This window comes from Struthio camelus, chromosome 27 (genome assembly GCF_040807025.1).
Source record: "Struthio camelus isolate bStrCam1 chromosome 27, bStrCam1.hap1, whole genome shotgun sequence".
NCBI lineage: Eukaryota > Metazoa > Chordata > Aves > Struthioniformes > Struthionidae > Struthio > Struthio camelus.
This window is the reverse complement of record NC_090968.1, coordinates 111,584-249,050: the sequence shown is the minus strand read 5'-3', so window position 1 is coordinate 249,050 and position 137,467 is coordinate 111,584. Positions and strand designations below refer to the sequence as shown.

The 137,467-nt window shown below is 57.7% G+C and overlaps 6 protein-coding genes across 6 annotated transcripts; all 6 read right to left on the bottom strand.

The window, feature by feature from the left end:
* Window positions 1-30,768: 30,768 nt before the first annotated feature.
* LOC138062414 (E3 ubiquitin-protein ligase Topors-like) lies at window positions 30,769-38,540 on the bottom strand (the record flags this gene model as incomplete). The annotated part of the gene is made up of 2 exons (XM_068920495.1): window positions 30,769-30,800; window positions 37,586-38,540. Coding segments are annotated over 2 exons (987 nt in total), but the record flags the coding sequence as incomplete, so codon positions are not given.
* Window positions 38,541-55,501: 16,961 nt separating this feature from the next.
* LOC138062413 (E3 ubiquitin-protein ligase Topors-like) lies at window positions 55,502-57,995 on the bottom strand (the record flags this gene model as incomplete). Its single annotated transcript, XM_068920494.1, has 2 exons — window positions 55,502-55,601; window positions 56,971-57,995. Coding segments are annotated over 2 exons (1,125 nt in total), but the record flags the coding sequence as incomplete, so codon positions are not given.
* A 16,962-nt stretch (window positions 57,996-74,957) lies between these two features.
* LOC138062412 (E3 ubiquitin-protein ligase Topors-like) lies at window positions 74,958-77,451 on the bottom strand (the record flags this gene model as incomplete). Its single annotated transcript, XM_068920493.1, has 2 exons — window positions 74,958-75,057; window positions 76,427-77,451. Coding segments are annotated over 2 exons (1,125 nt in total), but the record flags the coding sequence as incomplete, so codon positions are not given.
* Window positions 77,452-94,412: 16,961 nt separating this feature from the next.
* On the bottom strand, window positions 94,413-96,906 carry LOC138062411 (E3 ubiquitin-protein ligase Topors-like; the record flags this gene model as incomplete). Its single annotated transcript, XM_068920492.1, has 2 exons — window positions 94,413-94,512; window positions 95,882-96,906. Coding segments are annotated over 2 exons (1,125 nt in total), but the record flags the coding sequence as incomplete, so codon positions are not given.
* A 3,395-nt stretch (window positions 96,907-100,301) lies between these two features.
* Window positions 100,302-116,364, bottom strand: LOC138062410 (E3 ubiquitin-protein ligase Topors-like; the record flags this gene model as incomplete). The annotated part of the gene is made up of 2 exons (XM_068920491.1): window positions 100,302-100,320; window positions 115,340-116,364. Coding segments are annotated over 2 exons (1,044 nt in total), but the record flags the coding sequence as incomplete, so codon positions are not given.
* Window positions 116,365-120,664: 4,300 nt separating this feature from the next.
* On the bottom strand, window positions 120,665-136,734 carry LOC138062409 (E3 ubiquitin-protein ligase Topors-like; the record flags this gene model as incomplete). The annotated part of the gene is made up of 2 exons (XM_068920490.1): window positions 120,665-120,683; window positions 135,710-136,734. Coding segments are annotated over 2 exons (1,044 nt in total), but the record flags the coding sequence as incomplete, so codon positions are not given.
* Window positions 136,735-137,467: the final 733 nt, after the last annotated feature.

Genomic DNA, 137,467 nt, shown 5'->3' with positions numbered 1-137,467 from the left:
CTCTGCCGCGGCTGAGTGCTCTGAGTCTGAGGAGAGCACAATGCATTCAGGGCTTCCCTCTGCCCAGGGCTTCCAGGACCCTACAAGGACACAACTGTCTGACGAGGAGTCACTGTCCTGGGGGTCGGCAGGAGCCAGCAACTCTCTCCAGGCTTCTCCTCCTGCTCGAGCTGCCCCATCATCAGAGCTTCGCCGCGGCTGCTGGGCAGACTGTGTGGCTGCGGCAAGCTCGTGGTGATGACATGCTCCTGGTAGTCATCTTCTGCCACCACTGTGTGCAGAATTGATCGGAAAGCCTGCTTGCACAGCGGGCATTCGGCCTTTGTTTTCGACCACCGGAACACACAACTAAAGCAAAACTTATGGAAGCAAGGTTTTATGTAGGCCACGTTGTCCAAGGTGTCCAGGCAGATGGGACACGTAGCGTCTGGAGCTGCAGGTCTTGGTGTTGTCTGCTGCAGAGGGCTGGGGGGAGCTGAGGGTAAGGAGCTGCCATCCGTTGCAGGTGCCTCAGCTGCTGATGCTGCACTCCGCTGCAGAAAGAGAGGCCGAGATCATTGCCCTTCCTGGGAAGACTGCGGAGGGCAGTGTGGAGGGCGGACTATGGTGCAGGCAGCGGTGCAGAAGAGCCATTGGCACAGAAACCCACACGAGGCTTCTTTCAGGATGAGAAGAAAGAACACAGGCACTGGTGCCTATCACCCAGGAAGGCCTCGGTGCCCTCCCATGACAGGGAGGTGTCATGGGTCAGTCTCCTCCTAACTCAGCAAGAGAGGAAGGAAAGACATTGAAAAATGTCCCGGCTCAGGAACTGCCTAGGAATTGCCGACATCTGCCTCCCTCCTTCCTCCGGAAAGGAAGAGGTCCCTCTTTGCACCAGTACCAGCCGCATCAGCAGAGCACAGGAGGCTGGGGGAGCATGCATTCAGACAGTTCTCAGAGCAACTCTTCCTTTACGAACTGGGAGCTGCCAGAAAGCTCAGGAACCAACATGCTGCCCCCGGGGAACGTGGGCATCCTTGCCATTCTTGGGCACCCTGCCCTTTCTCCTTGCCCTCTTCAAAAGCATGCCCTTGCTGCTTGGGACTCAGCACTTCCCAAAACCCCACTGACCACCTCTGCTTCCTTGCACAGCCCAGCCTGCAGCATAGTTCCAAGTGCAGCTCACCACAGCTGCAAGTGCACTCCGAGGAAGAGGCAACGAGGTCTCTCAGCACTCCTGGAGACCCCTGCAGCCTCTTGCTACACACACGGCACTGGCCACAGATGCACAGCATGCCTGTCAGCCAAGTGAGCCCAGCAGGAGTATGTGCCCTGCCGCCCAGCCAAATTGCAGCAGAAGTCCACAAGCCCTGCCCTGCCCCTGGCAGCTCTGACCCTCACCCTTTTCAAAGGATTGGTGGAGAGGTGACGAACCTTTTGGCGTTGGCGGCAGTGCGATGGCCCCTCTCAGCGCAAGAAGAGCAAGCCCCTTCCCTCTGCCTGTGTTGCCGCTCGTGGGGTGAGGGGCGAGGGTGGGTGGCACCTACCTCCATGGGCTCCTCTGCTGGGGGCCGTGCGGGTGGGGGAGCCAAACGTGCCTCACCTCCTCCAAGGGTTCAGGTGCACTCTCTCTGGCGCGCTGTCAGCTTGAGGGCCTGTAGAGCACACGACTGTATGTGGCTGTAAAGGGAACAGGCTGCAGTTAGGGGAAAATCCTGCACGTGGCTTGGTAACTGCGGCTGTATAAAGGCGGCCCCAGAACTTCAGAGAAGTCATCGTAGGTACCATAAAGGGAGGCAGAAGCAAGGCATGAATCTGTGGAATTAGCCAGCACTTAGGAAGAAGGAGGAGAAGCCTGGAGGAGAGGGCTCCTGGGGAGTGGGGGGAGGTAATGCCTAGCTGAGGCATGAATAGCTGAGGTGGGATATCCAGGACGGCCGAGAACTGTCTAAGGGCAGCCAGATGTGTTTCCTGCAGACCAGAGGGAGGTGGCAAGGACCTCCCCTTGAGCTCAGTGAATTCTGAGTGGTTCTGCTTTTTAAAGGAAGATCTACCTGCTTGCTCACTCTGAATACACTGTCTGTGCACCTCCCAAGACCAGGAAGCTTTTGAGCTTGCAGTGCGGCGTCACCTCCGTCCGGTAGAACTCAGGCTTGTTCTGAGAGTTGAATATCAACAACTGCAGGGTCACGGAACCACGGAATGGCGGAGGGTGGAAGGGACCTCTGGAGATGGTCAGGGTCAGCTAGAGCAGGTTGCTCAGGGCCGGGCCCTGTTGGGTTTTGAATACCTCCAGTGAGGGAGACTCCACAGCCTCTCTAGCATTTCTTTCTGCCACCACAGCATGGCAGCACCTCATGCCGGCTCAAGCCAAAGATCCTAGAGGCATAACTGAGTTCAGTCGGTCCAGAGAGTTGCCTCCCAGCAGTAGAGACAGAGAAACAATAGCAGTTGAGAAAAATGACTGACCCAACTGGGACAACCTAAGCTCACTTTTCAGCTGTGGCTGTAAATGCCTTCCCCTCGGGAATAGCAAAAGAGTAACATAATCTTTGTGGCCTATAGGTAACAAAATCAGAAATTGTTTCAGGTTTTCTCTTAAGCCGTTTCAACAAACCCTTTCTCAATTTTGTTCCCACCACAAAATTCACTGCTGTTTTAACAGTCCTGGAAGCTAGAAGGGCAAAGATGGCGACACAAACCAACGTCGTTTTTTCACCTAGAAGAACGGACAGCACATTTCTTTTGCCTTCGGTCCCATAAGGAGTACTGTGGATTAAACGCACGTGCCCTAATAGTCTGTGGATCATTTTGGTGGAGGAAAAGGGGGCTGCGTCCTTCAATTTGATCAGTAGCGCACTGCCCCGGTCTGGGCCAGGCCCCGGCAAGGTCTCCGCCTCCAGCCATTCCCCTGCAAAGGGAGCAAACCCCAACGGTCCCTCCATGGAGCTGACATCAAAGCAGCAGCTGGAGCCCAGCTGGCCGCATGGCCTCATCCCTCCTGGCCCAGCCGTGGGGCCCTGAGGGAGGCTGCTCGCCCTGCCCCACTGCCCCCCCGCACTGCCTGTCCACCCGGGCCCTATGCCAGCCCTGGTGCTGGCCAGTTGCCCGGGACCAGGGCAGCTCCAGCTCCCTGCCAGGGGGTGGGAGTGCGGGAGGAGCCAGGCCAGGAGCTGGGGGGAGAGGCCGGACCTGCTGCCTGGCTGGGGCTGGAGCCCTGGTGTGGAGGGAGGCGGGGAGGGCCGGGGACCAGGCAGCAGCTGCGGGGCTGTGCCTGCGCCTGCTGCACTGCCGGGCCCTGCGGTGTGGGGAGAGGAGTCAGGAGGCAGGGCAGCGTGGGGAGGACGGCAGGGCGGCAGGGCAGGGGCAGGAGGGCAGTGGGGGCTGCAGCGAGGGGTCGAGGCCCGTGTTTCTGCGGCACAGTAGCACTCACACCACAGCCCAAGCCCCCTTGAAAGCACAGCAGCACGGGGGAAGGGGTGGGTAGGGGCAGGGTGTCAGCTGCCTCATCAGCTTCCAAACTGTCCCTGGCCCCAGTGGCACAAGGAAGCAGAGGACAGTGACACTCTGTGCCCCTTGTTCTTGTGTCAAGGAGATTCCCTGCCCCCAGACGGCCTGCAGCTCCCTCGTGCCAGCGCCTCCCTCCAGGACAGCACCAGAGTCCCTGCCCTGCGGCTCCTCAGGCAGCTCCTGCTGCCCCCAGGACACACCAGCCTGCCCTTAGCTGACACACAGAGAAACAGACTTCTCGCTCGCTTATTCCTCCTTGCAAGCACACGGTTGTTGCTTTGCTGCTCTCACCCTTACAGCCGGAAATGTCCCGCTAGAAGGCCCTATTCCCATCTCATGAGAAGACAGGACTCCTAGACAGGGCCAAGAAGGGAGTTACTTTCCTCATGCTTCAGGGACTGATTTAGAGGAGGTAAACAATACATTGAGAAGGCCCTGGCATGAAGCGGGATTCCGTTCCATCCCGTGCACTCCACACACTCTCAGGAGGGGGGATTCCCCTGTCCCCAGTTTTGGTGAGCACAAAATGGCTGTCTGCATGCCAGCTCCTTGTCTAAGCTCCCACTGTAATCAGTGGAGGTGGAGGGAGGGAGGGAGGGAGGAGGGGAATCCGCCCTGCACACACCAACACCTTTGAACTTCTGAAGGGACAGCGGTGGGCCAAGACGCGTGCAAGCGCCTGCTTGCTCTGATAGAGCAACTATGAGACCCAAACCCTGCCAGAGCATCAGCTGGCCGTGTGATAATCAGTGTCAGCCTTGCCTGCAGTGGCTGTCAGGTTCACAGAATCACACAGAAGCACGCAATGGCCAAGCCTGGAAGGGACCTCTGGAGATCATCTAGTCCAACCCCCCTGCTCAAGCCGGGTCCTCTAGAGCATGTTGCCCAGGACCGCGTCCAGGCCGGTTTTGAAAATCTCCAGCGAAGGAGACTCCACAAGCTCTCCGGGCAACCTCTGCCAGTGCTCCGTCACCCTCACAGGCCTCAAAAGTTTCTTTTGAGGGAATCTGATGTTACAGGGGGTGTTGATTTAGCACAATGATTCAGCAATGCCCTGAGAGCACAATTCAAGTGTATCACAGTACAAGTGTGAACAACATCTAGCTAGACAGTTCAAGCACAATACCAATCACAATACCAATGTGGTTGCCATTTCCAGTCTCAGACACGCTCAGCGTCACAACGCTGGTCAGGTCTGTGTGCAACAGCTGCGGTTAGTGAGCTGCATCCTACACTGTCCTTGAGATTCATGGGGCACCTTGCCCTCTGAGCCTTCTCCCATTGTAGGCGTTGTTGGTCAGTCACAGTAGGCTCTCGCAGGAATGACCGCTTACTGCAAAAAAATACCTGTCACCTGAGCCTGTGCTGTGGACAAACTGGTGTCCAGGCTGGCTTCAATAAGCTTACGGCTAGGAGGAAGGAGAGCTCGGGCGTTAAGCATGAAAACTAAGGGTGGCTGCCAAACAGCACAGGCACAGCTTGTCTCCCTGAGGCTTAGTGATCTGTCCCCCGCAGATTCCCAGGCCCAAAGCGCAGCGGATCAGCAAGGCTGGACTGATCGCTCCAGGACAACACTGCGAAAAGGGTGATTATAGCGCGTGAGGGGTCTGCCCGCTGGAGCACAGCCCCTGAGCTTCCCGCGAGACAATAGCTGTGGGTAGCTGGCATCAGCGGGAAGCTCCTCTCTCTCAGCTAGCTGATAGGGGGAGTGGGTGTTGGCGTGCTCTTTCTCGGTATGCTGTTGGTTGGGGAGCACGTCCGAGAACTGAACCTGCAGTGTCTCTGATCTGCATGCAAGATGTGAGAGATAGGCAGCATACCCGCCATGCGATGCATCAGCTATGGCCCACTCCAAGCTATCTCCCTGGGAAGCACACAGTGCAGGGGCCCCTATGGGATCTCCTTGTATTTGAGATGGCCTTGTTAGCAATTCTGCTAGTAGATCTGCGCTTCTGTTAGTGTTCATCATTCTGCCGGTAGATCTGATACCCGCCCATTAGTGAAGAGCCATGACATGAGTCTAAGCATGCCCCTACCGGGCTGTGCTCTGGGCAACGTGTGGGCTCCAGGTGCGACGCCTGTCCCTGCTGCCCTGCTGGCTCCTGCCGGCGCCCTGTGCCACTGACCGCTAGACCCCAACAAGGCAGGCCGGCTCAGAGGACACAGGGAGTGACTGGCCACAACTGTTGCACAGAAAGCTGGCTTGCTCTCCGTGCAAAGGGGACTGGAGGCTGGCCTCTGTTTCAGAGGAACGGCTTGGGAGCTGTGGGCCAAGCAAGGCCACCATCCCCATGGCGGGAAATGAGTCTGCCATGCATTGGGAAAGGCGTCTGCCTGTCTGCCCCTGCTGCCACAGGGTCCCCAGTGGTTGGGCTCTAGCGCAGAGCCCTTTTGGGCCAGGCCAGCTGGCATCTTGCAGCAGAGGCTGTGGGGATGAAGGGCTTCCCCAGGGCTTTCTCCTCCCATCTCCAGCCCTGGGCTTTAGGCCTCCATGCCCGGGGAGGAGGCTGGGGGAGCACAAGAGGCGGGTGCCTGCCGGGGGGCACTGGCCACCCCTGGCCAGCGCTCTCGGGGGCCCTTTGTGACGGCCCTTTGTGACGGCCCCAACCTCTTGTGACAGCGCAGCGCTGCTGCATTGCCTCGGGCGGCTGCAGAGTCTCGCCCAGCTGCCTGGTGGTCAGACTCGTGCCAAGCTCGGGTGTGAGGCGCGGGGGGTCGAGCAAGGCTTTTGGGGCTGGTGCTGGGCTCGTGCTCTGGGGCTGGCAGCAGACCTTGGTACCGCTCGCCAGAGGCACCACTGCCTGTGCCTCCTCGTGCCCTGCCTGGCAGAGGCGGCTGGGCTCCCACGGGGCGTGCTTGCAGAGTGGAGGTGAGCTGCGTGGGGGACGTCCAGCACGGGCTGGACCGGGTCGGGCCGGGCGGTGGGGGCGGTGGGACTCGGGGAACTGCCAGCGCCACAGCCCGAGTGTGCCTGCCCGTGGGCCAGGGCTGTACATGTGTGCCTGGCACACGTGGACTGTGGGGGAGCAGGGTGGCTGCTTCCAGCTGTGCACGAGGACATCGTTTGGAGCACACGCAATATGGGTCTGTAAGTGTGCACGAGTGTTTATGTGTGTCTATGCCGGGAAGGGTAGTGACCACGTGAGCGTCCCTGTGTGCCCGAGCACACGGGCTGTAGCCCCCTCACACCGTGCTGCCTCCCAGCGCACAGCCCAAGCCATGGAGGTGGCGGATGTGAAGCTGGCCCTGCAGCGGGTACAGGCGCAGAAGCAGGAGCTGCTGAATCTCCTGGAGGCGCTGGAGAAGGACTATGAGGCGCTGCAGGGCACAAACGCCCGCCTGACCAAGCAGGTGGCCAGGTGGGGTGATCGCGACGTGGCTGGGCGCGGGAATGCAGGAGGCTGGGGAGGTGTGCGGAGGTTGGCGGAGGAAGGGCAGGCAGGTGGGAGGGCCTGTGCCGGTGCGTGTGGTGTGATGGCACCCCGTTGCTGCAGGCAGCAGAGGCGCAGGAGAGGGGCGGAGGAGCTGGAAGGGCTGCTGGCCGAGCACAGCAGGCTGCTGGAGCAGCTGAATGAAAGCAAGGAGGAGAGGGGCCATTGCAAGGAGCTGCTGCGGTGCCTGGTAGGCGTGGAGTGGCCTTGGTGCGCGGGGCTGGTGGTGCCCCCGCTGAAGGCCTGCTCTGTGCCCCCTCTGCTTGGCTCTGAAGCCCTGCTCTGCCCCCTTCCCCATGCAGCAGGAGGAGAAGCAGGAGCTGCAGGCTGCTGCCCAGGAGCTGGCGCGGGAGAACTGTGCCCTCAGGCAGCGGTGCTGCAGCAGCCAGCAGGAGCTGCAGGTGATGGAGGAGCTGCTGCCCCAGCTGGAGGTGAGCGGAGCCAGGAGCCTCTGGCTGCCCACTGGTGCCTGCAGAGCTGGGTACAGAGGGGAGGCGCGTGCGAGGGACAGTGGCAGAGTGGGAGCTGGGGGCCGAGGGCAGCCGGGAGGGCGGAGGGCCTGGGACCCGCTGCCAGGAGCAGATCTCACAGGAGAGAGCCCGTGCCCTGCTGAGTGCTCCTCTTCCTCTCCTCTGCCGCAGGAGCGCTTGCAGGCAGCCAAGGAGGAGAGGCGCATGAGGCTGCAGGAGCTCGACGAGGTACAGGGGAGAGGGAGAGCTGCGCTGGCAGCAGTGGGGTGCCAGTGCTGGTGGGGTGCCAGTGCTGGCATCGGTGCACCCCTCAGCCTTGGCCAGCAGTGGGCCTGGGGAGGGCACTAGCCCCAGGGGCCGTGACTCCCCTTTGGCTGGCCTTGTCTGTGGCCAGCCCTCCCGGGGCCCTGGGGCGGGGCAGTTGCGAGGGGGCCGAGCCCTGGGGCTGGAGGCGGAGGGGGCTGCCCAGCTGCCAGCTCCACTGGTGGCATTGCATTGTGTGCCCTGTGAGTTGCAGGAGCAGCAGCGCTCGGCCCAGCTGAAGCAGCAGCTGCGTGAGCAGGAGAAGCGGGCAAAGGTAGTGCCAAAGGGGCGAGGGCAGAGGGTGGTGGGCGCCCACTGGCCGGGGGCTTTGGAGGAGGCTGCAGCAGGCACGTGGACTGGGCCCCTTCTGTCTGCCAGGTGCTGCGGGCTGAACTGAGGCCACTTCGAGAGGAAGTGGAGGAGCTGGAGCTGGAAAATGCCTAGTGAGTGGGCACCGGGGACACCTCTCCCCACAGGCGCATGCAGCAGCTCTGTGCTGCAGCTGGAGGGCCAGAGGACGCCAGTGCCGGCCTCGGGGAGGGGATGCAGGGGCTCTGTGCAGCATGTGGCGGGACAGGAGACCCCGATGGCTGCTGTGGGGCAGCAGTATGTTGCGACGGGCAGCCCCAGCGGCCATGGAGGTCAGCGCTCGCCCAAGCAAGCTCTGTTGCCTGCAGCAAGCAGCAGATGGAGCAGGAGCCCGAGGTGGAGGGGTCTGTGCTGCCGGAGCTGCTGGAAGCAAAGCTGGTAAGGGGGAGAGGCAGCGCCAAAGCCTGCAGGAGCTGGCAGGGTCTTGCTGGGGAGAGGGGTGCCATGCAGCCCCGTGTGGGTCCCACAAGTGTCCCCGCTCTGTGTTGGCCTGCAGGAGAGGCAGGAGCTGGCAAAGAGATGCGGCATGGCTACGTGGCTGCAGTGAGTTGCCCCTGGGGTCCCTGATGCCCTGCGGCTCACGTGTGGGCTGCTGTGCAGCGAGCGGGCTGCGGCCTGGCGGGTCCTGCTCACTGGCTGTGGGCTTTGCAGCTGGGAATCACGCCCCGGCAGCGCATTCCTTGCGCCAAGCTTTCTTCTTTCTGGGCTCCTGGCGGCTCTTCTGCAACCCTCCACCAGGGAGCGACGAGCAGTGCGTGTTGGGGGGTGGGGGCGCAGACGGTGGGGCTGGCTGAAGGGGCCCGCGTGGCCCAGCGGTGGGTGCAGGGCAGGAGAGGGTTGGGATGCACCTGCCCTGCGCCCTCTCCCATGCCTGCGCTGTGCCCCAGGAGACTCTGCACGCTCTTCATCTGCCTGGAGCTGGTCGTCGGCTTCGTGCTGGGCGCCGTGGTGCTCTACGCTTCCCAGTATGACCAGAAGTTCCTCTACCGGCTGCTGCTGTGGCTGCTACCCGAGCAGAGCTATGCTCACCTGGTGTACGTGCTGGGAGAGACCCTGAGCCTGTGGAGTGAGGGGCTGCTGCCTTCCTGACAGCCGTCGCCCAGCCCCGCGTCTCCGTAGGTCTCGGCCTCGTGGAGCCTGCTGGGTGCCCGCTGAATAAGACGTCCTCGGAGACCACTTTGGTGTGGTCGAGTGTGCTTTGTGCGCACGCAGAGAGAGGCCCTTGGAGCCCCAGAGTCTTTTCACATGGTGGCCTTTGTGGGCAGGGGGTGATTTGAGGTGGTTGTTGGGGGGGGGGGGGTTCAGAGTTTCCTTCCTTTGGTGTACTCGGTGTACTTTCCAAGGCCCGGGGTTGTCTTGTCCCAGGGTGTTGAGCAGGCAAAGGCGTCCGAGCCTGGAGACGGCGTGTGAATCGAGCAGACGTTGTGGACTCGTGAGGGCCACCGTGCCCCGCCATGGTCTTTGCACTTGGCAGTGTCCCTGAAAGCGGAGCCCAGGTCCTTGCCCTTCAGCTCATGCACTACTTTGGCCAGCACCAGCATGCTCTTGCTGACCATCTCCAGACAGGGGATGTCCTCCAGGCCCCTCATCAGCACCACCACAATCACCCCCTTTTACTTCCTCAGCCGCAAGGCCGAAGACACACAGGAGCTTCTCATTACCTGGGCCTCCCCTTCCTTCTCTTCAGCAGCCCAGGCCCGGGGCCCTGCAGCGCCAGGTGCCACTGCCCTCCCCACCGCCGCCCGAGGCCGGTCCCCCGCAGACCCGCACGTCACAGCTCCGAGCTCTCTGCTCTCTCCACACGCGGCCTCGCGGGCGGCTCCGGCTCCTGCCCTCGCCCCAGCAGCGTGAGGCCGGCCCCGGGGCAGTGGGAGTTGTCCTCCAGCGGAGCCTCCGCCAGGAAAGGCTGCTGCCGCTGGGCCCCGCTCTGCTGGGCTCCCCTGTGGGAGTCGCTGGAAGGGAACTGGCCCCCGAAACCTGAGCTGGGCGCGGGAGCTGTTTGCCACCCTCCGGGGGAAACGGAGTGGTGCTTTCAGCCAGTGTTGTAGCGTGACAGGGGCAGAAAGGCCTGGAGCTGTGAGAGCTCCCATCCCCATAACAGTTTCCTTTCGAGGTATTTGATGCTACATGGGATGTCTGATTTAGCAGAGCGATACAGCAACAGTCTGAAACCACAATGCAAGTGTACACTTCACAAACTCTAGCAGTTGCATTATACAGTTCCATCACAACACCAATGTGATCCCCTTTACCCATTACTATCATGGGCTCACTGTCACAACGCTGGGCCTCCCCAGTCGCCAGGAAGGAATACGTGGGTTGAAGCCAGCTCAAGCCCGTTGCTCTCCTTTGCATCAAGAACTTTTTCAAACCCTTTACAGGTTAGGGCCCGTTTTCTTTCCTTTGTTTCCAATGTTCCTCGACACAAATGTCCTTAATTCCTTTCGCCCAGGCCTTGCTTAAACCCAAATGGTAAAGACAGAGCAAAACCCTCTGCTCGAGGTGTGCATTGCTGCTGGAGACGGAGCTAGCTAAGCAGGGGTTCACGTTTCCTTGCTTCTGCCTTCTGTGCATCAGTGTTTCCTGGCTATGGCTGCTTTAGGAAAGCCAAGACTCCCCTGTTCCCTTCTGAATCACGAGGAGAAAATGGGTCTTGCCCTGTGTGATCAAACAGCTTCTAACGCACCAAGTGTTTGGTAAAGAAGGACAGAACAACAGTCTCTCTGGTCAAGAGTGGGTATTGTTACTTAACCCTCTTCTCCTCGGGCTGACCTTTGTAGTGTCTCTGGCTGTTTGCAGTAATGGTGAGTGACAAATTCTGTGTGCACCTTTGGGTGCCCTGGTCTTACATTAATGCAGACTTTAGGCAAGACTCTTAAATAATCCCTTTGTAACTGTTTGGGGGGGGTGTGTATGGTATTTTGTTTGTTTGTTTATGATGGCAGAGTTTCCAAAGCAAGTAAGCAAATTGCACCTTTTCGGGACAAGCCAAGTTCCCTTGTTTAGATCAGGTTCGTGTCTTCTCTGGAGCTTCTCTAGAAAGCTGAAGGCATGGAACTGTTGCAGGTGTCCTGAATTGTCCCCTGCAGGGAGGTCAGGTGTAATTGGATTGCTGGCAAACAATTTTCTTCTCTAGCCAGCAGTTTGTCAGAATGTCATGTGCACACATTTGCTATTGTCCCCATGAGCTGGGTTTTTTTCCTCTTTTCACTGTTTGTTATTTACGTGGTAGTTGACAAGTACTTTTTTCACATGTCTGTGCCATTGTTATGCAAAGCTATGAGTTTTGTAATTATTTTGGGGTAGATCCTGGAATCTGAGGAAAGGCTGTTGGGTGGTACAAAATGACAAGCTCTGCTTGTGAGGCAGGAGCAGCATCCCTTCTTGCAAAATGACTAACTTGGTCCAGTGTGGAGTCTTGCAGTTAAAGCCCCAGCAGATGCCGTGCTCCAGTCCTCGTCAACTTTCACATGATAGTCAGAAGGCCTCTTTGTCCGAGTTGACGCTTCCTACTCAGCCAGTGCGTATGAGGAATCTGTCTGCGTTGTCCCTCATAACCTGAGAGCCCCATACATCTAATGGTGCTTGAAAGCTGACTCGTGGTTTTTCTCCGAACACTTTCCCATCTGTCAGTGCAGACATCAATGTGGTGATGCTTGGGGCCCACTGCGAAATGATCTGGTCAGGTACAGAGTCTCTTATCACCATACTGGCTTGGGTGCCTTTAAAGCACAATGAGCATGGGCTACCCTGAGTGTTGGTTGTAGGTCTCTCCCAGGAAAAGGCGGATCTGTGTGTCACGTTGTGATCTCTCAAATTTACAGGACAGCGTACTTTGTGAAACCAACTTTAGTCTTATGAGCTTATTAGGTAAAAAAGAAAAAAAACCCCAAAAGCAAAGAAAGAGTGAATCCTTTCTGTGCAGACTAGCCTAAGTCATTAATTCTGTAGTTACTTAATTAGCTAGTTCACTGATTTGTTAACTCGATGATTCATTAATTCACATGCTTATGAGCAAGGCAGTTACCTAACCGACAGTGAGAGTGCTCATCCTTCCTCCGTCACGATGCGGGCATGCCCTGAATTGCACCGGGATGCACAAGAGCCTCAGCAGTGCGGCTGCTGCTGCATCCGCTTCCAAGGCTGCTTGAGTGAGCCGATGTATTTGGACCTTCCGGCTTGGCAGTTCAATCCCTGCCATGCCTATTGGTTGTTTTGGTTCCTGAGCAAGGATTTACTTAATTCCAAAGCACTTGGGTCTTATGTGGTGTTAACAAGCAGTTCCTTAAAAACCTGCAAGGATAGCAGACCTCATCCTTTTTGTCCTTGAGGATGGGGCGTATGGGTTGCTCTCCCTTTAGCCTCATGGTGCTGCTCCCAGCCTATGTCAGGCCGTAGCATGAGCCCTCCTTGCAGGGTCTTGGATGCCTGGGTTGTGCCAACTCCCCAGTATATTCAGAGCCAAAGCTTTGCTGTGAAGTACGTGGTGGCCCCTGGCACAAAGGAACTGCCTTTAGAGAGCAATCAGTAAAGCTAGGCTTTTGACCTGAGGGCAGACTGTCGGGGAGGGGCTTCCTAGTAGCAGCCTGACAGCTGAAGCGGAAGCGTGCTGTCCACGGAGGGCATTGCGTTCTTCCAAGAGCTTTGTAACTCTCCTCCTGGCACCTCCCACTGTTAGAGCTTCCAAATTATTGCAGCTCTGCAGCGTTAGCAAGCATTTCTGCATGTGTTAGCTGGCGTAACACAAATCTCTAGCTAACCTGGCTTCCTTAGATGTCTTTGCCATTGATGCCGAGGTGGGGAAGACGATTACACCAACAGCTTTCCAGAGCAGGAGCAGCGGGGTCCACTGGGTCAAACGAGCTGTTGGTTCACACTGGCACTCTCTTGGGCAGTGTTGAACAGCAGCTGTCTAGGAAGGAGGATCAGAAGAGGGCACTATATACTGATGTTTTCTTTTTTTTTCCTCCGAGCATTCTTCCAGCAGGCTGTGGCCTGGGAGCTTCCCCTGCCAGAGGCAGTAGCCCAAGGGCCTTTCCTGTATTTGTGCTTGCAGAGGGGCACCCACTCAGGCACACCGTGAATCTGTGGAAGGGCCTAATGCGGTTCCTTGCCTGATTCTCTGTCCCTTTTCTTCTTGCATTTGCTTTCCTCCTTTTGACCTCGGCAAAGCAAGGAGCACGTGCTTTCATGGAGCGCTCTGCTTGACTGGCTGGGTCTCCCTGGCCAATAACCACTAGGTCACAGCCTGTCATTTGTGCATGTAAAGTTAAGGTTTGGGTGTTTTGGCCCCCTAGATGCTTTACTTCCCCTGCAGTGAATATCCTCTGATGCTTTATTGCGCAGCCATTCGGTGTCCTTTGATCCTTCTGCAGCTCTTTTGGCCCAAAACAGGGAGATGAATGAGTGGGGTGCTTTTTTGCTTTGGTTTTGTTTTAAGCAGCCACTCTCTGCCGGAAGAAGGGAAGGCGCAAAGACATCAGAAGGCGGCGCTACAAAGGAGGCGTTACAAAGACATCTCTGTTCCGGAGTGGGTTGTTCCGCCCGGAAAAGGGAACTGGACCTCCTCCTCATGAGGCCTTAATCTGTACTACTGAGCCTAAGCTCTTAGAGAAAGCCCACAGGCATCTCGTCCTGTTCTTGATGTACCAGCTGAGAGGGCAAGTGGGCTGGGAAACCGAGAGAGAGGAAAGTTCTCCCTCTGTTTTGCATTCATTTGGAAATTCCACAGTGACTGAATGGAAGCGGCTGTGGGGTTTTTCTGGGCAAGTAGGCAGATTGTGTCTCCAGAGACAAACCCGTGTCATTTCACACGGGTGAGAGGAACTCCTGAACAGTAACAGATGCCTTGCTGAAATGAGAGAAGTGGGGCAGTTCTGTAGCTGTGAAGTGTCCGGGGCAGGGCCCAGGGGGGTTTGTAGCTCCCCCATGTTTGGTGGGTGGGATCAGGGCTGGAAGCTCACAGGGCAGAGCTGTGTTGTCTGCCTGGATTTCTGATACCTGCTTGCCAGCAGAAGCTGTGCAGTTCCTCTTGGGCAAGGGACGGCAGCCAATGGCTTTGTAATGTCTTTAGGGGAGGAAGGTGTTTAACCCTGTGACCTGTTAAAACAGGAGTTGTTTTGAGGGGCAGCTTTTCCTCAGGGGCTTGCAAGCTGTTGTTAGTGAAGGCGATGTGGTTTTGCTGGGTTGTCCTGTCTTGCCCCCATTCAGGAGGGGGGTGGGCAAAACCATGCTGCCCCCAAAGTGGCAGGTATGGGGTGTTCCTCAGATGAACTTTGTCACCTGAAAGACTTGGCAGCTGGGATGCTTAAGCGTATTTCTGCTGCTTTCTCCTAGGATTCCTTTTCAGTGGCATGTTTTTCGGGTGCGAGTCAAGGGTCTTCCTTCTGCAGGAAGATGGTGTGGGAAACAACGCCGCAGCAGCTGTGGGGAGACATGCCCTGTGAGGGTAACACTGTGATCACCTCCTGCTGAGGAACTCTCGTGTTAATTATGTTTCTGACGCCTTCTTCCAAAAAGCAGCCAGCACTCCGATTTTCCTCTATCGGCTGCAACGTAGGGATTAAGCTTTTTGCTTCTTGTCCTGCCTGTGCAGACAGTTCCTCTCTTAGGAGTTAGCTACTGCACCTAAAGTGCAAGCCCATGAGCTTGCTGTGCCCCAGCTGGTGGGGAGTGGGGGAGCTAGCCTCCTGCCAGGCTAGCTATCTGAAACCATCCTAATACTCTCCTCTAACATTAACTACCCTCCAGCAAGAATTACTATGGCCTAAGGATAACTACGAACAGTAACTCTAACTAACTCTAACTATAAGTAATAATGCTAATGGTAACTATATGATAACTATAATAACTGCCCTAAGTATAGCCAGGCAGACTAGCTGTCTCCTACCCTTAGAGAAATTACAATGACCTAAGGATACTCCAACTGCTCTAAGAATACTGTAAGTAACTACACGCTAAGACTATGATAACCAACTCTACGCTAGCTATCCTAACAGCATCCTATCACTGTAACTACCCTACATTCTCAAAAGAGCCTTGGCAGGAGCGGTGGGATCCGTTTGCAGGCTGTGTTCTCCATCGTGCCGTGGAGGTGGAGGGGAGCCCTGGGAGGGAGGTGCCCCTGCGGCCAGCCGTGTCTCTGGGAAGGACCATTTGGCCAGGTTGCGAGGGGGGCTGCCCTTGCCTCTGTTGAGCAGAGGAACTCGGATGCTTTCCCGATTCAGTGCCAAGAGTGGGGAAGGGGGGAGGTGTAGAGCTGTTGCTGTGGATGCGCCGCCTCTGCTGTTCTAGTGAGTCCCTTGTTGCCGGCAAGAGTGCTGAAAAGTCTGTGAGAGATGGGCGAGCATTTACGAGACACCACACAGCCCCTGAGCTGAGCTTCCCTGGTGAAGAGAAGGGCTGAGGAGCCCCGTGGCAGGGAGAGGGAGAGCCACTGGAGAGCACTCTGCAAACATGGAACTTATTCTCCAGCTCCTTATTCTCCTGCTTCAGCATCCCTCTGCTGCCTATAAGGCACTGGGAGAAACACGGGTGAGGTGCTTGTGCTGCAGCTTTGCCTAAGAAAGAATAACCTGCCGCTGCAGTTAGTTCTTTTGGTTCAAGCAAAAGAAAGGAAGCTCAGTGGGGCTAATGTGCTGATGTGTCCTGAGGGCTCCAGAGCTTTGTGTGGTTGTTTCCAGAAGGAATTTTGGCACTTCAAAATAAAGTTTCTTGAATTAGGCGTGATCTCAAGATTGCAAAGGCAAGTCCTCAGCAGTGAGAAATGGTAGAGACTGGAAGTCTCTCCTGCTCTGGCGAGGTGCTCTGGGACTCGGAACGTGTGGGAAGCGGAAGGGCAGGGGTCATTGGCGTAGAGCAGGGGAAGGGCTGACTGGGAGTCCAAACTCCTGGGTTCTCTCCCAGCTCCAGCGCACTGCAGGCAGGCAAGTGTGGGGACGGTCATTTCTCCCCTCTGGGCCTCAGCCAGTCCCTGGGTGTTCACTGTCGGCCCAGCGCAGTTCTGCTGCTCCGTGTCTGCTTACCGATGTGCCCGTGGACACTGCGTACCCAGCTGCTCAGCTGGGAGAGGTAAGGGAGCCTCTGCAGGACGCCACTGGTAAGGAGTCAGACTTTTTTTGCTGGCAAGGACAAGCTTTGTCTCTTTTTAAGCGTTTCTTTTCCCCCTCTGTAATCCCGATGCTGGCTCAAAAGACGTATGTCATGGTATAGAAGGGAAGCAAATCTCCTCTCTGATTGCAGGTGTGCCTGTAGGTGAAGCTTCCCCAGCATCTCAGCTGGACGAGGTTTTGGCGCCTCTGCGGAATCCTGCGGGTGAGTAGGCAATACTTTTTTCCTGGAAGAACAAGCTTGTGTTATTATTTAATTTCTCACTGCACTCCTGTTATCACTCTCGTGACTCCAGAGAAATATATCTCGATAGACAAGTGAGGGAAATCTCATCTCGGCATGGTGTTGCCTGGTGCTGGCTAAGGGAAAAGCCTGAGGACGGGAGTTTGCCCCAAATCCTCTCTGACTCACGCTGACAGGGAGCCATAGGACATCAGAGACCAGTCCTGAAAGCTAGTTGTGCACAAGTGTTCTCTGGAAGAGCTGCGAGAGGAGGAAGGGGAGATGCCGCCTGTGTTTTAGGGAAGCCGGAGCACACAGTGGCTGCTGGGTTGGCGAGTCTAACCGGCACCACTTCAGCTGGAGCTGTGCCTTTGTGCAGCCAAGGACCCCAGAGTCCCTGGCTCAGAAAGCAGGAGCACAAGAGAGCCTGCCTCCGTCAGCCTGGGCTTAGGGTGCTGCGCTGGGAGTGCCTCCCTTTGTATCGAGCTGGGAGTTCCCGTTGTTCCTACCAAAACCTAGCCAAGGTTGCAGTCCCAGGGTTTGCTTTCAGGCAGAGATGTTAACTCCTAAGTTAACATGTGGGAAAGCTGAAGGCCTCTGTGAGCTGGGAATAACATGCCCCCTGAGGCACAAGCATGGAGATGGGCTCACCTCAGTGAGCAGTTCCTCACCTCATTGCAGGGGGCCTGGGGAGAGAGGCCAGAGGCTGCATTGCTCAGCCCTGCCAACCCCCACAGCCACAGCTACGCTCACCACTGCTGCAGCCCGGTCCTCAGCAGCCATCGGACATGCGGAATGTGACACACCTCCCAGAAATGATTTTGCTCCTGCTTCAAAGAAGCTTCAAAGCAGGGTTGTCAGCCTGGAAGCCATGTCCTGGCAGGGCTAGCTCTGCCTCCAAGCTGAGGAGAGCTAGACAATTCAAGCCAGTCTTCTTGCATCCTGAGCTCTGGCAGCTCTCCAGCAGCTCACATCCCAGGTGCCTTAAGTGCGTTCAGGTGACGAGCTCCTTAGCCAGCAGCAGCACTGGTGAAAAACCCCAGGGCCAGCTTCTTACCTGGAAGGTGGCACCCGCTCCAACACCGTGGTTAGCACTGCACGCCAACAACGCAAAGGGGAAGAAGTAAGGCACGCAAGGAGATTAAAAGCCCCTAGAGCAGGTGGGGTGAGAGCGAAAGGAGCAGAAACACGGAGGCAAGCCATTTTTCCAGCAGAGGGGAAGCTGAGAGGGTTCCTCCCCAGAAGTGTATGCTGGGGAGTTTTATGCCTCCCCGTTCTCCAGCCCAGACAGGGCCATTTGGGGAACAGCTGCAGGGGAGCTCAGGCATTTTGGTGGGAGGCCCACACACACACAAGGAGAGGGGCTCGGTGCACCTCAGGTCTGTGCGGAAAACCCACCACTTCCTTGCCTGCCAAGGGAGAGCAGAGGGTGACAGAAGGCAAGTGAGTCACGAGGGACCCCTTCACTCTCCTCAGCATTTGTCACGGCAACCAGCTGGATTGCACTGGTCTTTATACAAACCTGGCCCCGCAGTGTCCTGCCAAAGGTGCTTTCAGACAGCCATCTCCTAGAATAACTGCTGGGGGGACTGACAGACTTCCTCATCCGTGTGGGCCCTGCATCTGCCAGCGTCTAGTCCAACTCCTACTCCAAGCTTGCCCCGAGAGCCCTCCATCGCCTCATTAAGAACACCTGAACCAGTCTTTGCCCTAGCATTGCTACCTTCTCCCAAGGAGGCCACTACTCACAGTCAGCTGACTGCCAGACCTTGTACCGCTGAAGACAACCCTTGGAGGGCAGCAGTCCAGCCCGTTTTCCACTTCTTTCGGTCTTCTTACCTAGCCGCCATTGCCACAGGCTTCTCTGGCTGCTCTCGTCTCTGCTCCCTGGCCATCTTCCTCTCTCCTTCCTAACGCTGAGGCCATGCCTGCCTCTTGCTGGGCTGGGTACAGGCCTCGGGGCTGCCTGCCCTCCTCTTTCTGGGCAGCCGGGGACTCCCGGGTGAGCATTGCCTGCCGCTGCCAGGAGCAAAGGGGATCTGGCTGCAGCCCTGCACAGAGCAACCAGCCACATCCTCCACCTGCCCCTGCCGGGGCTCTGTCTCCTCCCTGGGGGCAGTGGGGCAGCAGCTGCGGCAGCTCCAGCCAGTTTCCTTCGGCATGGCGGAGCTGGGCAAGCAGCTCCCGCTGGCTTTGCTGCAGCTCCGGCTGGACCCATGGAGCGGCTGCTCATTCTGCCCAGCTTCCTTTTCCTCTGCCGCGGCTGAGTGCTCTGAGTCTGAGGAGAGCACAATGCATTCAGGGCTTCCCTCTGCCCAGGGCTTCCAGGACCCTACAAGGACACAACTGTCTGACGAGGAGTCACTGTCCTGGGGGTCGGCAGGAGCCAGCAACTCTCTCCAGGCTTCTCCTCCTGCTCGAGCTGCCCCATCATCAGAGCTTCGCCGCGGCTGCTGGGCAGACTGTGTGGCTGCGGCAAGCTCGTGGTGATGACATGCTCCTGGTAGTCATCTTCTGCCACCACTGTGTGCAGAATTGATCGGAAAGCCTGCTTGCACAGCGGGCATTCGGCCTTTGTTTTCGACCACCGGAACACACAACTAAAGCAAAACTTATGGAAGCAAGGTTTTATGTAGGCCACGTTGTCCAAGGTGTCCAGGCAGATGGGACACGTAGCGTCTGGAGCTGCAGGTCTTGGTGTTGTCTGCTGCAGAGGGCTGGGGGGAGCTGAGGGTAAGGAGCTGCCATCCGTTGCAGGTGCCTCAGCTGCTGATGCTGCACTCCGCTGCAGAAAGAGAGGCCGAGATCATTGCCCTTCCTGGGAAGACTGCGGAGGGCAGTGTGGAGGGCGGACTATGGTGCAGGCAGCGGTGCAGAAGAGCCATTGGCACAGAAACCCACACGAGGCTGCTTTCAGGATGAGAAGAAAGAACACAGGCACTGGTGCCTATCACCCAGGAAGGCCTCGGTGCCCTCCCATGACAGGGAGGTGTCATGGGTCAGTCTCCTCCTAACTCAGCAAGAGAGGAAGGAAAGACATTGAAAAATGTCCCGGCTCAGGAACTGCCTAGGAATTGCCGACATCTGCCTCCCTCCTTCCTCCGGAAAGGAAGAGGTCCCTCTTTGCACCAGTACCAGCCGCATCAGCAGAGCACAGGAGGCTGGGGGAGCATGCATTCAGACAGTTCTCAGAGCAACTCTTCCTTTACGAACTGGGAGCTGCCAGAAAGCTCAGGAACCAACATGCTGCCCCCGGGGAACGTGGGCATCCTTGCCATTCTTGGGCACCCTGCCCTTTCTCCTTGCCCTCTTCAAAAGCATGCCCTTGCTGCTTGGGACTCAGCACTTCCCAAAACCCCACTGACCACCTCTGCTTCCTTGCACAGCCCAGCCTGCAGCATAGTTCCAAGTGCAGCTCACCACAGCTGCAAGTGCACTCCGAGGAAGAGGCAACGAGGTCTCTCAGCACTCCTGGAGACCCCTGCAGCCTCTTGCTACACACACGGCACTGGCCACAGATGCACAGCATGCCTGTCAGCCAAGTGAGCCCAGCAGGAGTATGTGCCCTGCCGCCCAGCCAAATTGCAGCAGAAGTCCACAAGCCCTGCCCTGCCCCTGGCAGCTCTGACCCTCACCCTTTTCAAAGGATTGGTGGAGAGGTGACGAACCTTTTGGCGTTGGCGGCAGTGCGATGGCCCCTCTCAGCGCAAGAAGAGCAAGCCCCTTCCCTCTGCCTGTGTTGCCGCTCGTGGGGTGAGGGGCGAGGGTGGGTGGCACCTACCTCCATGGGCTCCTCTGCTGGGGGCTGTGCGGGTGGGGGAGCCAAACGTGCCTCACCTCCTCCAAGGGTTCAGGTGCACTCTCTCTGGCGCGCTGTCAGCTTGAGGGCCTGTAGAGCACACGACTGTATGTGGCTGTAAAGGGAACAGGCTGCAGTTAGGGGAAAATCCTGCACGTGGCTTGGTAACTGCGGCTGTATAAAGGCGGCCCCAGAACTTCAGAGAAGTCATCGTAGGTACCATAAAGGGAGGCAGAAGCAAGGCATGAATCTGTGGAATTAGCCAGCACTTAGGAAGAAGGAGGAGAAGCCTGGAGGAGAGGGCTCCTGGGGAGTGGGGGGAGGTAATGCCTAGCTGAGGCATGAATAGCTGAGGTGGGATATCCAGGACGGCCGAGAACTGTCTAAGGGCAGCCAGATGTGTTTCCTGCAGACCAGAGGGAGGTGGCAAGGACCTCCCCTTGAGCTCAGTGAATTCTGAGTGGTTCTGCTTTTTAAAGGAAGATCTACCTGCTTGCTCACTCTGAATACACTGTCTGTGCACCTCCCAAGACCAGGAAGCTTTTGAGCTTGCAGTGCGGCGTCACCTCCGTCCGGTAGAACTCAGGCTTGTTCTGAGAGTTGAATATCAACAACTGCAGGGTCACGGAACCACGGAATGGCGGAGGGTGGAAGGGACCTCTGGAGATGGTCAGGGTCAGCTAGAGCAGGTTGCTCAGGGCCGGGCCCTGTTGGGTTTTGAATACCTCCAGTGAGGGAGACTCCACAGCCTCTCTAGCATTTCTTTCTGCCACCACAGCATGGCAGCACCTCATGCCGGCTCAAGCCAAAGATCCTAGAGGCATAACTGAGTTCAGTCGGTCCAGAGAGTTGCCTCCCAGCAGTAGAGACAGAGAAACAATAGCAGTTGAGAAAAATGACTGACCCAACTGGGACAACCTAAGCTCACTTTTCAGCTGTGGCTGTAAATGCCTTCCCCTCGGGAATAGCAAAAGAGTAACATAATCTTTGTGGCCTATAGGTAACAAAATCAGAAATTGTTTCAGGTTTTCTCTTAAGCCGTTTCAACAAACCCTTTCTCAATTTTGTTCCCACCACAAAATTCACTGCTGTTTTAACAGTCCTGGAAGCTAGAAGGGCAAAGATGGCGACACAAACCAACGTCGTTTTTTCACCTAGAAGAACGGACAGCACATTTCTTTTGCCTTCGGTCCCATAAGGAGTACTGTGGATTAAACGCATGTGCCCTAATAGTCTGTGGATCATTTTGGTGGAGGAAAAGGGGGCTGCGTCCTTCAATTTGATCAGTAGCGCACTGCCCCGGTCTGGGCCAGGCCCCGGCAAGGTCTCCGCCTCCAGCCATTCCCCTGCAAAGGGAGCAAACCCCAACGGTCCCTCCATGGAGCTGACATCAAAGCAGCAGCTGGAGCCCAGCTGGCCGCATGGCCTCATCCCTCCTGGCCCAGCCGTGGGGCCCTGAGGGAGGCTGCTCGCCCTGCCCCACTGCCCCCCCGCACTGCCTGTCCACCCGGGCCCTATGCCAGCCCTGGTGCTGGCCAGTTGCCCGGGACCAGGGCAGCTCCAGCTCCCTGCCAGGGGGTGGGAGTGCGGGAGGAGCCAGGCCAGGAGCTGGGGGGAGAGGCCGGACCTGCTGCCTGGCTGGGGCTGGAGCCCTGGTGTGGAGGGAGGCGGGGAGGGCCGGGGACCAGGCAGCAGCTGCGGGGCTGTGCCTGCGCCTGCTGCACTGCCGGGCCCTGCGGTGTGGGGAGAGGAGTCAGGAGGCAGGGCAGCGTGGGGAGGACGGCAGGGCGGCAGGGCAGGGGCAGGAGGGCAGTGGGGGCTGCAGCGAGGGGTCGAGGCCCGTGTTTCTGCGGCACAGTAGCACTCACACCACAGCCCAAGCCCCCTTGAAAGCACAGCAGCACGGGGGAAGGGGTGGGTAGGGGCAGGGTGTCAGCTGCCTCATCAGCTTCCAAACTGTCCCTGGCCCCAGTGGCACAAGGAAGCAGAGGACAGTGACACTCTGTGCCCCTTGTTCTTGTGTCAAGGAGATTCCCTGCCCCCAGACGGCCTGCAGCTCCCTCGTGCCAGCGCCTCCCTCCAGGACAGCACCAGAGTCCCTGCCCTGCGGCTCCTCAGGCAGCTCCTGCTGCCCCCAGGACACACCAGCCTGCCCTTAGCTGACACACAGAGAAACAGACTTCTCGCTCGCTTATTCCTCCTTGCAAGCACACGGTTGTTGCTTTGCTGCTCTCACCCTTACAGCCGGAAATGTCCCGCTAGAAGGCCCTATTCCCATCTCATGAGAAGACAGGACTCCTAGACAGGGCCAAGAAGGGAGTTACTTTCCTCATGCTTCAGGGACTGATTTAGAGGAGGTAAACAATACATTGAGAAGGCCCTGGCATGAAGCGGGATTCCGTTCCATCCCGTGCACTCCACACACTCTCAGGAGGGGGGATTCCCCTGTCCCCAGTTTTGGTGAGCACAAAATGGCTGTCTGCATGCCAGCTCCTTGTCTAAGCTCCCACTGTAATCAGTGGAGGTGGAGGGAGGGAGGGAGGGAGGAGGGGAATCCGCCCTGCACACACCAACACCTTTGAACTTCTGAAGGGACAGCGGTGGGCCAAGACGCGTGCAAGCGCCTGCTTGCTCTGATAGAGCAACTATGAGACCCAAACCCTGCCAGAGCATCAGCTGGCCGTGTGATAATCAGTGTCAGCCTTGCCTGCAGTGGCTGTCAGGTTCACAGAATCACACAGAAGCACGCAATGGCCAAGCCTGGAAGGGACCTCTGGAGATCATCTAGTCCAACCCCCCTGCTCAAGCCGGGTCCTCTAGAGCATGTTGCCCAGGACCGCGTCCAGGCCGGTTTTGAAAATCTCCAGCGAAGGAGACTCCACAAGCTCTCCGGGCAACCTCTGCCAGTGCTCCGTCACCCTCACAGGCCTCAAAAGTTTCTTTTGAGGGAATCTGATGTTACAGGGGGTGTTGATTTAGCACAATGATTCAGCAATGCCCTGAGAGCACAATTCAAGTGTATCACAGTACAAGTGTATACACTGAACAACATCTAGCTAGACAGTTCAAGCACAATACCAATCACAATACCAATGTGGTTGCCATTTCCAGTCTCAGACACGCTCAGCGTCACAACGCTGGTCAGGTCTGTGTGCAACAGCTGCGGTTAGTGAGCTGCATCCTACACTGTCCTTGAGATTCATGGGGCACCTTGCCCTCTGAGCCTTCTCCCATTGTAGGCGTTGTTGGTCAGTCACAGTAGGCTCTCGCAGGAATGACCGCTTACTGCAAAAAAATACCTGTCACCTGAGCCTGTGCTGTGGACAAACTGGTGTCCAGGCTGGCTTCAATAAGCTTACGGCTAGGAGGAAGGAGAGCTCGGGCGTTAAGCATGAAAACTAAGGGTGGCTGCCAAACAGCACAGGCACAGCTTGTCTCCCTGAGGCTTAGTGATCTGTCCCCCGCAGATTCCCAGGCCCAAAGCGCAGCGGATCAGCAAGGCTGGACTGATCGCTCCAGGACAACACTGCGAAAAGGGTGATTATAGCGCGTGAGGGGTCTGCCCGCTGGAGCACAGCCCCTGAGCTTCCCGCGAGACAATAGCTGTGGGTAGCTGGCATCAGCGGGAAGCTCCTCTCTCTCAGCTAGCTGATAGGGGGAGTGGGTGTTGGCGTGCTCTTTCTCGGTATGCTGTTGGTTGGGGAGCACGTCCGAGAACTGAACCTGCAGTGTCTCTGATCTGCATGCAAGATGTGAGAGAGAGGCAGCATACCCGCCATGCGATGCATCAGCTATGGCCCACTCCAAGCTATCTCCCTGGGAAGCACACAGTGCAGGGGCCCCTATGGGATCTCCTTGTATTTGAGATGGCCTTGTTAGCAATTCTGCTAGTAGATCTGCGCTTCTGTTAGTGTTCATCATTCTGCCGGTAGATCTGATACCCGCCCATTAGTGAAGAGCCATGACATGAGTCTAAGCATGCCCCTACCGGGCTGTGCTCTGGGCAACGTGTGGGCTCCAGGTGCGACGCCTGTCCCTGCTGCCCTGCTGGCTCCTGCCGGCGCCCTGTGCCACTGACCGCTAGACCCCAACAAGGCAGGCCGGCTCAGAGGACACAGGGAGTGACTGGCCACAACTGTTGCACAGAAAGCTGGCTTGCTCTCCGTGCAAAGGGGACTGGAGGCTGGCCTCTGTTTCAGAGGAACGGCTTGGGAGCTGTGGGCCAAGCAAGGCCACCATCCCCATGGCGGGAAATGAGTCTGCCATGCATTGGGAAAGGCGTCTGCCTGTCTGCCCCTGCTGCCACAGGGTCCCCAGTGGTTGGGCTCTAGCGCAGAGCCCTTTTGGGCCAGGCCAGCTGGCATCTTGCAGCAGAGGCTGTGGGGATGAAGGGCTTCCCCAGGGCTTTCTCCTCCCATCTCCAGCCCTGGGCTTTAGGCCTCCATGCCCGGGGAGGAGGCTGGGGGAGCACAAGAGGCGGGTGCCTGCCGGGGGGCACTGGCCACCCCTGGCCAGCGCTCTCGGGGGCCCTTTGTGACGGCCCTTTGTGACGGCCCCAACCTCTTGTGACAGCGCAGCGCTGCTGCATTGCCTCGGGCGGCTGCAGAGTCTCGCCCAGCTGCCTGGTGGTCAGACTCGTGCCAAGCTCGGGTGTGAGGCGCGGGGGGTCGAGCAAGGCTTTTGGGGCTGGTGCTGGGCTCGTGCTCTGGGGCTGGCAGCAGACCTTGGTACCGCTCGCCAGAGGCACCACTGCCTGTGCCTCCTCGTGCCCTGCCTGGCAGAGGCGGCTGGGCTCCCACGGGGCGTGCTTGCAGAGTGGAGGTGAGCTGCGTGGGGGACGTCCAGCACGGGCTGGACCGGGTCGGGCCGGGCGGTGGGGGCGGTGGGACTCGGGGAACTGCCAGCGCCACAGCCCGAGTGTGCCTGCCCGTGGGCCAGGGCTGTACATGTGTGCCTGGCACACGTGGACTGTGGGGGAGCAGGGTGGCTGCTTCCAGCTGTGCACGAGGACATCGTTTGGAGCACACGCAATATGGGTCTGTAAGTGTGCACGAGTGTTTATGTGTGTCTATGCCGGGAAGGGTAGTGACCACGTGAGCGTCCCTGTGTGCCCGAGCACACGGGCTGTAGCCCCCTCACACCGTGCTGCCTCCCAGCGCACAGCCCAAGCCATGGAGGTGGCGGATGTGAAGCTGGCCCTGCAGCGGGTACAGGCGCAGAAGCAGGAGCTGCTGAATCTCCTGGAGGCGCTGGAGAAGGACTATGAGGCGCTGCAGGGCACAAACGCCCGCCTGACCAAGCAGGTGGCCAGGTGGGGTGATCGCGACGTGGCTGGGCGCGGGAATGCAGGAGGCTGGGGAGGTGTGCGGAGGTTGGCGGAGGAAGGGCAGGCAGGTGGGAGGGCCTGTGCCGGTGCGTGTGGTGTGATGGCACCCCGTTGCTGCAGGCAGCAGAGGCGCAGGAGAGGGGCGGAGGAGCTGGAAGGGCTGCTGGCCGAGCACAGCAGGCTGCTGGAGCAGCTGAATGAAAGCAAGGAGGAGAGGGGCCATTGCAAGGAGCTGCTGCGGTGCCTGGTAGGCGTGGAGTGGCCTTGGTGCGCGGGGCTGGTGGTGCCCCCGCTGAAGGCCTGCTCTGTGCCCCCTCTGCTTGGCTCTGAAGCCCTGCTCTGCCCCCTTCCCCATGCAGCAGGAGGAGAAGCAGGAGCTGCAGGCTGCTGCCCAGGAGCTGGCGCGGGAGAACTGTGCCCTCAGGCAGCGGTGCTGCAGCAGCCAGCAGGAGCTGCAGGTGATGGAGGAGCTGCTGCCCCAGCTGGAGGTGAGCGGAGCCAGGAGCCTCTGGCTGCCCACTGGTGCCTGCAGAGCTGGGTACAGAGGGGAGGCGCGTGCGAGGGACAGTGGCAGAGTGGGAGCTGGGGGCCGAGGGCAGCCGGGAGGGCGGAGGGCCTGGGACCCGCTGCCAGGAGCAGATCTCACAGGAGAGAGCCCGTGCCCTGCTGAGTGCTCCTCTTCCTCTCCTCTGCCGCAGGAGCGCTTGCAGGCAGCCAAGGAGGAGAGGCGCATGAGGCTGCAGGAGCTCGACGAGGTACAGGGGAGAGGGAGAGCTGCGCTGGCAGCAGTGGGGTGCCAGTGCTGGTGGGGTGCCAGTGCTGGCATCGGTGCACCCCTCAGCCTTGGCCAGCAGTGGGCCTGGGGAGGGCACTAGCCCCAGGGGCCGTGACTCCCCTTTGGCTGGCCTTGTCTGTGGCCAGCCCTCCCGGGGCCCTGGGGCGGGGCAGTTGCGAGGGGGCCGAGCCCTGGGGCTGGAGGCGGAGGGGGCTGCCCAGCTGCCAGCTCCACTGGTGGCATTGCATTGTGTGCCCTGTGAGTTGCAGGAGCAGCAGCGCTCGGCCCAGCTGAAGCAGCAGCTGCGTGAGCAGGAGAAGCGGGCAAAGGTAGTGCCAAAGGGGCGAGGGCAGAGGGTGGTGGGCGCCCACTGGCCGGGGGCTTTGGAGGAGGCTGCAGCAGGCACGTGGACCGGGCCCCTTCTGTCTGCCAGGTGCTGCGGGCTGAACTGAGGCCACTTCGAGAGGAAGTGGAGGAGCTGGAGCTGGAAAATGCCTAGTGAGTGGGCACCGGGGACACCTCTCCCCACAGGCGCATGCAGCAGCTCTGTGCTGCAGCTGGAGGGCCAGAGGACGCCAGTGCCGGCCTCGGGGAGGGGATGCAGGGGCTCTGTGCAGCATGTGGCGGGACAGGAGACCCCGATGGCTGCTGTGGGGCAGCAGTATGTTGCGACGGGCAGCCCCAGCGGCCATGGAGGTCAGCGCTCGCCCAAGCAAGCTCTGTTGCCTGCAGCAAGCAGCAGATGGAGCAGGAGCCCGAGGTGGAGGGGTCTGTGCTGCCGGAGCTGCTGGAAGCAAAGCTGGTAAGGGGGAGAGGCAGCGCCAAAGCCTGCAGGAGCTGGCAGGGTCTTGCTGGGGAGAGGGGTGCCATGCAGCCCCGTGTGGGTCCCACAAGTGTCCCCGCTCTGTGTTGGCCTGCAGGAGAGGCAGGAGCTGGCAAAGAGATGCGGCATGGCTACGTGGCTGCAGTGAGTTGCCCCTGGGGTCCCTGATGCCCTGCGGCTCACGTGTGGGCTGCTGTGCAGCGAGCGGGCTGCGGCCTGGCGGGTCCTGCTCACTGGCTGTGGGCTTTGCAGCTGGGAATCACGCCCCGGCAGCGCATTCCTTGCGCCAAGCTTTCTTCTTTCTGGGCTCCTGGCGGCTCTTCTGCAACCCTCCACCAGGGAGCGACGAGCAGTGCGTGTTGGGGGGTGGGGGCGCAGACGGTGGGGCTGGCTGAAGGGGCCCGCGTGGCCCAGCGGTGGGTGCAGGGCAGGAGAGGGTTGGGATGCACCTGCCCTGCGCCCTCTCCCATGCCTGCGCTGTGCCCCAGGAGACTCTGCACGCTCTTCATCTGCCTGGAGCTGGTCGTCGGCTTCGTGCTGGGTGCCGTGGTGCTCTACGCTTCCCAGTATGACCAGAAGTTCCTCTACCGGCTGCTGCTGTGGCTGCTACCCGAGCAGAGCTATGCTCACCTGGTGTACGTGCTGGGAGAGACCCTGAGCCTGTGGAGTGAGGGGCTGCTGCCTTCCTGACAGCCGTCGCCCAGCCCCGCGTCTCCGTAGGTCTCGGCCTCGTGGAGCCTGCTGGGTGCCCGCTGAATAAGACGTCCTCGGAGACCACTTTGGTGTGGTCGAGTGTGCTTTGTGCGCACGCAGAGAGAGGCCCTTGGAGCCCCAGAGTCTTTTCACATGGTGGCCTTTGTGGGCAGGGGGTGATTTGAGGTGGTTGTTGGGGGGGGGGGGGTTCAGGGTTTCCTTCCTTTGGTGTACTCGGTGTACTTTCCAAGGCCCGGGGTTGTCTTGTCCCAGGGTGTTGAGCAGGCAAAGGCGTCCGAGCCTGGAGACGGCGTGTGAATCGAGCAGACGTTGTGGACTCGTGAGGGCCACCGTGCCCCGCCATGGTCTTTGCACTTGGCAGTGTCCCTGAAAGCGGAGCCCAGGTCCTTGCCCTTCAGCTCATGCACTACTTTGGCCAGCACCAGCATGCTCTTGCTGACCATCTCCAGACAGGGGATGTCCTCCAGGCCCCTCATCAGCACCACCACAATCACCCCCTTTTACTTCCTCAGCCGCAAGGCCGAAGACACACAGGAGCTTCTCATTACCTGGGCCTCCCCTTCCTTCTCTTCAGCAGCCCAGGCCCGGGGCCCTGCAGCGCCAGGTGCCACTGCCCTCCCCACCGCCGCCCGAGGCCGGTCCCCCGCAGACCCGCACGTCACAGCTCCGAGCTCTCTGCTCTCTCCACACGCGGCCTCGCGGGCGGCTCCGGCTCCTGCCCTCGCCCCAGCAGCGTGAGGCCGGCCCCGGGGCAGTGGGAGTTGTCCTCCAGCGGAGCCTCCGCCAGGAAAGGCTGCTGCCGCTGGGCCCCGCTCTGCTGGGCTCCCCTGTGGGAGTCGCTGGAAGGGAACTGGCCCCCGAAACCTGAGCTGGGCGCGGGAGCTGTTTGCCACCCTCCGGGGGAAACGGAGTGGTGCTTTCAGCCAGTGTTGTAGCGTGACAGGGGCAGAAAGGCCTGGAGCTGTGAGAGCTCCCATCCCCATAACAGTTTCCTTTCGAGGTATTTGATGCTACATGGGATGTCTGATTTAGCAGAGCGATACAGCAACAGTCTGAAACCACAATGCAAGTGTACACTTCACAAACTCTAGCAGTTGCATTATACAGTTCCATCACAACACCAATGTGATCCCCTTTACCCATTACTATCATGGGCTCACTGTCACAACGCTGGGCCTCCCCAGTCGCCAGGAAGGAATACGTGGGTTGAAGCCAGCTCAAGCCCGTTGCTCTCCTTTGCATCAAGAACTTTTTCAAACCCTTTACAGGTTAGGGCCCGTTTTCTTCCCTTTGTTTCCAATGTTCCTCGACACAAATGTCCTTAATTCCTTTCGCCCAGGCCTTGCTTAAACCCAAATGGTAAAGACAGAGCAAAACCCTCTGCTCGAGGTGTGCATTGCTGCTGGAGACGGAGCTAGCTAAGCAGGGGTTCACGTTTCCTTGCTTCTGCCTTCTGTGCATCAGTGTTTCCTGGCTATGGCTGCTTTAGGAAAGCCAAGACTCCCCTGTTCCCTTCTGAATCACGAGGAGAAAATGGGTCTTGCCCTGTGTGATCAAACAGCTTCTAACGCACCAAGTGTTTGGTAAAGAAGGACAGAACAACAGTCTCTCTGGTCAAGAGTGGGTATTGTTACTTAACCCTCTTCTCCTCGGGCTGACCTTTGTAGTGTCTCTGGCTGTTTGCAGTAATGGTGAGTGACAAATTCTGTGTGCACCTTTGGGTGCCCTGGTCTTACATTAATGCAGACTTTAGGCAAGACTCTTAAATAATCCCTTTGTAACTGTTTGGGGGGGGTGTGTATGGTATTTTGTTTGTTTGTTTATGATGGCAGAGTTTCCAAAGCAAGTAAGCAAATTGCACCTTTTTGGGACAAGCCAAGTTCCCTTGTTTAGATCAGGTTCGTGTCTTCTCTGGAGCTTCTCTAGAAAGCTGAAGGCATGGAACTGTTGCAGGTGTCCTGAATCGTCCCCTGCAGGGAGGTCAGGTGTAATTGGATTGCTGGCAAACAATTTTCTTCTCTAGCCAGCAGTTTGTCAGAATGTCATGTGCACACATTTGCTATTGTCCCCATGAGCTGGGTTTTTTTCCTCTTTTCACTGTTTGTTATTTACGTGGTAGTTGACAAGTACTTTTTTCACATGTCTGTGCCATTGTTATGCAAAGCTATGAGTTTTGTAATTATTTTGGGGTAGATCCTGGAATCTGAGGAAAGGCTGTTGGGTGGTACAAAATGACAAGCTCTGCTTGTGAGGCAGGAGCAGCATCCCTTCTTGCAAAATGACTAACTTGGTCCAGTGTGGAGTCTTGCAGTTAAAGCCCCAGCAGATGCCGTGCTCCAGTCCTCGTCAACTTTCACATGATAGTCAGAAGGCCTCTTTGTCCGAGTTGACGCTTCCTACTCAGCCAGTGCGTATGAGGAATCTGTCTGCGTTGTCCCTCATAACCTGAGAGCCCCATACATCTAATGGTGCTTGAAAGCTGACTCGTGGTTTTTCTCCGAACACTTTCCCATCTGTCAGTGCAGACATCAATGTGGTGATGCTTGGGGCCCACTGCGAAATGATCTGGTCAGGTACAGAGTCTCTTATCACCATACTGGCTTGGGTGCCTTTAAAGCACAATGAGCATGGGCTACCCTGAGTGTTGGTTGTAGGTCTCTCCCAGGAAAAGGCGGATCTGTGTGTCACGTTGTGATCTCTCAAATTTACAGGACAGCGTACTTTGTGAAACCAACTTTAGTCTTATGAGCTTATTAGGTAAAAAAGAAAAAAAAACCCCAAAAGCAAAGAAAGAGTGAATCCTTTCTGTGCAGACTAGCCTAAGTCATTAATTCTGTAGTTACTTAATTAGCTAGTTCACTGATTTGTTAACTCGATGATTCATTAATTCACATGCTTATGAGCAAGGCAGTTACCTAACCGACAGTGAGAGTGCTCATCCTTCCTCCGTCACGATGCGGGCATGCCCTGAATTGCACCGGGATGCACAGGAGCCTCAGCAGTGCGGCTGCTGCTGCATCCGCTTCCAAGGCTGCTTGAGTGAGCCGATGTATTTGGACCTTCCGGCTTGGCAGTTCAATCCCTGCCATGCCTATTGGTTGTTTTGGTTCCTGAGCAAGGATTTACTTAATTCCAAAGCACTTGGGTCTTATGTGGTGTTAACAAGCAGTTCCTTAAAAACCTGCAAGGATAGCAGACCTCATCCTTTTTGTCCTTGAGGATGGGGCGTATGGGTTGCTCTCCCTTTAGCCTCATGGTGCTGCTCCCAGCCTATGTCAGGCCGTAGCATGAGCCCTCCTTGCAGGGTCTTGGATGCCTGGGTTGTGCCAACTCCCCAGTATATTCAGAGCCAAAGCTTTGCTGTGAAGTACGTGGTGGCCCCTGGCACAAAGGAACTGCCTTTAGAGAGCAATCAGTAAAGCTAGGCTTTTGACCTGAGGGCAGACTGTCGGGGAGGGGCTTCCTAGTAGCAGCCTGACAGCTGAAGCGGAAGCGTGCTGTCCACGGAGGGCATTGCGTTCTTCCAAGAGCTTTGTAACTCTCCTCCTGGCACCTCCCACTGTTAGAGCTTCCAAATTATTGCAGCTCTGCAGCGTTAGCAAGCATTTCTGCATGTGTTAGCTGGCGTAACACAAATCTCTAGCTAACCTGGCTTCCTTAGATGTCTTTGCCATTGATGCCGAGGTGGGGAAGACGATTACACCAACAGCTTTCCAGAGCAGGAGCAGCGGGGTCCACTGGGTCAAACGAGCTGTTGGTTCACACTGGCACTCTCTTGGGCAGTGTTGAACAGCAGCTGTCTAGGAAGGAGGATCAGAAGAGGGCACTATATACTGATGTTTTCTTTTTTTTTCCTCCGAGCATTCTTCCAGCAGGCTGTGGCCTGGGAGCTTCCCCTGCCAGAGGCAGTAGCCCAAGGGCCTTTCCTGTATTTGTGCTTGCAGAGGGGCACCCACTCAGGCACACCGTGAATCTGTGGAAGGGCCTAATGCGGTTCCTTGCCTGATTCTCTGTCCCTTTTCTTCTTGCATTTGCTTTCCTCCTTTTGACCTCGGCAAAGCAAGGAGCACGTGCTTTCATGGAGCGCTCTGCTTGACTGGCTGGGTCTCCCTGGCCAATAACCACTAGGTCACAGCCTGTCATTTGTGCATGTAAAGTTAAGGTTTGGGTGTTTTGGCCCCCTAGATGCTTTACTTCCCCTGCAGTGAATATCCTCTGATGCTTTATTGCGCAGCCATTCGGTGTCCTTTGATCCTTCTGCAGCTCTTTTGGCCCAAAACAGGGAGATGAATGAGTGGGGTGCTTTTTTGCTTTGGTTTTGTTTTAAGCAGCCACTCTCTGCCGGAAGAAGGGAAGGCGCAAAGACATCAGAAGGCGGCGCTACAAAGGAGGCGTTACAAAGACATCTCTGTTCCGGAGTGGGTTGTTCCGCCCGGAAAAGGGAACTGGACCTCCTCCTCATGAGGCCTTAATCTGTACTACTGAGCCTAAGCTCTTAGAGAAAGCCCACAGGCATCTCGTCCTGTTCTTGATGTACCAGCTGAGAGGGCAAGTGGGCTGGGAAACCGAGAGAGAGGAAAGTTCTCCCTCTGTTTTGCATTCATTTGGAAATTCCACAGTGACTGAATGGAAGCGGCTGTGGGTTTTTTCTGGGCAAGTAGGCAGATTGTGTCTCCAGAGACAAACCCGTGTCATTTCACACGGGTGAGAGGAACTCCTGAACAGTAACAGATGCCTTGCCGAAATGAGAGAAGTGGGGCAGTTCTGTAGCTGTGAAGTGTCCGGGGCAGGGCCCGGGGGGGTTTGTAGCTCCCCCATGTTTGGTGGGTGGGATCAGGGCTGGAAGCTCACAGGGCAGAGCTGTGTTGTCTGCCTGGATTTCTGATACCTGCTTGCCAGCAGAAGCTGTGCAGTTCCTCTTGGGCAAGGGACGGCAGCCAATGGCTTTGTAATGTCTTTAGGGGAGGAAGGTGTTTAACCCTGTGACCTGTTAAAACAGGAGTTGTTTTGAGGGGCAGCTTTTCCTCAGGGGCTTGCAAGCTGTTGTTAGTGAAGGCGATGTGGTTTTGCTGGGTTGTCCTGTCTTGCCCCCATTCAGGAGGGGGGTGGGCAAAACCATGCTGCCCCCAAAGTGGCAGGTATGGGGTGTTCCTCAGATGAACTTTGTCACCTGAAAGACTTGGCAGCTGGGATGCTTAAGCGTATTTCTGCTGCTTTCTCCTAGGATTCCTTTTCAGTGGCATGTTTTTCGGGTGCGAGTCAAGGGTCTTCCTTCTGCAGGAAGATGGTGTGGGAAACAACGCCGCAGCAGCTGTGGGGAGACATGCCCTGTGAGGGTAACACTGTGATCACCTCCTGCTGAGGAACTCTCGTGTTAATTATGTTTCTGACGCCTTCTTCCAAAAAGCAGCCAGCACTCCGATTTTCCTCTATCGGCTGCAACGTAGGGATTAAGCTTTTTTCTTCTTGTCCTGCCTGTGCAGACAGTTCCTCTCTTAGGAGTTAGCTACTGCACCTAAAGTGCAAGCCCATGAGCTTGCTGTGCCCCAGCTGGTGGGGAGTGGGGGAGCTAGCCTCCTGCCAGGCTAGCTATCTGAAACCATCCTAATACTCTCCTCTAACATTAACTACCCTCCAGCAAGAATTACTATGGCCTAAGGATAACTACGAACAGTAACTCTAACTAACTCTAACTATAAGTAATAATGCTAATGGTAACTATATGATAACTATAATAACTGCCCTAAGTATAGCCAGGCAGACTAGCTGTCTCCTACCCTTAGAGAAATTACAATGACCTAAGGATACTCCAACTGCTCTAAGAATACTGTAAGTAACTACACACTAAGACTATGATAACCAACTCTACGCTAGCTATCCTAACAGCATCCTATCACTGTAACTACCCTACATTCTCAAAAGAGCCTTGGCAGGAGCGGTGGGATCCGTTTGCAGGCTGTGTTCTCCATCGTGCCGTGGAGGTGGAGGGGAGCCCTGGGAGGGAGGTGCCCCTGCGGCCAGCCGTGTCTCTGGGAAGGACCATTTGGCCAGGTTGCGAGGGGGGCTGCCCTTGCCTCTGTTGAGCAGAGGAACTCGGATGCTTTCCCGATTCAGTGCCAAGAGTGGGGAAGGGGGGAGGTGTAGAGCTGTTGCTGTGGATGCGCCGCCTCTGCTGTTCTAGTGAGTCCCTTGTTGCCGGCAAGAGTGCTGAAAAGTCTGTGAGAGATGGGCGAGCATTTACGAGACACCACACAGCCCCTGAGCTGAGCTTCCCTGGTGAAGAGAAGGGCTGAGGAGCCCCGTGGCAGGGAGAGGGAGAGCCACTGGAGAGCACTCTGCAAACATGGAACTTATTCTCCAGCTCCTTATTCTCCTGCTTCAGCATCCCTCTGCTGCCTATAAGGCACTGGGAGAAACACGGGTGAGGTGCTTGTGCTGCAGCTTTGCCTAAGAAAGAATAACCTGCCGCTGCAGTTAGTTCTTTTGGTTCAAGCAAAAGAAAGGAAGCTCAGTGGGGCTAATGTGCTGATGTGTCCTGAGGGCTCCAGAGCTTTGTGTGGTTGTTTCCAGAAGGAATTTTGGCACTTCAAAATAAAGTTTCTTGAATTAGGCGTGATCTCAAGATTGCAAAGGCAAGTCCTCAGCAGTGAGAAATGGTAGAGACTGGAAGTCTCTCCTGCTCTGGCGAGGTGCTCTGGGACTCGGAACGTGTGGGAAGCGGAAGGGCAGGGGTCATTGGCGTAGAGCAGGGGAAGGGCTGACTGGGAGTCCAAACTCCTGGGTTCTCTCCCAGCTCCAGCGCACTGCAGGCAGGCAAGTGTGGGGACGGTCATTTCTCCCCTCTGGGCCTCAGCCAGTCCCTGGGTGTTCACTGTCGGCCCAGCGCAGTTCTGCTGCTCCGTGTCTGCTTACCGATGTGCCCGTGGACACTGCGTACCCAGCTGCTCAGCTGGGAGAGGTAAGGGAGCCTCTGCAGGACGCCACTGGTAAGGAGTCAGACTTTTTTTGCTGGCAAGGACAAGCTTTGTCTCTTTTTAAGCGTTTCTTTTCCCCCTCTGTAATCCCGATGCTGGCTCAAAAGACGTATGTCATGGTATAGAAGGGAAGCAAATCTCCTCTCTGATTGCAGGTGTGCCTGTAGGTGAAGCTTCCCCAGCATCTCAGCTGGACGAGGTTTTGGCGCCTCTGCGGAATCCTGCGGGTGAGTAGGCAATACTTTTTTCCTGGAAGAACAAGCTTGTGTTATTATTTAATTTCTCACTGCACTCCTGTTATCACTCTCGTGACTCCAGAGAAATATATCTCGATAGACAAGTGAGGGAAATCTCATCTCGGCATGGTGTTGCCTGGTGCTGGCTAAGGGAAAAGCCTGAGGACGGGAGTTTGCCCCAAATCCTCTCTGACTCACGCTGACAGGGAGCCATAGGACATCAGAGACCAGTCCTGAAAGCTAGTTGCGCACAAGTGTTCTCTGGAAGAGCTGCGAGAGGAGGAAGGGGAGATGCCGCCTGTGTTTTAGGGAAGCCGGAGCACACAGTGGCTGCTGGGTTGGCGAGTCTAACCGGCACCACTTCAGCTGGAGCTGTGCCTTTGTGCAGCCAAGGACCCCAGAGTCCCTGGCTCAGAAAGCAGGAGCACAAGAGAGCCTGCCTCCGTCAGCCTGGGCTTAGGGTGCTGCGCTGGGAGTGCCTCCCTTTGTATCGAGCTGGGAGTTCCCGTTGTTCCTACCAAAACCTAGCCAAGGTTGCAGTCCCAGGGTTTGCTTTCAGGCAGAGATGTTAACTCCTAAGTTAACATGTGGGAAAGCTGAAGGCCTCTGTGAGCTGGGAATAACATGCCCCCTGAGGCACAAGCATGGAGATGGGCTCACCTCAGTGAGCAGTTCCTCACCTCATTGCAGGGGGCCTGGGGAGAGAGGCCAGAGGCTGCATTGCTCAGCCCTGCCAACCCCCACAGCCACAGCTACGCTCACCACTGCTGCAGCCCGGTCCTCAGCAGCCATCGGACATGCGGAATGTGACACACCTCCCAGAAATGATTTTGCTCCTGCTTCAAAGAAGCTTCAAAGCAGGGTTGTCAGCCTGGAAGCCATGTCCTGGCAGGGCTAGCTCTGCCTCCAAGCTGAGGAGAGCTAGACAATTCAAGCCAGTCTTCTTGCATCCTGAGCTCTGGCAGCTCTCCAGCAGCTCACATCCCAGGTGCCTTAAGTGCGTTCAGGTGACGAGCTCCTTAGCCAGCAGCAGCACTGGTGAAAAACCCCAGGGCCAGCTTCTTACCTGGAAGGTGGCACCCGCTCCAACACCGTGGTTAGCACTGCACGCCAGCAACGCAAAGGGGAAGAAGTAAGGCACGCAAGGAGATTAAAAGCCCCTAGAGCAGGTGGGGTGAGAGCGAAAGGAGCAGAAACACGGAGGCAAGCCACTTTTCCAGCAGAGGGGAAGCTGAGAGGGTTCCTCCCCAGAAGTGTATGCTGGGGAGTTTTATGCCTCCCCGTTCTCCAGCCCAGACAGGGCCATTTGGGGAACAGCTGCAGGGGAGCTCAGGCATTTTGGTGGGAGGCCCACACACACACAAGGAGAGGGGCTCGGTGCACCTCAGGTCTGTGCGGAAAACCCACCACTTCCTTGCCTGCCAAGGGAGAGCAGAGGGTGACAGAAGGCAAGTGAGTCACGAGGGACCCCTTCACTCTCCTCAGCATTTGTCACGGCAACCAGCTGGATTGCACTGGTCTTTATACAAACCTGGCCCCGCAGTGTCCTGCCAAAGGTGCTTTCAGACAGCCATCTCCTAGAATAACTGCTGGGGGGACTGACAGACTTCCTCATCCGTGTGGGCCCTGCATCTGCCAGCGTCTAGTCCAACTCCTACTCCAAGCTTGCCCCGAGAGCCCTCCATCGCCTCATTAAGAACACCTGAACCAGTCTTTGCCCTAGCATTGCTACCTTCTCCCAAGGAGGCCACTACTCACAGTCAGCTGACTGCCAGACCTTGTACCGCTGAAGACAACCCTTGGAGGGCAGCAGTCCAGCCCGTTTTCCACTTCTTTCGGTCTTCTTACCTAGCCGCCATTGCCACAGGCTTCTCTGGCTGCTCTCGTCTCTGCTCCCTGGCCATCTTCCTCTCTCCTTCCTAACGCTGAGGCCATGCCTGCCTCTTGCTGGGCTGGGTACAGGCCTCAGGGCTGCCTGCCCTCCTCTTTCTGGGCAGCCGGGGACTCCCGGGTGAGCATTGCCTGCCGCTGCCAGGAGCAAAGGGGATCTGGCTGCAGCCCTGCACAGAGCAACCAGCCACATCCTCCACCTGCCCCTGCCGGGGCTCTGTCTCCTCCCTGGGGGCAGTGGGGCAGCAGCTGCGGCAGCTCCAGCCAGTTTCCTTCGGCATGGCGGAGCTGGGCAAGCAGCTCCCGCTGGCTTTGCTGCAGCTCCGGCTGGACCCATGGAGCGGCTGCTCATTCTGCCCAGCTTCCTCTTCCTCTGCCGCGGCTGAGTGCTCTGAGTCTGAGGAGAGCACAATGCATTCAGGGCTTCCCTCTGCCCAGGGCTTCCAGGACCCTACAAGGACACAACTGTCTGACGAGGAGTCACTGTCCTGGGGGTCGGCAGGAGCCAGCAACTCTCTCCAGGCTTCTCCTCCTGCTCGAGCTGCCCCATCATCAGAGCTTTGCCGCGGCTGCTGGGCAGACTGTGTGGCTGCGGCAAGCTCGTGGGGGATGGCGTACGAGGGGCCAGGAAGCTCCGTGAGCCCAGGGCTACTAGCTCGGGATGGGCTCTGGGCTGGCACAGGAGTCCGGGCCGTCCCTGCAGCAGCTGCCAGGCTCAATGAGGCTGAGGGGCTTCCTTCGTGCCGGCTGGGAGCACGGTAGCCATACATGGCCTGCTGGTCGTAGGTCTCCATGCTGCACGAGCAGCGGGCAAAGCTGATGAGCTCGTGGAGGAACTGCTCGGTGCGACTCAGCAGAAGCAGCTCTAAGTCCTCAGCAAAGGCCTGACTGTCCAGGTCGTACCTCCTCAGGTTTGTCAGGACAATGAGCTCCGTGACAGTTAGCAATGTCTGGTGGACTCCAAAGAGGACTCTCAGTTCCCGCTGCAGCCAGGGCAGCAGTCTCTGAATGCTGGCCGGGCTGCGGCAGAAGAAGTCTGCCGAGATGTCCTGGGGGTGGCCGCCATCGGGAGCCCTTTGCACGCGCATCCCTGTGCGGTACAGAGAGCGGCGGAAGTTCAGCATCTCCTCCTCCGTCGCTGCCGCATGCCCCTGAGGTCTCCTGTCAGCCCTGGCCTGCCTCTGTGGGGACAGCCTCTGGCGTGGCTCCAGCAGCCCTCCCTCTCTCTGCCTCTGCCTGGTGTGCCTCCGGGTCCCCTCCAGCCTGCTGCTGTTCTGCGGAGAGGGTCGCATCTGAGGAGAAGGGGAAGGCTGCTGCGGGTGAGCTGCAGGGTGACGGCGCCTCCGGATGGCAGGGCGGTGAGGAGCTCTCCGTTGCTGATGGCTGGCAACAGAACCATCTTCGGGGGGCCTGATGACATGCTCCTGGTAGTCATCTTCTGCCACCACTGTGTGCAGAATTGATCGGAAAGCCTGCTTGCACAGCGGGCATTCGGCCTTTGTTTTCGACCACCGGAACACACAACTAAAGCAAAACTTATGGAAGCAAGGTTTTATGTAGGCCACGTTGTCCAAGGTGTCCAGGCAGATGGGACACGTAGCGTCTGGAGCTGCAGGTCTTGGTGTTGTCTGCTGCAGAGGGCTGGGGGGAGCTGAGGGTAAGGAGCTGCCATCCGTTGCAGGTGCCTCAGCTGCTGATGCTGCACTCCGCTGCAGAAAGAGAGGCCGAGATCATTGCCCTTCCTGGGAAGACTGCGGAGGGCAGTGTGGAGGGCGGACTATGGTGCAGGCAGCGGTGCAGAAGAGCCATTGGCACAGAAACCCACACGAGGCTGCTTTCAGGATGAGAAGAAAGAACACAGGCACTGGTGCCTATCACCCAGGAAGGCCTCGGTGCCCTCCCATGACAGGGAGGTGTCATGGGTCAGTCTCCTCCTAACTCAGCAAGAGAGGAAGGAAAGACATTGAAAAATGTCCCGGCTCAGGAACTGCCTAGGAATTGCCGACATCTGCCTCCCTCCTTCCTCCGGAAAGGAAGAGGTCCCTCTTTGCACCAGTACCAGCCGCATCAGCAGAGCACAGGAGGCTGGGGGAGCATGCATTCAGACAGTTCTCAGAGCAACTCTTCCTTTACGAACTGGGAGCTGCCAGAAAGCTCAGGAACCAACATGCTGCCCCCGGGGAACGTGGGCATCCTTGCCATTCTTGGGCACCCTGCCCTTTCTCCTTGCCCTCTTCAAAAGCATGCCCTTGCTGCTTGGGACTCAGCACTTCCCAAAACCCCACTGACCACCTCTGCTTCCTTGCACAGCCCAGCCTGCAGCATAGTTCCAAGTGCAGCTCACCACAGCTGCAAGTGCACTCCGAGGAAGAGGCAACGAGGTCTCTCAGCACTCCTGGAGACCCCTGCAGCCTCTTGCTACACACACGGCACTGGCCACAGATGCACAGCATGCCTGTCAGCCAAGTGAGCCCAGCAGGAGTATGTGCCCTGCCGCCCAGCCAAATTGCAGCAGAAGTCCACAAGCCCTGCCCTGCCCCTGGCAGCTCTGACCCTCACCCTTTTCAAAGGATTGGTGGAGAGGTGACGAACCTTTTGGCGTTGGCGGCAGTGCGATGGCCCCTCTCAGCGCAAGAAGAGCAAGCCCCTTCCCTCTGCCTGTGTTGCCGCTCGTGGGGTGAGGGGCGAGGGTGGGTGGCACCTACCTCCATGGGCTCCTCTGCTGGGGGCCGTGCGGGTGGGGGAGCCAAACGTGCCTCACCTCCTCCAAGGGTTCAGGTGCGCTCTCTCTGGCGCGCTGTCAGCTTGAGGGCCTGTAGAGCACACGACTGTATGTGGCTGTAAAGGGAACAGGCTGCAGTTAGGGGAAAATCCTGCACGTGGCTTGGTAACTGCGGCTGTATAAAGGCGGCCCCAGAACTTCAGAGAAGTCATCGTAGGTACCATAAAGGGAGGCAGAAGCAAGGCATGAATCTGTGGAATTAGCCAGCACTTAGGAAGAAGGAGGAGAAGCCTGGAGGAGAGGGCTCCTGGGGAGTGGGGGGAGGTAATGCCTAGCTGAGGCATGAATAGCTGAGGTGGGATATCCAGGACGGCCGAGAACTGTCTAAGGGCAGCCAGATGTGTTTCCTGCAGACCAGAGGGAGGTGGCAAGGACCTCCCCTTGAGCTCAGTGAATTCTGAGTGGTTCTGCTTTTTAAAGGAAGATCTACCTGCTTGCTCACTCTGAATACACTGTCTGTGCACCTCCCAAGACCAGGAAGCTTTTGAGCTTGCAGTGCGGCGTCACCTCCGTCCGGTAGAACTCAGGCTTGTTCTGAGAGTTGAATATCAACAACTGCAGGGTCACGGAACCACGGAATGGCGGAGGGTGGAAGGGACCTCTGGAGATGGTCAGGGTCAGCTAGAGCAGGTTGCTCAGGGCCGGGCCCTGTTGGGTTTTGAATACCTCCAGTGAGGGAGACTCCACAGCCTCTCTAGCATTTCTTTCTGCCACCACAGCATGGCAGCACCTCATGCCGGCTCAAGCCAAAGATCCTAGAGGCATAACTGAGTTCAGTCGGTCCAGAGAGTTGCCTCCCAGCAGTAGAGACAGAGAAACAATAGCAGTTGAGAAAAATGACTGACCCAACTGGGACAACCTAAGCTCACTTTTCAGCTGTGGCTGTAAATGCCTTCCCCTCGGGAATAGCAAAAGAGTAACATAATCTTTGTGGCCTATAGGTAACAAAATCAGAAATTGTTTCAGGTTTTCTCTTAAGCCGTTTCAACAAACCCTTTCTCAATTTTGTTCCCACCACAAAATTCACTGCTGTTTTAACAGTCCTGGAAGCTAGAAGGGCAAAGATGGCGACACAAACCAACGTCGTTTTTTCACCTAGAAGAACGGACAGCACATTTCTTTTGCCTTCGGTCCCATAAGGAGTACTGTGGATTAAACGCACGTGCCCTAATAGTCTGTGGATCATTTTGGTGGAGGAAAAGGGGGCTGCGTCCTTCAATTTGATCAGTAGCGCACTGCCCCGGTCTGGGCCAGGCCCCGGCAAGGTCTCCGCCTCCAGCCATTCCCCTGCAAAGGGAGCAAACCCCAACGGTCCCTCCATGGAGCTGACATCAAAGCAGCAGCTGGAGCCCAGCTGGCCGCATGGCCTCATCCCTCCTGGCCCAGCCGTGGGGCCCTGAGGGAGGCTGCTCGCCCTGCCCCACTGCCCCCCCGCACTGCCTGTCCACCCGGGCCCTATGCCAGCCCTGGTGCTGGCCAGTTGCCCGGGACCAGGGCAGCTCCAGCTCCCTGCCAGGGGGTGGGAGTGCGGGAGGAGCCAGGCCAGGAGCTGGGGGGAGAGGCCGGACCTGCTGCCTGGCTGGGGCTGGAGCCCTGGTGTGGAGGGAGGCGGGGAGGGCCGGGGACCAGGCAGCAGCTGCGGGGCTGTGCCTGCGCCTGCTGCACTGCCGGGCCCTGCGGTGTGGGGAGAGGAGTCAGGAGGCAGGGCAGCGTGGGGAGGACGGCAGGGCGGCAGGGCAGGGGCAGGAGGGCAGTGGGGGCTGCAGCGAGGGGTCGAGGCCCGTGTTTCTGCGGCACAGTAGCACTCACACCACAGCCCAAGCCCCCTTGAAAGCACAGCAGCACGGGGGAAGGGGTGGGTAGGGGCAGGGTGTCAGCTGCCTCATCAGCTTCCAAACTGTCCCTGGCCCCAGTGGCACAAGGAAGCAGAGGACAGTGACACTCTGTGCCCCTTGTTCTTGTGTCAAGGAGATTCCCTGCCCCCAGACGGCCTGCAGCTCCCTCGTGCCAGCGCCTCCCTCCAGGACAGCACCAGAGTCCCTGCCCTGCGGCTCCTCAGGCAGCTCCTGCTGCCCCCAGGACACACCAGCCTGCCCTTAGCTGACACACAGAGAAACAGACTTCTCGCTCGCTTATTCCTCCTTGCAAGCACACGGTTGTTGCTTTGCTGCTCTCACCCTTACAGCCGGAAATGTCCCGCTAGAAGGCCCTATTCCCATCTCATGAGAAGACAGGACTCCTAGACAGGGCCAAGAAGGGAGTTACTTTCCTCATGCTTCAGGGACTGATTTAGAGGAGGTAAACAATACATTGAGAAGGCCCTGGCATGAAGCGGGATTCCGTTCCATCCCGTGCACTCCACACACTCTCAGGAGGGGGGATTCCCCTGTCCCCAGTTTTGGTGAGCACAAAATGGCTGTCTGCATGCCAGCTCCTTGTCTAAGCTCCCACTGTAATCAGTGGAGGTGGAGGGAGGGAGGGAGGGAGGAGGGGAATCCGCCCTGCACACACCAACACCTTTGAACTTCTGAAGGGACAGCGGTGGGCCAAGACGCGTGCAAGCGCCTGCTTGCTCTGATAGAGCAACTATGAGACCCAAACCCTGCCAGAGCATCAGCTGGCCGTGTGATAATCAGTGTCAGCCTTGCCTGCAGTGGCTGTCAGGTTCACAGAATCACACAGAAGCACGCAATGGCCAAGCCTGGAAGGGACCTCTGGAGATCATCTAGTCCAACCCCCCTGCTCAAGCCGGGTCCTCTAGAGCATGTTGCCCAGGACCGCGTCCAGGCCGGTTTTGAAAATCTCCAGCGAAGGAGACTCCACAAGCTCTCCGGGCAACCTCTGCCAGTGCTCCGTCACCCTCACAGGCCTCAAAAGTTTCTTTTGAGGGAATCTGATGTTACAGGGGGTGTTGATTTAGCACAATGATTCAGCAATGCCCTGAGAGCACAATTCAAGTGTATCACAGTACAAGTGTGAACAACATCTAGCTAGACAGTTCAAGCACAATACCAATCACAATACCAATGTGGTTGCCATTTCCAGTCTCAGACACGCTCAGCGTCACAACGCTGGTCAGGTCTGTGTGCAACAGCTGCGGTTAGTGAGCTGCATCCTACACTGTCCTTGAGATTCATGGGGCACCTTGCCCTCTGAGCCTTCTCCCATTGTAGGCGTTGTTGGTCAGTCACAGTAGGCTCTCGCAGGAATGACCGCTTACTGCAAAAAAATACCTGTCACCTGAGCCTGTGCTGTGGACAAACTGGTGTCCAGGCTGGCTTCAATAAGCTTACGGCTAGGAGGAAGGAGAGCTCGGGCGTTAAGCATGAAAACTAAGGGTGGCTGCCAAACAGCACAGGCACAGCTTGTCTCCCTGAGGCTTAGTGATCTGTCCCCCGCAGATTCCCAGGCCCAAAGCGCAGCGGATCAGCAAGGCTGGACTGATCGCTCCAGGACAACACTGCGAAAAGGGTGATTATAGCGCGTGAGGGGTCTGCCCGCTGGAGCACAGCCCCTGAGCTTCCCGCGAGACAATAGCTGTGGGTAGCTGGCATCAGCGGGAAGCTCCTCTCTCTCAGCTAGCTGATAGGGGGAGTGGGTGTTGGCGTGCTCTTTCTCGGTATGCTGTTGGTTGGGGAGCACGTCCGAGAACTGAACCTGCAGTGTCTCTGATCTGCATGCAAGATGTGAGAGATAGGCAGCATACCCGCCATGCGATGCATCAGCTATGGCCCACTCCAAGCTATCTCCCTGGGAAGCACACAGTGCAGGGGCCCCTATGGGATCTCCTTGTATTTGAGATGGCCTTGTTAGCAATTCTGCTAGTAGATCTGCGCTTCTGTTAGTGTTCATCATTCTGCCGGTAGATCTGATACCCGCCCATTAGTGAAGAGCCATGACATGAGTCTAAGCATGCCCCTACCGGGCTGTGCTCTGGGCAACGTGTGGGCTCCAGGTGCGACGCCTGTCCCTGCTGCCCTGCTGGCTCCTGCCGGCGCCCTGTGCCACTGACCGCTAGACCCCAACAAGGCAGGCCGGCTCAGAGGACACAGGGAGTGACTGGCCACAACTGTTGCACAGAAAGCTGGCTTGCTCTCCGTGCAAAGGGGACTGGAGGCTGGCCTCTGTTTCAGAGGAACGGCTTGGGAGCTGTGGGCCAAGCAAGGCCACCATCCCCATGGCGGGAAATGAGTCTGCCATGCATTGGGAAAGGCGTCTGCCTGTCTGCCCCTGCTGCCACAGGGTCCCCAGTGGTTGGGCTCTAGCGCAGAGCCCTTTTGGGCCAGGCCAGCTGGCATCTTGCAGCAGAGGCTGTGGGGATGAAGGGCTTCCCCAGGGCTTTCTCCTCCCATCTCCAGCCCTGGGCTTTAGGCCTCCATGCCCGGGGAGGAGGCTGGGGGAGCACAAGAGGCGGGTGCCTGCCGGGGGGCACTGGCCACCCCTGGCCAGCGCTCTCGGGGGCCCTTTGTGACGGCCCTTTGTGACGGCCCCAACCTCTTGTGACAGCGCAGCGCTGCTGCATTGCCTCGGGCGGCTGCAGAGTCTCGCCCAGCTGCCTGGTGGTCAGACTCGTGCCAAGCTCGGGTGTGAGGCGCGGGGGGCCGAGCAAGGCTTTTGGGGCTGGTGCTGGGCTCGTGCTCTGGGGCTGGCAGCAGACCTTGGTACCGCTCGCCAGAGGCACCACTGCCTGTGCCTCCTCGTGCCCTGCCTGGCAGAGGCGGCTGGGCTCCCACGGGGCGTGCTTGCAGAGTGGAGGTGAGCTGCGTGGGGGACGTCCAGCACGGGCTGGACCGGGTCGGGCCGGGCGGTGGGGGCGGTGGGACTCGGGGAACTGCCAGCGCCACAGCCCGAGTGTGCCTGCCCGTGGGCCAGGGCTGTACATGTGTGCCTGGCACACGTGGACTGTGGGGGAGCAGGGTGGCTGCTTCCAGCTGTGCACGAGGACATCGTTTGGAGCACACGCAATATGGGTCTGTAAGTGTGCACGAGTGTTTATGTGTGTCTATGCCGGGAAGGGTAGTGACCACGTGAGCGTCCCTGTGTGCCCGAGCACACGGGCTGTAGCCCCCTCACACCGTGCTGCCTCCCAGCGCACAGCCCAAGCCATGGAGGTGGCGGATGTGAAGCTGGCCCTGCAGCGGGTACAGGCGCAGAAGCAGGAGCTGCTGAATCTCCTGGAGGCGCTGGAGAAGGACTATGAGGCGCTGCAGGGCACAAACGCCCGCCTGACCAAGCAGGTGGCCAGGTGGGGTGATCGCGACGTGGCTGGGCGCGGGAATGCAGGAGGCTGGGGAGGTGTGCGGAGGTTGGCGGAGGAAGGGCAGGCAGGTGGGAGGGCCTGTGCCGGTGCGTGTGGTGTGATGGCACCCCGTTGCTGCAGGCAGCAGAGGCGCAGGAGAGGGGCGGAGGAGCTGGAAGGGCTGCTGGCCGAGCACAGCAGGCTGCTGGAGCAGCTGAATGAAAGCAAGGAGGAGAGGGGCCATTGCAAGGAGCTGCTGCGGTGCCTGGTAGGCGTGGAGTGGCCTTGGTGCGCGGGGCTGGTGGTGCCCCCGCTGAAGGCCTGCTCTGTGCCCCCTCTGCTTGGCTCTGAAGCCCTGCTCTGCCCCCTTCCCCATGCAGCAGGAGGAGAAGCAGGAGCTGCAGGCTGCTGCCCAGGAGCTGGCGCGGGAGAACTGTGCCCTCAGGCAGCGGTGCTGCAGCAGCCAGCAGGAGCTGCAGGTGATGGAGGAGCTGCTGCCCCAGCTGGAGGTGAGCGGAGCCAGGAGCCTCTGGCTGCCCACTGGTGCCTGCAGAGCTGGGTACAGAGGGGAGGCGCGTGCGAGGGACAGTGGCAGAGTGGGAGCTGGGGGCCGAGGGCAGCCGGGAGGGCGGAGGGCCTGGGACCCGCTGCCAGGAGCAGATCTCACAGGAGAGAGCCCGTGCCCTGCTGAGTGCTCCTCTTCCTCTCCTCTGCCGCAGGAGCGCTTGCAGGCAGCCAAGGAGGAGAGGCGCATGAGGCTGCAGGAGCTCGACGAGGTACAGGGGAGAGGGAGAGCTGCGCTGGCAGCAGTGGGGTGCCAGTGCTGGTGGGGTGCCAGTGCTGGCATCGGTGCACCCCTCAGCCTTGGCCAGCAGTGGGCCTGGGGAGGGCACTAGCCCCAGGGGCCGTGACTCCCCTTTGGCTGGCCTTGTCTGTGGCCAGCCCTCCCGGGGCCCTGGGGCGGGGCAGTTGCGAGGGGGCCGAGCCCTGGGGCTGGAGGTGGAGGGGGCTGCCCAGCTGCCAGCTCCACTGGTGGCATTGCATTGTGTGCCCTGTGAGTTGCAGGAGCAGCAGCGCTCGGCCCAGCTGAAGCAGCAGCTGCGTGAGCAGGAGAAGCGGGCAAAGGTAGTGCCAAAGGGGCGAGGGCAGAGGGTGGTGGGCGCCCACTGGCCGGGGGCTTTGGAGGAGGCTGCAGCAGGCACGTGGACCGGGCCCCTTCTGTCTGCCAGGTGCTGCGGGCTGAACTGAGGCCACTTCGAGAGGAAGTGGAGGAGCTGGAGCTGGAAAATGCCTAGTGAGTGGGCACCGGGGACACCTCTCCCCACAGGCGCATGCAGCAGCTCTGTGCTGCAGCTGGAGGGCCAGAGGACGCCAGTGCCGGCCTCGGGGAGGGGATGCAGGGGCTCTGTGCAGCATGTGGCGGGACAGGAGACCCCGATGGCTGCTGTGGGGCAGCAGTATGTTGCGACGGGCAGCCCCAGCGGCCATGGAGGTCAGCGCTCGCCCAAGCAAGCTCTGTTGCCTGCAGCAAGCAGCAGATGGAGCAGGAGCCCGAGGTGGAGGGGTCTGTGCTGCCGGAGCTGCTGGAAGCAAAGCTGGTAAGGGGGAGAGGCAGCGCCAAAGCCTGCAGGAGCTGGCAGGGTCTTGCTGGGGAGAGGGGCGCCATGCAGCCCCGTGTGGGTCCCACAAGTGTCCCCGCTCTGTGTTGGCCTGCAGGAGAGGCAGGAGCTGGCAAAGAGATGCGGCATGGCTACGTGGCTGCAGTGAGTTGCCCCTGGGGTCCCTGATGCCCTGCGGCTCACGTGTGGGCTGCTGTGCAGCGAGCGGGCTGCGGCCTGGCGGGTCCTGCTCACTGGCTGTGGGCTTTGCAGCTGGGAATCACGCCCCGGCAGCGCATTCCTTGCGCCAAGCTTTCTTCTTTCTGGGCTCCTGGTGGCTCTTCTGCAACCCTCCACCAGGGAGCGACGAGCAGTGCGTGTTGGGGGGTGGGGGCGCAGACGGTGGGGCTGGCTGAAGGGGCCCGCGTGGCCCAGCGGTGGGTGCAGGGCAGGAGAGGGTTGGGATGCACCTGCCCTGCGCCCTCTCCCATGCCTGCGCTGTGCCCCAGGAGACTCTGCACGCTCTTCATCTGCCTGGAGCTGGTCGTCGGCTTCGTGCTGGGCGCCGTGGTGCTCTACGCTTCCCAGTATGACCAGGAGTTCCTCTACCGGCTGCTGCTGTGGCTGCTACCCGAGCAGAGCTATGCTCACCTGGTGTACGTGCTGGGAGAGACCCTGAGCCTGTGGAGTGAGGGGCTGCTGCCTTCCTGACAGCCGTCGCCCAGCCCCGCGTCTCCGTAGGTCTCGGCCTCGTGGAGCCTGCTGGGTGCCCGCTGAATAAGACGTCCTCGGAGACCACTTTGGTGTGGTCGAGTGTGCTTTGTGCGCACGCAGAGAGAGGCCCTTGGAGCCCCAGAGTCTTTTCACATGGTGGCCTTTGTGGGCAGGGGGTGATTTGAGGTGGTTGTTGGGGGGGGAGGGGGTTCAGGGTTTCCTTCCTTTGGTGTACTCGGTGTACTTTCCAAGGCCCGGGGTTGTCTTGTCCCAGGGTGTTGAGCAGGCAAAGGCGTCCGAGCCTGGAGACGGCGTGTGAATCGAGCAGACGTTGTGGACTCGTGAGGGCCACCGTGCCCCGCCATGGTCTTTGCACTTGGCAGTGTCCCTGAAAGCGGAGCCCAGGTCCTTGCCCTTCAGCTCATGCACCACTTTGGCCAGCACCAGCATGCTCTTGCTGACCATCTCCAGACAGGGGATGTCCTCCAGGCCCCTCATCAGCACCACCACAATCACCCCCTTTTACTTCCTCAGCCGCAAGGCCGAAGACACACAGGAGCTTCTCATTACCTGGGCCTCCCCTTCCTTCTCTTCAGCAGCCCAGGCCCGGGGCCCTGCAGCGCCAGGTGCCACTGCCCTCCCCACCGCCGCCCGAGGCCGGTCCCCCGCAGACCCGCACGTCACAGCTCCGAGCTCTCTGCTCTCTCCACACGCGGCCTCGCGGGCGGCTCCGGCTCCTGCCCTCGCCCCAGCAGTGTGAGGCCGGCCCCGGGGCAGTGGGAGTTGTCCTCCAGCGGAGCCTCCGCCAGGAAAGGCTGCTGCCGCTGGGCCCCGCTCTGCTGGGCTCCCCTGTGGGAGTCGCTGGAAGGGAACTGGCCCCCGAAACCTGAGCTGGGCGCGGGAGCTGTTTGCCACCCTCCGGGGGAAACGGAGTGGTGCTTTCAGCCAGTGTTGTAGCGCGACAGGGGCAGAAAGGCCTGGAGCTGTGAGAGCTCCCATCCCCATAACAGTTTCCTTTCGAGGTATTTGATGCTACATGGGATGTCTGATTTAGCAGAGCGATACAGCAACAGTCTGAAACCACAATGCAAGTGTACACTTCACAAACTCTAGCAGTTGCATTATACAGTTCCATCACAACACCAATGTGATCCCCTTTACCCATTACTATCATGGGCTCACTGTCACAACGCTGGGCCTCCCCAGTCGCCAGGAAGGAATACGTGGGTTGAAGCCAGCTCAAGCCCGTTGCTCTCCTTTGCATCAAGAACTTTTTCAAACCCTTTACAGGTTAGGGCCCATTTTCTTCCCTTTGTTTCCAATGTTCCTCGACACAAATGTCCTTAATTCCTTTCGCCCAGGCCTTGCTTAAACCCAAATGGTAAAGACAGAGCAAAACCCTCTGCTCGAGGTGTGCATTGCTGCTGGAGAGGGAGCTAGCTAAGCAGGGGTTCACGTTTCCTTGCTTCTGCCTTCTGTGCATCAGTGTTTCCTGGCTATGGCTGCTTTAGGAAAGCCAAGACTCCCCTGTTCCCTTCTGAATCACGAGGAGAAAATGGGTCTTGCCCTGTGTGATCAAACAGCTTCTAACGCACCAAGTGTTTGGTAAAGAAGGACAGAACAACAGTCTCTCTGGTCAAGAGTGGGTATTGTTACTTAACCCTCTTCTCCTCGGGCTGACCTTTGTAGTGTCTCTGGCTGTTTGCAGTAATGGTGAGTGACAAATTCTGTGTGCACCTTTGGGTGCCCTGGTCTTAAATTAATGCAGACTTTAGGCAAGACTCTTAAATAATCCCTTTGTAACTGTTTGGGGGGGGTGTGTATGGTATTTTGTTTGTTTGTTTATGATGGCAGAGTTTCCAAAGCAAGTAAGCAAATTGCACCTTTTTGGGACAAGCCAAGTTCCCTTGTTTAGATCAGGTTCGTGTCTTCTCTGGAGCTTCTCTAGAAAGCTGAAGGCATGGAACTGTTGCAGGTGTCCTGAATTGTCCCCTGCAGGGAGGTCAGGTGTAATTGGATTGCTGGCAAACAATTTTCTTCTCTAGCCAGCAGTTTGTCAGAATGTCATGTGCACACATTTGCTATTGTCCCCATGAGCTGGGTTTTTTTCCTCTTTTCACTGTTTGTTATTTACGTGGTAGTTGACAAGTACTTTTTTCACATGTCTGTGCCATTGTTATGCAAAGCTATGAGTTTTGTAATTATTTTGGGGTAGATCCTGGAATCTGAGGAAAGGCTGTTGGGTGGTACAAAATGACAAGCTCTGCTTGTGAGGCAGGAGCAGCATCCCTTCTTGCAAAATGACTAACTTGGTCCAGTGTGGAGTCTTGCAGTTAAAGCCCCAGCAGATGCCGTGCTCCAGTCCTCGTCAACTTTCACATGATAGTCAGAAGGCCTCTTTGTCCGAGTTGACGCTTCCTACTCAGCCAGTGCGTATGAGGAATCTGTCTGCGTTGTCCCTCATAACCTGAGAGCCCCATACATCTAATGGTGCTTGAAAGCTGACTCGTGGTTTTTCTCCGAACACTTTCCCATCTGTCAGTGCAGACATCAATGTGGTGATGCTTGGGGCCCACTGCGAAATGATCTGGTCAGGTACAGAGTCTCTTATCACCATACTGGCTTGGGTGCCTTTAAAGCACAATGAGCATGGGCTACCCTGAGTGTTGGTTGTAGGTCTCTCCCAGGAAAAGGCGGATCTGTGTGTCACGTTGTGATCTCTCAAATTTACAGGACAGCGTACTTTGTGAAACCAACTTTAGTCTTATGAGCTTATTAGGTAAAAAAGAAAAAAAAACCCCAAAAGCAAAGAAAGAGTGAATCCTTTCTGTGCAGACTAGCCTAAGTCATTAATTCTGTAGTTACTTAATTAGCTAGTTCACTGATTTGTTAACTCGATGATTCATTAATTCACATGCTTATGAGCAAGGCAGTTACCTAACCGACAGTGAGAGTGCTCATCCTTCCTCCGTCACGATGCGGGCATGCCCTGAATTGCACCGGGATGCACAAGAGCCTCAGCAGTGCGGCTGCTGCTGCATCCGCTTCCAAGGCTGCTTGAGTGAGCCGATGTATTTGGACCTTCCGGCTTGGCAGTTCAATCCCTGCCATGCCTATTGGTTGTTTTGGTTCCTGAGCAAGGATTTACTTAATTCCAAAGCACTTGGGTCTTATGTGGTGTTAACAAGCAGTTCCTTAAAAACCTGCAAGGATAGCAGACCTCATCCTTTTTGTCCTTGAGGATGGGGCGTATGGGTTGCTCTCCCTTTAGCCTCATGGTGCTGCTCCCAGCCTATGTCAGGCCGTAGCATGAGCCCTCCTTGCAGGGTCTTGGATGCCTGGGTTGTGCCAACTCCCCAGTATATTCAGAGCCAAAGCTTTGCTGTGAAGTACGTGGTGGCCCCTGGCACAAAGGAACTGCCTTTAGAGAGCAATCAGTAAAGCTAGGCTTTTGACCTGAGGGCAGACTGTCGGGGAGGGGCTTCCTAGTAGCAGCCTGACAGCTGAAGCGGAAGCGTGCTGTCCACGGAGGGCATTGCGTTCTTCCAAGAGCTTTGTAACTCTCCTCCTGGCACCTCCCACTGTTAGAGCTTCCAAATTATTGCAGCTCTGCAGCGTTAGCAAGCATTTCTGCATGTGTTAGCTGGCGTAACACAAATCTCTAGCTAACCTGGCTTCCTTAGATGTCTTTGCCATTGATGCCGAGGTGGGGAAGACGATTACACCAACAGCTTTCCAGAGCAGGAGCAGCGGGGTCCACTGGGTCAAACGAGCTGTTGGTTCACACTGGTACTCTCTTGGGCAGTGTTGAACAGCAGCTGTCTAGGAAGGAGGATCAGAAGAGGGCACTATATACTGATGTTTTCTTTTTTTTTCCTCCGAGCATTCTTCCAGCAGGCTGTGGCCTGGGAGCTTCCCCTGCCAGAGGCAGTAGCCCAAGGGCCTTTCCTGTATTTGTGCTTGCAGAGGGGCACCCACTCAGGCACACCGTGAATCTGTGGAAGGGCCTAATGCGGTTCCTTGCCTGATTCTCTGTCCCTTTTCTTCTTGCATTTGCTTTCCTCCTTTTGACCTCGGCAAAGCAAGGAGCACGTGCTTTCATGGAGCGCTCTGCTTGACTGGCTGGGTCTCCCTGGCCAATAACCACTAGGTCACAGCCTGTCATTTGTGCATGTAAAGTTAAGGTTTGGGTGTTTTGGCCCCCTAGATGCTTTACTTCCCCTGCAGTGAATATCCTCTGATGCTTTATTGCGCAGCCATTCGGTGTCCTTTGATCCTTCTGCAGCTCTTTTGGCCCAAAACAGGGAGATGAATGAGTGGGGTGCTTTTTTGCTTTGGTTTTGTTTTAAGCAGCCACTCTCTGCCGGAAGAAGGGAAGGCGCAAAGACATCAGAAGGCGGCGCTACAAAGGAGGCGTTACAAAGACATCTCTGTTCCGGAGTGGGTTGTTCCGCCCGGAAAAGGGAACTGGACCTCCTCCTCATGAGGCCTTAATCTGTACTACTGAGCCTAAGCTCTTAGAGAAAGCCCACAGGCATCTCGTCCTGTTCTTGATGTACCAGCTGAGAGGGCAAGTGGGCTGGGAAACCGAGAGAGAGGAAAGTTCTCCCTCTGTTTTGCATTCATTTGGAAATTCCACAGTGACTGAATGGAAGCGGCTGTGGGGTTTTTCTGGGCAAGTAGGCAGATTGTGTCTCCAGAGACAAACCCGTGTCATTTCACACGGGTGAGAGGAACTCCTGAACAGTAACAGATGCCTTGCCGAAATGAGAGAAGTGGGGCAGTTCTGTAGCTGTGAAGTGTCCGGGGCAGGGCCCGGGGGGGTTTGTAGCTCCCCCATGTTTGGTGGGTGGGATCAGGGCTGGAAGCTCACAGGGCAGAGCTGTGTTGTCTGCCTGGATTTCTGATACCTGCTTGCCAGCAGAAGCTGTGCAGTTCCTCTTGGGCAAGGGACGGCAGCCAATGGCTTTGTAATGTCTTTAGGGGAGGAAGGTGTTTAACCCTGTGACCTGTTAAAACAGGAGTTGTTTTGAGGGGCAGCTTTTCCTCAGGGGCTTGCAAGCTGTTGTTAGTGAAGGCGATGTGGTTTTGCTGGGTTGTCCTGTCTTGCCCCCATTCAGGAGGGGGGTGGGCAAAACCATGCTGCCCCCAAAGTGGCAGGTATGGGGTGTTCCTCAGATGAACTTTGTCACCTGAAAGACTTGGCAGCTGGGATGCTTAAGCGTATTTCTGCTGCTTTCTCCTAGGATTCCTTTTCAGTGGCATGTTTTTCGGGTGCGAGTCAAGGGTCTTCCTTCTGCAGGAAGATGGTGTGGGAAACAACGCCGCAGCAGCTGTGGGGAGACATGCCCTGTGAGGGTAACACTGTGATCACCTCCTGCTGAGGAACTCTCGTGTTAATTATGTTTCTGACGCCTTCTTCCAAAAAGCAGCCAGCACTCCGATTTTCCTCTATCGGCTGCAACGTAGGGATTAAGCTTTTTTCTTCTTGTCCTGCCTGTGCAGACAGTTCCTCTCTTAGGAGTTAGCTACTGCACCTAAAGTGCAAGCCCATGAGCTTGCTGTGCCCCAGCTGGTGGGGAGTGGGGGAGCTAGCCTCCTGCCAGGCTAGCTATCTGAAACCATCCTAATACTCTCCTCTAACATTAACTACCCTCCAGCAAGAATTACTATGGCCTAAGGATAACTACGAACAGTAACTCTAACTAACTCTAACTATAAGTAATAATGCTAATGGTAACTATATGATAACTATAATAACTGCCCTAAGTATAGCCAGGCAGACTAGCTGTCTCCTACCCTTAGAGAAATTACAATGACCTAAGGATACTCCAACTGCTCTAAGAATACTGTAAGTAACTACACGCTAAGACTATGATAACCAACTCTACGCTAGCTATCCTAACAGCATCCTATCACTGTAACTACCCTACATTCTCAAAAGAGCCTTGGCAGGAGCGGTGGGATCCGTTTGCAGGCTGTGTTCTCCATCGTGCCGTGGAGGTGGAGGGGAGCCCTGGGAGGGAGGTGCCCCTGCGGCCAGCCGTGTCTCTGGGAAGGACCATTTGGCCAGGTTGCGAGGGGGGCTGCCCTTGCCTCTGTTGAGCAGAGGAACTCGGATGCTTTCCCGATTCAGTGCCAAGAGTGGGGAAGGGGGGAGGTGTAGAGCTGTTGCTGTGGATGCGCCGCCTCTGCTGTTCTAGTGAGTCCCTTGTTGCCGGCAAGAGTGCTGAAAAGTCTGTGAGAGATGGGCGAGCATTTACGAGACACCACACAGCCCCTGAGCTGAGCTTCCCTGGTGAAGAGAAGGGCTGAGGAGCCCCGTGGCAGGGAGAGGGAGAGCCACTGGAGAGCACTCTGCAAACATGGAGCTTATTCTCCAGCTCCTTATTCTCCTGCTTCAGCATCCCTCTGCTGCCTATAAGGCACTGGGAGAAACACGGGTGAGGTGCTTGTGCTGCAGCTTTGCCTAAGAAAGAATAACCTGCCGCTGCAGTTAGTTCTTTTGGTTCAAGCAAAAGAAAGGAAGCTCAGTGGGGCTAATGTGCTGATGTGTCCTGAGGGCTCCAGAGCTTTGTGTGGTTGTTTCCAGAAGGAATTTTGGCACTTCAAAATAAAGTTTCTTGAATTAGGCGTGATCTCAAGATTGCAAAGGCAAGTCCTCAGCAGTGAGAAATGGTAGAGACTGGAAGTCTCTCCTGCTCTGGCGAGGTGCTCTGGGACTCGGAACGTGTGGGAAGCGGAAGGGCAGGGGTCATTGGCGTAGAGCAGGGGAAGGGCTGACTGGGAGTCCAAACTCCTGGGTTCTCTCCCAGCTCCAGCGCACTGCAGGCAGGCAAGTGTGGGGACGGTCATTTCTCCCCTCTGGGCCTCAGCCAGTCCCTGGGTGTTCACTGTCGGCCCAGCGCAGTTCTGCTGCTCCGTGTCTGCTTACCGATGTGCCCGTGGACACTGCGTACCCAGCTGCTCAGCTGGGAGAGGTAAGGGAGCCTCTGCAGGACGCCACTGGTAAGGAGTCAGACTTTTTTTGCTGGCAAGGACAAGCTTTGTCTCTTTTTAAGCGTTTCTTTTCCCCCTCTGTAATCCCGATGCTGGCTCAAAAGACGTATGTCATGGTATAGAAGGGAAGCAAATCTCCTCTCTGATTGCAGGTGTGCCTGTAGGTGAAGCTTCCCCAGCATCTCAGCTGGACGAGGTTTTGGCGCCTCTGCGGAATCCTGCGGGTGAGTAGGCAATACTTTTTTCCTGGAAGAACAAGCTTGTGTTATTATTTAATTTCTCACTGCACTCCTGTTATCACTCTCGTGACTCCAGAGAAATATATCTCGATAGACAAGTGAGGGAAATCTCATCTCGGCATGGTGTTGCCTGGTGCTGGCTAAGGGAAAAGCCTGAGGACGGGAGTTTGCCCCAAATCCTCTCTGACTCACGCTGACAGGGAGCCATAGGACATCAGAGACCAGTCCTGAAAGCTAGTTGCGCACAAGTGTTCTCTGGAAGAGCTGCGAGAGGAGGAAGGGGAGATGCCGCCTGTGTTTTAGGGAAGCCGGAGCACACAGTGGCTGCTGGGTTGGCGAGTCTAACCGGCACCACTTCAGCTGGAGCTGTGCCTTTGTGCAGCCAAGGACCCCAGAGTTCCTGGCTCAGAAAGCAGGAGCACAAGAGAGCCTGCCTCCGTCAGCCTGGGCTTAGGGTGCTGCGCTGGGAGTGCCTCCCTTTGTATCGAGCTGGGAGTTCCCGTTGTTCCTACCAAAACCTAGCCAAGGTTGCAGTCCCAGGGTTTGCTTTCAGGCAGAGATGTTAACTCCTAAGTTAACATGTGGGAAAGCTGAAGGCCTCTGTGAGCTGGGAATAACATGCCCCCTGAGGCACAAGCATGGAGATGGGCTCACCTCAGTGAGCAGTTCCTCACCTCATTGCAGGGGGCCTGGGGAGAGAGGCCAGAGGCTGCATTGCTCAGCCCTGCCAACCCCCACAGCCACAGCTACGCTCACCACTGCTGCAGCCCGGTCCTCAGCAGCCATCGGACATGCGGAATGTGACACACCTCCCAGAAATGATTTTGCTCCTGCTTCAAAGAAGCTTCAAAGCAGGGTTGTCAGCCTGGAAGCCATGTCCTGGCAGGGCTAGCTCTGCCTCCAAGCTGAGGAGAGCTAGACAATTCAAGCCAGTCTTCTTGCATCCTGAGCTCTGGCAGCTCTCCAGCAGCTCACATCCCAGGTGCCTTAAGTGCGTTCAGGTGACGAGCTCCTTAGCCAGCAGCAGCACTGGTGAAAAACCCCAGGGCCAGCTTCTTACCTGGAAGGTGGCACCCGCTCCAACACCGTGGTTAGCACTGCACGCCAACAACGCAAAAGGGAAGAAGTAAGGCACGCAAGGAGATTAAAAGCCCCTAGAGCAGGTGGGGTGAGAGCGAAAGGAGCAGAAACACGGAGGCAAGCCATTTTTCCAGCAGAGGGGAAGCTGAGAGGGTTCCTCCCCAGAAGTGTATGCTGGGGAGTTTTATGCCTCCCCGTTCTCCAGCCCAGACAGGGCCATTTGGGGAACAGCTGCAGGGGAGCTCAGGCATTTTGGTGGGAGGCCCACACACACACAAGGAGAGGGGCTCGGTGCACCTCAGGTCTGTGCGGAAAACCCACCACTTCCTTGCCTGCCAAGGGAGAGCAGAGGGTGACAGAAGGCAAGTGAGTCACGAGGGACCCCTTCACTCTCCTCAGCATTTGTCACGGCAACCAGCTGGATTGCACTGGTCTTTATACAAACCTGGCCCCGCAGTGTCCTGCCAAAGGTGCTTTCAGACAGCCATCTCCTAGAATAACTGCTGGGGGGACTGACAGACTTCCTCATCCGTGTGGGCCCTGCATCTGCCAGCGTCTAGTCCAACTCCTACTCCAAGCTTGCCCCGAGAGCCCTCCATCGCCTCATTAAGAACACCTGAACCAGTCTTTGCCCTAGCATTGCTACCTTCTCCCAAGGAGGCCACTACTCACAGTCAGCTGACTGCCAGACCTTGTACCGCTGAAGACAACCCTTGGAGGGCAGCAGTCCAGCCCGTTTTCCACTTCTTTCGGTCTTCTTACCTAGCCGCCATTGCCACAGGCTTCTCTGGCTGCTCTCGTCTCTGCTCCCTGGCCATCTTCCTCTCTCCTTCCTAACGCTGAGGCCATGCCTGCCTCTTGCTGGGCTGGGTACAGGCCTCAGGGCTGCCTGCCCTCCTCTTTCTGGGCAGCCGGGGACTCCCGGGTGAGCATTGCCTGCCGCTGCCAGGAGCAAAGGGGATCTGGCTGCAGCCCTGCACAGAGCAACCAGCCACATCCTCCACCTGCCCCTGCCGGGGCTCTGTCTCCTCCCTGGGGGCAGTGGGGCAGCAGCTGCGGCAGCTCCAGCCAGTTTCCTTCGGCATGGCGGAGCTGGGCAAGCAGCTCCTGCTGGCTTTGCTGCAGCTCCGGCTGGACCCATGGAGCGGCTGCTCATTCTGCCCAGCTTCCTCTTCCTCTGCCGCGGCTGAGTGCTCTGAGTCTGAGGAGAGCACAATGCATTCAGGGCTTCCCTCTGCCCAGGGCTTCCAGGACCCTACAAGGACACAACTGTCTGACGAGGAGTCACTGTCCTGGGGGTCGGCAGGAGCCAGCAACTCTCTCCAGGCTTCTCCTCCTGCTCGAGCTGCCCCATCATCAGAGCTTCGCCGCGGCTGCTGGGCAGACTGTGTGGCTGCGGCAAGCTCGTGGGGGATGGCGTACGAGGGGCCAGGAAGCTCCGTGAGCCCAGGGCTACTAGCTCGGGATGGGCTCTGGGCTGGCACAGGAGTCCGGGCCGTCCCTGCAGCAGCTGCCAGGCTCAATGAGGCTGAGGGGCTTCCTTCGTGCCGGCTGGGAGCACGGTAGCCATACATGGCCTGCTGGTCGTAGGTCTCCATGCTGCACGAGCAGCGGGCAAAGCTGATGAGCTCGTGGAGGAACTGCTCGGTGCGACTCAGCAGAAGCAGCTCTAAGTCCTCAGCAAAGGCCTGACTGTCCAGGTCGTACCTCCTCAGGTTTGTCAGGACAATGAGCTCCGTGACAGTTAGCAATGTCTGGTGGACTCCAAAGAGGACTCTCAGTTCCCGCTGCAGCCAGGGCAGCAGTCTCTGAATGCTGGCTGGGCTGCGGCAGAAGAAGTCTGCCGAGATGTCCTGGGGGTGGCCGCCATCGGGAGCCCTTTGCACGCGCATCCCTGTGCGGTACAGAGAGCGGCGGAAGTTCAGCATCTCCTCCTCCGTCGCTGCCGCATGCCCCTGAGGTCTCCTGTCAGCCCTGGCCTGCCTCTGTGGGGACAGCCTCTGGCGTGGCTCCAGCAGCCCTCCCTCTCTCTGCCTCTGCCTGGTGTGCCTCCGGGTCCCCTCCAGCCTGCTGCTGTTCTGCGGAGAGGGTCGCATCTGAGGAGAAGGGGAAGGCTGCTGCGGGTGAGCTGCAGGGTGACGGCGCCTCCGGATGGCAGGGCGGTGAGGAGCTCTCCGTTGCTGATGGCTGGCAACAGAACCATCTTCGGGGGGCCTGATGACATGCTCCTGGTAGTCATCTTCTGCCACCACTGTGTGCAGAATTGATCGGAAAGCCTGCTTGCACAGCGGGCATTCGGCCTTTGTTTTCGACCACCGGAACACACAACTAAAGCAAAACTTATGGAAGCAAGGTTTTATGTAGGCCACGTTGTCCAAGGTGTCCAGGCAGATGGGACACGTAGCGTCTGGAGCTGCAGGTCTTGGTGTTGTCTGCTGCAGAGGGCTGGGGGGAGCTGAGGGTAAGGAGCTGCCATCCGTTGCAGGTGCCTCAGCTGCTGATGCTGCACTCCGCTGCAGAAAGAGAGGCCGAGATCATTGCCCTTCCTGGGAAGACTGCGGAGGGCAGTGTGGAGGGCGGACTATGGTGCAGGCAGCGGTGCAGAAGAGCCATTGGCACAGAAACCCACACGAGGCTGCTTTCAGGATGAGAAGAAAGAACACAGGCACTGGTGCCTATCACCCAGGAAGGCCTCGGTGCCCTCCCATGACAGGGAGGTGTCATGGGTCAGTCTCCTCCTAACTCAGCAAGAGAGGAAGGAAAGACATTGAAAAATGTCCCGGCTCAGGAACTGCCTAGGAATTGCCGACATCTGCCTCCCTCCTTCCTCCGGAAAGGAAGAGGTCCCTCTTTGCACCAGTACCAGCCGCATCAGCAGAGCACAGGAGGCTGGGGGAGCATGCATTCAGACAGTTCTCAGAGCAACTCTTCCTTTACGAACTGGGAGCTGCCAGAAAGCTCAGGAACCAACATGCTGCCCCCGGGGAACGTGGGCATCCTTGCCATTCTTGGGCACCCTGCCCTTTCTCCTTGCCCTCTTCAAAAGCATGCCCTTGCTGCTTGGGACTCAGCACTTCCCAAAACCCCACTGACCACCTCTGCTTCCTTGCACAGCCCAGCCTGCAGCATAGTTCCAAGTGCAGCTCACCACAGCTGCAAGTGCACTCCGAGGAAGAGGCAACGAGGTCTCTCAGCACTCCTGGAGACCCCTGCAGCCTCTTGCTACACACACGGCACTGGCCACAGATGCACAGCATGCCTGTCAGCCAAGTGAGCCCAGCAGGAGTATGTGCCCTGCCGCCCAGCCAAATTGCAGCAGAAGTCCACAAGCCCTGCCCTGCCCCTGGCAGCTCTGACCCTCACCCTTTTCAAAGGATTGGTGGAGAGGTGACGAACCTTTTGGCGTTGGCGGCAGTGCGATGGCCCCTCTCAGCGCAAGAAGAGCAAGCCCCTTCCCTCTGCCTGTGTTGCCGCTCGTGGGGTGAGGGGCGAGGGTGGGTGGCACCTACCTCCATGGGCTCCTCTGCTGGGGGCCGTGCGGGTGGGGGAGCCAAACGTGCCTCACCTCCTCCAAGGGTTCAGGTGCGCTCTCTCTGGCGCGCTGTCAGCTTGAGGGCCTGTAGAGCACACGACTGTATGTGGCTGTAAAGGGAACAGGCTGCAGTTAGGGGAAAATCCTGCACGTGGCTTGGTAACTGCGGCTGTATAAAGGCGGCCCCAGAACTTCAGAGAAGTCATCGTAGGTACCATAAAGGGAGGCAGAAGCAAGGCATGAATCTGTGGAATTAGCCAGCACTTAGGAAGAAGGAGGAGAAGCCTGGAGGAGAGGGCTCCTGGGGAGTGGGGGGAGGTAATGCCTAGCTGAGGCATGAATAGCTGAGGTGGGATATCCAGGACGGCCGAGAACTGTCTAAGGGCAGCCAGATGTGTTTCCTGCAGACCAGAGGGAGGTGGCAAGGACCTCCCCTTGAGCTCAGTGAATTCTGAGTGGTTCTGCTTTTTAAAGGAAGATCTACCTGCTTGCTCACTCTGAATACACTGTCTGTGCACCTCCCAAGACCAGGAAGCTTTTGAGCTTGCAGTGCGGCGTCACCTCCGTCCGGTAGAACTCAGGCTTGTTCTGAGAGTTGAATATCAACAACTGCAGGGTCACGGAACCACGGAATGGCGGAGGGTGGAAGGGACCTCTGGAGATGGTCAGGGTCAGCTAGAGCAGGTTGCTCAGGGCCGGGCCCTGTTGGGTTTTGAATACCTCCAGTGAGGGAGACTCCACAGCCTCTCTAGCATTTCTTTCTGCCACCACAGCATGGCAGCACCTCATGCCGGCTCAAGCCAAAGATCCTAGAGGCATAACTGAGTTCAGTCGGTCCAGAGAGTTGCCTCCCAGCAGTAGAGACAGAGAAACAATAGCAGTTGAGAAAAATGACTGACCCAACTGGGACAACCTAAGCTCACTTTTCAGCTGTGGCTGTAAATGCCTTCCCCTCGGGAATAGCAAAAGAGTAACATAATCTTTGTGGCCTATAGGTAACAAAATCAGAAATTGTTTCAGGTTTTCTCTTAAGCCGTTTCAACAAACCCTTTCTCAATTTTGTTCCCACCACAAAATTCACTGCTGTTTTAACAGTCCTGGAAGCTAGAAGGGCAAAGATGGCGACACAAACCAACGTCGTTTTTTCACCTAGAAGAACGGACAGCACATTTCTTTTGCCTTCGGTCCCATAAGGAGTACTGTGGATTAAACGCACGTGCCCTAATAGTCTGTGGATCATTTTGGTGGAGGAAAAGGGGGCTGCGTCCTTCAATTTGATCAGTAGCGCACTGCCCCGGTCTGGGCCAGGCCCCGGCAAGGTCTCCGCCTCCAGCCATTCCCCTGCAAAGGGAGCAAACCCCAACGGTCCCTCCATGGAGCTGACATCAAAGCAGCAGCTGGAGCCCAGCTGGCCGCATGGCCTCATCCCTCCTGGCCCAGCCGTGGGGCCCTGAGGGAGGCTGCTCGCCCTGCCCCACTGCCCCCCCGCACTGCCTGTCCACCCGGGCCCTATGCCAGCCCTGGTGCTGGCCAGTTGCCCGGGACCAGGGCAGCTCCAGCTCCCTGCCAGGGGGTGGGAGTGCGGGAGGAGCCAGGCCAGGAGCTGGGGGGAGAGGCCGGACCTGCTGCCTGGCTGGGGCTGGAGCCCTGGTGTGGAGGGAGGCGGGGAGGGCCGGGGACCAGGCAGCAGCTGCGGGGCTGTGCCTGCGCCTGCTGCACTGCCGGGCCCTGCGGTGTGGGGAGAGGAGTCAGGAGGCAGGGCAGCGTGGGGAGGACGGCAGGGCGGCAGGGCAGGGGCAGGAGGGCAGTGGGGGCTGCAGCGAGGGGTCGAGGCCCGTGTTTCTGCGGCACAGTAGCACTCACACCACAGCCCAAGCCCCCTTGAAAGCACAGCAGCACGGGGGAAGGGGTGGGTAGGGGCAGGGTGTCAGCTGCCTCATCAGCTTCCAAACTGTCCCTGGCCCCAGTGGCACAAGGAAGCAGAGGACAGTGACACTCTGTGCCCCTTGTTCTTGTGTCAAGGAGATTCCCTGCCCCCAGACGGCCTGCAGCTCCCTCGTGCCAGCGCCTCCCTCCAGGACAGCACCAGAGTCCCTGCCCTGCGGCTCCTCAGGCAGCTCCTGCTGCCCCCAGGACACACCAGCCTGCCCTTAGCTGACACACAGAGAAACAGACTTCTCGCTCGCTTATTCCTCCTTGCAAGCACACGGTTGTTGCTTTGCTGCTCTCACCCTTACAGCCGGAAATGTCCCGCTAGAAGGCCCTATTCCCATCTCATGAGAAGACAGGACTCCTAGACAGGGCCAAGAAGGGAGTTACTTTCCTCATGCTTCAGGGACTGATTTAGAGGAGGTAAACAATACATTGAGAAGGCCCTGGCATGAAGCGGGATTCCGTTCCATCCCGTGCACTCCACACACTCTCAGGAGGGGGGATTCCCCTGTCCCCAGTTTTGGTGAGCACAAAATGGCTGTCTGCATGCCAGCTCCTTGTCTAAGCTCCCACTGTAATCAGTGGAGGTGGAGGGAGGGAGGGAGGGAGGAGGGGAATCCGCCCTGCACACACCAACACCTTTGAACTTCTGAAGGGACAGCGGTGGGCCAAGACGCGTGCAAGCGCCTGCTTGCTCTGATAGAGCAACTATGAGACCCAAACCCTGCCAGAGCATCAGCTGGCCGTGTGATAATCAGTGTCAGCCTTGCCTGCAGTGGCTGTCAGGTTCACAGAATCACACAGAAGCACGCAATGGCCAAGCCTGGAAGGGACCTCTGGAGATCATCTAGTCCAACCCCCCTGCTCAAGCCGGGTCCTCTAGAGCATGTTGCCCAGGACCGCGTCCAGGCCGGTTTTGAAAATCTCCAGCGAAGGAGACTCCACAAGCTCTCCGGGCAACCTCTGCCAGTGCTCCGTCACCCTCACAGGCCTCAAAAGTTTCTTTTGAGGGAATCTGATGTTACAGGGGGTGTTGATTTAGCACAATGATTCAGCAATGCCCTGAGAGCACAATTCAAGTGTATCACAGTACAAGTGTGAACAACATCTAGCTAGACAGTTCAAGCACAATACCAATCACAATACCAATGTGGTTGCCATTTCCAGTCTCAGACACGCTCAGCGTCACAACGCTGGTCAGGTCTGTGTGCAACAGCTGCGGTTAGTGAGCTGCATCCTACACTGTCCTTGAGATTCATGGGGCACCTTGCCCTCTGAGCCTTCTCCCATTGTAGGCGTTGTTGGTCAGTCACAGTAGGCTCTCGCAGGAATGACCGCTTACTGCAAAAAAATACCTGTCACCTGAGCCTGTGCTGTGGACAAACTGGTGTCCAGGCTGGCTTCAATAAGCTTACGGCTAGGAGGAAGGAGAGCTCGGGCGTTAAGCATGAAAACTAAGGGTGGCTGCCAAACAGCACAGGCACAGCTTGTCTCCCTGAGGCTTAGTGATCTGTCCCCCGCAGATTCCCAGGCCCAAAGCGCAGCGGATCAGCAAGGCTGGACTGATCGCTCCAGGACAACACTGCGAAAAGGGTGATTATAGCGCGTGAGGGGTCTGCCCGCTGGAGCACAGCCCCTGAGCTTCCCGCGAGACAATAGCTGTGGGTAGCTGGCATCAGCGGGAAGCTCCTCTCTCTCAGCTAGCTGATAGGGGGAGTGGGTGTTGGCGTGCTCTTTCTCGGTATGCTGTTGGTTGGGGAGCACGTCCGAGAACTGAACCTGCAGTGTCTCTGATCTGCATGCAAGATGTGAGAGATAGGCAGCATACCCGCCATGCGATGCATCAGCTATGGCCCACTCCAAGCTATCTCCCTGGGAAGCACACAGTGCAGGGGCCCCTATGGGATCTCCTTGTATTTGAGATGGCCTTGTTAGCAATTCTGCTAGTAGATCTGCGCTTCTGTTAGTGTTCATCATTCTGCCGGTAGATCTGATACCCGCCCATTAGTGAAGAGCCATGACATGAGTCTAAGCATGCCCCTACCGGGCTGTGCTCTGGGCAACGTGTGGGCTCCAGGTGCGACGCCTGTCCCTGCTGCCCTGCTGGCTCCTGCCGGCGCCCTGTGCCACTGACCGCTAGACCCCAACAAGGCAGGCCGGCTCAGAGGACACAGGGAGTGACTGGCCACAACTGTTGCACAGAAAGCTGGCTTGCTCTCCGTGCAAAGGGGACTGGAGGCTGGCCTCTGTTTCAGAGGAACGGCTTGGGAGCTGTGGGCCAAGCAAGGCCACCATCCCCATGGCGGGAAATGAGTCTGCCATGCATTGGGAAAGGCGTCTGCCTGTCTGCCCCTGCTGCCACAGGGTCCCCAGTGGTTGGGCTCTAGCGCAGAGCCCTTTTGGGCCAGGCCAGCTGGCATCTTGCAGCAGAGGCTGTGGGGATGAAGGGCTTCCCCAGGGCTTTCTCCTCCCATCTCCAGCCCTGGGCTTTAGGCCTCCATGCCCGGGGAGGAGGCTGGGGGAGCACAAGAGGCGGGTGCCTGCCGGGGGGCACTGGCCACCCCTGGCCAGCGCTCTCGGGGGCCCTTTGTGACGGCCCTTTGTGACGGCCCCAACCTCTTGTGACAGCGCAGCGCTGCTGCATTGCCTCGGGCGGCTGCAGAGTCTCGCCCAGCTGCCTGGTGGTCAGACTCGTGCCAAGCTCGGGTGTGAGGCGCGGGGGGTCGAGCAAGGCTTTTGGGGCTGGTGCTGGGCTCGTGCTCTGGGGCTGGCAGCAGACCTTGGTACCGCTCGCCAGAGGCACCACTGCCTGTGCCTCCTCGTGCCCTGCCTGGCAGAGGCGGCTGGGCTCCCACGGGGCGTGCTTGCAGAGTGGAGGTGAGCTGCGTGGGGGACGTCCAGCACGGGCTGGACCGGGTCGGGCCGGGCGGTGGGGGCGGTGGGACTCGGGGAACTGCCAGCGCCACAGCCCGAGTGTGCCTGCCCATGGGCCAGGGCTGTACATGTGTGCCTGGCACACGTGGACTGTGGGGGAGCAGGGTGGCTGCTTCCAGCTGTGCACGAGGACATCGTTTGGAGCACACGCAATATGGGTCTGTAAGTGTGCACGAGTGTTTATGTGTGTATATGCCGGGAAGGGTAGTGACCACGTGAGCGTCCCTGTGTGCCCGAGCACACGGGCTGTAGCCCCCTCACACCGTGCTGCCTCCCAGCGCACAGCCCAAGCCATGGAGGTGGCGGATGTGAAGCTGGCCCTGCAGCGGGTACAGGCGCAGAAGCAGGAGCTGCTGAATCTCCTGGAGGCGCTGGAGAAGGACTATGAGGCGCTGCAGGGCACAAACGCCCGCCTGACCAAGCAGGTGGCCAGGTGGGGTGATCACGACGTGGCTGGGCGCGGGAATGCAGGAGGCTGGGGAGGTGTGCGGAGGTTGGCGGAGGAAGGGCAGGCAGGTGGGAGGGCCTGTGCCGGTGCGTGTGGTGTGATGGCACCCCGTTGCTGCAGGCAGCAGAGGCGCAGGAGAGGGGCGGAGGAGCTGGAAGGGCTGCTGGCCGAGCACAGCAGGCTGCTGGAGCAGCTGAATGAAAGCAAGGAGGAGAGGGGCCATTGCAAGGAGCTGCTGCGGTGCCTGGTAGGCGTGGAGTGGCCTTGGTGCGCGGGGCTGGTGGTGCCCCCGCTGAAGGCCTGCTCTGTGCCCCCTCTGCTTGGCTCTGAAGCCCTGCTCTGCCCCCTTCCCCATGCAGCAGGAGGAGAAGCAGGAGCTGCAGGCTGCTGCCCAGGAGCTGGCGCGGGAGAACTGTGCCCTCAGGCAGCGGTGCTGCAGCAGCCAGCAGGAGCTGCAGGTGATGGAGGAGCTGCTGCCCCAGCTGGAGGTGAGCGGAGCCAGGAGCCTCTGGCTGCCCACTGGTGCCTGCAGAGCTGGGTACAGAGGGGAGGCGCGTGCGAGGGACAGTGGCAGAGTGGGAGCTGGGGGCCGAGGGCAGCCGGGAGGGCGGAGGGCCTGGGACCCGCTGCCAGGAGCAGATCTCACAGGAGAGAGCCCGTGCCCTGCTGAGTGCTCCTCTTCCTCTCCTCTGCCGCAGGAGCGCTTGCAGGCAGCCAAGGAGGAGAGGCGCATGAGGCTGCAGGAGCTCGACGAGGTACAGGGGAGAGGGAGAGCTGCGCTGGCAGCAGTGGGGTGCCAGTGCTGGTGGGGTGCCAGTGCTGGCATCGGTGCACCCCTCAGCCTTGGCCAGCAGTGGGCCTGGGGAGGGCACTAGCCCCAGGGGCCGTGACTCCCCTTTGGCTGGCCTTGTCTGTGGCCAGCCCTCCCGGGGCCCTGGGGCGGGGCAGTTGCGAGGGGGCCGAGCCCTGGGGCTGGAGGCGGAGGGGGCTGCCCAGCTGCCAGCTCCACTGGTGGCATTGCATTGTGTGCCCTGTGAGTTGCAGGAGCAGCAGCGCTCGGCCCAGCTGAAGCAGCAGCTGCGTGAGCAGGAGAAGCGGGCAAAGGTAGTGCCAAAGGGGCGAGGGCAGAGGGTGGTGGGCGCCCACTGGCCGGGGGCTTTGGAGGAGGCTGCAGCAGGCACGTGGACCGGGCCCCTTCTGTCTGCCAGGTGCTGCGGGCTGAACTGAGGCCACTTCGAGAGGAAGTGGAGGAGCTGGAGCTGGAAAATGCCTAGTGAGTGGGCACCGGGGACACCTCTCCCCACAGGCGCATGCAGCAGCTCTGTGCTGCAGCTGGAGGGCCAGAGGACGCCAGTGCCGGCCTCGGGGAGGGGATGCAGGGGCTCTGTGCAGCATGTGGCGGGACAGGAGACCCCGATGGCTGCTGTGGGGCAGCAGTATGTTGCGACGGGCAGCCCCAGCGGCCATGGAGGTCAGCGCTCGCCCAAGCAAGCTCTGTTGCCTGCAGCAAGCAGCAGATGGAGCAGGAGCCCGAGGTGGAGGGGTCTGTGCTGCCGGAGCTGCTGGAAGCAAAGCTGGTAAGGGGGAGAGGCAGCGCCAAAGCCTGCAGGAGCTGGCAGGGTCTTGCTGGGGAGAGGGGCGCCATGCAGCCCCGTGTGGGTCCCACAAGTGTCCCCGCTCTGTGTTGGCCTGCAGGAGAGGCAGGAGCTGGCAAAGAGATGCGGCATGGCTACGTGGCTGCAGTGAGTTGCCCCTGGGGTCCCTGATGCCCTGCGGCTCACGTGTGGGCTGCTGTGCAGCGAGCGGGCTGCGGCCTGGCGGGTCCTGCTCACTGGCTGTGGGCTTTGCAGCTGGGAATCACGCCCTGGCAGCGCATTCCTTGCGCCAAGCTTTCTTCTTTCTGGGCTCCTGGCGGCTCTTCTGCAACCCTCCACCAGGGAGCGACGAGCAGTGCGTGTTGGGGGGTGGGGGCGCAGACGGTGGGGCTGGCTGAAGGGGCCCGCGTGGCCCAGCGGTGGGTGCAGGGCAGGAGAGGGTTGGGATGCACCTGCCCTGCGCCCTCTCCCATGCCTGCGCTGTGCCCCAGGAGACTCTGCACGCTCTTCATCTGCCTGGAGCTGGTCGTCGGCTTCGTGCTGGGCGCCGTGGTGCTCTACGCTTCCCAGTATGACCAGAAGTTCCTCTACCGGCTGCTGCTGTGGCTGCTACCCGAGCAGAGCTATGCTCACCTGGTGTACGTGCTGGGAGAGACCCTGAGCCTGTGGAGTGAGGGGCTGCTGCCTTCCTGACAGCCGTCGCCCAGCCCCGCGTCTCCGTAGGTCTCGGCCTCGTGGAGCCTGCTGGGTGCCCGCTGAATAAGACGTCCTCGGAGACCACTTTGGTGTGGTCGAGTGTGCTTTGTGCGCACGCAGAGAGAGGCCCTTGGAGCCCCAGAGTCTTTTCACATGGTGGCCTTTGTGGGCAGGGGGTGATTTGAGGTGGTTGTTGGGGGGGGGAGGGGGTTCAGGGTTTCCTTCCTTTGGTGTACTCGGTGTACTTTCCAAGGCCCGGGGTTGTCTTGTCCCAGGGTGTTGAGCAGGCAAAGGCGTCCGAGCCTGGAGACGGCGTGTGAATCGAGCAGACGTTGTGGACTCGTGAGGGCCACCGTGCCCCGCCATGGTCTTTGCACTTGGCAGTGTCCCTGAAAGCGGAGCCCAGGTCCTTGCCCTTCAGCTCATGCACCACTTTGGCCAGCACCAGCATGCTCTTGCTGACCATCTCCAGACAGGGGATGTCCTCCAGGCCCCTCATCAGCACCACCACAATCACCCCCTTTTACTTCCTCAGCCGCAAGGCCGAAGACACACAGGAGCTTCTCATTACCTGGGCCTCCCCTTCCTTCTCTTCAGCAGCCCAGGCCCGGGGCCCTGCAGCGCCAGGTGCCACTGCCCTCCCCACCGCCGCCCGAGGCCGGTCCCCCGCAGACCCGCACGTCACAGCTCCGAGCTCTCTGCTCTCTCCACACGCGGCCTCGCGGGCGGCTCCGGCTCCTGCCCTCGCCCCAGCAGCGTGAGGCCGGCCCCGGGGCAGTGGGAGTTGTCCTCCAGCGGAGCCTCCGCCAGGAAAGGCTGCTGCCGCTGGGCCCCGCTCTGCTGGGCTCCCCTGTGGGAGTCGCTGGAAGGGAACTGGCCCCCGAAACCTGAGCTGGGCGCGGGAGCTGTTTGCCACCCTCCGGGGGAAACGGAGTGGTGCTTTCAGCCAGTGTTGTAGCGCGACAGGGGCAGAAAGGCCTGGAGCTGTGAGAGCTCCCATCCCCATAACAGTTTCCTTTCGAGGTATTTGATGCTACATGGGATGTCTGATTTAGCAGAGCGATACAGCAACAGTCTGAAACCACAATGCAAGTGTACACTTCACAAACTCTAGCAGTTGCATTATACAGTTCCATCACAACACCAATGTGATCCCCTTTACCCATTACTATCATGGGCTCACTGTCACAACGCTGGGCCTCCCCAGTCGCCAGGAAGGAATACGTGGGTTGAAGCCAGCTCAAGCCCGTTGCTCTCCTTTGCATCAAGAACTTTTTCAAACCCTTTACAGGTTAGGGCCCATTTTCTTCCCTTTGTTTCCAATGTTCCTCGACACAAATGTCCTTAATTCCTTTCGCCCAGGCCTTGCTTAAACCCAAATGGTAAAGACAGAGCAAAACCCTCTGCTCGAGGTGTGCATTGCTGCTGGAGACGGAGCTAGCTAAGCAGGGGTTCACGTTTCCTTGCTTCTGCCTTCTGTGCATCAGTGTTTCCTGGCTATGGCTGCTTTAGGAAAGCCAAGACTCCCCTGTTCCCTTCTGAATCACGAGGAGAAAATGGGTCTTGCCCTGTGTGATCAAACGGCTTCTAACGCACCAAGTGTTTGGTAAAGAAGGACAGAACAACAGTCTCTCTGGTCAAGAGTGGGTATTGTTACTTAACCCTCTTCTCCTCGGGCTGACCTTTGTAGTGTCTCTGGCTGTTTGCAGTAATGGTGAGTGACAAATTCTGTGTGCACCTTTGGGTGCCCTGGTCTTAAATTAATGCAGACTTTAGGCAAGACTCTTAAATAATCCCTTTGTAACTGTTTGGGGGGGGTGTGTATGGTATTTTGTTTGTTTGTTTATGATGGCAGAGTTTCCAAAGCAAGTAAGCAAATTGCACCTTTTTGGGACAAGCCAAGTTCCCTTGTTTAGATCAGGTTCGTGTCTTCTCTGGAGCTTCTCTAGAAAGCTGAAGGCATGGAACTGTTGCAGGTGTCCTGAATTGTCCCCTGCAGGGAGGTCAGGTGTAATTGGATTGCTGGCAAACAATTTTCTTCTCTAGCCAGCAGTTTGTCAGAATGTCATGTGCACACATTTGCTATTGTCCCCATGAGCTGGGTTTTTTTCCTCTTTTCACTGTTTGTTATTTACGTGGTAGTTGACAAGTACTTTTTTCACATGTCTGTGCCATTGTTATGCAAAGCTATGAGTTTTGTAATTATTTTGGGGTAGATCCTGGAATCTGAGGAAAGGCTGTTGGGTGGTACAAAATGACAAGCTCTGCTTGTGAGGCAGGAGCAGCATCCCTTCTTGCAAAATGACTAACTTGGTCCAGTGTGGAGTCTTGCAGTTAAAGCCCCAGCAGATGCCGTGCTCCAGTCCTCGTCAACTTTCACATGATAGTCAGAAGGCCTCTTTGTCCGAGTTGACGCTTCCTACTCAGCCAGTGCGTATGAGGAATCTGTCTGCGTTGTCCCTCATAACCTGAGAGCCCCATACATCTAATGGTGCTTGAAAGCTGACTCGTGGTTTTTCTCCGAACACTTTCCCATCTGTCAGTGCAGACATCAATGTGGTGATGCTTGGGGCCCACTGCGAAATGATCTGGTCAGGTACAGAGTCTCTTATCATCATACTGGCTTGGGTGCCTTTAAAGCACAATGAGCATGGGCTACCCTGAGTGTTGGTTGTAGGTCTCTCCCAGGAAAAGGCGGATCTGTGTGTCACGTTGTGATCTCTCAAATTTACAGGACAGCGTACTTTGTGAAACCAACTTTAGTCTTATGAGCTTATTAGGTAAAAAAGAAAAAAAAACCCCAAAAGCAAAGAAAGAGTGAATCCTTTCTGTGCAGACTAGCCTAAGTCATTAATTCTGTAGTTACTTAATTAGCTAGTTCACTGATTTGTTAACTCGATGATTCATTAATTCACATGCTTATGAGCAAGGCAGTTACCTAACCGACAGTGAGAGTGCTCATCCTTCCTCCGTCACGATGCGGGCATGCCCTGAATTGCACCGGGATGCACAAGAGCCTCAGCAGTGCGGCTGCTGCTGCATCCGCTTCCAAGGCTGCTTGAGTGAGCCGATGTATTTGGACCTTCCGGCTTGGCAGTTCAATCCCTGCCATGCCTATTGGTTGTTTTGGTTCCTGAGCAAGGATTTACTTAATTCCAAAGCACTTGGGTCTTATGTGGTGTTAACAAGCAGTTCCTTAAAAACCTGCAAGGATAGCAGACCTCATCCTTTTTGTCCTTGAGGATGGGGCGTATGGGTTGCTCTCCCTTTAGCCTCATGGTGCTGCTCCCAGCCTATGTCAGGCCGTAGCATGAGCCCTCCTTGCAGGGTCTTGGATGCCTGGGTTGTGCCAACTCCCCAGTATATTCAGAGCCAAAGCTTTGCTGTGAAGTACGTGGTGGCCCCTGGCACAAAGGAACTGCCTTTAGAGAGCAATCAGTAAAGCTAGGCTTTTGACCTGAGGGCAGACTGTCGGGGAGGGGCTTCCTAGTAGCAGCCTGACAGCTGAAGCGGAAGCGTGCTGTCCACGGAGGGCATTGCGTTCTTCCAAGAGCTTTGTAACTCTCCTCCTGGCACCTCCCACTGTTAGAGCTTCCAAATTATTGCAGCTCTGCAGCGTTAGCAAGCATTTCTGCATGTGTTAGCTGGCGTAACACAAATCTCTAGCTAACCTGGCTTCCTTAGATGTCTTTGCCATTGATGCCGAGGTGGGGAAGACGATTACACCAACAGCTTTCCAGAGCAGGAGCAGCGGGGTCCACTGGGTCAAACGAGCTGTTGGTTCACACTGGTACTCTCTTGGGCAGTGTTGAACAGCAGCTGTCTAGGAAGGAGGATCAGAAGAGGGCACTATATACTGATGTTTTCTTTTTTTTTCCTCCGAGCATTCTTCCAGCAGGCTGTGGCCTGGGAGCTTCCCCTGCCAGAGGCAGTAGCCCAAGGGCCTTTCCTGTATTTGTGCTTGCAGAGGGGCACCCACTCAGGCACACCGTGAATCTGTGGAAGGGCCTAATGCGGTTCCTTGCCTGATTCTCTGTCCCTTTTCTTCTTGCATTTGCTTTCCTCCTTTTGACCTCGGCAAAGCAAGGAGCACGTGCTTTCATGGAGCGCTCTGCTTGACTGGCTGGGTCTCCCTGGCCAATAACCACTAGGTCACAGCCTGTCATTTGTGCATGTAAAGTTAAGGTTTGGGTGTTTTGGCCCCCTAGATGCTTTACTTCCCCTGCAGTGAATATCCTCTGATGCTTTATTGCGCAGCCATTCGGTGTCCTTTGATCCTTCTGCAGCTCTTTTGGCCCAAAACAGGGAGATGAATGAGTGGGGTGCTTTTTTGCTTTGGTTTTGTTTTAAGCAGCCACTCTCTGCCGGAAGAAGGGAAGGCGCAAAGACATCAGAAGGCGGCGCTACAAAGGAGGCGTTACAAAGACATCTCTGTTCCGGAGTGGGTTGTTCCGCCCGGAAAAGGGAACTGGACCTCCTCCTCATGAGGCCTTAATCTGTACTACTGAGCCTAAGCTCTTAGAGAAAGCCCACAGGCATCTCGTCCTGTTCTTGATGTACCAGCTGAGAGGGCAAGTGGGCTGGGAAACCGAGAGAGAGGAAAGTTCTCCCTCTGTTTTGCATTCATTTGGAAATTCCACAGTGACTGAATGGAAGCGGCTGTGGGGTTTTTCTGGGCAAGTAGGCAGATTGTGTCTCCAGAGACAAACCCGTGTCATTTCACACGGGTGAGAGGAACTCCTGAACAGTAACAGATGCCTTGCCGAAATGAGAGAAGTGGGGCAGTTCTGTAGCTGTGAAGTGTCCGGGGCAGGGCCCGGGGGGGTTTGTAGCTCCCCCATGTTTGGTGGGTGGGATCAGGGCTGGAAGCTCACAGGGCAGAGCTGTGTTGTCTGCCTGGATTTCTGATACCTGCTTGCCAGCAGAAGCTGTGCAGTTCCTCTTGGGCAAGGGACGGCAGCCAATGGCTTTGTAATGTCTTTAGGGGAGGAAGGTGTTTAACCCTGTGACCTGTTAAAACAGGAGTTGTTTTGAGGGGCAGCTTTTCCTCAGGGGCTTGCAAGCTGTTGTTAGTGAAGGCGATGTGGTTTTGCTGGGTTGTCCTGTCTTGCCCCCATTCAGGAGGGGGGTGGGCAAAACCATGCTGCCCCCAAAGTGGCAGGTATGGGGTGTTCCTCAGATGAACTTTGTCACCTGAAAGACTTGGCAGCTGGGATGCTTAAGCGTATTTCTGCTGCTTTCTCCTAGGATTCCTTTTCAGTGGCATGTTTTTCGGGTGCGAGTCAAGGGTCTTCCTTCTGCAGGAAGATGGTGTGGGAAACAACGCCGCAGCAGCTGTGGGGAGACATGCCCTGTGAGGGTAACACTGTGATCACCTCCTGCTGAGGAACTCTCGTGTTAATTATGTTTCTGACGCCTTCTTCCAAAAAGCAGCCAGCACTCCGATTTTCCTCTATCGGCTGCAACGTAGGGATTAAGCTTTTTTCTTCTTGTCCTGCCTGTGCAGACAGTTCCTCTCTTAGGAGTTAGCTACTGCACCTAAAGTGCAAGCCCATGAGCTTGCTGTGCCCCAGCTGGTGGGGAGTGGGGGAGCTAGCCTCCTGCCAGGCTAGCTATCTGAAACCATCCTAATACTCTCCTCTAACATTAACTACCCTCCAGCAAGAATTACTATGGCCTAAGGATAACTACGAACAGTAACTCTAACTAACTCTAACTATAAGTAATAATGCTAATGGTAACTATATGATAACTATAATAACTGCCCTAAGTATAGCCAGGCAGACTAGCTGTCTCCTACCCTTAGAGAAATTACAATGACCTAAGGATACTCCAACTGCTCTAAGAATACTGTAAGTAACTACACGCTAAGACTATGATAACCAACTCTACGCTAGCTATCCTAACAGCATCCTATCACTGTAACTACCCTACATTCTCAAAAGAGCCTTGGCAGGAGCGGTGGGATCCGTTTGCAGGCTGTGTTCTCCATCGTGCCGTGGAGGTGGAGGGGAGCCCTGGGAGGGAGGTGCCCCTGCGGCCAGCCGTGTCTCTGGGAAGGACCATTTGGCCAGGTTGCGAGGGGGGCTGCCCTTGCCTCTGTTGAGCAGAGGAACTCGGATGCTTTCCCGATTCAGTGCCAAGAGTGGGGAAGGGGGGAGGTGTAGAGCTGTTGCTGTGGATGCGCCGCCTCTGCTGTTCTAGTGAGTCCCTTGTTGCCGGCAAGAGTGCTGAAAAGTCTGTGAGAGATGGGCGAGCATTTACGAGACACCACACAGCCCCTGAGCTGAGCTTCCCTGGTGAAGAGAAGGGCTGAGGAGCCCCGTGGCAGGGAGAGGGAGAGCCACTGGAGAGCACTCTGCAAACATGGAACTTATTCTCCAGCTCCTTATTCTCCTGCTTCAGCATCCCTCTGCTGCCTATAAGGTACTGGGAGAAACACGGGTGAGGTGCTTGTGCTGCAGCTTTGCCTAAGAAAGAATAACCTGCCGCTGCAGTTAGTTCTTTTGGTTCAAGCAAAAGAAAGGAAGCTCAGTGGGGCTAATGTGCTGATGTGTCCTGAGGGCTCCAGAGCTTTGTGTGGTTGTTTCCAGAAGGAATTTTGGCACTTCAAAATAAAGTTTCTTGAATTAGGCGTGATCTCAAGATTGCAAAGGCAAGTCCTCAGCAGTGAGAAATGGTAGAGACTGGAAGTCTCTCCTGCTCTGGCGAGGTGCTCTGGGACTCGGAACGTGTGGGAAGCGGAAGGGCAGGGGTCATTGGCGTAGAGCAGGGGAAGGGCTGACTGGGAGTCCAAACTCCTGGGTTCTCTCCCAGCTCCAGCGCACTGCAGGCAGGCAAGTGTGGGGACGGTCATTTCTCCCCTCTGGGCCTCAGCCAGTCCCTGGGTGTTCACTGTCGGCCCAGCGCAGTTCTGCTGCTCCGTGTCTGCTTACCGATGTGCCCGTGGACACTGCGTACCCAGCTGCTCAGCTGGGAGAGGTAAGGGAGCCTCTGCAGGACGCCACTGGTAAGGAGTCAGACTTTTTTTGCTGGCAAGGACAAGCTTTGTCTCTTTTTAAGCGTTTCTTTTCCCCCTCTGTAATCCCGATGCTGGCTCAAAAGATGTATGTCATGGTATAGAAGGGAAGCAAATCTCCTCTCTGATTGCAGGTGTGCCTGTAGGTGAAGCTTCCCCAGCATCTCAGCTGGACGAGGTTTTGGCGCCTCTGCGGAATCCTGCGGGTGAGTAGGCAATACTTTTTTCCTGGAAGAACAAGCTTGTGTTATTATTTAATTTCTCACTGCACTCCTGTTATCACTCTCGTGACTCCAGAGAAATATATCTCGATAGACAAGTGAGGGAAATCTCATCTCGGCATGGTGTTGCCTGGTGCTGGCTAAGGGAAAAGCCTGAGGACGGGAGTTTGCCCCAAATCCTCTCTGACTCACGCTGACAGGGAGCCATAGGACATCAGAGACCAGTCCTGAAAGCTAGTTGCGCACAAGTGTTCTCTGGAAGAGCTGCGAGAGGAGGAAGGGGAGATGCCGCCTGTGTTTTAGGGAAGCCGGAGCACACAGTGGCTGCTGGGTTGGCGAGTCTAACCGGCACCACTTCAGCTGGAGCTGTGCCTTTGTGCAGCCAAGGACCCCAGAGTCCCTGGCTCAGAAAGCAGGAGCACAAGAGAGCCTGCCTCCGTCAGCCTGGGCTTAGGGTGCTGCGCTGGGAGTGCCTCCCTTTGTATCGAGCTGGGAGTTCCCGTTGTTCCTACCAAAACCTAGCCAAGGTTGCAGTCCCAGGGTTTGCTTTCAGGCAGAGATGTTAACTCCTAAGTTAACATGTGGGAAAGCTGAAGGCCTCTGTGAGCTGGGAATAACATGCCCCCTGAGGCACAAGCATGGAGATGGGCTCACCTCAGTGAGCAGTTCCTCACCTCATTGCAGGGGGCCTGGGGAGAGAGGCCAGAGGCTGCATTGCTCAGCCCTGCCAACCCCCACAGCCACAGCTACGCTCACCACTGCTGCAGCCCGGTCCTCAGCAGCCATCGGACATGCGGAATGTGACACACCTCCCAGAAATGATTTTGCTCCTGCTTCAAAGAAGCTTCAAAGCAGGGTTGTCAGCCTGGAAGCCATGTCCTGGCAGGGCTAGCTCTGCCTCCAAGCTGAGGAGAGCTAGACAATTCAAGCCAGTCTTCTTGCATCCTGAGCTCTGGCAGCTCTCCAGCAGCTCACATCCCAGGTGCCTTAAGTGCGTTCAGGTGACGAGCTCCTTAGCCAGCAGCAGCACTGGTGAAAAACCCCAGGGCCAGCTTCTTACCTGGAAGGTGGCACCCGCTCCAACACCGTGGTTAGCACTGCACGCCAACAACGCAAAGGGGAAGAAGTAAGGCACGCAAGGAGATTAAAAGCCCCTAGAGCAGGTGGGGTGAGAGCGAAAGGAGCAGAAACACGGAGGCAAGCCATTTTTCCAGCAGAGGGGAAGCTGAGAGGGTTCCTCCCCAGAAGTGTATGCTGGGGAGTTTTATGCCTCCCCGTTCTCCAGCCCAGACAGGGCCATTTGGGGAACAGCTGCAGGGGAGCTCAGGCATTTTGGTGGGAGGCCCACACACACACAAGGAGAGGGGCTCGGTGCACCTCAGGTCTGTGCGGAAAACCCACCACTTCCTTGCCTGCCAAGGGAGAGCAGAGGGTGACAGAAGGCAAGTGAGTCACGAGGGACCCCTTCACTCTCCTCAGCATTTGTCACGGCAACCAGCTGGATTGCACTGGTCTTTATACAAACCTGGCCCCGCAGTGTCCTGCCAAAGGTGCTTTCAGACAGCCATCTCCTAGAATAACTGCTGGGGGGACTGACAGACTTCCTCATCCGTGTGGGCCCTGCATCTGCCAGCGTCTAGTCCAACTCCTACTCCAAGCTTGCCCCGAGAGCCCTCCATCGCCTCATTAAGAACACCTGAACCAGTCTTTGCCCTAGCATTGCTACCTTCTCCCAAGGAGGCCACTACTCACAGTCAGCTGACTGCCAGACCTTGTACCGCTGAAGACAACCCTTGGAGGGCAGCAGTCCAGCCCGTTTTCCACTTCTTTCGGTCTTCTTACCTAGCCGCCATTGCCACAGGCTTCTCTGGCTGCTCTCGTCTCTGCTCCCTGGCCATCTTCCTCTCTCCTTCCTAACGCTGAGGCCATGCCTGCCTCTTGCTGGGCTGGGTACAGGCCTCGGGGCTGCCTGCCCTCCTCTTTCTGGGCAGCCGGGGACTCCCGGGTGAGCATTGCCTGCCGCTGCCAGGAGCAAAGGGGATCTGGCTGCAGCCCTGCACAGAGCAACCAGCCACATCCTCCACCTGCCCCTGCCGGGGCTCTGTCTCCTCCCTGGGGGCAGTGGGGCAGCAGCTGCGGCAGCTCCAGCCAGTTTCCTTCGGCATGGCGGAGCTGGGCAAGCAGCTCCCGCTGGCTTTGCTGCAGCTCCGGCTGGACCCATGGAGCGGCTGCTCATTCTGCCCAGCTTCCTTTTCCTCTGCCGCGGCTGAGTGCTCTGAGTCTGAGGAGAGCACAATGCATTCAGGGCTTCCCTCTGCCCAGGGCTTCCAGGACCCTACAAGGACACAACTGTCTGACGAGGAGTCACTGTCCTGGGGGTCGGCAGGAGCCAGCAACTCTCTCCAGGCTTCTCCTCCTGCTCGAGCTGCCCCATCATCAGAGCTTCGCCGCGGCTGCTGGGCAGACTGTGTGGCTGCGGCAAGCTCGTGGGGGATGGCGTACGAGGGGCCAGGAAGCTCCGTGAGCCCAGGGCTACTAGCTCGGGATGGGCTCTGGGCTGGCACAGGAGTCCGGGCCGTCCCTGCAGCAGCTGCCAGGCTCAATGAGGCTGAGGGGCTTCCTTCGTGCCGGCTGGGAGCACGGTAGCCATACATGGCCTGCTGGTCGTAGGTCTCCATGCTGCACGAGCAGCGGGCAAAGCTGATGAGCTCGTGGAGGAACTGCTCGGTGCGACTCAGCAGAAGCAGCTCTAAGTCCTCAGCAAAGGCCTGACTGTCCAGGTCGTACCTCCTCAGGTTTGTCAGGACAATGAGCTCCGTGACAGTTAGCAATGTCTGGTGGACTCCAAAGAGGACTCTCAGTTCCCGCTGCAGCCAGGGCAGCAGTCTCTGAATGCTGGCCGGGCTGTGGCAGAAGAAGTCTGCCGAGATGTCCTGGGGGTGGCCGCCATCGGGAGCCCTTTGCACGCGCATCCCTGTGCGGTACAGAGAGCGGCGGAAGTTCAGCATCTCCTCCTCCGTCGCTGCCGCATGCCCCTGAGGTCTCCTGTCAGCCCTGGCCTGCCTCTGTGGGGACAGCCTCTGGCGTGGCTCCAGCAGCCCTCCCTCTCTCTGCCTCTGCCTGGTGTGCCTCCGGGTCCCCTCCAGCCTGCTGCTGTTCTGCGGAGAGGGTCGCATCTGAGGAGAAGGGGAAGGCTGCTGCGGGTGAGCTGCAGGGTGACGGCGCCTCCGGATGGCAGGGCGGTGAGGAGCTCTCCGTTGCTGATGGCTGGCAACAGAACCATCTTCGGGGGGCCTGATGACATGCTCCTGGTAGTCATCTTCTGCCACCACTGTGTGCAGAATTGATCGGAAAGCCTGCTTGCACAGCGGGCATTCGGCCTTTGTTTTCGACCACCGGAACACACAACTAAAGCAAAACTTATGGAAGCAAGGTTTTATGTAGGCCACGTTGTCCAAGGTGTCCAGGCAGATGGGACACGTAGCGTCTGGAGCTGCAGGTCTTGGTGTTGTCTGCTGCAGAGGGCTGGGGGGAGCTGAGGGTAAGGAGCTGCCATCCGTTGCAGGTGCCTCAGCTGCTGATGCTGCACTCCGCTGCAGAAAGAGAGGCCGAGATCATTGCCCTTCCTGGGAAGACTGCGGAGGGCAGTGTGGAGGGCGGACTATGGTGCAGGCAGCGGTGCAGAAGAGCCATTGGCACAGAAACCCACACGAGGCTGCTTTCAGGATGAGAAGAAAGAACACAGGCACTGGTGCCTATCACCCAGGAAGGCCTCGGTGCCCTCCCATGACAGGGAGGTGTCATGGGTCAGTCTCCTCCTAACTCAGCAAGAGAGGAAGGAAAGACATTGAAAAATGTCCCGGCTCAGGAACTGCCTAGGAATTGCCGACATCTGCCTCCCTCCTTCCTCCGGAAAGGAAGAGGTCCCTCTTTGCACCAGTACCAGCCGCATCAGCAGAGCACAGGAGGCTGGGGGAGCATGCATTCAGACAGTTCTCAGAGCAACTCTTCCTTTACGAACTGGGAGCTGCCAGAAAGCTCAGGAACCAACATGCTGCCCCCGGGGAACGTGGGCATCCTTGCCATTCTTGGGCACCCTGCCCTTTCTCCTTGCCCTCTTCAAAAGCATGCCCTTGCTGCTTGGGACTCAGCACTTCCCAAAACCCCACTGACCACCTCTGCTTCCTTGCACAGCCCAGCCTGCAGCATAGTTCCAAGTGCAGCTCACCACAGCTGCAAGTGCACTCCGAGGAAGAGGCAACGAGGTCTCTCAGCACTCCTGGAGACCCCTGCAGCCTCTTGCTACACACACGGCACTGGCCACAGATGCACAGCATGCCTGTCAGCCAAGTGAGCCCAGCAGGAGTATGTGCCCTGCCGCCCAGCCAAATTGCAGCAGAAGTCCACAAGCCCTGCCCTGCCCCTGGCAGCTCTGACCCTCACCCTTTTCAAAGGATTGGTGGAGAGGTGACGAACCTTTTGGCGTTGGCGGCAGTGCGATGGCCCCTCTCAGCGCAAGAAGAGCAAGCCCCTTCCCTCTGCCTGTGTTGCCGCTCGTGGGGTGAGGGGCGAGGGTGGGTGGCACCTACCTCCATGGGCTCCTCTGCTGGGGGCCGTGCGGGTGGGGGAGCCAAACGTGCCTCACCTCCTCCAAGGGTTCAGGTGCGCTCTCTCTGGCGCGCTGTCAGCTTGAGGGCCTGTAGAGCACACGACTGTATGTGGCTGTAAAGGGAACAGGCTGCAGTTAGGGGAAAATCCTGCACGTGGCTTGGTAACTGCGGCTGTATAAAGGCGGCCCCAGAACTTCAGAGAAGTCATCGTAGGTACCATAAAGGGAGGCAGAAGCAAGGCATGAATCTGTGGAATTAGCCAGCACTTAGGAAGAAGGAGGAGAAGCCTGGAGGAGAGGGCTCCTGGGGAGTGGGGGGAGGTAATGCCTAGCTGAGGCATGAATAGCTGAGGTGGGATATCCAGGACGGCCGAGAACTGTCTAAGGGCAGCCAGATGTGTTTCCTGCAGACCAGAGGGAGGTGGCAAGGACCTCCCCTTGAGCTCAGTGAATTCTGAGTGGTTCTGCTTTTTAAAGGAAGATCTACCTGCTTGCTCACTCTGAATACACTGTCTGTGCACCTCCCAAGACCAGGAAGCTTTTGAGCTTGCAGTGCGGCGTCACCTCCGTCCGGTAGAACTCAGGCTTGTTCTGAGAGTTGAATATCAACAACTGCAGGGTCACGGAACCACGGAATGGCGGAGGGTGGAAGGGACCTCTGGAGATGGTCAGGGTCAGCTAGAGCAGGTTGCTCAGGGCCGGGCCCTGTTGGGTTTTGAATACCTCCAGTGAGGGAGACTCCACAGCCTCTCTAGCATTTCTTTCTGCCACCACAGCATGGCAGCACCTCATGCCGGCTCAAGCCAAAGATCCTAGAGGCATAACTGAGTTCAGTCGGTCCAGAGAGTTGCCTCCCAGCAGTAGAGACAGAGAAACAATAGCAGTTGAGAAAAATGACTGACCCAACTGGGACAACCTAAGCTCACTTTTCAGCTGTGGCTGTAAATGCCTTCCCCTCGGGAATAGCAAAAGAGTAACATAATCTTTGTGGCCTATAGGTAACAAAATCAGAAATTGTTTCAGGTTTTCTCTTAAGCCGTTTCAACAAACCCTTTCTCAATTTTGTTCCCACCACAAAATTCACTGCTGTTTTAACAGTCCTGGAAGCTAGAAGGGCAAAGATGGCGACACAAACCAACGTCGTTTTTTCACCTAGAAGAACGGACAGCACATTTCTTTTGCCTTCGGTCCCATAAGGAGTACTGTGGATTAAACGCACGTGCCCTAATAGTCTGTGGATCATTTTGGTGGAGGAAAAGGGGGCTGCGTCCTTCAATTTGATCAGTAGCGCACTGCCCCGGTCTGGGCCAGGCCCCGGCAAGGTCTCCGCCTCCAGCCATTCCCCTGCAAAGGGAGCAAACCCCAACGGTCCCTCCATGGAGCTGACATCAAAGCAGCAGCTGGAGCCCAGCTGGCCGCATGGCCTCATCCCTCCTGGCCCAGCCGTGGGGCCCTGAGGGAGGCTGCTCGCCCTGCCCCACTGCCCCCCCGCACTGCCTGTCCACCCGGGCCCTATGCCAGCCCTGGTGCTGGCCAGTTGCCCGGGACCAGGGCAGCTCCAGCTCCCTGCCAGGGGGTGGGAGTGCGGGAGGAGCCAGGCCAGGAGCTGGGGGGAGAGGCCGGACCTGCTGCCTGGCTGGGGCTGGAGCCCTGGTGTGGAGGGAGGCGGGGAGGGCCGGGGACCAGGCAGCAGCTGCGGGGCTGTGCCTGCGCCTGCTGCACTGCCGGGCCCTGCGGTGTGGGGAGAGGAGTCAGGAGGCAGGGCAGCGTGGGGAGGACGGCAGGGCGGCAGGGCAGGGGCAGGAGGGCAGTGGGGGCTGCAGCGAGGGGTCGAGGCCCGTGTTTCTGCGGCACAGTAGCACTCACACCACAGCCCAAGCCCCCTTGAAAGCACAGCAGCACGGGGGAAGGGGTGGGTAGGGGCAGGGTGTCAGCTGCCTCATCAGCTTCCAAACTGTCCCTGGCCCCAGTGGCACAAGGAAGCAGAGGACAGTGACACTCTGTGCCCCTTGTTCTTGTGTCAAGGAGATTCCCTGCCCCCAGACGGCCTGCAGCTCCCTCGTGCCAGCGCCTCCCTCCAGGACAGCGCCAGAGTCCCTGCCCTGCGGCTCCTCAGGCAGCTCCTGCTGCCCCCAGGACACACCAGCCTGCCCTTAGCTGACACACAGAGAAACAGACTTCTCGCTCGCTTATTCCTCCTTGCAAGCACACGGTTGTTGCTTTGCTGCTCTCACCCTTACAGCCGGAAATGTCCCGCTAGAAGGCCCTATTCCCATCTCATGAGAAGACAGGACTCCTAGACAGGGCCAAGAAGGGAGTTACTTTCCTCATGCTTCAGGGACTGATTTAGAGGAGGTAAACAATACATTGAGAAGGCCCTGGCATGAAGCGGGATTCCGTTCCATCCCGTGCACTCCACACACTCTCAGGAGGAGGGATTCCCCTGTCCCCAGTTTTGGTGAGCACAAAATGGCTGTCTGCATGCCAGCTCCTTGTCTAAGCTCCCACTGTAATCAGTGGAGGTGGAGGGAGGGAGGGAGGGAGGAGGGGAATCCGCCCGGCACACACCAACACCTTTGAACTTCTGAAGGGACAGCGGTGGGCCAAGACGCGTGCAAGCGCCTGCTTGCTCTGATAGAGCAACTATGAGACCCAAACCCTGCCAGAGCATCAGCTGGCCGTGTGATAATCAGTGTCAGCCGTGCCTGCAGTGGCTGTCAGGTTCACAGAATCACACAGAAGCACGCAATGGCCAAGCCTGGAAGGGACCTCTGGAGATCATCTAGTCCAACCCCCCTGCTCAAGCCGGGTCCTCTAGAGCATGTTGCCCAGGACCGCGTCCAGGCCGGTTTTGAAAATCTCCAGCGAAGGAGACTCCACAAGCTCTCCGGGCAACCTCTGCCAGTGCTCCGTCACCCTCACAGGCCTCAAAAGTTTCTTTTGAGGGAATCTGATGTTACAGGGGGTGTTGATTTAGCACAATGATTCAGCAATGCCCTGAGAGCACAATTCAAGTGTATCACAGTACAAGTGTGAACAACATCTAGCTAGACAGTTCAAGCACAATACCAATCACAATACCAATGTGGTTGCCATTTCCAGTCTCAGACACGCTCAGCGTCACAACGCTGGTCAGGTCTGTGTGCAACAGCTGCGGTTAGTGAGCTGCATCCTACACTGTCCTTGAGATTCATGGGGCACCTTGCCCTCTGAGCCTTCTCCCATTGTAGGCGTTGTTGGTCAGTCACAGTAGGCTCTCGCAGGAATGACCGCTTACTGCAAAAAAATACCTGTCACCTGAGCCTGTGCTGTGGACAAACTGGTGTCCAGGCTGGCTTCAATAAGCTTACGGCTAGGAGGAAGGAGAGCTCGGGCGTTAAGCATGAAAACTAAGGGTGGCTGCCAAACAGCACAGGCACAGCTTGTCTCCCTGAGGCTTAGTGATCTGTCCCCCGCAGATTCCCAGGCCCAAAGCGCAGCGGATCAGCAAGGCTGGACTGATCGCTCCAGGACAACACTGCGAAAAGGGTGATTATAGCGCGTGAGGGGTCTGCCCGCTGGAGCACAGCCCCTGAGCTTCCCGCGAGACAATAGCTGTGGGTAGCTGGCATCAGCGGGAAGCTCCTCTCTCTCAGCTAGCTGATAGGGGGAGTGGGTGTTGGCGTGCTCTTTCTCGGTATGCTGTTGGTTGGGGAGCACGTCCGAGAACTGAACCTGCAGTGTCTCTGATCTACATGCAAGATGTGAGAGAGAGGCAGCATACCCGCCATGCGATGCATCAGCTATGGCCCACTCCAAGCTATCTCCCTGGGAAGCACACAGTGCAGGGGCCCCTATGGGATCTCCTTGTACTTGAGATGGCCTTGTTAGCAATTCTGCTAGTAGATCTGCGCTTCTGTTAGTGTTCATCATTCTGCCAGTAGATCTGATACCCGCCCATTAGTGAAGAGCCATGACATGAGTCTAAGCATGCCCCTACCGGGCTGTGCTCTGGGCAACGTGTGGGCTCCAGGTGCGACGCCTGTCCCTGCTGCCCTGCTGGCTCCTGCCGGCGCCCTGTGCCACTGACCGCTAGACCCCAACAAGGCAGGCCGGCTCAGAGGACACAGGGAGTGACTGGCCACAACTGTTGCACAGAAAGCTGGCTTGCTCTCCGTGCAAAGGGGACTGGAGGCTGGCCTCTGTTTCAGAGGAACGGCTTGGGAGCTGTGGGCCAAGCAAGGCCACCATCCCCATGGCGGGAAATGAGTCTGCCATGCATTGGGAAAGGCGTCTGCCTGTCTGCCCCTGCTGCCACAGGGTCCCCAGTGGTTGGGCTCTAGCGCAGAGCCCTTTTGGGCCAGGCCAGCTGGCATCTTGCAGCAGAGGCTGTGGGGATGAAGGGCTTCCCCAGGGCTTTCTCCTCCCATCTCCAGCCCTGGGCTTTAGGCCTCCGTGCCCGGGGAGGAGGCTGGGGGAGCACAAGAGGCGGGTGCCTGCCGGGGGGCACTGGCCACCCCTGGCCAGCGCTCTCGGGGGCCCTTTGTGACGGCCCTTTGTGACGGCCCCAACCTCTTGTGACAGCGCAGCGCTGCTGCATTGCCTCGGGCGGCTGCAGAGTCTCGCCCAGCTGCCTGGTGGTCAGACTCGTGCCAAGCTCGGGTGTGAGGCGCGGGGGGTCGAGCAAGGCTTTTGGGGCTGGTGCTGGGCTCGTGCTCTGGGGCTGGCAGCAGACCTTGGTACCGCTCGCCAGAGGCACCGCTGCCTGTGCCTCCTCGTGCCCTGCCTGGCAGAGGCGGCTGGGCTCCCACGGGGCGTGCTTGCAGAGTGGAGGTGAGCTGCGTGGGGGACGTCCAGCACGGGCTGGACCGGGTCGGGCCGGGCGGTGGGGGCGGTGGGACTCGGGGAACTGCCAGCGCCACAGCCCGAGTGTGCCTGCCCGTGGGCCAGGGCTGTACATGTGTGCCTGGCACACGTGGACTGTGGGGGAGCAGGGTGGCTGCTTCCAGCTGTGCACGAGGACATCGTTTGGAGCACACGCAATATGGGTCTGTAAGTGTGCACGAGTGTTTATGTGTGTATATGCCGGGAAGGGTAGTGACCACGTGAGCGTCCCTGTGTGCCCGAGCACACGGGCTGTAGCCCCCTCACACCGTGCTGCCTCCCAGCGCACAGCCCAAGCCATGGAGGTGGCGGATGTGAAGCTGGCCCTGCAGCGGGTACAGGCGCAGAAGCAGGAGCTGCTGAATCTCCTGGAGGCGCTGGAGAAGGACTATGAGGCGCTGCAGGGCACAAACGCCCGCCTGACCAAGCAGGTGGCCAGGTGGGGTGATCACGACGTGGCTGGGCGCGGGAATGCAGGAGGCTGGGGAGGTGTGCGGAGGTTGGCGGAGGAAGGGCAGGCAGGTGGGAGGGCCTGTGCCGGTGCGTGTGGTGTGATGGCACCCCGTTGCTGCAGGCAGCAGAGGCGCAGGAGAGGGGCGGAGGAGCTGGAAGGGCTGCTGGCCGAGCACAGCAGGCTGCTGGAGCAGCTGAATGAAAGCAAGGAGGAGAGGGGCCATTGCAAGGAGCTGCTGCGGTGCCTGGTAGGCGTGGAGTGGCCTTGGTGCGCGGGGCTGGTGGTGCCCCCGCTGAAGGCCTGCTCTGTGCCCCCTCTGCTTGGCTCTGAAGCCCTGCTCTGCCCCCTTCCCCATGCAGCAGGAGGAGAAGCAGGAGCTGCAGGCTGCTGCCCAGGAGCTGGCGCGGGAGAACTGTGCCCTCAGGCAGCGGTGCTGCAGCAGCCAGCAGGAGCTGCAGGTGATGGAGGAGCTGCTGCCCCAGCTGGAGGTGAGCGGAGCCAGGAGCCTCTGGCTGCCCACTGGTGCCTGCAGAGCTGGGTACAGAGGGGAGGCGCGTGCGAGGGACAGTGGCAGAGTGGGAGCTGGGGGCCGAGGGCAGCCGGGAGGGCGGAGGGCCTGGGACCCGCTGCCAGGAGCAGATCTCACAGGAGAGAGCCCGTGCCCTGCTGAGTGCTCCTCTTCCTCTCCTCTGCCGCAGGAGCGCTTGCAGGCAGCCAAGGAGGAGAGGCGCATGAGGCTGCAGGAGCTCGACGAGGTACAGGGGAGAGGGAGAGCTGCGCTGGCAGCAGTGGGGTGCCAGTGCTGGTGGGGTGCCAGTGCTGGCATCGGTGCACCCCTCAGCCTTGGCCAGCAGTGGGCCTGGGGAGGGCACTAGCCCCAGGGGCCGTGACTCCCCTTTGGCTGGCCTTGTCTGTGGCCAGCCCTCCCGGGGCCCTGGGGCGGGGCAGTTGCGAGGGGGCCGAGCCCTGGGGCTGGAGGCGGAGGGGGCTGCCCAGCTGCCAGCTCCACTGGTGGCATTGCATTGTGTGCCCTGTGAGTTGCAGGAGCAGCAGCGCTCGGCCCAGCTGAAGCAGCAGCTGCGTGAGCAGGAGAAGCGGGCAAAGGTAGTGCCAAAGGGGCGAGGGCAGAGGGTGGTGGGCGCCCACTGGCCGGGGGCTTTGGAGGAGGCTGCAGCAGGCACGTGGACCGGGCCCCTTCTGTCTGCCAGGTGCTGCGGGCTGAACTGAGGCCACTTCGAGAGGAAGTGGAGGAGCTGGAGCTGGAAAATGCCTAGTGAGTGGGCACCGGGGACACCTCTCCCCACAGGCGCATGCAGCAGCTCTGTGCTGCAGCTGGAGGGCCAGAGGACGCCAGTGCCGGCCTCGGGGAGGGGATGCAGGGGCTCTGTGCAGCATGTGGCGGGACAGGAGACCCCGATGGCTGCTGTGGGGCAGCAGTATGTTGCGACGGGCAGCCCCAGCGGCCATGGAGGTCAGCGCTCGCCCAAGCAAGCTCTGTTGCCTGCAGCAAGCAGCAGATGGAGCAGGAGCCCGAGGTGGAGGGGTCTGTGCTGCCGGAGCTGCTGGAAGCAAAGCTGGTAAGGGGGAGAGGCAGCGCCAAAGCCTGCAGGAGCTGGCAGGGTCTTGCTGGGGAGAGGGGCGCCATGCAGCCCCGTGTGGGTCCCACAAGTGTCCCCGCTCTGTGTTGGCCTGCAGGAGAGGCAGGAGCTGGCAAAGAGATGCGGCATGGCTACGTGGCTGCAGTGAGTTGCCCCTGGGGTCCCTGATGCCCTGCGGCTCACGTGTGGGCTGCTGTGCAGCGAGCGGGCTGCGGCCTGGCGGGTCCTGCTCACTGGCTGTGGGCTTTGCAGCTGGGAATCACGCCCTGGCAGCGCATTCCTTGCGCCAAGCTTTCTTCTTTCTGGGCTCCTGGCGGCTCTTCTGCAACCCTCCACCAGGGAGCGACGAGCAGTGCGTGTTGGGGGGTGGGGGCGCAGACGGTGGGGCTGGCTGAAGGGGCCCGCGTGGCCCAGCGGTGGGTGCAGGGCAGGAGAGGGTTGGGATGCACCTGCCCTGCGCCCTCTCCCATGCCTGCGCTGTGCCCCAGGAGACTCTGCACGCTCTTCATCTGCCTGGAGCTGGTCGTCGGCTTCGTGCTGGGCGCCGTGGTGCTCTACGCTTCCCAGTATGACCAGAAGTTCCTCTACCGGCTGCTGCTGTGGCTGCTACCCGAGCAGAGCTATGCTCACCTGGTGTACGTGCTGGGAGAGACCCTGAGCCTGTGGAGTGAGGGGCTGCTGCCTTCCTGACAGCCGTCGCCCAGCCCCGCGTCTCCGTAGGTCTCGGCCTCGTGGAGCCTGCTGGGTGCCCGCTGAATAAGACGTCCTCGGAGACCACTTTGGTGTGGTCGAGTGTGCTTTGTGCGCACGCAGAGAGAGGCCCTTGGAGCCCCAGAGTCTTTTCACATGGTGGCCTTTGTGGGCAGGGGGTGATTTGAGGTGGTTGTTGGGGGGGGAGGGGGTTCAGGGTTTCCTTCCTTTGGTGTACTCGGTGTACTTTCCAAGGCCCGGGGTTGTCTTGTCCCAGGGTGTTGAGCAGGCAAAGGCGTCCGAGCCTGGAGACGGCGTGTGAATCGAGCAGACGTTGTGGACTCGTGAGGGCCACCGTGCCCCGCCATGGTCTTTGCACTTGGCAGTGTCCCTGAAAGCGGAGCCCAGGTCCTTGCCCTTCAGCTCATGCACCACTTTGGCCAGCACCAGCATGCTCTTGCTGACCATCTCCAGACAGGGGATGTCCTCCAGGCCCCTCATCAGCACCACCACAATCACCCCCTTTTACTTCCTCAGCCGCAAGGCCGAAGACACACAGGAGCTTCTCATTACCTGGGCCTCCCCTTCCTTCTCTTCAGCAGCCCAGGCCCGGGGCCCTGCAGCGCCAGGTGCCACTGCCCTCCCCACCGCCGCCCGAGGCCGGTCCCCCGCAGACCCGCACGTCACAGCTCCGAGCTCTCTGCTCTCTCCACACGCGGCCTCGCGGGCGGCTCCGGCTCCTGCCCTCGCCCCAGCAGCGTGAGGCCGGCCCCGGGGCAGTGGGAGTTGTCCTCCAGCGGAGCCTCCGCCAGGAAAGGCTGCTGCCGCTGGGCCCCGCTCTGCTGGGCTCCCCTGTGGGAGTCGCTGGAAGGGAACTGGCCCCCGAAACCTGAGCTGGGCGCGGGAGCTGTTTGCCACCCTCCGGGGGAAACGGAGTGGTGCTTTCAGCCAGTGTTGTAGCGCGACAGGGGCAGAAAGGCCTGGAGCTGTGAGAGCTCCCATCCCCATAACAGTTTCCTTTCGAGGTATTTGATGCTACATGGGATGTCTGATTTAGCAGAGCGATACAGCAACAGTCTGAAACCACAATGCAAGTGTACACTTCACAAACTCTAGCAGTTGCATTATACAGTTCCATCACAACACCAATGTGATCCCCTTTACCCATTACTATCATGGGCTCACTGTCACAACGCTGGGCCTCCCCAGTCGCCAGGAAGGAATACGTGGGTTGAAGCCAGCTCAAGCCCGTTGCTCTCCTTTGCATCAAGAACTTTTTCAAACCCTTTACAGGTTAGGGCCCATTTTCTTCCCTTTGTTTCCAATGTTCCTCGACACAAATGTCCTTAATTCCTTTCGCCCAGGCCTTGCTTAAACCCAAATGGTAAAGACAGAGCAAAACCCTCTGCTCGAGGTGTGCATTGCTGCTGGAGACGGAGCTAGCTAAGCAGGGGTTCACGTTTCCTTGCTTCTGCCTTCTGTGCATCAGTGTTTCCTGGCTATGGCTGCTTTAGGAAAGCCAAGACTCCCCTGTTCCCTTCTGAATCACGAGGAGAAAATGGGTCTTGCCCTGTGTGATCAAACGGCTTCTAACGCACCAAGTGTTTGGTAAAGAAGGACAGAACAACAGTCTCTCTGGTCAAGAGTGGGTATTGTTACTTAACCCTCTTCTCCTCGGGCTGACCTTTGTAGTGTCTCTGGCTGTTTGCAGTAATGGTGAGTGACAAATTCTGTGTGCACCTTTGGGTGCCCTGGTCTTAAATTAATGCAGACTTTAGGCAAGACTCTTAAATAATCCCTTTGTAACTGTTTGGGGGGGGTGTGTATGGTATTTTGTTTGTTTGTTTATGATGGCAGAGTTTCCAAAGCAAGTAAGCAAATTGCACCTTTTTGGGACAAGCCAAGTTCCCTTGTTTAGATCAGGTTCGTGTCTTCTCTGGAGCTTCTCTAGAAAGCTGAAGGCATGGAACTGTTGCAGGTGTCCTGAATTGTCCCCTGCAGGGAGGTCAGGTGTAATTGGATTGCTGGCAAACAATTTTCTTCTCTAGCCAGCAGTTTGTCAGAATGTCATGTGCACACATTTGCTATTGTCCCCATGAGCTGGGTTTTTTTCCTCTTTTCACTGTTTGTTATTTACGTGGTAGTTGACAAGTACTTTTTTCACATGTCTGTGCCATTGTTATGCAAAGCTATGAGTTTTGTAATTATTTTGGGGTAGATCCTGGAATCTGAGGAAAGGCTGTTGGGTGGTACAAAATGACAAGCTCTGCTTGTGAGGCAGGAGCAGCATCCCTTCTTGCAAAATGACTAACTTGGTCCAGTGTGGAGTCTTGCAGTTAAAGCCCCAGCAGATGCCGTGCTCCAGTCCTCGTCAACTTTCACATGATAGTCAGAAGGCCTCTTTGTCCGAGTTGACGCTTCCTACTCAGCCAGTGCGTATGAGGAATCTGTCTGCGTTGTCCCTCATAACCTGAGAGCCCCATACATCTAATGGTGCTTGAAAGCTGACTCGTGGTTTTTCTCCGAACACTTTCCCATCTGTCAGTGCAGACATCAATGTGGTGATGCTTGGGGCCCACTGCGAAATGATCTGGTCAGGTACAGAGTCTCTTATCATCATACTGGCTTGGGTGCCTTTAAAGCACAATGAGCATGGGCTACCCTGAGTGTTGGTTGTAGGTCTCTCCCAGGAAAAGGCGGATCTGTGTGTCACGTTGTGATCTCTCAAATTTACAGGACAGCGTACTTTGTGAAACCAACTTTAGTCTTATGAGCTTATTAGGTAAAAAAGAAAAAAAAACCCCAAAAGCAAAGAAAGAGTGAATCCTTTCTGTGCAGACTAGCCTAAGTCATTAATTCTGTAGTTACTTAATTAGCTAGTTCACTGATTTGTTAACTCGATGATTCATTAATTCACATGCTTATGAGCAAGGCAGTTACCTAACCGACAGTGAGAGTGCTCATCCTTCCTCCGTCACGATGCGGGCATGCCCTGAATTGCACCGGGATGCACAAGAGCCTCAGCAGTGCGGCTGCTGCTGCATCCGCTTCCAAGGCTGCTTGAGTGAGCCGATGTATTTGGACCTTCCGGCTTGGCAGTTCAATCCCTGCCATGCCTATTGGTTGTTTTGGTTCCTGAGCAAGGATTTACTTAATTCCAAAGCACTTGGGTCTTATGTGGTGTTAACAAGCAGTTCCTTAAAAACCTGCAAGGATAGCAGACCTCATCCTTTTTGTCCTTGAGGATGGGGCGTATGGGTTGCTCTCCCTTTAGCCTCATGGTGCTGCTCCCAGCCTATGTCAGGCCGTAGCATGAGCCCTCCTTGCAGGGTCTTGGATGCCTGGGTTGTGCCAACTCCCCAGTATATTCAGAGCCAAAGCTTTGCTGTGAAGTACGTGGTGGCCCCTGGCACAAAGGAACTGCCTTTAGAGAGCAATCAGTAAAGCTAGGCTTTTGACCTGAGGGCAGACTGTCGGGGAGGGGCTTCCTAGTAGCAGCCTGACAGCTGAAGCGGAAGCGTGCTGTCCACGGAGGGCATTGCGTTCTTCCAAGAGCTTTGTAACTCTCCTCCTGGCACCTCCCACTGTTAGAGCTTCCAAATTATTGCAGCTCTGCAGCGTTAGCAAGCATTTCTGCATGTGTTAGCTGGCGTAACACAAATCTCTAGCTAACCTGGCTTCCTTAGATGTCTTTGCCATTGATGCCGAGGTGGGGAAGACGATTACACCAACAGCTTTCCAGAGCAGGAGCAGCGGGGTCCACTGGGTCAAACGAGCTGTTGGTTCACACTGGTACTCTCTTGGGCAGTGTTGAACAGCAGCTGTCTAGGAAGGAGGATCAGAAGAGGGCACTATATACTGATGTTTTCTTTTTTTTTCCTCCGAGCATTCTTCCAGCAGGCTGTGGCCTGGGAGCTTCCCCTGCCAGAGGCAGTAGCCCAAGGGCCTTTCCTGTATTTGTGCTTGCAGAGGGGCACCCACTCAGGCACACCGTGAATCTGTGGAAGGGCCTAATGCGGTTCCTTGCCTGATTCTCTGTCCCTTTTCTTCTTGCATTTGCTTTCCTCCTTTTGACCTCGGCAAAGCAAGGAGCACGTGCTTTCATGGAGCGCTCTGCTTGACTGGCTGGGTCTCCCTGGCCAATAACCACTAGGTCACAGCCTGTCATTTGTGCATGTAAAGTTAAGGTTTGGGTGTTTTGGCCCCCTAGATGCTTTACTTCCCCTGCAGTGAATATCCTCTGATGCTTTATTGCGCAGCCATTCGGTGTCCTTTGATCCTTCTGCAGCTCTTTTGGCCCAAAACAGGGAGATGAATGAGTGGGGTGCTTTTTTGCTTTGGTTTTGTTTTAAGCAGCCACTCTCTGCCGGAAGAAGGGAAGGCGCAAAGACATCAGAAGGCGGCGCTACAAAGGAGGCGTTACAAAGACATCTCTGTTCCGGAGTGGGTTGTTCCGCCCGGAAAAGGGAACTGGACCTCCTCCTCATGAGGCCTTAATCTGTACTACTGAGCCTAAGCTCTTAGAGAAAGCCCACAGGCATCTCGTCCTGTTCTTGATGTACCAGCTGAGAGGGCAAGTGGGCTGGGAAACCGAGAGAGAGGAAAGTTCTCCCTCTGTTTTGCATTCATTTGGAAATTCCACAGTGACTGAATGGAAGCGGCTGTGGGGTTTTTCTGGGCAAGTAGGCAGATTGTGTCTCCAGAGACAAACCCGTGTCATTTCACACGGGTGAGAGGAACTCCTGAACAGTAACAGATGCCTTGCCGAAATGAGAGAAGTGGGGCAGTTCTGTAGCTGTGAAGTGTCCGGGGCAGGGCCCGGGGGGGTTTGTAGCTCCCCCATGTTTGGTGGGTGGGATCAGGGCTGGAAGCTCACAGGGCAGAGCTGTGTTGTCTGCCTGGATTTCTGATACCTGCTTGCCAGCAGAAGCTGTGCAGTTCCTCTTGGGCAAGGGACGGCAGCCAATGGCTTTGTAATGTCTTTAGGGGAGGAAGGTGTTTAACCCTGTGACCTGTTAAAACAGGAGTTGTTTTGAGGGGCAGCTTTTCCTCAGGGGCTTGCAAGCTGTTGTTAGTGAAGGCGATGTGGTTTTGCTGGGTTGTCCTGTCTTGCCCCCATTCAGGAGGGGGGTGGGCAAAACCATGCTGCCCCCAAAGTGGCAGGTATGGGGTGTTCCTCAGATGAACTTTGTCACCTGAAAGACTTGGCAGCTGGGATGCTTAAGCGTATTTCTGCTGCTTTCTCCTAGGATTCCTTTTCAGTGGCATGTTTTTCGGGTGCGAGTCAAGGGTCTTCCTTCTGCAGGAAGATGGTGTGGGAAACAACGCCGCAGCAGCTGTGGGGAGACATGCCCTGTGAGGGTAACACTGTGATCACCTCCTGCTGAGGAACTCTCGTGTTAATTATGTTTCTGACGCCTTCTTCCAAAAAGCAGCCAGCACTCCGATTTTCCTCTATCGGCTGCAACGTAGGGATTAAGCTTTTTTCTTCTTGTCCTGCCTGTGCAGACAGTTCCTCTCTTAGGAGTTAGCTACTGCACCTAAAGTGCAAGCCCATGAGCTTGCTGTGCCCCAGCTGGTGGGGAGTGGGGGAGCTAGCCTCCTGCCAGGCTAGCTATCTGAAACCATCCTAATACTCTCCTCTAACATTAACTACCCTCCAGCAAGAATTACTATGGCCTAAGGATAACTACGAACAGTAACTCTAACTAACTCTAACTATAAGTAATAATGCTAATGGTAACTATATGATAACTATAATAACTGCCCTAAGTATAGCCAGGCAGACTAGCTGTCTCCTACCCTTAGAGAAATTACAATGACCTAAGGATACTCCAACTGCTCTAAGAATACTGTAAGTAACTACACGCTAAGACTATGATAACCAACTCTACGCTAGCTATCCTAACAGCATCCTATCACTGTAACTACCCTACATTCTCAAAAGAGCCTTGGCAGGAGCGGTGGGATCCGTTTGCAGGCTGTGTTCTCCATCGTGCCGTGGAGGTGGAGGGGAGCCCTGGGAGGGAGGTGCCCCTGCGGCCAGCCGTGTCTCTGGGAAGGACCATTTGGCCAGGTTGCGAGGGGGGCTGCCCTTGCCTCTGTTGAGCAGAGGAACTCGGATGCTTTCCCGATTCAGTGCCAAGAGTGGGGAAGGGGGGAGGTGTAGAGCTGTTGCTGTGGATGCGCCGCCTCTGCTGTTCTAGTGAGTCCCTTGTTGCCGGCAAGAGTGCTGAAAAGTCTGTGAGAGATGGGCGAGCATTTACGAGACACCACACAGCCCCTGAGCTGAGCTTCCCTGGTGAAGAGAAGGGCTGAGGAGCCCCGTGGCAGGGAGAGGGAGAGCCACTGGAGAGCACTCTGCAAACATGGAACTTATTCTCCAGCTCCTTATTCTCCTGCTTCAGCATCCCTCTGCTGCCTATAAGGTACTGGGAGAAACACGGGTGAGGTGCTTGTGCTGCAGCTTTGCCTAAGAAAGAATAACCTGCCGCTGCAGTTAGTTCTTTTGGTTCAAGCAAAAGAAAGGAAGCTCAGTGGGGCTAATGTGCTGATGTGTCCTGAGGGCTCCAGAGCTTTGTGTGGTTGTTTCCAGAAGGAATTTTGGCACTTCAAAATAAAGTTTCTTGAATTAGGCGTGATCTCAAGATTGCAAAGGCAAGTCCTCAGCAGTGAGAAATGGTAGAGACTGGAAGTCTCTCCTGCTCTGGCGAGGTGCTCTGGGACTCGGAACGTGTGGGAAGCGGAAGGGCAGGGGTCATTGGCGTAGAGCAGGGGAAGGGCTGACTGGGAGTCCAAACTCCTGGGTTCTCTCCCAGCTCCAGCGCACTGCAGGCAGGCAAGTGTGGGGACGGTCATTTCTCCCCTCTGGGCCTCAGCCAGTCCCTGGGTGTTCACTGTCGGCCCAGCGCAGTTCTGCTGCTCCGTGTCTGCTTACCGATGTGCCCGTGGACACTGCGTACCCAGCTGCTCAGCTGGGAGAGGTAAGGGAGCCTCTGCAGGACGCCACTGGTAAGGAGTCAGACTTTTTTTGCTGGCAAGGACAAGCTTTGTCTCTTTTTAAGCGTTTCTTTTCCCCCTCTGTAATCCCGATGCTGGCTCAAAAGATGTATGTCATGGTATAGAAGGGAAGCAAATCTCCTCTCTGATTGCAGGTGTGCCTGTAGGTGAAGCTTCCCCAGCATCTCAGCTGGACGAGGTTTTGGCGCCTCTGCGGAATCCTGCGGGTGAGTAGGCAATACTTTTTTCCTGGAAGAACAAGCTTGTGTTATTATTTAATTTCTCACTGCACTCCTGTTATCACTCTCGTGACTCCAGAGAAATATATCTCGATAGACAAGTGAGGGAAATCTCATCTCGGCATGGTGTTGCCTGGTGCTGGCTAAGGGAAAAGCCTGAGGACGGGAGTTTGCCCCAAATCCTCTCTGACTCACGCTGACAGGGAGCCATAGGACATCAGAGACCAGTCCTGAAAGCTAGTTGCGCACAAGTGTTCTCTGGAAGAGCTGCGAGAGGAGGAAGGGGAGATGCCGCCTGTGTTTTAGGGAAGCCGGAGCACACAGTGGCTGCTGGGTTGGCGAGTCTAACCGGCACCACTTCAGCTGGAGCTGTGCCTTTGTGCAGCCAAGGACCCCAGAGTCCCTGGCTCAGAAAGCAGGAGCACAAGAGAGCCTGCCTCCGTCAGCCTGGGCTTAGGGTGCTGCGCTGGGAGTGCCTCCCTTTGTATCGAGCTGGGAGTTCCCGTTGTTCCTACCAAAACCTAGCCAAGGTTGCAGTCCCAGGGTTTGCTTTCAGGCAGAGATGTTAACTCCTAAGTTAACATGTGGGAAAGCTGAAGGCCTCTGTGAGCTGGGAATAACATGCCCCCTGAGGCACAAGCATGGAGATGGGCTCACCTCAGTGAGCAGTTCCTCACCTCATTGCAGGGGGCCTGGGGAGAGAGGCCAGAGGCTGCATTGCTCAGCCCTGCCAACCCCCACAGCCACAGCTACGCTCACCACTGCTGCAGCCCGGTCCTCAGCAGCCATCGGACATGCGGAATGTGACACACCTCCCAGAAATGATTTTGCTCCTGCTTCAAAGAAGCTTCAAAGCAGGGTTGTCAGCCTGGAAGCCATGTCCTGGCAGGGCTAGCTCTGCCTCCAAGCTGAGGAGAGCTAGACAATTCAAGCCAGTCTTCTTGCATCCTGAGCTCTGGCAGCTCTCCAGCAGCTCACATCCCAGGTGCCTTAAGTGCGTTCAGGTGACGAGCTCCTTAGCCAGCAGCAGCACTGGTGAAAAACCCCAGGGCCAGCTTCTTACCTGGAAGGTGGCACCCGCTCCAACACCGTGGTTAGCACTGCACGCCAACAACGCAAAGGGGAAGAAGTAAGGCACGCAAGGAGATTAAAAGCCCCTAGAGCAGGTGGGGTGAGAGCGAAAGGAGCAGAAACACGGAGGCAAGCCATTTTTCCAGCAGAGGGGAAGCTGAGAGGGTTCCTCCCCAGAAGTGTATGCTGGGGAGTTTTATGCCTCCCCGTTCTCCAGCCCAGACAGGGCCATTTGGGGAACAGCTGCAGGGGAGCTCAGGCATTTTGGTGGGAGGCCCACACACACACAAGGAGAGGGGCTCGGTGCACCTCAGGTCTGTGCGGAAAACCCACCACTTCCTTGCCTGCCAAGGGAGAGCAGAGGGTGACAGAAGGCAAGTGAGTCACGAGGGACCCCTTCACTCTCCTCAGCATTTGTCACGGCAACCAGCTGGATTGCACTGGTCTTTATACAAACCTGGCCCCGCAGTGTCCTGCCAAAGGTGCTTTCAGACAGCCATCTCCTAGAATAACTGCTGGGGGGACTGACAGACTTCCTCATCCGTGTGGGCCCTGCATCTGCCAGCGTCTAGTCCAACTCCTACTCCAAGCTTGCCCCGAGAGCCCTCCATCGCCTCATTAAGAACACCTGAACCAGTCTTTGCCCTAGCATTGCTACCTTCTCCCAAGGAGGCCACTACTCACAGTCAGCTGACTGCCAGACCTTGTACCGCTGAAGACAACCCTTGGAGGGCAGCAGTCCAGCCCGTTTTCCACTTCTTTCGGTCTTCTTACCTAGCCGCCATTGCCACAGGCTTCTCTGGCTGCTCTCGTCTCTGCTCCCTGGCCATCTTCCTCTCTCCTTCCTAACGCTGAGGCCATGCCTGCCTCTTGCTGGGCTGGGTACAGGCCTCGGGGCTGCCTGCCCTCCTCTTTCTGGGCAGCCGGGGACTCCCGGGTGAGCATTGCCTGCCGCTGCCAGGAGCAAAGGGGATCTGGCTGCAGCCCTGCACAGAGCAACCAGCCACATCCTCCACCTGCCCCTGCCGGGGCTCTGTCTCCTCCCTGGGGGCAGTGGGGCAGCAGCTGCGGCAGCTCCAGCCAGTTTCCTTCGGCATGGCGGAGCTGGGCAAGCAGCTCCCGCTGGCTTTGCTGCAGCTCCGGCTGGACCCATGGAGCGGCTGCTCATTCTGCCCAGCTTCCTTTTCCTCTGCCGCGGCTGAGTGCTCTGAGTCTGAGGAGAGCACAATGCATTCAGGGCTTCCCTCTGCCCAGGGCTTCCAGGACCCTACAAGGACACAACTGTCTGACGAGGAGTCACTGTCCTGGGGGTCGGCAGGAGCCAGCAACTCTCTCCAGGCTTCTCCTCCTGCTCGAGCTGCCCCATCATCAGAGCTTCGCCGCGGCTGCTGGGCAGACTGTGTGGCTGCGGCAAGCTCGTGGGGGATGGCGTACGAGGGGCCAGGAAGCTCCGTGAGCCCAGGGCTACTAGCTCGGGATGGGCTCTGGGCTGGCACAGGAGTCCGGGCCGTCCCTGCAGCAGCTGCCAGGCTCAATGAGGCTGAGGGGCTTCCTTCGTGCCGGCTGGGAGCACGGTAGCCATACATGGCCTGCTGGTCGTAGGTCTCCATGCTGCACGAGCAGCGGGCAAAGCTGATGAGCTCGTGGAGGAACTGCTCGGTGCGACTCAGCAGAAGCAGCTCTAAGTCCTCAGCAAAGGCCTGACTGTCCAGGTCGTACCTCCTCAGGTTTGTCAGGACAATGAGCTCCGTGACAGTTAGCAATGTCTGGTGGACTCCAAAGAGGACTCTCAGTTCCCGCTGCAGCCAGGGCAGCAGTCTCTGAATGCTGGCCGGGCTGTGGCAGAAGAAGTCTGCCGAGATGTCCTGGGGGTGGCCGCCATCGGGAGCCCTTTGCACGCGCATCCCTGTGCGGTACAGAGAGCGGCGGAAGTTCAGCATCTCCTCCTCCGTCGCTGCCGCATGCCCCTGAGGTCTCCTGTCAGCCCTGGCCTGCCTCTGTGGGGACAGCCTCTGGCGTGGCTCCAGCAGCCCTCCCTCTCTCTGCCTCTGCCTGGTGTGCCTCCGGGTCCCCTCCAGCCTGCTGCTGTTCTGCGGAGAGGGTCGCATCTGAGGAGAAGGGGAAGGCTGCTGCGGGTGAGCTGCAGGGTGACGGCGCCTCCGGATGGCAGGGCGGTGAGGAGCTCTCCGTTGCTGATGGCTGGCAACAGAACCATCTTCGGGGGGCCTGATGACATGCTCCTGGTAGTCATCTTCTGCCACCACTGTGTGCAGAATTGATCGGAAAGCCTGCTTGCACAGCGGGCATTCGGCCTTTGTTTTCGACCACCGGAACACACAACTAAAGCAAAACTTATGGAAGCAAGGTTTTATGTAGGCCACGTTGTCCAAGGTGTCCAGGCAGATGGGACACGTAGCGTCTGGAGCTGCAGGTCTTGGTGTTGTCTGCTGCAGAGGGCTGGGGGGAGCTGAGGGTAAGGAGCTGCCATCCGTTGCAGGTGCCTCAGCTGCTGATGCTGCACTCCGCTGCAGAAAGAGAGGCCGAGATCATTGCCCTTCCTGGGAAGACTGCGGAGGGCAGTGTGGAGGGCGGACTATGGTGCAGGCAGCGGTGCAGAAGAGCCATTGGCACAGAAACCCACACGAGGCTGCTTTCAGGATGAGAAGAAAGAACACAGGCACTGGTGCCTATCACCCAGGAAGGCCTCGGTGCCCTCCCATGACAGGGAGGTGTCATGGGTCAGTCTCCTCCTAACTCAGCAAGAGAGGAAGGAAAGACATTGAAAAATGTCCCGGCTCAGGAACTGCCTAGGAATTGCCGACATCTGCCTCCCTCCTTCCTCCGGAAAGGAAGAGGTCCCTCTTTGCACCAGTACCAGCCGCATCAGCAGAGCACAGGAGGCTGGGGGAGCATGCATTCAGACAGTTCTCAGAGCAACTCTTCCTTTACGAACTGGGAGCTGCCAGAAAGCTCAGGAACCAACATGCTGCCCCCGGGGAACGTGGGCATCCTTGCCATTCTTGGGCACCCTGCCCTTTCTCCTTGCCCTCTTCAAAAGCATGCCCTTGCTGCTTGGGACTCAGCACTTCCCAAAACCCCACTGACCACCTCTGCTTCCTTGCACAGCCCAGCCTGCAGCATAGTTCCAAGTGCAGCTCACCACAGCTGCAAGTGCACTCCGAGGAAGAGGCAACGAGGTCTCTCAGCACTCCTGGAGACCCCTGCAGCCTCTTGCTACACACACGGCACTGGCCACAGATGCACAGCATGCCTGTCAGCCAAGTGAGCCCAGCAGGAGTATGTGCCCTGCCGCCCAGCCAAATTGCAGCAGAAGTCCACAAGCCCTGCCCTGCCCCTGGCAGCTCTGACCCTCACCCTTTTCAAAGGATTGGTGGAGAGGTGACGAACCTTTTGGCGTTGGCGGCAGTGCGATGGCCCCTCTCAGCGCAAGAAGAGCAAGCCCCTTCCCTCTGCCTGTGTTGCCGCTCGTGGGGTGAGGGGCGAGGGTGGGTGGCACCTACCTCCATGGGCTCCTCTGCTGGGGGCCGTGCGGGTGGGGGAGCCAAACGTGCCTCACCTCCTCCAAGGGTTCAGGTGCGCTCTCTCTGGCGCGCTGTCAGCTTGAGGGCCTGTAGAGCACACGACTGTATGTGGCTGTAAAGGGAACAGGCTGCAGTTAGGGGAAAATCCTGCACGTGGCTTGGTAACTGCGGCTGTATAAAGGCGGCCCCAGAACTTCAGAGAAGTCATCGTAGGTACCATAAAGGGAGGCAGAAGCAAGGCATGAATCTGTGGAATTAGCCAGCACTTAGGAAGAAGGAGGAGAAGCCTGGAGGAGAGGGCTCCTGGGGAGTGGGGGGAGGTAATGCCTAGCTGAGGCATGAATAGCTGAGGTGGGATATCCAGGACGGCCGAGAACTGTCTAAGGGCAGCCAGATGTGTTTCCTGCAGACCAGAGGGAGGTGGCAAGGACCTCCCCTTGAGCTCAGTGAATTCTGAGTGGTTCTGCTTTTTAAAGGAAGATCTACCTGCTTGCTCACTCTGAATACACTGTCTGTGCACCTCCCAAGACCAGGAAGCTTTTGAGCTTGCAGTGCGGCGTCACCTCCGTCCGGTAGAACTCAGGCTTGTTCTGAGAGTTGAATATCAACAACTGCAGGGTCACGGAACCACGGAATGGCGGAGGGTGGAAGGGACCTCTGGAGATGGTCAGGGTCAGCTAGAGCAGGTTGCTCAGGGCCGGGCCCTGTTGGGTTTTGAATACCTCCAGTGAGGGAGACTCCACAGCCTCTCTAGCATTTCTTTCTGCCACCACAGCATGGCAGCACCTCATGCCGGCTCAAGCCAAAGATCCTAGAGGCATAACTGAGTTCAGTCGGTCCAGAGAGTTGCCTCCCAGCAGTAGAGACAGAGAAACAATAGCAGTTGAGAAAAATGACTGACCCAACTGGGACAACCTAAGCTCACTTTTCAGCTGTGGCTGTAAATGCCTTCCCCTCGGGAATAGCAAAAGAGTAACATAATCTTTGTGGCCTATAGGTAACAAAATCAGAAATTGTTTCAGGTTTTCTCTTAAGCCGTTTCAACAAACCCTTTCTCAATTTTGTTCCCACCACAAAATTCACTGCTGTTTTAACAGTCCTGGAAGCTAGAAGGGCAAAGATGGCGACACAAACCAACGTCGTTTTTTCACCTAGAAGAACGGACAGCACATTTCTTTTGCCTTCGGTCCCATAAGGAGTACTGTGGATTAAACGCACGTGCCCTAATAGTCTGTGGATCATTTTGGTGGAGGAAAAGGGGGCTGCGTCCTTCAATTTGATCAGTAGCGCACTGCCCCGGTCTGGGCCAGGCCCCGGCAAGGTCTCCGCCTCCAGCCATTCCCCTGCAAAGGGAGCAAACCCCAACGGTCCCTCCATGGAGCTGACATCAAAGCAGCAGCTGGAGCCCAGCTGGCCGCATGGCCTCATCCCTCCTGGCCCAGCCGTGGGGCCCTGAGGGAGGCTGCTCGCCCTGCCCCACTGCCCCCCCGCACTGCCTGTCCACCCGGGCCCTATGCCAGCCCTGGTGCTGGCCAGTTGCCCGGGACCAGGGCAGCTCCAGCTCCCTGCCAGGGGGTGGGAGTGCGGGAGGAGCCAGGCCAGGAGCTGGGGGGAGAGGCCGGACCTGCTGCCTGGCTGGGGCTGGAGCCCTGGTGTGGAGGGAGGCGGGGAGGGCCGGGGACCAGGCAGCAGCTGCGGGGCTGTGCCTGCGCCTGCTGCACTGCCGGGCCCTGCGGTGTGGGGAGAGGAGTCAGGAGGCAGGGCAGCGTGGGGAGGACGGCAGGGCGGCAGGGCAGGGGCAGGAGGGCAGTGGGGGCTGCAGCGAGGGGTCGAGGCCCGTGTTTCTGCGGCACAGTAGCACTCACACCACAGCCCAAGCCCCCTTGAAAGCACAGCAGCACGGGGGAAGGGGTGGGTAGGGGCAGGGTGTCAGCTGCCTCGTCAGCTTCCAAACTGTCCCTGGCCCCAGGGACACAAGGAAGCAGAGGACAGTGACACTCTGTGCCCCTTGTTCTTGTGTCAAGGAGATTCCCTGCCCCCAGACGGCCTGCAGCTCCCTCGTGCCAGCGCCTCCCTCCAGGACAGCGCCAGAGTCCCTGCCCTGCGGCTCCTCAGGCAGCTCCTGCTGCCCCCAGGACACACCAGCCTGCCCTTAGCTGACACACAGAGAAACAGACTTCTCGCTCGCTTATTCCTCCTTGCAAGCACACGGTTGTTGCTTTGCTGCTCTCACCCTTACAGCCGGAAATGTCCCGCTAGAAGGCCCTATTCCCATCTCATGAGAAGACAGGACTCCTAGACAGGGCCAAGAAGGGAGTTACTTTCCTCATGCTTCAGGGACTGATTTAGAGGAGGTAAACAATACATTGAGAAGGCCCTGGCATGAAGCGGGATTCCGTTCCATCCCGTGCACTCCACACACTCTCAGGAGGAGGGATTCCCCTGTCCCCAGTTTTGGTGAGCACAAAATGGCTGTCTGCATGCCAGCTCCTTGTCTAAGCTCCCACTGTAATCAGTGGAGGTGGAGGGAGGGAGGGAGGGAGGAGGGGAATCCGCCCGGCACACACCAACACCTTTGAACTTCTGAAGGGACAGCGGTGGGCCAAGACGCGTGCAAGCGCCTGCTTGCTCTGATAGAGCAACTATGAGACCCAAACCCTGCCAGAGCATCAGCTGGCCGTGTGATAATCAGTGTCAGCCGTGCCTGCAGTGGCTGTCAGGTTCACAGAATCACACAGAAGCACGCAATGGCCAAGCCTGGAAGGGACCTCTGGAGATCATCTAGTCCAACCCCCCTGCTCAAGCCGGGTCCTCTAGAGCATGTTGCCCAGGACCGCGTCCAGGCCGGTTTTGAAAATCTCCAGCGAAGGAGACTCCACAAGCTCTCCGGGCAACCTCTGCCAGTGCTCCGTCACCCTCACAGGCCTCAAAAGTTTCTTTTGAGGGAATCTGATGTTACAGGGGGTGTTGATTTAGCACAATGATTCAGCAATGCCCTGAGAGCACAATTCAAGTGTATCACAGTACAAGTGTGAACAACATCTAGCTAGACAGTTCAAGCACAATACCAATCACAATACCAATGTGGTTGCCATTTCCAGTCTCAGACACGCTCAGCGTCACAACGCTGGTCAGGTCTGTGTGCAACAGCTGCGGTTAGTGAGCTGCATCCTACACTGTCCTTGAGATTCATGGGGCACCTTGCCCTCTGAGCCTTCTCCCATTGTAGGCGTTGTTGGTCAGTCACAGTAGGCTCTCGCAGGAATGACCGCTTACTGCAAAAAAATACCTGTCACCTGAGCCTGTGCTGTGGACAAACTGGTGTCCAGGCTGGCTTCAATAAGCTTACGGCTAGGAGGAAGGAGAGCTCGGGCGTTAAGCATGAAAACTAAGGGTGGCTGCCAAACAGCACAGGCACAGCTTGTCTCCCTGAGGCTTAGTGATCTGTCCCCCGCAGATTCCCAGGCCCAAAGCGCAGCGGATCAGCAAGGCTGGACTGATCGCTCCAGGACAACACTGCGAAAAGGGTGATTATAGCGCGTGAGGGGTCTGCCCGCTGGAGCACAGCCCCTGAGCTTCCCGCGAGACAATAGCTGTGGGTAGCTGGCATCAGCGGGAAGCTCCTCTCTCTCAGCTAGCTGATAGGGGGAGTGGGTGTTGGCGTGCTCTTTCTCGGTATGCTGTTGGTTGGGGAGCACGTCCGAGAACTGAACCTGCAGTGTCTCTGATCTACATGCAAGATGTGAGAGAGAGGCAGCATACCCGCCATGCGATGCATCAGCTATGGCCCACTCCAAGCTATCTCCCTGGGAAGCACACAGTGCAGGGGCCCCTATGGGATCTCCTTGTACTTGAGATGGCCTTGTTAGCAATTCTGCTAGTAGATCTGCGCTTCTGTTAGTGTTCATCATTCTGCCAGTAGATCTGATACCCGCCCATTAGTGAAGAGCCATGACATGAGTCTAAGCATGCCCCTACCGGGCTGTGCTCTGGGCAACGTGTGGGCTCCAGGTGCGACGCCTGTCCCTGCTGCCCTGCTGGCTCCTGCCGGCGCCCTGTGCCACTGACCGCTAGACCCCAACAAGGCAGGCCGGCTCAGAGGACACAGGGAGTGACTGGCCACAACTGTTGCACAGAAAGCTGGCTTGCTCTCCGTGCAAAGGGGACTGGAGGCTGGCCTCTGTTTCAGAGGAACGGCTTGGGAGCTGTGGGCCAAGCAAGGCCACCATCCCCATGGCGGGAAATGAGTCTGCCATGCATTGGGAAAGGCGTCTGCCTGTCTGCCCCTGCTGCCACAGGGTCCCCAGTGGTTGGGCTCTAGCGCAGAGCCCTTTTGGGCCAGGCCAGCTGGCATCTTGCAGCAGAGGCTGTGGGGATGAAGGGCTTCCCCAGGGCTTTCTCCTCCCATCTCCAGCCCTGGGCTTTAGGCCTCCGTGCCCGGGGAGGAGGCTGGGGGAGCACAAGAGGCGGGTGCCTGCCGGGGGGCACTGGCCACCCCTGGCCAGCGCTCTCGGGGGCCCTTTGTGACGGCCCTTTGTGACGGCCCCAACCTCTTGTGACAGCGCAGCGCTGCTGCATTGCCTCGGGCGGCTGCAGAGTCTCGCCCAGCTGCCTGGTGGTCAGACTCGTGCCAAGCTCGGGTGTGAGGCGCGGGGGGTCGAGCAAGGCTTTTGGGGCTGGTGCTGGGCTCGTGCTCTGGGGCTGGCAGCAGACCTTGGTACCGCTCGCCAGAGGCACCGCTGCCTGTGCCTCCTCGTGCCCTGCCTGGCAGAGGCGGCTGGGCTCCCACGGGGCGTGCTTGCAGAGTGGAGGTGAGCTGCGTGGGGGACGTCCAGCACGGGCTGGACCGGGTCGGGCCGGGCGGTGGGGGCGGTGGGACTCGGGGAACTGCCAGCGCCACAGCCCGAGTGTGCCTGCCCGTGGGCCAGGGCTGTACATGTGTGCCTGGCACACGTGGACTGTGGGGGAGCAGGGTGGCTGCTTCCAGCTGTGCACGAGGACATCGTTTGGAGCACACGCAATATGGGTCTGTAAGTGTGCACGAGTGTTTATGTGTGTATATGCCGGGAAGGGTAGTGACCACGTGAGCGTCCCTGTGTGCCCGAGCACACGGGCTGTAGCCCCCTCACACCGTGCTGCCTCCCAGCGCACAGCCCAAGCCATGGAGGTGGCGGATGTGAAGCTGGCCCTGCAGCGGGTACAGGCGCAGAAGCAGGAGCTGCTGAATCTCCTGGAGGCGCTGGAGAAGGACTATGAGGCGCTGCAGGGCACAAACGCCCGCCTGACCAAGCAGGTGGCCAGGTGGGGTGATCGCGACGTGGCTGGGCGCGGGAATGCAGGAGGCTGGGGAGGTGTGCGGAGGTTGGCGGAGGAAGGGCAGGCAGGTGGGAGGGCCTGTGCCGGTGCGTGTGGTGTGATGGCACCCCGTTGCTGCAGGCAGCAGAGGCGCAGGAGAGGGGCAGAGGAGCTGGAAGGGCTGCTGGCCGAGCACAGCAGGCTGCTGGAGCAGCTGAATGAAAGCAAGGAGGAGAGGGGCCATTGCAAGGAGCTGCTGCGGTGCCTGGTAGGCATGGAGTGGCCTTGGTGCGCGGGGCTGGTGGTGCCCCCGCTGAAGGCCTGCTCTGTGCCCCCTCTGCTTGGCTCTGAAGCCCTGCTCTGCCCCCTTCCCCATGCAGCAGGAGGAGAAGCAGGAGCTGCAGGCTGCTGCCCAGGAGCTGGCGCGGGAGAACTGTGCCCTCAGGCAGCGGTGCTGCAGCAGCCAGCAGGAGCTGCAGGTGATGGAGGAGCTGCTGCCCCAGCTGGAGGTGAGCGGAGCCAGGGGCCTCTGGCTGCCCGCTGGTGCCTGCAGAGCTGGGTACAGAGGGGAGGCGCGTGCGAGGGACAGTGGCAGAGTGGGAACTGGGGGCCGAGGGCAGCCGGGAGGGCGGAGGGCCTGGGACCCACTGCCAGGAGCAGATCTCACAGGAGAGAGCCCGTGCCCTGCTGAGTGTTCCTCTTCCTCTCCTCTGCCGCAGGAGCGCTTGCAGGCAGCCAAGGAGGAGAGGCGCATGAGGCTGCAGGAGCTCGACGAGGTACAGGGGAGAGGGAGAGCTGCGCTGGCAGCAGTGGGGTGCCAGTGCTGGTGGGGTGCCAGTGCTGGCATCGGTGCACCCCTCAGCCTTGGCCAGCAGTGGGCCTGGGGAGGGCACTAGCCCCAGGGGCCGTGACTCCCCTTTGGCTGGCCTTGTCTGTGGCCAGCCCTCCCGGGGCCCTGGGGCGGGGCAGTTGCGAGGGGGCCGAGCCCTGGGGCTGGAGGCGGAGGGGGCTGCCCAGCTGCCAGCTCCACTGGTGGCATTGCATTGTGTGCCCTGTGAGTTGCAGGAGCAGCAGCGCTCGGCCCAGCTGAAGCAGCAGCTGCGTGAGCAGGAGAAGCGGGCAAAGGTAGTGCCAAAGGGGCGAGGGCAGAGGGTGGTGGGCGCCCACTGGCCGGGGGCTTTGGAGGAGGCTGCAGCAGGCACGTGGACCGGGCCCCTTCTGTCTGCCAGGTGCTGCGGGCTGAACTGAGGCCACTTCGAGAGGAAGTGGAGGAGCTGGAGCTGGAAAATGCCTAGTGAGTGGGCACCGGGGACACCTCTCCCCACAGGCGCATGCAGCAGCTCTGTGCTGCAGCTGGAGGGCCAGAGGACGCCAGTGCCGGCCTCGGGGAGGGGATGCAGGGGCTCTGTGCAGCATGTGGCGGGACAGGAGACCCCGATGGCTGCTGTGGGGCAGCAGTATGTTGCGACGGGCAGCCCCAGCGGCCGTGGAGGTCAGCGCTCGCCCAAGCAAGCTCTGTTGCCTGCAGCAAGCAGCAGATGGAGCAGGAGCCCGAGGTGGAGGGGTCTGTGCTGCCGGAGCTGCTGGAAGCGAAGCTGGTAAGGGGGAGAGGCAGCGCCAAAGCCTGCAGGAGCTGGCAGGGTCTTGCTGGGGAGAGGGGCGCCATGCAGCCCCGTGTGGGTCCCACAAGTGTCCCCGCTCTGTGTTGGCCTGCAGGAGAGGCAGGAGCTGGCAAAGAGATGCGGCATGGCTACGTGGCTGCAGTGAGTTGCCCCTGGGGTCCCTGATGCCCTGCGGCTCACGTGTGGGCTGCTGTGCAGCGAGCGGGCTGCGGCCTGGCGGGTCCTGCTCACTGGCTGTGGGCTTTGCAGCTGGGAATCACGCCCCGGCAGCGCATTCCTTGCGCCAAGCTTTCTTCTTTCTGGGCTCCTGGCGGCTCTTCTGCAACCCTCCACCAGGGAGCGACGAGCAGTGCGTGTTGGGGGGTGGGGGCGCAGACGGTGGGGCTGGCTGAAGGGGCCCAGCGGTGGGTGCAGGGCAGGAGAGGGTTGGGATGCACCTGCCCTGCGCCCTCTCCCATGCCTGCGCTGTGCCCCAGGAGACTCTGCATGCTCTTCATCTGCCTGGAGCTGGTCGTCGGCTTCGTGCTGGGCGCCGTGGTGCTCTACGCTTCCCAGTATGACCAGGAGTTCCTCTACCGGCTGCTGCTGTGGCTGCTACCCGAGCAGAGCTATGCTCACCTGGTGTACGTGCTGGGAGAGACCCTGAGCCTGTGGAGTGAGGGGCTGCTGCCTTCCTGACAGCCGTCGCCCAGCCCCGCGTCTCCGTAGGTCTCGGCCTCGTGGAGCCTGCTGGGTGCCCGCTGAATAAGACATCCTCGGAGACCACTTTGGTGTGGTCGAGTGTGCTTTGTGCGCACGCAGAGAGAGGCCCTTGGAGCCCCAGAGTCTTTTCACATGGTGGCCTTTGTGGGCAGGGGGTGATTTGAGGTGGTTGTTGGGGGGGGGAGGGGGTTCAGGGTTTCCTTCCTTTGGTGTACTCGGTGTACTTTCCAAGGCCCGGGGTTGTCTTGTCCCAGGGTGTTGAGCAGGCAAAGGCGTCCGAGCCTGGAGACGGCGTGTGAATCGAGCAGACGTTGTGGACTCGTGAGGGCCACCGTGCCCCGCCATGGTCTTTGCACTTGGCAGTGTCCCTGAAAGCGGAGCCCAGGTCCTTGCCCTTCAGCTCATGCACCACTTTGGCCAGCACCAGCATGCTCTTGCTGACCATCTCCAGACAGGGGATGTCCTCCAGGCCCCTCATCAGCACCACCACAATCACCCCCTTTTACTTCCTCAGCCGCAAGGCCGAAGACACACAGGAGCTTCTCATTACCTGGGCCTCCCCTTCCTTCTCTTCAGCAGCCCAGGCCCGGGGCCCTGCAGCGCCAGGTGCCACTGCCCTCCCCACCGCCGCCCGAGGCCGGTCCCCCGCAGACCCGCACGTCACAGCTCCGAGCTCTCTGCTCTCTCCACACGCGGCCTCGCGGGCGGCTCCGGCTCCTGCCCTCGCCCCAGCAGCGTGAGGCCGGCCCCGGGGCAGTGGGAGTTGTCCTCCAGCGGAGCCTCCGCCAGGAAAGGCTGCTGCCGCTGGGCCCCGCTCTGCTGGGCTCCCCTGTGGGAGTCGCTGGAAGGGAACTGGCCCCCGAAACCTGAGCTGGGCGCGGGAGCTGTTTGCCACCCTCCGGGGGAAACGGAGTGGTGCTTTCAGCCAGTGTTGTAGCGCGACAGGGGCAGAAAGGCCTGGAGCTGTGAGAGCTCCCATCCCCATAACAGTTTCCTTTCGAGGTATTTGATGCTACATGGGATGTCTGATTTAGCAGAGCGATACAGCAACAGTCTGAAACCACAATGCAAGTGTACACTTCACAAACTCTAGCAGTTGCATTATACAGTTCCATCACAACACCAATGTGATCCCCTTTACCCATTACTATCATGGGCTCACTGTCACAACGCTGGGCCTCCCCAGTCGCCAGGAAGGAATACGTGGGTTGAAGCCAGCTCAAGCCCGTTGCTCTCCTTTGCATCAAGAACTTTTTCAAACCCTTTACAGGTTAGGGCCCGTTTTCTTCCCTTTGTTTCCAATGTTCCTCGACACAAATGTCCTTAATTCCTTTCGCCCAGGCCCTTGCTTAAACCCAAATGGTAAAGACAGAGCAAAACCCTCTGCTCGAGGTGTGCATTGCTGCTGGAGACGGAGCTAGCTAAGCAGGGGTTCACGTTTCCTTGCTTCTGCCTTCTGTGCATCAGTGTTTCCTGGCTATGGCTGCTTTAGGAAAGCCAAGACTCCCCTGTTCCCTTCTGAATCACGAGGAGAAAATGGGTCTTGCCCTGTGTGATCAAACGGCTTCTAACGCACCAAGTGTTTGGTAAAGAAGGACAGAACAACAGTCTCTCTGGTCAAGAGTGGGTATTGTTACTTAACCCTCTTCTCCTCGGGCTGACCTTTGTAGTGTCTGGCTGTTTGCAGTAATGGTGAGTGACAAATTCTGTGTGCACCTTTGGGTGCCCTGGTCTTACATTAATGCAGACTTTAGGCAAGACTCTTAAATAATCCCTTTGTAACTGTTTGTTTGGGGGGGGTGTGCATGGTATTTTGTTTGTTTGTTTGTTTGTTTATGATGGCAGAGTTTCCAAAGCAAGTAAGCAAATTGCACCTTTTCGGGACAAGCCAAGTTCCCTTGTTTAGATCAGGTTCGTGTCTTCTCTGGAGCTTCTCTAGAAAGCTGAAGGCATGGAACTGTTGCAGGTGTCCTGAATCGTCCCCTGCAGGGAGGTCAGGTGTAATTGGATTGCTGGCAAACAATTTTCTTCTCTAGCCAGCAGTTTGTCAGAATGTCATGTGCACACATTTGCTATTGTCCCCATGAGCTGGGTTTTTTTCCTCTTTTCACTGTTTGTTATTTACGTGGTAGTTGACAAGTACTTTTTTCACATGTCTGTGCCATTGTTATGCAAAGCTATGAGTTTTGTAATTATTTTGGGGTAGATCCTGGAATCTGAGGAAAGGCTGTTGGGTGGTACAAAATGACAAGCTCTGCTTGTGAGGCAGGAGCAGCATCCCTTCTTGCAAAATGACTAACTTGGTCCAGTGTGGAGTCTTGCAGTTAAAGCCCCAGCAGATGCCGTGCTCCAGTCCTCGTCAACTTTCACATGATAGTCAGAAGGCCTCTTTGTCCGAGTTGACGCTTCCTACTCAGCCAGTGCGTATGAGGAATCTGTCTGCGTTGTCCCTCATAACCTGAGAGCCCCATACATCTAATGGTGCTTGAAAGCTGACTCGTGGTTTTTCTCCGAACACTTTCCCATCTGTCAGTGCAGACATCAATGTGGTGATGCTTGGGGCCCACTGCGAAATGATCTGGTCAGGTACAGAGTCTCTTATCACCATACTGGCTTGGGTGCCTTTAAAGCACAATGAGCATGGGCTACCCTGAGTGTTGGTTGTAGGTCTCTCCCAGGAAAAGGCGGATCTGTGTGTCACGTTGTGATCTCTCAAATTTACAGGACAGCGTACTTTGTGAAACCAACTTTAGTCTTATGAGCTTATTAGGTAAAAAAGAAAAAAAAACCCCAAAAGCAAAGAAAGAGTGAATCCTTTCTGTGCAGACTAGCCTAAGTCATTAATTCTGTAGTTACTTAATTAGCTAGTTCACTGATTTGTTAACTCGATGATTCATTAATTCACATGCTTATGAGCAAGGCAGTTACCTAACCGACAGTGAGAGTGCTCATCCTTCCTCCGTCACGATGCGGGCATGCCCTGAATTGCACCGGGATGCACAAGAGCCTCAGCAGTGCGGCTGCTGCTGCATCCGCTTCCAAGGCTGCTTGAGTGAGCCGATGTATTTGGACCTTCCGGCTTGGCAGTTCAATCCCTGCCATGCCTATTGGTTGTTTTGGTTCCTGAGCAAGGATTTACTTAATTCCAAAGCACTTGGGTCTTATGTGGTGTTAACAAGCAGTTCCTTAAAAACCTGCAAGGATAGCAGACCTCATCCTTTTTGTCCTTGAGGATGGGGCGTATGGGTTGCTCTCCCTTTAGCCTCATGGTGCTGCTCCCAGCCTATGTCAGGCCGTAGCATGAGCCCTCCTTGCAGGGTCTTGGATGCCTGGGTTGTGCCAACTCCCCAGTATATTCAGAGCCAAAGCTTTGCTGTGAAGTACGTGGTGGCCCCTGGCACAAAGGAACTGCCTTTAGAGAGCAATCAGTAAAGCTAGGCTTTTGACCTGAGGGCAGACTGTCGGGGAGGGGCTTCCTAGTAGCAGCCTGACAGCTGAAGCGGAAGCGTGCTGTCCACGGAGGGCATTGCGTTCTTCCAAGAGCTTTGTAACTCTCCTCCTGGCACCTCCCACTGTTAGAGCTTCCAAATTATTGCAGCTCTGCAGCGTTAGCAAGCATTTCTGCATGTGTTAGCTGGCGTAACACAAATCTCTAGCTAACCTGGCTTCCTTAGATGTCTTTGCCATTGATGCCGAGGTGGGGAAGACGATTACACCAACAGCTTTCCAGAGCAGGAGCAGCGGGGTCCACTGGGTCAAACGAGCTGTTGGTTCACACTGGCACTCTCTTGGGCAGTGTTGAACAGCAGCTGTCTAGGAAGGAGGATCAGAAGAGGGCACTATATACTGATGTTTTCTTTTTTTTTCCTCCGAGCATTCTTCCAGCAGGCTGTGGCCTGGGAGCTTCCCCTGCCAGAGGCAGTAGCCCAAGGGCCTTTCCTGTATTTGTGCTTGCAGAGGGGCACCCACTCAGGCACACCGTGAATCTGTGGAAGGGCCTAATGCGGTTCCTTGCCTGATTCTCTGTCCCTTTTCTTCTTGCATTTGCTTTCCTCCTTTTGACCTCGGCAAAGCAAGGAGCACGTGCTTTCATGGAGCGCTCTGCTTGACTGGCTGGGTCTCCCTGGCCAATAACCACTAGGTCACAGCCTGTCATTTGTGCATGTAAAGTTAAGGTTTGGGTGTTTTGGCCCCCTAGATGCTTTACTTCCCCTGCAGTGAATATCCTCTGATGCTTTATTGCGCAGCCATTCGGTGTCCTTTGATCCTTCTGCAGCTCTTTTGGCCCAAAACAGGGAGATGAATGAGTGGGGTGCTTTTTTGCTTTGGTTTTGTTTTAAGCAGCCACTCTCTGCCGGAAGAAGGGAAGGCGCAAAGACATCAGAAGGCGGCGCTACAAAGGAGGCGTTACAAAGACATCTCTGTTCCGGAGTGGGTTGTTCCGCCCGGAAAAGGGAACTGGACCTCCTCCTCATGAGGCCTTAATCTGTACTACTGAGCCTAAGCTCTTAGAGAAAGCCCACAGGCATCTCGTCCTGTTCTTGATGTACCAGCTGAGAGGGCAAGTGGGCTGGGAAACCGAGAGAGAGGAAAGTTCTCCCTCTGTTTTGCATTCATTTGGAAATTCCACAGTGACTGAATGGAAGCGGCTGTGGGTTTTTTCTGGGCAAGTAGGCAGATTGTGTCTCCAGAGACAAACCCGTGTCATTTCACACGGGTGAGAGGAACTCCTGAACAGTAACAGATGCCTTGCCGAAATGAGAGAAGTGGGGCAGTTCTGTAGCTGTGAAGTGTCCGGGGCAGGGCCCGGGGGGGTTTGTAGCTCCCCCATGTTTGGTGGGTGGGATCAGGGCTGGAAGCTCACAGGGCAGAGCTGTGTTGTCTGCCTGGATTTCTGATACCTGCTTGCCAGCAGAAGCTGTGCAGTTCCTCTTGGGCAAGGGACGGCAGCCAATGGCTTTGTAATGTCTTTAGGGGAGGAAGGTGTTTAACCCTGTGACCTGTTAAAACAGGAGTTGTTTTGAGGGGCAGCTTTTCCTCAGGGGCTTGCAAGCTGTTGTTAGTGAAGGCGATGTGGTTTTGCTGGGTTGTCCTGTCTTGCCCCCATTCAGGAGGGGGGTGGGCAAAACCATGCTGCCCCCAAAGTGGCAGGTATGGGGTGTTCCTCAGATGAACTTTGTCACCTGAAAGACTTGGCAGCTGGGATGCTTAAGCGTATTTCTGCTGCTTTCTCCTAGGATTCCTTTTCAGTGGCATGTTTTTCGGGTGCGAGTCAAGGGTCTTCCTTCTGCAGGAAGATGGTGTGGGAAACAACGCCGCAGCAGCTGTGGGGAGACATGCCCTGTGAGGGTAACACTGTGATCACCTCCTGCTGAGGAACTCTCGTGTTAATTATGTTTCTGACGCCTTCTTCCAAAAAGCAGCCAGCACTCCGATTTTCCTCTATCGGCTGCAACGTAGGGATTAAGCTTTTTTCTTCTTGTCCTGCCTGTGCAGACAGTTCCTCTCTTAGGAGTTAGCTACTGCACCTAAAGTGCAAGCCCATGAGCTTGCTGTGCCCCAGCTGGTGGGGAGTGGGGGAGCTAGCCTCCTGCCAGGCTAGCTATCTGAAACCATCCTAATACTCTCCTCTGACATTAACTACCCTCCAGCAAGAATTACTATGGCCTAAGGATAACTACGAACAGTAACTCTAACTAACTCTAACTATAAGTAATAATGCTAATGGTAACTATATGATAACTATAATAACTGCCCTAAGTATAGCCAGGCAGACTAGCTGTCTCCTACCCTTAGAGAAATTACAATGACCTAAGGATACTCCAACTGCTCTAAGAATACTGTAAGTAACTACACGCTAAGACTATGATAACCAACTCTACGCTAGCTATCCTAACAGCATCCTATCACTGTAACTACCCTACATTCTCAAAAGAGCCTTGGCAGGAGCGGTGGGATCCGTTTGCAGGCTGTGTTCTCCATCGTGCCGTGGAGGTGGAGGGGAGCCCTGGGAGGGAGGTGCCCCTGCGGCCAGCCGTGTCTCTGGGAAGGACCATTTGGCCAGGTTGCGAGGGGGGCTGCCCTTGCCTCTGTTGAGCAGAGGAACTCGGATGCTTTCCCGATTCAGTGCCAAGAGTGGGGAAGGGGGGAGGTGTAGAGCTGTTGCTGTGGATGCGCCGCCTCTGCTGTTCTAGTGAGTCCCTTGTTGCCGGCAAGAGTGCTGAAAAGTCTGTGAGAGATGGGCGAGCATTTACGAGACACCACACAGCCCCTGAGCTGAGCTTCCCTGGTGAAGAGAAGGGCTGAGGAGCCCCGTGGCAGGGAGAGGGAGAGCCACTGGAGAGCACTCTGCAAACATGGAACTTATTCTCCAGCTCCTTATTCTCCTGCTTCAGCATCCCTCTGCTGCCTATAAGGCACTGGGAGAAACACGGGTGAGGTGCTTGTGCTGCAGCTTTGCCTAAGAAAGAATAACCTGCCGCTGCAGTTAGTTCTTTTGGTTCAAGCAAAAGAAAGGAAGCTCAGTGGGGCTAATGTGCTGATGTGTCCTGAGGGCTCCAGAGCTTTGTGTGGTTGTTTCCAGAAGGAATTTTGGCACTTCAAAATAAAGTTTCTTGAATTAGGCGTGATCTCAAGATTGCAAAGGCAAGTCCTCAGCAGTGAGAAATGGTAGAGACTGGAAGTCTCTCCTGCTCTGGCGAGGTGCTCTGGGACTCGGAACGTGTGGGAAGCGGAAGGGCAGGGGTCATTGGCGTAGAGCAGGGGAAGGGCTGACTGGGAGTCCAAACTCCTGGGTTCTCTCCCAGCTCCAGCGCACTGCAGGCAGGCAAGTGTGGGGACGGTCATTTCTCCCCTCTGGGCCTCAGCCAGTCCCTGGGTGTTCACTGTCGGCCCAGCGCAGTTCTGCTGCTCCGTGTCTGCTTACCGATGTGCCCGTGGACACTGCGTACCCAGCTGCTCAGCTGGGAGAGGTAAGGGAGCCTCTGCAGGACGCCACTGGTAAGGAGTCAGACTTTTTTTGCTGGCAAGGACAAGCTTTGTCTCTTTTTAAGCGTTTCTTTTCCCCCTCTGTAATCCCGATGCTGGCTCAAAAGACGTATGTCATGGTATAGAAGGGAAGCAAATCTCCTCTCTGATTGCAGGTGTGCCTGTAGGTGAAGCTTCCCCAGCATCTCAGCTGGACGAGGTTTTGGCGCCTCTGCGGAATCCTGCGGGTGAGTAGGCAATACTTTTTTCCTGGAAGAACAAGCTTGTGTTATTATTTAATTTCTCACTGCACTCCTGTTATCACTCTCGTGACTCCAGAGAAATATATCTCGATAGACAAGTGAGGGAAATCTCATCTCGGCATGGTGTTGCCTGGTGCTGGCTAAGGGAAAAGCCTGAGGACGGGAGTTTGCCCCAAATCCTCTCTGACTCACGCTGACAGGGAGCCATAGGACATCAGAGACCAGTCCTGAAAGCTAGTTGCGCACAAGTGTTCTCTGGAAGAGCTGCGAGAGGAGGAAGGGGAGATGCCGCCTGTGTTTTAGGGAAGCCGGAGCACACAGTGGCTGCTGGGTTGGCGAGTCTAACCGGCACCACTTCAGCTGGAGCTGTGCCTTTGTGCAGCCAAGGACCCCAGAGTCCCTGGCTCAGAAAGCAGGAGCACAAGAGAGCCTGCCTCCGTCAGCCTGGGCTTAGGGTGCTGCGCTGGGAGTGCCTCCCTTTGTATCGAGCTGGGAGTTCCCGTTGTTCCTACCAAAACCTAGCCAAGGTTGCAGTCCCAGGGTTTGCTTTCAGGCAGAGATGTTAACTCCTAAGTTAACATCTGGGAAAGCTGAAGGCCTCTGTGAGCTGGGAATAACATGCCCCCTGAGGCACAAGCGTGGAGATGGGCTCACCTCAGTGAGCAGTTCCTCACCTCATTGCAGGGGGCCTGGGGAGAGAGGCCAGAGGCTGCATTGCTCAGCCCTGCCAACCCCCACAGCCACAGCTACGCTCACCACTGCTGCAGCCCGGTCCTCAGCAGCCATCGGACATGCGGAATGTGACACACCTCCCAGAAATGATTTTGCTCCTGCTTCAAAGAAGCTTCAAAGCAGGGTTGTCAGCCTGGAAGCCATGTCCTGGCAGGGCTAGCTCTGCCTCCAAGCTGAGGAGAGCTAGACAATTCAAGCCAGTCTTCTTGCATCCTGAGCTCTGGCAGCTCTCCAGCAGCTCACATCCCAGGTGCCTTAAGTGCGTTCAGGTGACGAGCTCCTTAGCCAGCAGCAGCACTGGTGAAAAACCCCAGGGCCAGCTTCTTACCTGGAAGGTGGCACCCGCTCCAACACCGTGGTTAGCACTGCACGCCAGCAACGCAAAGGGGAAGAAGTAAGGCACGCAAGGAGATTAAAAGCCCCTAGAGCAGGTGGGGTGAGAGCGAAAGGAGCAGAAACACGGAGGCAAGCCACTTTTCCAGCAGAGGGGAAGCTGAGAGGGTTCCTCCCCAGAAGTGTATGCTGGGGAGTTTTATGCCTCCCCGTTCTCCAGCCCAGACAGGGCCATTTGGGGAACAGCTGCAGGGGAGCTCAGGCATTTTGGTGGGAGGCCCACACACACACAAGGAGAGGGGCTCGGTGCACCTCAGGTCTGTGCGGAAAACCCACCACTTCCTTGCCTGCCAAGGGAGAGCAGAGGGTGACAGAAGGCAAGTGAGTCACGAGGGACCCCTTCACTCTCCTCAGCATTTGTCACGGCAACCAGCTGGATTGCACTGGTCTTTATACAAACCTGGCCCCGCAGTGTCCTGCCAAAGGTGCTTTCAGACAGCCATCTCCTAGAATAACTGCTGGGGGGACTGACAGACTTCCTCATCCGTGTGGGCCCTGCATCTGCCAGCGTCTAGTCCAACTCCTACTCCAAGCTTGCCCCGAGAGCCCTCCATCGCCTCATTAAGAACACCTGAACCAGTCTTTGCCCTAGCATTGCTACCTTCTCCCAAGGAGGCCACTACTCACAGTCAGCTGACTGCTATACCTTGTACCGCTGAAGACAACCCTTGGAGGGCAGCAGTCCAGCCCGTTTTCCACTTCTTTCGGTCTTCTTACCTAGCCGCCATTGCCACAGGCTTCTCTGGCTGCTCTCGTCTCTGCTTCCTGGCCATCTTCCTCTCTCCTTCCTAACGCTGAGGCCATGCCTGCCTCTTGCTGGGCTGGGTACAGGCCTCGGGGCTGCCTGCCCTCCTCTTTCTGGGCAGCCGGGGACTCCCGGGTGAGCATTGCCTGCCGCTGCCAGGAGCAAAGGGGATCTGGCTGCAGCCCTGCACAGAGCAACCAGCCACATCCTCCACCTGCCCCTGCCGGGGCTCTGTCTCCTCCCTGGGGGCAGTGGGGCAGCAGCTGCGGCAGCTCCAGCCAGTTTCCTTCGGCATGGCGGAGCTGGGCAAGCAGCTCCCGCTGGCTTTGCTGCAGCTCCGGCTGGACCCATGGAGCGGCTGCTCATTCTGCCCAGCTTCCTTTTCCTCTGCCGCGGCTGAGTGCTCTGAGTCTGAGGAGAGCACAATGCATTCAGGGCTTCCCTCTGCCCAGGGCTTCCAGGACCCTACAAGGACACAACTGTCTGACGAGGAGTCACTGTCCTGGGGGTCGGCAGGAGCCAGCAACTCTCTCCAGGCTTCTCCTCCTGCTCGAGCTGCCCCATCATCAGAGCTTCGCCGCGGCTGCTGGGCAGACTGTGTGGCTGCGGCAAGCTCGTGGGGGATGGCGTACGAGGGGCCAGGAAGCTCCGTGAGCCCAGGGCTACTAGCTCGGGATGGGCTCTGGGCTGGCACAGGAGTCCGGGCCGTCCCTGCAGCAGCTGCCAGGCTCAATGAGGCTGAGGGGCTTCCTTCGTGCCGGCTGGGAGCACGGTAGCCATACATGGCCTGCTGGTCGTAGGTCTCCATGCTGCACGAGCAGCGGGCAAAGCTGATGAGCTCGTGGAGGAACTGCTCGGTGCGACTCAGCAGAAGCAGCTCTAAGTCCTCAGCAAAGGCCTGACTGTCCAGGTCGTACCTCCTCAGGTTTGTCAGGACAATGAGCTCCGTGACAGTTAGCAATGTCTGGTGGACTCCAAAGAGGACTCTCAGTTCCCGCTGCAGCCAGGGCAGCAGTCTCTGAATGCTGGCCGGGCTGCGGCAGAAGAAGTCTGCCGAGATGTCCTGGGGGTGGCCGCCAGCGGGAGCCCTTTGCACGCGCATCCCTGTGCGGTACAGAGAGCGGCGGAAGTTCAGCATCTCCTCCTCCGTCGCTGCCGCATGCCCCTGAGGTCTCCTGTCAGCCCTGGCCTGCCTCTGTGGGGACAGCCTCTGGCGTGGCTCCAGCAGCCCTCCCTCTCTCTGCCTCTGCCTGGTGTGCCTCCGGGTCCCCTCCAGCCTGCTGCTGTTCTGCGGAGAGGGTCGCATCTGAGGAGAAGGGGAAGGCTGCTGCGGGTGAGCTGCAGGGTGACGGCGCCTCCGGATGGCAGGGCGGTGAGGAGCTCTCCGTTGCTGATGGCTGGCAACAGAACCATCTTCGGGGGGCCTGATGACATGCTCCTGGTAGTCATCTTCTGCCACCACTGTGTGCAGAATTGATCGGAAAGCCTGCTTGCACAGCGGGCATTCGGCCTTTGTTTTCGACCACCGGAACACACAACTAAAGCAAAACTTATGGAAGCAAGGTTTTATGTAGGCCACGTTGTCCAAGGTGTCCAGGCAGATGGGACACGTAGCGTCTGGAGCTGCAGGTCTTGGTGTTGTCTGCTGCAGAGGGCTGGGGGGAGCTGAGGGTAAGGAGCTGCCATCCGTTGCAGGTGCCTCAGCTGCTGATGCTGCACTCCGCTGCAGAAAGAGAGGCCGAGATCATTGCCCTTCCTGGGAAGACTGCGGAGGGCAGTGTGGAGGGCGGACTATGGTGCAGGCAGCGGTGCAGAAGAGCCATTGGCACAGAAACCCACACGAGGCTGCTTTCAGGATGAGAAGAAAGAACACAGGCACTGGTGCCTATCACCCAGGAAGGCCTCGGTGCCCTCCCATGACAGGGAGGTGTCATGGGTCAGTCTCCTCCTAACTCAGCAAGAGAGGAAGGAAAGACATTGAAAAATGTCCCGGCTCAGGAACTGCCTAGGAATTGCCGACATCTGCCTCCCTCCTTCCTCCGGAAAGGAAGAGGTCCCTCTTTGCACCAGTACCAGCCGCATCAGCAGAGCACAGGAGGCTGGGGGAGCATGCATTCAGACAGTTCTCAGAGCAACTCTTCCTTTACGAACTGGGAGCTGCCAGAAAGCTCAGGAACCAACATGCTGCCCCCGGGGAACGTGGGCATCCTTGCCATTCTTGGGCACCCTGCCCTTTCTCCTTGCCCTCTTCAAAAGCATGCCCTTGCTGCTTGGGACTCAGCACTTCCCAAAACCCCACTGACCACCTCTGCTTCCTTGCACAGCCCAGCCTGCAGCATAGTTCCAAGTGCAGCTCACCACAGCTGCAAGTGCACTCCGAGGAAGAGGCAACGAGGTCTCTCAGCACTCCTGGAGACCCCTGCAGCCTCTTGCTACACACACGGCACTGGCCACAGATGCACAGCATGCCTGTCAGCCAAGTGAGCCCAGCAGGAGTATGTGCCCTGCCGCCCAGCCAAATTGCAGCAGAAGTCCACAAGCCCTGCCCTGCCCCTGGCAGCTCTGACCCTCACCCTTTTCAAAGGATTGGTGGAGAGGTGACGAACCTTTTGGCGTTGGCGGCAGTGCGATGGCCCCTCTCAGCGCAAGAAGAGCAAGCCCCTTCCCTCTGCCTGTGTTGCCGCTCGTGGGGTGAGGGGCGAGGGTGGGTGGCACCTACCTCCATGGGCTCCTCTGCTGGGGGCCGTGCGGGTGGGGGAGCCAAACGTGCCTCACCTCCTCCAAGGGTTCAGGTGCGCTCTCTCTGGCGCGCTGTCAGCTTGAGGGCCTGTAGAGCACACGACTGTATGTGGCTGTAAAGGGAACAGGCTGCAGTTAGGGGAAAATCCTGCACGTGGCTTGGTAACTGCGGCTGTATAAAGGCGGCCCCAGAACTTCAGAGAAGTCATCGTAGGTACCATAAAGGGAGGCAGAAGCAAGGCATGAATCTGTGGAATTAGCCAGCACTTAGGAAGAAGGAGGAGAAGCCTGGAGGAGAGGGCTCCTGGGGAGTGGGGGGAGGTAATGCCTAGCTGAGGCATGAATAGCTGAGGTGGGATATCCAGGACGGCCGAGAACTGTCTAAGGGCAGCCAGATGTGTTTCCTGCAGACCAGAGGGAGGTGGCAAGGACCTCCCCTTGAGCTCAGTGAATTCTGAGTGGTTCTGCTTTTTAAAGGAAGATCTACCTGCTTGCTCACTCTGAATACACTGTCTGTGCACCTCCCAAGACCAGGAAGCTTTTGAGCTTGCAGTGCGGCGTCACCTCCGTCCGGTAGAACTCAGGCTTGTTCTGAGAGTTGAATATCAACAACTGCAGGGTCACGGAACCACGGAATGGCGGAGGGTGGAAGGGACCTCTGGAGATGGTCAGGGTCAGCTAGAGCAGGTTGCTCAGGGCCGGGCCCTGTTGGGTTTTGAATACCTCCAGTGAGGGAGACTCCACAGCCTCTCTAGCATTTCTTTCTGCCACCACAGCATGGCAGCACCTCATGCCGGCTCAAGCCAAAGATCCTAGAGGCATAACTGAGTTCAGTCGGTCCAGAGAGTTGCCTCCCAGCAGTAGAGACAGAGAAACAATAGCAGTTGAGAAAAATGACTGACCCAACTGGGACAACCTAAGCTCACTTTTCAGCTGTGGCTGTAAATGCCTTCCCCTCGGGAATAGCAAAAGAGTAACATAATCTTTGTGGCCTATAGGTAACAAAATCAGAAATTGTTTCAGGTTTTCTCTTAAGCCGTTTCAACAAACCCTTTCTCAATTTTGTTCCCACCACAAAATTCACTGCTGTTTTAACAGTCCTGGAAGCTAGAAGGGCAAAGATGGCGACACAAACCAACGTCGTTTTTTCACCTAGAAGAACGGACAGCACATTTCTTTTGCCTTTGGTCCCATAAGGAGTACTGTGGATTAAACGCACGTGCCCTAATAGTCTGTGGATCATTTTGGTGGAGGAAAAGGGGGCTGCGTCCTTCAATTTGATCAGTAGCGCACTGCCCCGGTCTGGACCAGGCCCCGGCAAGGTCTCCGCCTCCAGCCATTCCCCTGCAAAGGGAGCAAACCCCAACGGTCCCTCCATGGAGCTGACATCAAAGCAGCAGCTGGAGCCCAGCTGGCCGCATGGCCTCATCCCTCCTGGCCCAGCCGTGGGGCCCTGAGGGAGGCTGCTCGCCCTGCCCCACTGCCCCCCCGCACTGCCTGTCCACCCGGGCCCTATGCCAGCCCTGGTGCTGGCCAGTTGCCCAGGACCAGGGCAGCTCCAGCTCCCTGCCAGGGGGTGGGAGTGCGGGAGGAGCCAGGCCAGGAGCTGGGGGGAGAGGCCGGACCTGCTGCCTGGCTGGGGCTGGAGCCCTGGTGTGGAGGGAGGCGGGGAGGGCCGGGGACCAGGCAGCAGCTGCGGGGCTGTGCCTGCGCCTGCTGCACTGCCGGGCCCTGCGGTGTGGGGAGAGGAGTCAGGAGGCAGGGCAGCGTGGGGAGGACGGCAGGGCGGCAGGGCAGGGGCAGGAGGGCAGTGGGGGCTGCAGCGAGGGGTCGAGGCCCGTGTTTCTGCGGCACAGTAGCACTCACACCACAGCCCAAGCCCCCTTGAAAGCACAGCAGCACGGGGGAAGGGGTGGGTAGGGGCAGGGTGTCAGCTGCCTCGTCAGCTTCCAAACTGTCCCTGGCCCCAGTGGCACAAGGAAGCAGAGGACAGTGACACTCTGTGCCCCTTGTTCTTGTGTCAAGGAGATTCCCTGCCCCCAGACGGCCTGCAGCTCCCTCGTGCCAGCGCCTCCCTCCAGGACAGCACCAGAGTCCCTGCCCTGCGGCTCCTCAGGCAGCTCCTGCTGCCCCCAGGACACACCAGCCTGCCCTTAGCTGACACACAGAGAAACAGACTTCTCGCTCGCTTATTCCTCCTTGCAAGCACACGGTTGTTGCTTTGCTGCTCTCCAGGGACGTTCCTGCTGCCCAAAGAGCCTTTCCCCAGGTGAGTGCATCGGCGCTGGCCTGCCCGGCCATTCCTGGAGCCTTCCCCTGTGTAGCGACCCGAGCTGGGGGTGCTGCTCTGCAGTGGGAGCGGACCGTGGTGCCCTGGGGCCACAGGGTGACTCCGCCCTGGCCGTGGTGGTCAGGGTGGGAAGCAGACCCCGCGGGACAGACAACCCCCTACCAAAGGGTAGGTGGCCATGGACGATGCTCTGAGCAATCGCAGGGCACTTCAAACAGCTCAGGCTGTGTTCAGGTGTGGCCCTAGATCAAGCCCATGGCTTTTCATTGAAGGTGACGTGAACCGCTCTCCAGGCTCCTTTCCCTGGGCCTCCGGGGTCCCCACTGCCTCTCGTGGGACTGTAGGGCTCTCACTGGCCTGCACATTCATTGGTTTAGGCCTTTACCTTTGGATGACTCCACCTGATTTTGTGAAGCTCCATTCACTGCCCACCCCGAGGCACGTGGTGCCCTTGGAGATGCCCTGTGCTCTCCTGGTGGCTCCATACTCCCTTGGAGAAGGATGGGAATCAGTCTCCAGCCCTGTCGTTTGGGAGATACCACTTGACCATTCACCACCTCCAGGAGCACTGGCTACCCACAAGCGAGAGCTGAATCCAGCCCTCCTTCCCTAACACATCATCCCATGGGCTCATCGCCTCGAGCCCATGGAGAACCCCCAAAAAGCAACAGGCCCCTTCAGGCTGAAAGCCCTTGAGCGCATTGTTGACTCCACCTTTGGAAGAAGAGCCCAACCTTCAAGCACTGCACTGAGGAAATCCCCATTTATTACAGAGAAGCCCGCTCTGACACAGTGATAGAAACAGTGTATCTGTCCCTGCCAGGAGTCCAGGCCTTGCCCCCGCCTCACCCTTACAGCCGGAAATGTCCCGCTAGAAGGCCCTATTCCCATCTCATGAGAAGACAGGACTCCTAGACAGGGCCAAGAAGGGAGTTACTTTCCTCATGCTTCAGGGACTGATTTAGAGGAGGTAAACAATACATTGAGAAGGCCCTGGCATGAAGCGGGATTCCGTTCCATCCCGTGCACTCCACACACTCTCAGGAGGGGGGATTCCCCTGTCCCCAGTTTTGGTGAGCACAAAATGGCTGTCTGCATGCCAGCTCCTTGTCTAAGCTCCCACTGTAATCAGTGGAGGTGGAGGGAGGGAGGGAGGGAGGAGGGGAATCCGCCCTGCACACACCAACACCTTTGAACTTCTGAAGGGACAGCGGTGGGCCAAGACGCGTGCAAGCGCCTGCTTGCTCTGATAGAGCAACTATGAGACCCAAACCCTGCCAGAGCATCAGCTGGCCGTGTGATAATCAGTGTCAGCCTTGCCTGCAGTGGCTGTCAGGTTCACAGAATCACACAGAAGCACGCAATGGCCAAGCCTGGAAGGGACCTCTGGAGATCATCTAGTCCAACCCCCCTGCTCAAGCCGGGTCCTCTAGAGCATGTTGCCCAGGACCGCGTCCAGGCCGGTTTTGAAAATCTCCAGCGAAGGAGACTCCACAAGCTCTCCGGGCAACCTCTGCCAGTGCTCCGTCACCCTCACAGGCCTCAAAAGTTTCTTTTGAGGGAATCTGATGTTACAGGGGGTGTTGATTTAGCACAATGATTCAGCAATGCCCTGAGAGCACAATTCAAGTGTATCACAGTACAAGTGTATACACTGAACAACATCTAGCTAGACAGTTCAAGCACAATACCAATCACAATACCAATGTGGTTGCCATTTCCAGTCTCAGACACGCTCAGCGTCACAACGCTGGTCAGGTCTGTGTGCAACAGCTGCGGTTAGTGAGCTGCATCCTACACTGTCCTTGCGATTCATGGGGCACCTTGCCCTCTGAGCCTTCTCCCATTGTAGGCGTTGTTGGTCAGTCACAGTAGGCTCTCGCAGGAATGACCGCTTACTGCAAAAAAATACCTGTCACCTGAGCCTGTGCTGTGGACAAACTGGTGTCCAGGCTGGCTTCAATAAGCTTACGGCTAGGAGGAAGGAGAGCTCGGGCGTTAAGCATGAAAACTAAGGGTGGCTGCCAAACAGCACAGGCACAGCTTGTCTCCCTGAGGCTTAGTGATCTGTCCCCCGCAGATTCCCAGGCCCAAAGCGCAGCGGATCAGCAAGGCTGGACTGATCGCTCCAGGACAACACTGCGAAAAGGGTGATTATAGCGCGTGAGGGGTCTGCCCGCTGGAGCACAGCCCCTGAGCTTCCCGCGAGACAATAGCTGTGGGTAGCTGGCATCAGCGGGAAGCTCCTCTCTCTCAGCTAGCTGATAGGGGGAGTGGGTGTTGGCGTGCTCTTTCTCGGTATGCTGTTGGTTGGGGAGCACGTCCGAGAACTGAACCTGCAGTGTCTCTGATCTGCATGCAAGATGTGAGAGATAGGCAGCATACCCGCCATGCGATGCATCAGCTATGGCCCACTCCAAGCTATCTCCCTGGGAAGCACACAGTGCAGGGGCCCCTATGGGATCTCCTTGTATTTGAGATGGCCTTGTTAGCAATTCTGCTAGTAGATCTGCGCTTCTGTTAGTGTTCATCATTCTGCCAGTAGATCTGATACCCGCCCATTAGTGAAGAGCCATGACATGAGTCTAAGCATGCCCCTACCGGGCTGTGCTCTGGGCAACGTGTGGGCTCCAGGTGCGACGCCTGTCCCTGCTGCCCTGCTGGCTCCTGCCGGCGCCCTGTGCCACTGACCGCTAGACCCCAACAAGGCAGGCCGGCTCAGAGGACACAGGGAGTGACTGGCCACAACTGTTGCACAGAAAGCTGGCTTGCTCTCCGTGCAAAGGGGACTGGAGGCTGGCCTCTGTTTCAGAGGAACGGCTTGGGAGCTGTGGGCCAAGCAAGGCCACCATCCCCATGGCGGGAAATGAGTCTGCCATGCATTGGGAAAGGCGTCTGCCTGTCTGCCCCTGCTGCCACAGGGTCCCCAGTGGTTGGGCTCTAGCGCAGAGCCCTTTTGGGCCAGGCCAGCTGGCATCTTGCAGCAGAGGCTGTGGGGATGAAGGGCTTCCCCAGGGCTTTCTCCTCCCATCTCCAGCCCTGGGCTTTAGGCCTCCGTGCCCGGGGAGGAGGCTGGGGGAGCACAAGAGGCGGGTGCCTGCCGGGGGGCACTGGCCACCCCTGGCCAGCGCTCTCGGGGGCCCTTTGTGACGGCCCTTTGTGACGGCCCCAACCTCTTGTGACAGCGCAGCGCTGCTGCATTGCCTCGGGCGGCTGCAGAGTCTCGCCCAGCTGCCTGGTGGTCAGACTCGTGCCAAGCTCGGGTGTGAGGCGCGGGGGGTCGAGCAAGGCTTTTGGGGCTGGTGCTGGGCTCGTGCTCTGGGGCTGGCAGCAGACCTTGGTACCGCTCGCCAGAGGCACCGCTGCCTGTGCCTCCTCGTGCCCTGCCTGGCAGAGGCGGCTGGGCTCCCACGGGGCGTGCTTGCAGAGTGGAGGTGAGCTGCGTGGGGGACGTCCAGCACGGGCTGGACCGGGTCGGGCCGGGCGGTGGGGGCGGTGGGACTCGGGGAACTGCCAGCGCCACAGCCCGAGTGTGCCTGCCCGTGGGCCAGGGCTGTACATGTGTGCCTGGCACACGTGGACTGTGGGGGAGCAGGGTGGCTGCTTCCAGCTGTGCACGAGGACATCGTTTGGAGCACACGCAATATGGGTCTGTAAGTGTGCGCGAGTGTTTATGTGTGTATATGCCGGGAAGGGTAGTGACCACGTGAGCGTCCCTGTGTGCCCGAGCACACGGGCTGTAGCCCCCTCACACCGTGCTGCCTCCCAGCGCACAGCCCAAGCCATGGAGGTGGCGGATGTGAAGCTGGCCCTGCAGCGGGTACAGGCGCAGAAGCAGGAGCTGCTGAATCTCCTGGAGGCGCTGGAGAAGGAATATGAGGCGCTGCAGGGCACAAACGCCCGCCTGACCAAGCAGGTGGCCAGGTGGGGTGATCGCGACGTGGCTGGGCGCGGGAATGCAGGGGGCTGGGGAGGTGTGCGGAGGTTGGCGGAGGAAGGGCAGGCAGGTGGGAGGGCCTGTGCCGGTGCGTGTGGTGTGATGGCACCCCGTTGCTGCAGGCAGCAGAGGCGCAGGAGAGGGGCGGAGGAGCTGGAAGGGCTGCTGGCCGAGCACAGCAGGCTGCTGGAGCAGCTGAATGAAAGCAAGGAGGAGAGGGGCCATTGCAAGGAGCTGCTGCGGTGCCTGGTAGGCGTGGAGTGGCCTTGGTGCGCGGGGCTGGTGGTGCCCCCGCTGAAGGCCTGCTCTGTGCCCCCTCTGCTTGGCTCTGAAGCCCTGCTCTGCCCCCTTCCCCATGCAGCAGGAGGAGAAGCAGGAGCTGCAGGCTGCTGCCCAGGAGCTGGCGCGGGAGAACTGTGCCCTCAGGCAGCGGTGCTGCAGCAGCCAGCAGGAGCTGCAGGTGATGGAGGAGCTGCTGCCCCAGCTGGAGGTGAGCGGAGCCAGGGGCCTCTGGCTGCCCGCTGGTGCCTGCAGAGCTGGGTACAGAGGGGAGGCGCGTGCGAGGGACAGTGGCAGAGTGGGAGCTGGGGGCCGAGGGCAGCCGGGAGGGCGGAGGGCCTGGGACCCGCTGCCAGGAGCAGATCTCACAGGAGAGAGCCCGTGCCCTGCTGAGTGCTCCTCTTCCTCTCCTCTGCCGCAGGAGCGCTTGCAGGCAGCCAAGGAGGAGAGGCGCATGAGGCTGCAGGAGCTCGACGAGGTACAGGGGAGAGGGAGAGCTGCGCTGGCAGCAGTGGGGTGCCAGTGCTGGTGGGGTGCCAGTGCTGGCATCGGTGCACCCCTCAGCCTTGGCCAGCAGTGGGCCTGGGGAGGGCACTAGCCCCAGGGGCCGTGACTCCCCTTTGGCTGGCCTTGTCTGTGGCCAGCCCTCCCGGGGCCCTGGGGCGGGGCAGTTGCGAGGGGGCCGAGCCCTGGGGCTGGAGGCGGAGGGGGCTGCCCAGCTGCCAGCTCCACTGGTGGCATTGCTTTGTGTGCCCTGTGAGTTGCAGGAGCAGCAGCGCTCGGCCCAGCTGAAGCAGCAGCTGCGTGAGCAGGAGAAGCGGGCAAAGGTAGTGCCAAAGGGGCGAGGGCAGAGGGTGGTGGGCGCCCACTGGCCGGGGGCTTTGGAGGAGGCTGCAGCAGGCACGTGGACCGGGCCCCTTCTGTCTGCCAGGTGCTGCGGGCTGAACTGAGGCCACTTCGAGAGGAAGTGGAGGAGCTGGAGCTGGAAAATGCCTAGTGAGTGGGCACCGGGGACACCTCTCCCCACAGGCGCATGCAGCAGCTCTGTGCTGCAGCTGGAGGGCCAGAGGACGCCAGTGCCGGCCTCGGGGAGGGGATGCAGGGGCTCTGTGCAGCATGTGGCGGGACAGGAGACCCCGATGGCTGCTGTGGGGCAGCAGTATGTTGCGACGGGCAGCCCCAGCGGCCATGGAGGTCAGCGCTCGCCCAAGCAAGCTCTGTTGCCTGCAGCAAGCAGCAGATGGAGCAGGAGCCCGAGGTGGAGGGGTCTGTGCTGCCGGAGCTGCTGGAAGCAAAGCTGGTAAGGGGGAGAGGCAGCGCCAAAGCCTGCAGGAGCTGGCAGGGTCTTGCTGGGGAGAGGGGCGCCATGCAGCCCCGTGTGGGTCCCACAAGTGTCCCCGCTCTGTGTTGGCCTGCAGGAGAGGCAGGAGCTGGCAAAGAGATGCGGCATGGCTACGTGGCTGCAGTGAGTTGCCCCTGGGGTCCCTGATGCCCTGCGGCTCACGTGTGGGCTGCTGTGCAGCGAGCGGGCTGCGGCCTGGCGGGTCCTGCTCACTGGCTGTGGGCTTTGCAGCTGGGAATCACGCCCCGGCAGCGCATTCCTTGCGCCAAGCTTTCTTCTTTCTGGGCTCCTGGCGGCTCTTCTGCAACCCTCCACCAGGGAGCGACGAGCAGTGCGTGTTGGGGGGTGGGGGCGCAGACGGTGGGGCTGGCTGAAGGGGCCCGCGTGGCCCAGCGGTGGGTGCAGGGCAGGAGAGGGTTGGGATGCACCTGCCCTGCGCCCTCTCCCATGCCTGCGCTGTGCCCCAGGAGACTCTGCACGCTCTTCATCTGCCTGGAGCTGGTCGTCGGCTTCGTGCTGGGCGCCGTGGTGCTCTACGCTTCCCAGTATGACCAGGAGTTCCTCTACCGGCTGCTGCTGTGGCTGCTACCCGAGCAGAGCTATGCTCACCTGGTGTACGTGCTGGGAGAGACCCTGAGCCTGTGGAGTGAGGGGCTGCTGCCTTCCTGACAGCTGTCGCCCAGCCCCACGTCTCCGTAGGTCTCGGCCTCGTGGAGCCTGCTGGGTGCCCGCTGAATAAGACGTCCTCGGAGACCGCTTTGGTGTGGTCGAGTGTGCTTTGTGCGCACGCAGAGAGAGGCCCTTGGAGCCCCAGAGTCTTTTCACATGGTGGCCTTTGTGGGCAGGGGGTGATTTGAGGTGGTTGTTGGGGGGGAGGGGGTTCAGAGTTTCCTTCCTTTGGTGTACTCGGTGTACTTTCCAAGGCCCGGGGTTGTCTTGTCCCAGGGTGTTGAGCAGGCAAAGGCGTCCGAGCCTGGAGACGGCGTGTGAATCGAGCAGACGTTGTGGACTCGTGAGGGCCACCGTGCCCCGCCATGGTCTTTGCACTTGGCAGTGTCCCTGAAAGCGGAGCCCAGGTCCTTGCCCTTCAGCTCATGCACCACTTTGGCCAGCACCAGCATGCTCTTGCTGACCATCTCCAGACAGGGGATGTCCTCCAGGCCCCTCATCAGCACCACCACAATCACCCCCTTTTACTTCCTCAGCCGCAAGGCCGAAGACACACAGGAGCTTCTCATTACCTGGGCCTCCCCTTCCTTCTCTTCAGCAGCCCAGGCCCGGGGCCCTGCAGCGCCAGGTGCCACTGCCCTCCCCACCGCCGCCCGAGGCCGGTCCCCCGCAGACCCGCACGTCACAGCTCCGAGCTCTCTGCTCTCTCCACACGCGGCCTCGCGGGCGGCTCCGGCTCCTGCCCTCGCCCCAGCAGCGTGAGGCCGGCCCCGGGGCAGTGGGAGTTGTCCTCCAGCGGAGCCTCCGCCAGGAAAGGCTGCTGCCGCTGGGCCCCGCTCTGCTGGGCTCCCCTGTGGGAGTCGCTGGAAGGGAACTGGCCCCCGAAACCTGAGCTGGGCGCGGGAGCTGTTTGCCACCCTCCGGGGGAAACGGAGTGGTGCTTTCAGCCAGTGTTGTAGCGCGACAGGGGCAGAAAGGCCTGGAGCTGTGAGAGCTCCCATCCCCATAACAGTTTCCTTTCGAGGTATTTGATGCTACATGGGATGTCTGATTTAGCAGAGCGATACAGCAACAGTCTGAAACCACAATGCAAGTGTACACTTCACAAACTCTAGCAGTTGCATTATACAGTTCCATCACAACACCAATGTGATCCCCTTTACCCATTACTATCATGGGCTCACTGTCACAACGCTGGGCCTCCCCAGTCGCCAGGAAGGAATACGTGGGTTGAAGCCAGCTCAAGCCCGTTGCTCTCCTTTGCATCAAGAACTTTTTCAAACCCTTTACAGGTTAGGGCCCGTTTTCTTCCCTTTGTTTCCAATGTTCCTCGACACAAATGTCCTTAATTCCTTTCGCCCAGGCCCTTGCTTAAACCCAAATGGTAAAGACAGAGCAAAACCCTCTGCTCGAGGTGTGCATTGCTGCTGGAGACGGAGCTAGCTAAGCAGGGGTTCACGTTTCCTTGCTTCTGCCTTCTGTGCATCAGTGTTTCCTGGCTATGGCTGCTTTAGGAAAGCCAAGACTCCCCTGTTCCCTTCTGAATCACGAGGAGAAAATGGGTCTTGCCCTGTGTGATCAAACGGCTTCTAACGCACCAAGTGTTTGGTAAAGAAGGACAGAACAACAGTCTCTCTGGTCAAGAGTGGGTATTGTTACTTAACCCTCTTCTCCTCGGGCTGACCTTTGTAGTGTCTCTGGCTGTTTGCAGTAATGGTGAGTGACAAATTCTGTGTGCACCTTTGGGTGCCCTGGTCTTAAATTAATGCAGACTTTAGGCAAGACTCTTAAATAATCCCTTTGTAACTGTTTGTTTGGGGGGGGTGTGCATGGTATTTTGTTTGTTTGTTTATGATGGCAGAGCTTCCAAAGCAAGTAAGCAAATTGCACCTTTTCGGGACAAGCCAAGTTCCCTTGTTTAGATCAGGTTCGTGTCTTCTCTGGAGCTTCTCTAGAAAGCTGAAGGCATGGAACTGTTGCAGGTGTCCTGAATCGTCCCCTGCAGGGAGGTCAGGTGTAATTGGATTGCTGGCAAACAATTTTCTTCTCTAGCCAGCAGTTTGTCAGAATGTCATGTGCACACATTTGCTATTGTCCCCATGAGCTGGGTTTTTTTCCTCTTTTCACTGTTTGTTATTTACGTGGTAGTTGACAAGTACTTTTTTCACATGTCTGTGCCATTGTTATGCAAAGCTATGAGTTTTGTAATTATTTTGGGGTAGATCCTGGAATCTGAGGAAAGGCTGTTGGGTGGTACAAAATGACAAGCTCTGCTTGTGAGGCAGGAGCAGCATCCCTTCTTGCAAAATGACTAACTTGGTCCAGTGTGGAGTCTTGCAGTTAAAGCCCCAGCAGATGCCGTGCTCCAGTCCTCGTCAACTTTCACATGATAGTCAGAAGGCCTCTTTGTCCGAGTTGACGCTTCCTACTCAGCCAGTGCGTATGAGGAATCTGTCTGCGTTGTCCCTCATAACCTGAGAGCCCCATACATCTAATGGTGCTTGAAAGCTGACTCGTGGTTTTTCTCCGAACACTTTCCCATCTGTCAGTGCAGACATCAATGTGGTGATGCTTGGGGCCCACTGCGAAATGATCTGGTCAGGTACAGAGTCTCTTATCACCATACTGGCTTGGGTGCCTTTAAAGCACAATGAGCATGGGCTACCCTGAGTGTTGGTTGTAGGTCTCTCCCAGGAAAAGGCGGATCTGTGTGTCACGTTGTGATCTCTCAAATTTACAGGACAGCGTACTTTGTGAAACCAACTTTAGTCTTATGAGCTTATTAGGTAAAAAAGAAAAAAAAACCCAAAAGCAAAGAAAGAGTGAATCCTTTCTGTGCAGACTAGCCTAAGTCATTAATTCTGTAGTTACTTAATTAGCTAGTTCACTGATTTGTTAACTCGATGATTCATTAATTCACATGCTTATGAGCAAGGCAGTTACCTAACCGACAGTGAGAGTGCTCATCCTTCCTCCGTCACGATGCGGGCATGCCCTGAATTGCACCGGGATGCACAAGAGCCTCAGCAGTGCGGCTGCTGCTGCATCCGCTTCCAAGGCTGCTTGAGTGAGCCGATGTATTTGGACCTTCCGGCTTGGCAGTTCAATCCCTGCCATGCCTATTGGTTGTTTTGGTTCCTGAGCAAGGATTTACTTAATTCCAAAGCACTTGGGTCTTATGTGGTGTTAACAAGCAGTTCCTTAAAAACCTGCAAGGATAGCAGACCTCATCCTTTTTGTCCTTGAGGATGGGGCGTATGGGTTGCTCTCCCTTTAGCCTCATGGTGCTGCTCCCAGCCTATGTCAGGCCGTAGCATGAGCCCTCCTTGCAGGGTCTTGGATGCCTGGGTTGTGCCAACTCCCCAGTATATTCAGAGCCAAAGCTTTGCTGTGAAGTACGTGGTGGCCCCTGGCACAAAGGAACTGCCTTTAGAGAGCAATCAGTAAAGCTAGGCTTTTGACCTGAGGGCAGACTGTCGGGGAGGGGCTTCCTAGTAGCAGCCTGACAGCTGAAGCGGAAGCGTGCTGTCCACGGAGGGCATTGCGTTCTTCCAAGAGCTTTGTAACTCTCCTCCTGGCACCTCCCACTGTTAGAGCTTCCAAATTATTGCAGCTCTGCAGCGTTAGCAAGCATTTCTGCATGTGTTAGCTGGCGTAACACAAATCTCTAGCTAACCTGGCTTCCTTAGATGTCTTTGCCATTGATGCCGAGGTGGGGAAGACGATTACACCAACAGCTTTCCAGAGCAGGAGCAGCGGGGTCCACTGGGTCAAACGAGCTGTTGGTTCACACTGGTACTCTCTTGGGCAGTGTTGAACAGCAGCTGTCTAGGAAGGAGGATCAGAAGAGGGCACTATATACTGATGTTTTCTTTTTTTTTCCTCCGAGCATTCTTCCAGCAGGCTGTGGCCTGGGAGCTTCCCCTGCCAGAGGCAGTAGCCCAAGGGCCTTTCCTGTATTTGTGCTTGCAGAGGGGCACCCACTCAGGCACACCGTGAATCTGTGGAAGGGCCTAATGCGGTTCCTTGCCTGATTCTCTGTCCCTTTTCTTCTTGCATTTGCTTTCCTCCTTTTGACCTCGGCAAAGCAAGGAGCACGTGCTTTCATGGAGCGCTCTGCTTGACTGGCTGGGTCTCCCTGGCCAATAACCACTAGGTCACAGCCTGTCATTTGTGCATGTAAAGTTAAGGTTTGGGTGTTTTGGCCCCCTAGATGCTTTACTTCCCCTGCAGTGAATATCCTCTGATGCTTTATTGCGCAGCCATTCGGTGTCCTTTGATCCTTCTGCAGCTCTTTTGGCCCAAAACAGGGAGATGAATGAGTGGGGTGCTTTTTTGCTTTGGTTTTGTTTTAAGCAGCCACTCTCTGCCGGAAGAAGGGAAGGCGCAAAGACATCAGAAGGCGGCGCTACAAAGGAGGCGTTACAAAGACATCTCTGTTCCGGAGTGGGTTGTTCCGCCCGGAAAAGGGAACTGGACCTCCTCCTCATGAGGCCTTAATCTGTACTACTGAGCCTAAGCTCTTAGAGAAAGCCCACAGGCATCTCGTCCTGTTCTTGATGTACCAGCTGAGAGGGCAAGTGGGCTGGGAAACCGAGAGAGAGGAAAGTTCTCCCTCTGTTTTGCATTCATTTGGAAATTCCACAGTGACTGAATGGAAGCGGCTGTGGGTTTTTTCTGGGCAAGTAGGCAGATTGTGTCTCCAGAGACAAACCCGTGTCATTTCACACGGGTGAGAGGAACTCCTGAACAGTAACAGATGCCTTGCCGAAATGAGAGAAGTGGGGCAGTTCTGTAGCTGTGAAGTGTCCGGGGCAGGGCCCGGGGGGGTTTGTAGCTCCCCCATGTTTGGTGGGTGGGATCAGGGCTGGAAGCTCACAGGGCAGAGCTGTGTTGTCTGCCTGGATTTCTGATACCTGCTTGCCAGCAGAAGCTGTGCAGTTCCTCTTGGGCAAGGGACGGCAGCCAATGGCTTTGTAATGTCTTTAGGGGAGGAAGGTGTTTAACCCTGTGACCTGTTAAAACAGGAGTTGTTTTGAGGGGCAGCTTTTCCTCAGGGGCTTGCAAGCTGTTGTTAGTGAAGGCGATGTGGTTTTGCTGGGTTGTCCTGTCTTGCCCCCATTCAGGAGGGGGGTGGGCAAAACCATGCTGCCCCCAAAGTGGCAGGTATGGGGTGTTCCTCAGATGAACTTTGTCACCTGAAAGACTTGGCAGCTGGGATGCTTAAGCGTATTTCTGCTGCTTTCTCCTAGGATTCCTTTTCAGTGGCATGTTTTTCGGGTGCGAGTCAAGGGTCTTCCTTCTGCAGGAAGATGGTGTGGGAAACAACGCCGCAGCAGCTGTGGGGAGACATGCCCTGTGAGGGTAACACTGTGATCACCTCCTGCTGAGGAACTCTCGTGTTAATTATGTTTCTGACGCCTTCTTCCAAAAAGCAGCCAGCACTCCGATTTTCCTCTATCGGCTGCAACGTAGGGATTAAGCTTTTTTCTTCTTGTCCTGCCTGTGCAGACAGTTCCTCTCTTAGGAGTTAGCTACTGCACCTAAAGTGCAAGCCCATGAGCTTGCTGTGCCCCAGCTGGTGGGGAGTGGGGGAGCTAGCCTCCTGCCAGGCTAGCTATCTGAAACCATCCTAATACTCTCCTCTGACATTAACTACCCTCCAGCAAGAATTACTATGGCCTAAGGATAACTACGAACAGTAACTCTAACTAACTCTAACTATAAGTAATAATGCTAATGGTAACTATATGATAACTATAATAACTGCCCTAAGTATAGCCAGGCAGACTAGCTGTCTCCTACCCTTAGAGAAATTACAATGACCTAAGGATACTCCAACTGCTCTAAGAATACTGTAAGTAACTACACGCTAAGACTATGATAACCAACTCTACGCTAGCTATCCTAACAGCATCCTATCACTGTAACTACCCTACATTCTCAAAAGAGCCTTGGCAGGAGCGGTGGGATCCGTTTGCAGGCTGTGTTCTCCATCGTGCCGTGGAGGTGGAGGGGAGCCCTGGGAGGGAGGTGCCCCTGCGGCCAGCCGTGTCTCTGGGAAGGACCATTTGGCCAGGTTGCGAGGGGGGCTGCCCTTGCCTCTGTTGAGCAGAGGAACTCGGATGCTTTCCCGATTCAGTGCCAAGAGTGGGGAAGGGGGGAGGTGTAGAGCTGTTGCTGTGGATGCGCCGCCTCTGCTGTTCTAGTGAGTCCCTTGTTGCCGGCAAGAGTGCTGAAAAGTCTGTGAGAGATGGGCGAGCATTTACGAGACACCACACAGCCCCTGAGCTGAGCTTCCCTGGTGAAGAGAAGGGCTGAGGAGCCCCGTGGCAGGGAGAGGGAGAGCCACTGGAGAGCACTCTGCAAACATGGAACTTATTCTCCAGCTCCTTATTCTCCTGCTTCAGCATCCCTCTGCTGCCTATAAGGCACTGGGAGAAACACGGGTGAGGTGCTTGTGCTGCAGCTTTGCCTAAGAAAGAATAACCTGCCGCTGCAGTTAGTTCTTTTAGTTCAAGCAAAAGAAAGGAAGCTCAGTGGGGCTAATGTGCTGATGTGTCCTGAGGGCTCCAGAGCTTTGTGTGGTTGTTTCCAGAAGGAATTTTGGCACTTCAAAATAAAGTTTCTTGAATTAGGCGTGATCTCAAGATTGCAAAGGCAAGTCCTCAGCAGTGAGAAATGGTAGAGACTGGAAGTCTCTCCTGCTCTGGCGAGGTGCTCTGGGACTCGGAACGTGTGGGAAGCGGAAGGGCAGGGGTCATTGGCGTAGAGCAGGGGAAGGGCTGACTGGGAGTCCAAACTCCTGGGTTCTCTCCCAGCTCCAGCGCACTGCAGGCAGGCAAGTGTGGGGACGGTCATGTCTCCCCTCTGGGCCTCAGCCAGTCCCTGGGTGTTCACTGTCGGCCCAGCGCAGTTCTGCTGCTCCGTGTCTGCTTACCGATGTGCCCGTGGACACTGCGTACCCAGCTGCTCAGCTGGGAGAGGTAAGGGAGCCTCTGCAGGACGCCACTGGTAAGGAGTCAGACTTTTTTTGCTGGCAAGGACAAGCTTTGTCTCTTTTTAAGCGTTTCTTTTCCCCCTCTGTAATCCCGATGCTGGCTCAAAAGACGTATGTCATGGTATAGAAGGGAAGCAAATCTCCTCTCTGATTGCAGGTGTGCCTGTAGGTGAAGCTTCCCCAGCATCTCAGCTGGACGAGGTTTTGGCGCCTCTGCGGAATCCTGCGGGTGAGTAGGCAATACTTTTTTCCTGGAAGAACAAGCTTGTGTTATTATTTAATTTCTCACTGCACTCCTGTTATCACTCTCGTGACTCCAGAGAAATATATCTCGATAGACAAGTGAGGGAAATCTCATCTCGGCATGGTGTTGCCTGGTGCTGGCTAAGGGAAAAGCCTGAGGACGGGAGTTTGCCCCAAATCCTCTCTGACTCACGCTGACAGGGAGCCATAGGACATCAGAGACCAGTCCTGAAAGCTAGTTGCGCACAAGTGTTCTCTGGAAGAGCTGCGAGAGGAGGAAGGGGAGATGCCGCCTGTGTTTTAGGGAAGCCGGAGCACACAGTGGCTGCTGGGTTGGCGAGTCTAACCGGCACCACTTCAGCTGGAGCTGTGCCTTTGTGCAGCCAAGGACCCCAGAGTCCCTGGCTCAGAAAGCAGGAGCACAAGAGAGCCTGCCTCCGTCAGCCTGGGCTTAGGGTGCTGCGCTGGGAGTGCCTCCCTTTGTATCGAGCTGGGAGTTCCCGTTGTTCCTACCAAAACCTAGCCAAGGTTGCAGTCCCAGGGTTTGCTTTCAGGCAGAGATGTTAACTCCTAAGTTAACATGTGGGAAAGCTGAAGGCCTCTGTGAGCTGGGAATAACATGCCCCCTGAGGCACAAGCATGGAGATGGGCTCACCTCAGTGAGCAGTTCCTCACCTCATTGCAGGGGGCCTGGGGAGAGAGGCCAGAGGCTGCATTGCTCAGCCCTGCCAACCCCCACAGCCACAGCTACGCTCACCACTGCTGCAGCCCGGTCCTCAGCAGCCATCGGACATGCGGAATGTGACACACCTCCCAGAAATGATTTTGCTCCTGCTTCAAAGAAGCTTCAAAGCAGGGTTGTCAGCCTGGAAGCCATGTCCTGGCAGGGCTAGCTCTGCCTCCAAGCTGAGGAGAGCTAGACAATTCAAGCCAGTCTTCTTGCATCCTGAGCTCTGGCAGCTCTCCAGCAGCTCACATCCCAGGTGCCTTAAGTGCGTTCAGGTGACGAGCTCCTTAGCCAGCAGCAGCACTGGTGAAAAACCCCAGGGCCAGCTTCTTACCTGGAAGGTGGCACCCGCTCCAACACCGTGGTTAGCACTGCACGCCAGCAACGCAAAGGGGAAGAAGTAAGGCACGCAAGGAGATTAAAAGCCCCTAGAGCAGGTGGGGTGAGAGCGAAAGGAGCAGAAACACGGAGGCAAGCCACTTTTCCAGCAGAGGGGAAGCTGAGAGGGTTCCTCCCCAGAAGTGTATGCTGGGGAGTTTTATGCCTCCCCGTTCTCCAGCCCAGACAGGGCCATTTGGGGAACAGCTGCAGGGGAGCTCAGGCATTTTGGTGGGAGGCCCACACACACACAAGGAGAGGGGCTCGGTGCACCTCAGGTCTGTGCGGAAAACCCACCACTTCCTTGCCTGCCAAGGGAGAGCAGAGGGTGACAGAAGGCAAGTGAGTCACGAGGGACCCCTTCACTCTCCTCAGCATTTGTCACGGCAACCAGCTGGATTGCACTGGTCTTTATACAAACCTGGCCCCGCAGTGTCCTGCCAAAGGTGCTTTCAGACAGCCATCTCCTAGAATAACTGCTGGGGGGACTGACAGACTTCCTCATCCGTGTGGGCCCTGCATCTGCCAGCGTCTAGTCCAACTCCTACTCCAAGCTTGCCCCGAGAGCCCTCCATCGCCTCATTAAGAACACCTGAACCAGTCTTTGCCCTAGCATTGCTACCTTCTCCCAAGGAGGCCACTACTCACAGTCAGCTGACTGCCAGACCTTGTACCGCTGAAGACAACCCTTGGAGGGCAGCAGTCCAGCCCGTTTTCCACTTCTTTCGGTCTTCTTACCTAGCCGCCATTGCCACAGGCTTCTCTGGCTGCTCTCGTCTCTGCTCCCTGGCCATCTTCCTCTCTCCTTCCTAACGCTGAGGCCATGCCTGCCTCTTGCTGGGCTGGGTACAGGCCTCAGGGCTGCCTGCCCTCCTCTTTCTGGGCAGCCGGGGACTCCCGGGTGAGCATTGCCTGCCGCTGCCAGGAGCAAAGGGGATCTGGCTGCAGCCCTGCACAGAGCAACCAGCCACATCCTCCACCTGCCCCTGCCGGGGCTCTGTCTCCTCCCTGGGGGCAGTGGGGCAGCAGCCGCGGCAGCTCCAGCCAGTTTCCTTCGGCATGGCGGAGCTGGGCAAGCAGCTCCCGCTGGCTTTGCTGCAGCTCCGGCTGGACCCATGGAGCGGCTGCTCATTCTGCCCAGCTTCCTTTTCCTCTGCCGCGGCTGAGTGCTCTGAGTCTGAGGAGAGCACAATGCATTCAGGGCTTCCCTCTGCCCAGGGCTTCCAGGACCCTACAAGGACACAACTGTCTGACGAGGAGTCACTGTCCTGGGGGTCGGCAGGAGCCAGCAACTCTCTCCAGGCTTCTCCTCCTGCTCGAGCTGCCCCATCATCAGAGCTTCGCCGCGGCTGCTGGGCAGACTGTGTGGCTGCGGCAAGCTCGTGGGGGATGGCGTACGAGGGGCCAGGAAGCTCCGTGAGCCCAGGGCTACTAGCTCGGGATGGGCTCTGGGCTGGCACAGGAGTCCGGGCCGTCCCTGCAGCAGCTGCCAGGCTCAATGAGGCTGAGGGGCTTCCTTCGTGCCGGCTGGGAGCACGGTAGCCATACATGGCCTGCTGGTCGTAGGTCTCCATGCTGCACGAGCAGCGGGCAAAGCTGATGAGCTCGTGGAGGAACTGCTCGGTGCGACTCAGCAGAAGCAGCTCTAAGTCCTCAGCAAAGGCCTGACTGTCCAGGTCGTACCTCCTCAGGTTTGTCAGGACAATGAGCTCCGTGACAGTTAGCAATGTCTGGTGGACTCCAAAGAGGACTCTCAGTTCCCGCTGCAGCCAGGGCAGCAGTCTCTGAATGCTGGCCGGGCTGCGGCAGAAGAAGTCTGCCGAGATGTCCTGGGGGTGGCCGCCATCGGGAGCCCTTTGCACGCGCATCCCTGTGCGGTACAGAGAGCGGCGGAAGTTCAGCGTCTCCTCCTCCGTCGCTGCCGCATGCCCCTGAGGTCTCCTGTCAGCCCTGGCCTGCCTCTGTGGGGACAGCCTCTGGCGTGGCTCCAGCAGCCCTCCCTCTCTCTGCCTCTGCCTGGTGTGCCTCCGGGTCCCCTCCAGCCTGCTGCTGTTCTGCGGAGAGGGTCGCATCTGAGGAGAAGGGGAAGGCTGCTGCGGGTGAGCTGCAGGGTGACGGCGCCTCCGGATGGCAGGGCGGTGAGGAGCTCTCCGTTGCTGATGGCTGGCAACAGAACCATCTTCGGGGGGCCTGATGACATGCTCCTGGTAGTCATCTTCTGCCACCACTGTGTGCAGAATTGATCGGAAAGCCTGCTTGCACAGCGGGCATTCGGCCTTTGTTTTCGACCACCGGAACACACAACTAAAGCAAAACTTATGGAAGCAAGGTTTTATGTAGGCCACGTTGTCCAAGGTGTCCAGGCAGATGGGACACGTAGCGTCTGGAGCTGCAGGTCTTGGTGTTGTCTGCTGCAGAGGGCTGGGGGGAGCTGAGGGTAAGGAGCTGCCATCCGTTGCAGGTGCCTCAGCTGCTGATGCTGCACTCCGCTGCAGAAAGAGAGGCCGAGATCATTGCCCTTCCTGGGAAGACTGCGGAGGGCAGTGTGGAGGGCGGACTATGGTGCAGGCAGCGGTGCAGAAGAGCCATTGGCACAGAAACCCACACGAGGCTGCTTTCAGGATGAGAAGAAAGAACACAGGCACTGGTGCCTATCACCCAGGAAGGCCTCGGTGCCCTCCCATGACAGGGAGGTGTCATGGGTCAGTCTCCTCCTAACTCAGCAAGAGAGGAAGGAAAGACATTGAAAAATGTCCCGGCTCAGGAACTGCCTAGGAATTGCCGACATCTGCCTCCCTCCTTCCTCCGGAAAGGAAGAGGTCCCTCTTTGCACCAGTACCAGCCGCATCAGCAGAGCACAGGAGGCTGGGGGAGCATGCATTCAGACAGTTCTCAGAGCAACTCTTCCTTTACGAACTGGGAGCTGCCAGAAAGCTCAGGAACCAACATGCTGCCCCCGGGGAACGTGGGCATCCTTGCCATTCTTGGGCACCCTGCCCTTTCTCCTTGCCCTCTTCAAAAGCATGCCCTTGCTGCTTGGGACTCAGCACTTCCCAAAACCCCACTGACCACCTCTGCTTCCTTGCACAGCCCAGCCTGCAGCATAGTTCCAAGTGCAGC